The sequence below is a fragment of the Motacilla alba genome, chromosome 2 (genome assembly GCF_015832195.1).
Source record: "Motacilla alba alba isolate MOTALB_02 chromosome 2, Motacilla_alba_V1.0_pri, whole genome shotgun sequence".
Classification (NCBI taxonomy): Eukaryota; Metazoa; Chordata; class Aves; order Passeriformes; family Motacillidae; genus Motacilla; species Motacilla alba.
Genome location: NC_052017.1, coordinates 46593223 through 46737401, shown reverse-complemented (window position 1 = coordinate 46737401; position 144179 = coordinate 46593223). Strand labels below are relative to the sequence as shown.

At 40.7% G+C, this 144179-nt stretch overlaps 2 protein-coding genes across 4 annotated transcripts; one reads left to right on the top strand and one right to left on the bottom strand.

The window, feature by feature from the left end:
* Nucleotides 1-33227: 33227 nt before the first annotated feature.
* SEPTIN7 (septin 7) lies at nucleotides 33228-109643 on the bottom strand. 3 transcript variants are annotated; one of them, XM_038162800.1, is made up of 15 exons: nucleotides 109513-109643; nucleotides 104114-104115; nucleotides 91177-91279; nucleotides 60078-60184; nucleotides 54050-54150; nucleotides 53336-53470; nucleotides 50270-50387; nucleotides 48497-48589; nucleotides 47136-47232; nucleotides 45031-45082; nucleotides 44022-44147; nucleotides 39917-39937; nucleotides 37507-37642; nucleotides 34777-34916; nucleotides 33228-34248 (listed from the first exon to the last, which is right to left on the bottom strand). In XM_038162800.1, exons 1-15 carry the CDS (start codon nucleotides 109514-109516, stop codon nucleotides 34209-34211), a joined length of 1275 nt encoding a protein of 424 aa, XP_038018728.1. In that variant the 5' UTR covers nucleotides 109517-109643; the 3' UTR covers nucleotides 33228-34208. The 3 variants fall into 3 exon arrangements, with proteins under 3 accessions (XP_038018728.1, XP_038018724.1, XP_038018733.1); XM_038162796.1 differs by lacking the exon at nucleotides 104114-104115 and adding an exon at nucleotides 93976-93980 and having other exon boundaries at nucleotides 109513-109642; XM_038162805.1 differs by lacking the exons at nucleotides 39917-39937; nucleotides 104114-104115 and adding an exon at nucleotides 93976-93980 and having other exon boundaries at nucleotides 109513-109642.
* LOC119712013 (translation initiation factor IF-2-like) lies at nucleotides 94009-110366 on the top strand. Its single transcript, XM_038162814.1, has 2 exons — nucleotides 94009-94031; nucleotides 109513-110366. The coding sequence occupies exon 2, from the start codon at nucleotides 109515-109517 to the stop codon at nucleotides 110349-110351; it is 837 nt and encodes a 278-aa protein (XP_038018742.1). The 5' UTR covers nucleotides 94009-94031; nucleotides 109513-109514; the 3' UTR covers nucleotides 110352-110366.
* Nucleotides 110367-144179: the final 33813 nt, after the last annotated feature.

The following is a 144179-nucleotide window of genomic DNA, read 5'->3' as shown; positions in this document are numbered from 1 at the left end:
GCAATGCTTCTGATGTCCTCCGTGCCACACTCAGGGAATTGGGATAAACAGCCATGTGGCCCAGTGCACAATTCCAGTGGTATCATCTATTTCAGTAAAAGAAGCTATGATACTTTTGAGAATCCCAGCAGCCACTGGGGTTTTTTGGCAAGTGAAAGATCCTCAAACCTCAGAGAAACTGTCCTACAATTTCCTGATTTTCTATTGTCACGCTGGGTGCCATAGGAATTAATTTGGGGAAGTATGTGCCTGGACAGTGCTCAAGCTGCAAAGAACAGGGCAGCTGGATACTGACTGGCAATTTTATCCCAATGCATCAGAGGAGAAGGATGTTAAAAAAAGGATTAATTCCTTTTTCATCTGGTTCAGTACATACCCATTTACACAGAAATGCTGGAGAAGTTTTATTTCAAGAACAACAACATTTTCCACATATCACAAAAATCCAATTTCACACTATAGGAAAAATTTTGGAAGAAAACTTAAAACAACTTGAGCATTTTCACAAATTACTTTGAGGGTTTTGATTTGAAAGGAGATTTTTTAAGAAGAAAGGCATTGCATGAAAAATTCAAATCGCCTGTAACTGAATCCAGCAGTGGACTGATATAAAACCCTGAAAAGAGCTTGCCAAATACGTGTATCCCATTATTTTTGTTCCAGTTTATTGCTAACACATTTTAGAAATGGAAAGCAAGCAATTACAATGGTTGCATTTGACAAACAACACTTGTAAAATGTAAATTAACAATGCCTGTTTCTGGGATTCCGCATCCTTCTTATGCCATTTTATAATGGAGGGGAAGTGCTGCTTTTGCAGTGCTGGCAATTAAATATTAAGACGCACCCAGCGGAAAATCCACTTGTCTCATCTTTCAGCTTTGGCTTTGGATTAGGCACTACCAGGAGAAGTTAATTTTCCCAACAGGGCCAGCCTGGAAAGCAAAACTTGGTCACTGACAGCAGAAGAAAGTATTGTTTTGAAACCTGTTGAGCCACAGGACCCTTGCAGCCCCTTTGCTACCTTTTGTTTTCTGGATATTAAGTGAAGGTGGCAGGTTTAAAATGAAGAAAAAGAAGCAGCTCTTCATGCAAAGCCTCACCAAGCTGTGTCGCCTCGTGGTACCAACCCCATCAGTTCATAAGGATTGCAAGGATGGCAAGATAGCCCATGAGACAGAGCACCTGAGAGCCAGGAACTACCCAGAAAACACCAGTGAGTACCCCATCCTTATACCTGTTAGCAGGCACTCACACCAGGGTAGGGCAGCACAAAAATGGGGACCACGCTGGTAGCCAGCCACTGGTGTGGGCACAAGGAGAGCAAGGCAAGCCCATCCCCAAAATGAACACAGCAAGAGGTAAAGAGTTAAACAGGTGCTGAAAACAATGTGCAGATGAGCTCTGAGCTTATCAGGGGACAAGGGCTGCCAGGCAGCTGTGGCTCCAGGGTCTGTCCGGGCCTCAGTGACACTGGCCAAAAAAACACTTGATTGAATTTTGCCTTGCTGACCTGATTACCTGGCTGCAGCCCAGCTTTTGGCATCAGTCTTTCAAGCCAGAAGGGAAATGCTGACCCATGGCCAAAAAACCAACAGATTGAGTTGGACATTAAAAACAACTTTTAAAAAATACATTAAAATCCCTAAAGTCCAGGATTAGAGAGACTAGTGTCTTTCATACTTATTTGGAACTCTTATACGTTTTCTTGAGATAAACAGGGAGCTGCTGGGTAAGGAGTGCTCTGTGATTTCCAGTCTAATTTCAATGTTTTACTGCTGCCTTCAGCTGGTAAAGAGATAAAGGCATCAGCCAAGCACTGGGTTCCTTCTCTACAGAAGTGGGTATTGAATCAGAAGTCAAGTTTGTAACAAAACAAAACAGAATGTCCTCAGTCTGAGTGTTTCTTTGCAAAGAAAGCAAGCTGACAAAGCAAAACCAATGCAATTTTTAGTGCAACCCCCACTGCAGATGATACCTCTGTCTCCATACTGGCTTCCCTCTCTTGATGTGAGACATGCCCCGAGCCCTAGTCCTTGCTTCAGGCACTGCTGTGAAACCATTTGTGCAGAGCCAAGAATCCACCAAGTGCCCAAGACACATAATTTCTACTCCAGAAAGCAGTACTTGAAGAAAACTTATGGAAAATTTTTCCATTTCCTATAGCATTTACTCTGCACTTACTGGGATTAAACTTCTCAGGGCATTCATAGCTCTCTGCAGGTGGCATTGCATATACCAATCAATTTTTACCCCCAGATAAGATCTTGATATAAGGTACAAGCCATCTTCTTTTTCTGCTTGCTAAGGGCCCTGGCACAGTTCCCGCATCCTACTGTGACACGTGCAATAAATAGTAAACCTTTGAATTTTTAAGGGGTAATTTAGTATTGGCTTGGGAGTTTCCTCAGATCCTATGAAAAGGACTCAAATCCTACTGAATTGGCAGCTGTTTGATTATGAATGGATGTCAGCTGTAGCATGCCCATCCCATAAGTGATGCCTTTGCCTCTCCTGTAGGGCCCTCTACAGAGTCTGTGCTCCACACCAGTGTTGGGGCTCCTTGTTTCACCTTTTTCTAACATAAGTCCTTGTCAACAAACACCAGAGAATATTGAAAAGTGTGTTCAGCCTTCCTTTTAGGAAGGCTAGCACTTCCTTTTTTGCTATTTTTTTCCCACAATGATTTTAATTTCTCTAATTCAAGGGTACTAGGGATGCTCAGGTGAACAAGGTGTGCTGCTAGAGAACAGACTTCAGCAGGGAAGACTAAAATAATGCCCAGCTAATGTCCCAACAGGTCCTTTCCTCATAAAGTGGTCATTGCAATTAGAAACCTCTTCCTCAGAATGTCCAGAGTTAAAAAGAGTTGCAAGTGTCAAGTTTCCTCCAGCACAAGCCCTAGAGGACACCATTTACCTCTCTATACAAGTCACTTAATATACATTGCATTTTGCCTCCTGATTTTTGCAGACCTTATGCAGACTCAAAATAAGAGTCTATTTACAGAACAATGGATCTGTTGTGCTGGGTTTATAGATCAGTACTGATACGAGCAACGAAGAGTACCAAATTCAGAAGTCAATTGTTCTTAGATGATGTACAAACACAGAGCTACATTTTGCTCAAATCATTTATAAACTCCTAAGAGACATTTTTATCTGTGTGCATCTGCAGGTGTGTCTATCTGTAGTTCTCTGCATATATTTGTCTACTTCGCACCTCCATTAGCCTCACCTTAGAAGCATGGTATGCAGCTCCAGCTTCCCCATTTTTTTTTCTTTGTTTATCCTCCTACCCACATCTCCTTCCCTTTTGCTTCACCTGCCTATCCTCATTCCCCAGTTTCTCTCATTCCCGTCCTCCCTGCCTAGGCACCTCTCATACCCCTCTGAATGCAACTCCCAGGGGTGCTGTGTGTCCCAAAGCAGCTCTCAACACCTGTGGCACAGGCAGCAGCCACAGAAGGAAGGGAAAATAAAGATATTGCCTCCTGCCAGCTCACTGCAGCAGCTAACCCACTCCTCACTGCTAGGAACAAAATACAGGCTCTTCCACCTGGTTCAGAGCCCTTAGGGAAAAAAATACATTTTGTTATTATTTTTTCTCCCTATCTACAAAGCATATATTCACAGGAAGGCCAACAAAAGCAGACCAGGCAAGCATGAAATTTCTAAGCCAAGCCAAAAATACAGTTGAGCCAAATAAACTTCCAAATATAACAACAACAACATAAGGAACAGTTTTGGTTTTTTTTCAATCATTATAAGTTTGAAGTGCCTTCCATAAAATTTTAATAAAAAACATAGATCAACCTGCGTGGGTGAAGTAAAGGGAAAGAACATGTCTATTATTGGCAGTTTGACTTCAGCTATAGAAGAGCTTGTATCTTTTAACATCTCCCAAAAAAGTCACTGAGAGTACAGAGAAGGGGGGAGGGCAGTGAAACAGCTCTGGATTAGCTTCCAAATGACTCACTTGCCACTGAATTTCCCCCCCTCTCTATCCTACACCAATGCTGGTGAAGACACATGGTCTCCCCTTCTGCCATGGGTTCCCTGTGATCCTCCTCAGACACCCCAAAAGCCACAAGCCAGGAAGAAGCAGGGTGTGTAGGAGGACACCACAGCTTCAGCCTTTGCTTCTAAAACTAAAACTTGGCAACTGGAACTTTAAATGTAACAGGCCCTTGCTGGCAGCGAGCAGCCAGAGCCAGCTGTGTGCTAGGATGAAGTCCTGGCTCTTGGTGGTAACAGATAGGGGTAAAACTTCCCTGAAGCTCACTGGGAGGCCAGCATAGCTCAGCAGGGCAGGGGGAAAGGTCTGCCTCCTGGCTATAATTAGCAATCATTCAGCATGCTAGGAATGGATCAGTGGACCAAAGCAGCTGGTGTCCTTGCACTATAAGCAGTTCAAAGGTTTTATTTCAGAGGAGGTCTGGTCCCCCTCACAGTGTTGCTGTCACAAGGACTTAGGATTGGTCTGGGCCACCCCAGATGGAGCCACACCAGTTTTGATGTGCACATGAAGGCAGCTTCTGGTTTGGCTTCCTTCCCAGGCACCTGGGTCAATAAGCCAAAGTACCCTGCAGGTGCATCCAGCCCTCACCTCCCAGCACACAACTGTTCTGGGTGAGCGGGAGGCCAGCAGGCACAGACTCAGACTTGCACCTCTGTGCTGGAAGAAAAGGAGGGTCGAGTATAAAGACAGCAGGCCTGGCTCTGTACTGTTGCTAATATGCAGCTTGGGCAGATAATGGTTCCTGCAGTCTTGGATCTGCCCTCTCCCAGGAGCTGGTACCTCAGTCCCATCATCTCCCAGCTAGGGCAGGTCTTGTTGGGATGGTTCTGCAGCTCCTTGCATGCCTGAGATCAACTGGTATCACTGGTACAGAGATGGGGGCTGCTACAGACCATCACATCATTTAAACAGAAAAGGAAAAGCGAGCAAATTTCACCGTGCTACAAACTGAGGACTTGCTATTGACTTCTACCAGGGAAATGTCACAGCTCTGGATAGCCTCACACCCGAGGTGATAAATGGACACATTCATCACAGCTTGCGGCATTGCTTGACCTTCGGGGGAGGCTTCAAGGAATTTTCTTTCCTTTTTTTTTTTTTCCTTCTTGCTTGGGAAGCAAGCTATCTGCATGGGAGGGTTTTAATTAGTTCAAAAATGTCATTAAGAAATAAAGCAGGCCAAATTAGTGAAGGGAGTAAGTCTCATGAAGTCTCTAGGGGTCATATTGTACTCTAGGGGTCAATATTCTTCCTGCATATTTTGTAACTGTGTTATGAAATATTCAAGGCAACAAATAGATATTTTGACTGGAAATAGATTTCCCCAAAGAAGCATTTCCCCATTTTCACACACATTTCACCTAGGACTAAGCCAGCAGCAGTTGTGGCTCCCCATCAGCTGCAGAGCAAATTCTTGTAGCAGTTTGCATAGTTGAGGCCCCAGATGGCCACTGCCATCCATGGGCTATTAATAAGGACTGTTTTGGAACAAATTATCATTTCACAAGCAACCAGTCTATTTATTAGCCTTATTATCATTATTGCCAGCTGCAAGGTGTTTTGACTCTGTCATGTGTTGCAGATGTGGCCTGACCAAGTGACACGATGGCCAGCACAGGTGATGAGCTGGCCTCTGTGTGCAGCTTTGGGACATGTCTGCCTGCTTGATTCTTTACAGTAATGACCTGCAGCAGCCATTCCTTGTTGCTGGAAGCAAAAGAGATGGTGCTGTTCAAATTATCTGGGTTAGTCCCCTCAGGTATTGCTCCTTCCCAGCACACACTCTGCAGACAGAGCTTGATAACTCAGAGTGGCAGAGCTGCTCCCAGCTGAGTCAAGGCTCCAACTTACTTGTTGCTTTTTATAGATTGAGCTCTCCAAAATAATGTATTCTGCATGTTGAAGAATAAAACCACATGAAACTATTAAAAAAAGAAGGGAAAGCAGGAAAGTATGATGAGGCAGCATCAGCCCAATGCAGTACCTCAAGGGGATCCCTGCTTGGAACCCATCTTGAAATTTTTATTCTTCCAAATTCCTATCACATGAAAAGGCAGCAAAGGATTGGGTGGGGTTTTTTGCTATATGATTTTGGTTAAATGTTAATGCTGTCTTTCATTTCTATTCCCCATTAAGTGCCTTCTACAAAAGGCTCTTTGTCCCATCTTCCTCTCAATCCTCTTCACCAGCACTAGGAGGACAAAGGTAGGACAAAGCACAGTTTTCAGACAAGTGTTTTTGCCATCATGGTTCTGCACAGCGAGGGGTGTAATGTGGGACAGGTAAAACCCACCCTTCATTGCAGTGACAAACTCTTTCCAAGCCAAGGTGGCCAACAGCAGCTGCTCCCCTTTCCAGTGACCACCAGACCACACACCAGGGAGTGGTGCTCCCTATACCCAGGCTGCTCCCGACACCGTACTCCAAAATTTGCTGGAGAAAGTAAAGCAACTCCCTTATATCCACCCCTTCACCTAAAGGCTTCCTACCTATGGATTTTGCATCCTTATAGTAAGCCTTTCACGGTCTGGGGGAGAAGCCAGAAAACAGACTTATAATAGAAACTCAACCGCAGCCTTTGGCACAGTTTGGCAGCTCTAATCCCATAATAAACTCAAAGCACACGTGAGTCTGAAAAACAGCGTGGTGAATTCTCTATTCCTGTCCTCAGTATTTTTAGCAAGCAGGGTAATTTTTAGCCTGTGCTTTTCTGTTGGTTTTTTCCCCCCTCTCTTTTCGGTGTAAAGATGTTGTCAAAATACAGGCATTGCTCGCAGTGCAAACTGCAGTCAGTTGATTCAGACAGACACGCCTGACATTTCAAAACAAAATGCTCAGCAACCAAATTCCTGGCATGCTATGAAATGCAAAAATGTGAAACTGTTACCTATGACAAACATTTCTCCATTTAATGTATCACAGGACAGCCGTGAGGAAATCAATGGAAGAAAAGAGAAAAAGTCAGAGTTTATGTTTTGCAGATCGCTTAAGGGAAAAGAATCCTAAATCTTGAGCAAATGTTTGGTTTTGCATTGTGGCAAAAATGTTTGTTTCCTTAACATGGGGTGATTACAATGCAATCTGCATTTTTGTTTAAAAATACTTCTCCTGCTGTCTGGGCTGCAGTGTAAACAGGATGCACTGAAATGTCAGCCCATCCGTGGGCTCTGCTGTGGCAGACGCACACAGAGATCCAACGCACTCTCACTCAAATCTGACCTGCTTCCCCAGAATAGATCCTCATCACCCTTACAGAGCCATCATTGTCTAATTACAGATCCCCAGGCATGGAACAACATGGGGATGGGTAACTTGGTGGTTGCAGTTAGTGTGGTCAGAGGGACAGGAATGAGGTGGGGGACGCATCCATAGCCAAGCTGTGCAGGAGGGGGTCCTCAGTAACGAGCCCAAACCTCACTGTCCATGCTCATCATGCCATTGGAATAAATCTATCCTGGCTGGCTACTAGCAGTTGCCCACCCCTGCAGGGTTAGCTGACATGGGGCTGGATTTGCTCCTTGAACTCCCCACCACAAATGTCAGGAAGAGATCAAGATGCTTGTCTTTGACTGTTTTTCACATTGGTACAAACTTAAGAAATAGAGACTGTCTTGTTTGTAAATTTTTCTCCTTCAAAAAAAAAGTGAGACAGGAATCCTGCAAACCCTCCCAGGTTGTGTCTTTGCCAGCCTCTAGGTGAGGCAGAGTTGCAGCACTAATAGTTTGCTAGAATCATGGGCATTAAAATCTCACAGAGAAATGCTGCTAGTGCTGGAACTAGCCTTTCTTTTCTGCTATCTCCTCCATTGAAAGCTGCTCACATCTAATCTTTAAAAGACAGATATGTGAGATCAATAGGAAGCCTCAGCTAATAGACAATCAATATTCAACAGACTGCCTGTGACAAGGCCACTATCCCTTAGGTGGCACCAGCACTTGCCCTGCATGAACTAACATTTTCCTTGCCATAATCATGATTTTCATACAACACACATTTCTCAGTGAAAGCAGCTCCCCACAACAGCTCCTGCAACAGTCTTCAGTAATAAAAATGTTCTTTCCTTTGTGTTTTCCTGAGCCCTGATCCAAGACAACACTTCAACACAAGGCTACCTTTAAGAATGCCTCTGATGAAGAGACTGTAACCAAGAGGACTGCAAGTGGCCTCCCTGTGACAGGGACTCTGGTTTCCAGGGCTCTATTATCAGGTTTCTTAGAAATAAATGTTTCTGGGAGCCTTGACTCTAAACACAACCTTACATATTTTGACTAATGAGACTTGGGTCTATGAGTATGCTCAAGTGCTTCAGTACTCCAAGACCTTATTCAGTGCAGGAGTTACACTCAGGTTGAAAAACCTCAAACCTTTTCCTACATCTCAAAGTTCTGACAAGAATAGCAGTAGGTAGTTCTGGTGAGTGCAACCATGCTAAACTGACTCATTATCCCACAAGATCAAGTCTGCAGAGATTCGTAAAACCACAATGACCAAACTTCTGGTCTCCAGCAGTGGTGTCCAACCAAGCTAAAGCTGGAAAAAAGGGTTTGGAAAAACCCATTTCACTCAACTGCTGTGTCTTCTCAAAACAAAATTCCCAGCAGACCAACTGAATTTTTATGGAAAAGTCATTTGCAATTTCCTTGGCTGTGGAAAAATATTTGTGAGCATATCACAACTACAAGGGGTAAGGATGAAACTAATTGCTTAGAAAATTACTTCACAAAATTAAATAAAGGCATTTGTTTCAACTCAGTGAGCACAAACTGCCTCTTGAATGAACCATCTTCTGTTTTCTTCTTTCTGGTTAATGACTGACCAAATAGGCTTGTTTTTCAGTACATAGCCAACAACTGTAATCATCATGGTCCCTTGAACCAAGTCTTTGCTCTCTGTATTTCAGCCCAGAAATCGATGACAAATGTAAGGCTATCACTGATTTTCTTACAGGTGGCTGCAAATCCTTTGACAAGACATTTATCACTGAGATATTCTTGGTCTCTCTCTAAAGCTGCCTTGGACTCTAGTGGTACAAGGGTCTGCTCAACAGATGTGTTTTATTGTGTGCTGCTCCGTTCCATAAGCAAAAGTGGTTTGTAACAAGCAAATGCATCTGCTAAAATACAGCACACATTGAAGAAGGTGAAAAGATCCACACAGAAACAGTTATAACATCAAAAAAAATTTTACAAGTGCAAGTGGGACACATTCCATTTGGGGGTTGAGAGCCCTCCTGACTTGTCTCTGCTGGCAGGGGGTGGGAAGGGCTGATGACAGACACTGTTAGCAACCCTGAGCTGGGGTCACAAATTTGACCATCCACATCTCTTCCAAATGGGGACTGCTGCAATGCTAGACTGTTCCTGGAATTACCAAGAAACACCTTTTCTCCCAGTGACTAACATGGGTTTAGGGGTTTTTCCTAATACTTTTAAGGTGCACAGATGACCCATGTAGACATAGACACCTTGTCATCAATAGAAAAAGACTTATCTGATCCGGTAAGCACTGTGTGAAAGTTGAGGACAGCCAGCTGGGATGGCTAGGATGTTTTGGGTGGGCTGGCAAGTCAGGAAGTGCACTTGGACTTCTGCTGACAGATTTTGGCTGAGCTGACAGGTGTTAGCAACATAAGATGAGGAGGTGGCAGCAGTCTGGAACAGTTGATCAAGCAGTGTTTACTGCTCAAAAACAAAATACAATAGGGTAGGTAGGCCTAAACACTTGAAAACCCCAATCCTCTTCTCTTTAACTTTCATTGAGAACAAAGACAAATTTTAATGTAAAAACAAACCCACAACCCAGTCAGAACTTGTGTTGGTGTTACTAACACAGAAGTGAGGCCACAGTTCTCCCACTCAATCCCTGCCTGGAGTATATCTACACATGACAGGTGTTTTACCATGCCAGACTTTTGGATTGGGGTCATCCAAACCCAAAACATCCCTACAAAGTGTGAGGGATCTGGACACTGATGGAACGCATGCTGCCTGAAATTTCTGCTGCCTCCACAGCTGACAGGCAGCATCCCAGCAGTGGCAGCTCAGTCCCCATGACCACTGCGGGAGGGCAGCAGTTCTCACTCATCAGCCCTGCATTTCTGGCCCACCTGCTTGCAGGGCAGCGCTTGAAAGCATGCTCTTACCCCCACCCCAAAAAGAGCCAGGCATTTAGTATTGCTTTCTTGCTGAGGAGATGAGGATGTTTTTATGGTGTAACAACAACTCGTAGTTTCAGGCAAAGGATGGGGCTGCCTCACGACTTTGAACTCCGGGAGCTGTCAAGGTGGCGAGGGTGAGGAAGCTGGCAGCTAACTCTGAGAAATCAGGCTGCCTTTTCCCCTCCTCCCCTCCCACTCATTCCCTGCACCAGATGTCAACTGCTACATGCTGAAATGCTTGCCATCCTCCCAACTCCCTGCCTGCTGGCTTATGGCACAGCCTTCCCAGCTTCCCAGCAGTACCTGCCAGCAGGTCTTCTCCAGAGACAGCACTCAGTGCATGCTGAAAAGGCATCTGTGCTCGTTCCTCTCCATCCTCCTCCTCCACCTGCCTGTTATGTATTGCAGAGGTGACTTTCAGATGTGATAGCAGATATGCAAAGAGTGCATTAAAAACACACTAAATGAAAATTCTGACAGGGAGGAAGAGCCCCAGAGGAGCTATAGCAACAAGGGAATATTAATAATTTTCAATTTAATAAAGCCCAGTGAAAGCCTGCCTTCCTTGCAAAGCAGCAGGGTTTCCCCTTTTCTCCTTCCTGCTTTGAACATTGCACAGTTGGGTTGCTTTCCTACCAACAGAAGTGCCATGCTCACGGACACCTTCAAATCATCCCCAGCCCACATGAAGGCGGGCATGTTCAACAACTTTATAGGGAAACCCATGACAGCCTGACATTAATTGAAAATATTTCAATCAAACAGTGAATCCTCCATGCTCTTTTGGACACAGAGAGCCTCAGCAGCTGTTTTGGGCAGAGCCCATTCAACCCCACCAGCCTTGCAGCATCCAGGGCTGAGCTCTTGCCATGCTTCATGGAGAGGAGCACATAACCCACCAGACTCAAGCATTCCTGTACCATGGGGATCACACGTTCCCGCTGCTCTTAGACTGGGAAGGCTTGGAGGATTTTCCGTGATGAACAGAGATGCCCACAACTGAGATAGTTTTAAAGGAGTTGGATTTTTCCAAAACTGCTGGGCACTGGCCAAGCACTGTCTCCAGAAAGGTCAGCTGTAGTTAACACACCTGACTCTGGTGGAACCTGCCAATGGTTTGTGCTTTCCAAACTCTTTCCTTGAGGTTAGAAACATGCTATCCTCCTGCCTTAACACCCCAAACATGGGGAACTCTGCACAGCATGGCATTCAGAGGATGGGATTTGTTCCCTCCCTCCAAGGCAGGGAGAAGCTAAACTGCTGAATTCCTCTGGGACCAAAGCCTAGATTGAAGCTTTGGCTTGTAGACCAGTCCAAACCCAGTACTAGAAATACCAGCAAGGCAAAAGCTGAGCTTGACAGACACTATACATGGTCTGTGGCTGAGGAACTTCAGTTCCTTTGCCATTTTGTCTTAAGGGAACAAGCCAGACTTAGTGCATCGCTCTGAAGGGACAATTGAAGAAAGCAACTCGAGCATGCTTCACAACAGTGCTCTGCACACAGCGAGTGCAAAAAAAACCCAGCAAGCGGAGCAGGGAGAGAAAGTCCATCTCTGATCTTACAGGAGGGGCTCTGCTAAGGCACCTCTCACCATTTTGTCTAGGTTTCCTACTCACTCTGAATTAAGTTGGAAGCCCAAGCCTGGACAACACCACAGAATGAAGAAATAGCTTCCCCACCAGATGTCAGAGGGCAACAGAATTGCAGAGAAAGTCCAGCACTTTCTCTCTAGCTGTCATCACTGGTGCCTAAAAACAAAACTTCCCTGCACTCTATAAACAGTTTTCAGAGTTTACTGCCATACAACCTGTATCTCCACCTACAGCTTCTTCAGCCTTTCTTGCCATGCAGTTTTATACCAATCATTTAATCATTCTTGTTAGAGATTGGTTTTAATAATTATATTTATTAAAGATTATAATTCTGAAGAGAAAATAGACCAGAATGTGATTTTGAGCAGGAATCATGTTCAGTAGGAACATTTCTCCATCAGCTGCTGAGGTCACCTCAGTATACCCTGTACTGGAAAGCAGCCTGAGACAAAAACATTCGTCTGGCAAATGCTTGTACAGAATGAGGAGCAGCTCAATTCACACACACATCTAAGGGGTCAAGACCTGCCAGTCACAAAACACCACCACACTGAAGGAATACCTTATATACTGTTGGTCATCTAAATCCCTCACAAAAAATAATGGGGAAAAATAACAGAGAGGGAGGGAGAAGGCCTCTCTCTGTTTTGCCATTCTGTTCAGAAAGAGGTAGCACAGCCTTGCTGGGGCTGCTTTTCCCCACAAGCAGCAACTTAAGGGCTTTGCAACACCTTGTGCCCAGCAAAAGCCCAGTTCTATCCATGCTGGGATGGGGTGCAGGGGTATGGCACAGGGACATGGAGCATGGACAAAAAGGCCTTGCATTGCACAGTTCTTCCTTTCGCCAGGAGCAAATTGTCACTTCAGAGAGTCACTGAGCAAGGACAAAATGCTAAATGGATCCCATCCAATTCAGCCTGCCTCCACCCCACCCTGCAGAAGCTGGTGGAGAAGAGCAAGGAGAAAGTGGGAGAAACAGAGGGGCTTTGGAGGAAGGCCGGTTCTGGTTACTGTGCCAGCTGTCTCTGCCAACCACCACAGCTTGGCCTTCATGTTTCAAAGGGAGCTGTGATTTAAGATGATGCCATTTGAGGGGGTGCCCAGCATAAACACTGCAAAAAGATCTAAGTTTCAGGGGGGTCTTAATGTTTTGAGAAAGCCTCCAGATGGCTGCCCAAATGAGAAACTGCAATGTTTTCTCTTTTCTTACTTCATCTTCACTCCTGGTTACCCAGAAGATCATGCAAGGAACAGATGCACAGAAAAATGAAAAACAGTTGGGAAAACACATATAAAAATAGCAGCAGTGTCCATTTTGTAATGCAGAGAGCACAGCTATGTGAGGAATACATTTTGATGCCAGCAAAGAAACTCAGACAATCCTGTTAATTAAGAAACATCAATATCCAACTCCACTCTCTTGCTCCCATGACAGGCAACAGCTGCTCTGGCTCTAGAGCAGCAGCCAGCAGAAAAGCCTACCCAGTAGAATAGAGACACAGGAGGGATGAGTTTAGTGGCCCTTGAGCACCAGCACTGCTGCCTGCTTCAGCTTTCCCATCTGCGAGGTGCTCCTCTGCGCTGCAGCACCTCTGAACTCAGCTGCTGCAGAGCTACACACAGCTAGTAACTCTGGAGGATCCCTGTAGTAGCAGCAACAGTACAGGTAAGTCTGGTGAGTTCCTAGCTTATTTCTCAGACAGCACACATTTTTTGAAATAAAGACTCCTGAAACACAATCTTGCTAAACCTTGCCACAGGCATCTGGCTTCTCTCATAGCTTTAAGTCAGCTCAGAAGGGCCTTTGCTTCCCCGCATCATGTTGCAAATCCAGTATCTCCCTGCTTCTGATCCAGTCTGTTGGGAAGCGCAAGCTGTCCCAGCTCTGCACAGGCAGCAGCTCTGCCTTTTGGGTCTGGCTGTCCCTGCGCTTTTGGTAATGCCAGTCATGCACCACCTTGTGCAGGCCTGAGCTTTCCCTACATAAACGGTAAATAATGCTCTGGCCAGTCACCAAATGGCACATTTATCTCCTGAACAGCTCATTCATCAGCTGCAGCTGAGCACTGGCAATGCTCCAGACCAAGGACAACTTCCCTGCAAGAGGTACTGCAAGAGCACCAGTTCTCTGTTCACTGTAGGGTGCCTCAGGTGTGGGTATGTAGGAGGTAGGAAGCACATCCCTGGCAAGCCCTGGGCTGCTAAAGATGGCCTGAGCAACCACCTCCATGCTCCCTGCCTCAGCCATTGGTGGGGAACAGGGCCCAACGCCTGGAGAGAGGGGACAGCATTGGCTTTTGCTGCTGTCTCTGCAGGAACCAGACCCCCCCAGATGAGTCATTGCACTTCTTTTATTACTCTTTTAAAATCATGTAAGTTTTTCCTCTCTGAAGCAGCACTTTGGGATGCTGCTCCCTTTCCTACTCTGCAGAAGTAGTAAACCACATCATGGTGCTGGCTGGACATGTGCAGCTCTGCTCATGAAGAGGGGTTGCAATACTCCCTTGAGAAATGCCTCATTCCTCTTCCCAAATCACATCATAGCTTGGGTTTGCCATCTCCTTACACACAGGAAAATTTGAAGGATGAAATGACAGTTCATTTCATCACCACGGCCACAGAGGAGGTAACAAGGGCAGCAGGTGGAAGCAATAAAAGTGAGTTTTCCTCAGCAGAGCAAGCCTGGTGATGGTTGCTACTAAACCCCACACAATCAAAGCAGCCTTGCTGACAGCCCTGCCAGTGCATGCCCCACACATCTCCCCACACTCCCTGCCAGGACTGCCTGGGGGTGTGTACGTGTCCCTGCGTGGGGCTGGGGGTAGACAGGTGCACTCCAGCTCCCTCTCTCCTTTCCTAGAAGGGTTTTTAGAAACCCTCAAATTCAGTTTTGTTTGGAATGATTGAGGGTGTGGTGTGAATCAATGTGAGTGAAACAAGTTCATAAGATTTGTCAAGGAAAGGACAAGCTGACACAACAGGAACAAAGGTCTTGGTAGGAATAAAAAGAAAGCCTCAGATCAGGCAATAAATTGGTAAATGAGGCACAAAGGACAGGGGAGAACAACAACTAACCTATTGCTGCTAATCCAGCCATAGTTTTCAAAACAGGATCATGAGTCACCAACCCTGTCAAGGCTGGAACAGAAACCCCAGCTTACCACATGCAAGAGCAGAACATCCTTTCTTTGGCAAAGCCAAGGGTACCTCAAGTGTGGTCCTGCTCTTGGCATGTGGGAAGCTGAAGGTCTGGAGTCAAGTGCTGCAGGTACATGCATATGCCATGGAGACAGCAGGAAGGCTGGCTAGACTAACTTGCATGGGGGGATGCTCTGGGGGATAGGGGCTCCCCTGCAAGTTCAGTGCTGGGCAATCTGCCAAGTGTGCTATGCATGTTAGGGTTTCAGTCTTGCTAGAAAAAAAATACGGGGCTTTTTCTGGGGTTTTCAATGAAGCGAGCTTTCACGTCGCTTCCTCCTTGCCCCAGCAAGACTCAGCACAGCCTGAGCTCCCACTCAGCCAGTGGTTTGGACTCTTTCCACAGCCCCAAGTCACGGTGGAGGCTCTGATCCTGCCACTGGTGGCATGGGGAGATTTGTGCACACCCCAGCTTTGTCAAGGCCATCCCACAGGAGCCAGCAACATCTCCCAAATTCTTCTTTGCCCATCACAGGCATCTTACAGGCACTTCCAGGGACCAAAGGGGGTGCAGTTTCTGCCCTCTTTTGACACATTCTTAAGGAAGTTTTGCCCCTGCTTTTGTGTTGCACCATGTGGAAAACCTAAAAACACATAACACTGCAGATGGTACAAAGAGGTGCCTGCAAAGATGCTGCTATTCCATTGCTTCATGAACCCAAAAGGAAGCTGTGAGCAAAGAGTGTTGGCCAGCCGGGAGGGCTGTACAGGCTTCGGGTTTGTTCCTCCCCTGCTGTGCACCGCAGGTTTTGGGTCCCTGAGCAGGACAGGGGAGCAGTGCTACCTGGCACAGTGCAAAGCAGAAATTTTGGCTTGCTCCAACAAAAGCCAGAGGTCTGGCTCCAGCCCTCAAGGGCCCAGGCTGCTGGGGTGCTCATTGTTGCAGCAGGAGATGTGTTCGTGTGCATGTGGAAGTGTAGGCGTCTGAGAAAACAGCCACCACAAGGAAATGAAACCTTAGAGATGCACTGAAGATAATTTTGGGAAGCCCAACATCCTCTTGTAACGCAAATCAGTTGAGCAGCCTGGCAGTGGTCAGGGCAGGCAGTCTCTCACTTTTCAGCCATGGAGCGTAACTCCCAATTTGGGCTCTGCAGTGTGGCTGGGGTGCACAGGGGCTGCCAACCTGGCAAACTACTCTTGCCAGCCAACAAGCTGTACTGCACCAGCAAAGCTGTGGGGATGGCTGCCCAGCAGATCCTGCTGGTTTCAGGTGGATCCCTTTTATTTTAAGCCCAGAAGTCATCATCATCAGAGCTCTGCTAGTTATAAACTGGAAGCAAATAGAAGTCTTGACTGTGTTCTCTGAGAGACACCTTTGTGCTCTTTCTGGGGTGAAACAGTAGGACACCTCACCAGTCCTAAAGCTGCCTGACCTCTAGGAAGAGTTCTCAGCAACATTATACATCTATAAAGAGTGAACAGCCACCTGTTGGACATTTCCATTGCACGGCTAGAGATGTTTCATTTGGTCTCTCACCCTGGGTTTCAGAAAAAGCCCTGAGCTGAGTATCCCTACATACCTGGCAGAGGTTTTATTTCAGTCCGAGAGGATGGGATAAGAGAGACTTCCTCCAGATTTTATAGGCTGCTGAGTGAGACAAGACCTAGAAGGAATCAGTTTCAGCTAGGGAACAAGGAGAGAGATCCTCCCGTCATGGTTCTGGCACAAGCCTCTCCTGCCTGCAAGTTCCCAGTGGTGCTGTTTGTCACTATCTCTAAAGCAGCTTTATTTAGGATAAAAACACCAACTGTTAGAGCCTCTGGAGACAGGTCACCACCACAAAACCATGTTCCTCCCTGGCACCCCAGGGCCAAACTCTCTGCCCCATTGCTGCGGGGCGGGCATGGAGGCACAGCTCCTCATGCCTGGGGAATGGGCAGGACAGAGAGACCAGCTTTCTTTTTAGAAGTCACCCTGTATGTCAGGAGACATACAGGGTTCATTGACTCATTAAACAGGGCGAAGCTAAGCTCATCTTGCATCACCCACAGCTGGCCAATACCCTGTGGAGGCAAGAGTGGGGAGACTGCTGTTTATTGTCCAGCCCCACAGCTATTCAGCTTTGAACAAATGACCCCTCTGAGCGACACGGCAGTAAATTGCTTAAACAAATGCAAAGTTCAGATAGTTGCAAAGAACTTGTCCCAGTTGCCAAAAAAATTACAAAACACCAGTGTTTTCTGAAAAGCAAGGCTGTGCAGCTCGCTCGTGAGAGACACAAGATGCCAGGAGCCAGTGAGCAGGGCAGATGTGGAAGGACTCTGGTTCTTGCCCAGACAAGACCTTTTGGAATGGGGGCTGATTTTGCTGCTATTGCTCCTAAGGACAGGGCTCCCTGGAGCCCTGAACGTGTTTGTAGGGAGCAGGGCAGCAGAAGTCATGTGGGCACAGCAGGTGAGGCAATGTTTGATCAGAGTCTCCCTGAGCAGATTTGAGGGCAGCTCATTTCATCACCCTCTCAAGTCAGGAAGTGACTCACCTCAGCACGGGGTCTTTCAAAGTCCCTTGTCCTCAAATCAGTGGCAACTTTCCATACAGTGATCCCAAACCACTTGAAGGAAAGGGCCAGTAACCTGGCCAGCATCTCCAAACTGTATGAAACAATCTCTATGTGCCCTTGTTCCCAGTGAGCAGGCACATGGGCATTGCCTACTGCAGCACCAACCTTTGCCATGGCAATGTTTGAATAGAGAAACTGCTGCTCCCTTTTCTTTCCATGAAGACTGGACTTTCCCCCCCCTCTGCACAACACCCCAAGCAGCTGGCAGCTGTTGCTGCTCCAAAAGCAGCTTCAAACCATCACCCCAAGCCAGAGTCTAGGAGCTGTGCTGTGCACAAGCCTAGTAAGCAAAAACTTTGGTAGTCAGAGAGTCACAGCCATCAATTCCAGCTCAACTGCTCGTGTTCAAAGGCTCAAACCAGTAAGAGAATTGCACCCCAAAATTTCACCCGCCCTTCACCATTCAACATGTTATGCTGGAAGATATTCTTTTACTAGTTTAATGTGAAGAAAGAAATAAAGAAGGCAATAACAAAGCCTCCAGAGGCCAGAAGGCCACCAAAAGTTTGCACAGCTGCATGAATCAGCTGGGCCAGATTCAGGTGAAGTGGTGGCTTCCTGAGTTCAGCTGCACAGAATTAAGCATCCAGGTACACGGCTCTTGCACACTCCTCACTCAGGAGTGCTGCACTCTTCAAGTGATCCTCCAGACAAACTGCATTCCTAGGGTTCCATACATCTCCCAAGGCTGTTTTCTGAAAAATTATTTTCAGCCCCTTTTGGCAACAGAAAATTGTCACCCTTTACATCTTTCTGAAATGGTTTCCTGGTGAGCCACAAAGCATCTCATCACACCATCCTGTCCTCCCTCCCAATATCTGCCCAGACAAACCCTTCTAAGCCACATGCCAGCTAACCTACAACAGAGGGGATTTAAAACCTTAACCCTCACTGCTTAATTTTTCCAACAGATTTCATAATCTTCTTTTTTTTTGGTTTCCACTGCAGCGATAACAACCCACAGGCATATTTAGAAGGTAAATCATGCTGTGAGAGGAGCTCTAACACAACTGCTAACAGCCCAAATCTTTCACAAATAAGCACTTACAGTAAGAGCATGAGCACCTACAATTTTAGAGTTTAATCTACAGTAAATAAAAATGGAAAAGAGTATGCATTGTTTAAAACCTTACTTTTCTTTCCTCTCTGGAGCCTGACTTACCTGCCATCCCTGCTCTCAGATGCTGAAATTTCTTCTGAGGTCCCTGGTACAATAGCCTGTGGAACAGACCAGAACCACAACAAGAAAAGAAAAAGAAAAAGAAAAAGAAAAAGAAAAAGAAAAAGAAAAAGAAAAAGAAAAAGAAAAAGAAAAAGAAAAAGAAAAAGAAAAAGAAAAGAAAAAGAAAAGAAAAGAAAAGAAAAACCTCAAACTCCTCACCCAGGAAAGGGCCTTCAGATCCCTATATAACTTGGCCCCACAAGTGGCAGCTGCTGGAGATTAAGCCCCAGCTGAAGGAAATCTGCAGTAACTCACTATTACCACTCCAGGAAAGTGCTGGGATTTCTGTGCCAGGAGAGGATGGATGCACTGACCCAGAAAGCAACAGGAGAACACCCTGGCCCCACCAGGATGGAATGGGGATGGGTTTCTCTGTGCCCTAAGTCTGTCTATTTCCTCTGTAGCACCTAGAGCAAAGCCCATCAGGAGGCAAGGTCAGTCTGTGTTACCTGATCAGTAAAACCAGGTAGATGGTAAAAGGGCAAATCATGACTGACATCACATTCTGAAAGATCTGTGTGCTAGGCTGGGAGCCTGACTGCCCTACTGCTGCCCTCATGGGTTGAGGAGGGGTTTGAATGTCCTGTTGTGCCAGGGATGGGTGTGCATGGGATTTTTAAGCCCTGCCAGAAAGGGAGAGGGGAGGCAGAAAGGGCTGGTAGAGGGGGAGGGCAAGGGTGGCTATTGCCTGCCAGTGTAGGGAAAGCAGGAACATCATCCTGCTGCCTGGTGTGCTCCCTGCCAGCTCTTGTGTGTAAAGGCTTTGTTGAGCTCAGAAAAGGTGATGTGCAAGGCTTGTGAATGCCATCCCTTTCCCACTGCTGAGCAGGTGGGCTAATTAAACAGGCTGTGCTGCTAAATGGTACTGAAGTTACACAATCTGGATCAGTGTGACAGGCACCCAGCAGGGCCCAACACATCATAAAATTGTGACTGCTTTTCCACTTCTGCCTGGAAATAGCATCTTCATGGAGCATCCCCTGTGGTCACGTGCCACCAGTGACTGAGGGCCAGAGCACAAGCAGATCCTGCCACCAGCACTGCTTTGGCCCACTCCCTCTTACAGGCAGGTGGGGATGGAGAGCGGGGAACATTTACAGTTCCAGAGGGATGACTTGAACTCTTAGCAATGACTTGAGGAAAGCATCACCAAGGATTAAGCTGTTCAGGCTAAGCATGGGAATATAAAAGATGGAAGCATCCCACACCAGTAACCATGGCAGAACCCCTCATCCCACAACTCCCCACAGCCAGGCAAGGGCTTGTTGATTGCTTTGCATCTGCTTGTAGGTCACACTGACTGAAGCTGTAACATCACCAAGAAGGAAGTCAACAGGAACACAGAGGACAAGGAGGAAATTCCTGTAAACACCACTGGATACTGCTGCTAAAAATAGATGGGAAGGGTGCTGGTTCCTTATTTACTATTCCTTCCTGTGACTTCCCATCTACCAGGCTCATTCCTGCACTGTGAGAGCTGGGATGGACAACTTTCCATAGCAGCTGTTCCAAGACAGCAGCCAGCTGACATTGCACAGCCTGTAGATGGATGTTTTTCAAGCTATTTGGCTTCCCCTGTCCATGCATGCATGCTAGTTAAGATAATCAGGGTGAGCACTGCTGAGAAATTCATATCTAAGCACAGAGCAAGGTTGTGTTGCTCTCATCCACGATGGTATCTCAGCTGTCTCCACTGGGCAAAGAGACCTTTTCCCCTGCATGAGGAGCAGGAAGCTGGGCTCCTGAGGAGCTGATGGAGAGCAGAAGCAGCACTGCTGGAAGCTGGACATCCTGCAGCTGTGCCAGCTATGTCCCCAGCTCATTGGAAGGGGAGCTGTGCACCTGCTGGGTGAGGATGAGCAGTGGAGAGCAGCTCTGGTACTCAGCCCAAAAGCAGGTGACTCAAGCTACATCTTGCTTCACCCGATGACTATCTAGCAACTGGTTTTTAAAGACATTTTTCACAGGCTGTTTCCTCCCTGAGGTAGTAACTCAGCATTCAGGATTGCCAAGAAAATTGCATTCACCACATTATTCCTTTGGCTGCAGCCCTGCTGGCTGGGGAGAGGCACACACTCCTCTTCCAGGAGTTGATGAGAAGCTGCCTACTAATAGCTCAACCTTCCAGTACTTCTCTCTGCTCTGTGCCCCTCGTCAAGCCCGGGAAGTGACCACAGCAGGGGTTCAACAGCTGTCACTGGTGTGGGGCAGCACTGTCAAGAGGCACCTCTTGCCCATGTCCCAGCCACTGGGGTCTCAGCACAACCCAGCTTCTTCAGGGCTCATTTGGCTGCACACCAACCAAATCTGCTTGCATTTGTACAGTGTGGAGGCCCAGCTGCAGGGCTCTGAGCAGCCACAGGCAGGGTTTGCAGGGCTGTGGAGAAAAACCCCAGCTTTTTCCCCATTATGTTATGTCCATGAGAATTTCCCTTTGCTACATGCATGGGGCAAATCTGTTCAGCCCATGTCTGACCGTTACAATGCCTCTTCTCCTGTGAGGTTCTAAACCAGTATGGGATGGTCCAGCCCTGCCTCTCTTCTGCTCCAGCTAGACTTAACATTTCAGGGCATCCTTTTTTTGGCCATGAAGGTCTTCTGCCAGGATGTATTAAGGCAGAAAGATAGTTGGGAAAAGGCTGCTCCATCCATGCATCCTCCAGCACGCAACCCCAGGGCAGCGCTGTTTTCTCCCAACTCTAATCCCCCACAGCTCCATTTTGGTGCAAAGCCAGGAGGAAGACTAATTGCTGACAGCATTGCCAAGAAACCCAACATGTCCAAAACCATTGTGCTGTTTTTAGCATCTTCCATCCAAGAATCTCACAAGCGTGTGACTGAGGAGGTATTTTTACCTTCCTCCCTCAGCATTCCAGGCAGGACAGCTGGTGCCTCTGCAGTGTGAGCCAGTCACTGGTGGCTGCTGTGAGCCAGGACCAGCAGCTGGGCCCACTGCTAGGATTGCCAGCTTCCAGCTCCCAGCAGCCCAGGACCCCGCAGCTGAAACAACCACCCCATTTCCCCATGGGGTTTAGTCTTTGGGGTCAGAGGCACGCCAGTGTGCTTGAAATCCTCCCCCAGTGCTTCTGTACACCAGAGAAGATTAGGAGGAACAGCAAACCTGAGTTAAGGACAAAAACAGTGCACAATCGTGTGGGGTTTTATTCAGACACACTAGGTGAAGGCTGGCCACAGCTCTCCTGCTGTGCAGAGCCCTTTCCCATACATGCCCGAGCTTCTATACCCAGAGCTGGGCTCTTATGGACCCGTCCAGATGCAGAGCTGGCCAATAAAACAGCAAATGAGAGGTAGGGGGTCAGACCTCAGCCAGCACCCCAAATCCTCCAAATCCAGCCTCCCTGTCCCCATGCTGCTGCCCTTGGTGTGCCAGAGAAAGCCATGCATTGCAAGGGTCCCCGCAAGGCTAATTCCTCACAGAAAAATTGGAATAGCGATGCCAGCAGGACAGGGCAGGGGCCACCGCCTTTACTCAGCACTGGCGCTGTGTCCATTGCTGGGCCTCGCACTTCCAAAAGGACACTGAGGGGTGGGAGCGTGTCCAGTGAGGGCAACAAGGCTCTGAAAGGTTTGGAAAACATGTCTGTGAGAAATAGCTGAGGGAGCTGGGCTTCTTTAGTCTCAGGAAGAAGAGGCTCAGGGGGCAGCTCATCGCTCTCTACAAGCACAGGAAAGGAGGCTGTGGCCAGCTGGGGGCCGGTCTCTTCTGCTGGGCCTGCAGTGAGAGGGAGAGAGAGGATGGCCTTAAGATGAGACAGGGCAGATTCAGATCGGAAAAAAAAAAACACTGCTGAGGTGGTCAGGCATTGAAATAGGCCGCCCAGGGAGGTGGTGAAGTCACCATCCCTGGGGTGTTTACAGGACACCTGGATCTGGCTGTGAGTGATGTGGGTTAGGTGTTACAGTGGCAGTGATGGGTGGACACCTGGACTGGATGATCTTAAAGGTCTCTTCCAACCTCAACAATGATTCTGTGATTCTGGGAGAGTCTCTCTGCACACCTATTCTTGGTAGGTACTGCCCAGGCCACACTGGACGCTAGTTCATTCAGACTGATGGGTGGGGGAACAGAGCGGTGTAACTCTGTTGGCTTTCTTGAGAAGCATCAAAATGAAGCCAAGCTCTGTGAAAACCTCTGGGGTTTCAATCAGCCCAAACCCTTCTTTGACAAAGCAATGATCCTGAGAAAAAGGATGCAGCCTCCTGACTCTCATTTGGACAAAGCCAAAGGCCAGCAAGGACGGACGGGCTTCTTTCTTTCCTTAAGGCAGGAAGGATGATGCTTGAGGCAAGGGTGACTACATATTTTGCGGGAGAACAAGAACCTTTTCCATCTTTGGGCTATATTAATATGGATATCTCTATTTTTAAGGCATCAGCGAGAGCCACTCGAAGCACTCAGCTCAAAGCAGCAGGGAGTTAATATCCCTGACAGAAATCCCTCCTCTGGGAAATCAGCCTTCAATGAAAACCCAGCACGCCATCCATCCCTTTACGGCGCGCAGCAAATCGGCTCAGGGCGCTGAAAACCAAGGCGTGTGTCCGTCCTCCGGGGCTGGGCACAGCTGCCCCCGCAGCCGGAATGCTGCCAGCGGCACATTCCAGGGCTCAACAGCGGTGCCCCGGGACAAGGTGCCCTGCAGGGCCCTGAACCTGCGGTGATCGCTCCTGCTCTGGCAGCTGCTGCTCCAGCAGCTGGGAGAAGCCGGGAGATGTGGCAGGAAGGGCAGGCGCCAGCGCCCAGATGCTGAATTAGGTCAGTGGAGTTGAAACATCTGGCCCCGTAGCTGCCTCTCTGCGGGGATCAGGCACAGGCGCCACGCAGGCACTGCGACGTAAACACCCCGAGATGCAGCTTATGGGGACATCTGTGCTCTCCCTGTGCCCGGGGCATCTCTGCTCCCTGTCCCATGATCCTGTCCCGGCCACGGCTGCTTGGAGGCATTGCCCTTCCCCAGGCCGGTGGCTGGGTCGGTCACCTGTGAGCCACCTCAGTGCCATGGGAGCAGTCGCAAACGTGAGCAAACATTCCTGGGAAACGGGGAGAAGCTGCCAGAAAGGAGGCATTGCCCAAAAGAGCTACACAGGAACTCAGGAAACCCGGCTTAGTCATGGGACAAGGCCCTGGGCAGGGGAGACACCAGCTGCTGAGGGACATTCCCATTCACCATGCAAAACCAGGGCCAACTTTTTACATTCCTTATGTAAACACAGTGTCTCTATATAAACTCACATAAATAAAGACATACAGGACATTGCTCTTGATTAGCATCTTAAGCAGCATCAAATTTCCTTGTTTCTCAGTCATGAGAAGGCAATTAGGTTTCCTGTGTGGGTTTGGGGGGTTTTTGTGGTTTTTTTTTTTTTTTTTCCTTGACTGCAGAGCAGCAGCAAGCAACACTGCCAGGTAGTCCCTTCCTGACATTCCGCAATGCTCTTGCCAGCTTGGGTTGCTCTGTGTGGCTGTGGATTTCAGGCCAGTTTTGTTCAGGGTTTTGTCTTTGCCACTTCCATTGGAGCAACCCGAGGGGCACAGAGTAAGACAGACAGAAGGATCATGATTGTATTTCAACCCCCTGCTCAAAGCTCAGAGCAGGGTACTCGGGATGCTCTATCCAGCTGGGCTGTGAAACCTCCAGGGATGGAGCCCTCCCAGCCTCTTGAGCACCTGCACAGCCACCGTGGGGCCTCCCGGAACTCCCTGCAGCTCATTGACATCCATTAGGTATCAGTAAAATGGAAATGTGGAATGTGGCATCCATAGGTGGTCAGACAAAGGGCCAAATGGAAGCAGAGAACCCTTCCCTCGACCTACGGGCCGTACTTCTGCCCACAGGGGTGGGACGTGCCACTCTCCATCGCTGCCAGGGCACGCTGGAAGCTCACACTCAGCTCCTGTCCCATCCTCAGAACTTTCCACAGCGCTGCTCCCTGGCCAGTCCCACCCCAGGTGTGCTCTCGAGAGTTAGTCCTTCCCCCTTGCAGCAAGTAGGAAGGAGCAGGTTTAACACCTGCTTCTGCCTTTTCTGAATGTGAAAATTTAATTTCTAAGTACACAAGACCACTTTTTCTCATGCTTTCTCCATGCAACTGCAATTCTCTAGCTTCACGTGGCTAGGGATTGTCCCTGTAAATGGAAAGACAGGAAGACATATAAACCTCGAATTTAGGAAGAGCAATGGTTAGAGAAGTTTTCAAAAAGGAAAAGTTTAAGGCAAATGGAAAAGAGCAGTATGAATCACACACCAGAAATACAACCACAACAAGAGCAGAAGGTGAAAAAGAAAGTGGAAGCAGGCCTATTGCCAATGCCCATAGCAATCCTCACTGCTTACACTTTGTGACTTCATAAGCTGGCCTCCTCACCCAGATCAAATGAAATCCCCTGAGCTTCCAGGCATTTATTGTTGATCATCTGTCTTTACAGACAGAAATATTTTCGTATCTCTTAAATCACTGTCATGTGTGTCTCTTCAGCAATTTCCAGGAATTTCTGGGCTGCCTTTACTGTCTGCACAGTTATAGACATAATCTTTGCTGTACCACAATCTTGTGATCTGACATAATTTTCTGGCTGCTTCTTTCTCTATAATAGACTCACTTCATTTGTTAGTTCCTCTGTATTTAAAACAATATATAACCTTACCTCTGGCCCTCAAGATTCTCTGTCAATAAAAAGAGTTTGAGAGCAGAGACCGAGTATGCTTCATAAGAACACAGATGTAAGATGAAGACGGCACATAGAAGAAATTACTGGGGTTGTCTTTGATTAATTAGAAATCATACAACTAAACCACTTGGTCTGGACTCCGGGCCCTTCTATGCCAGGAATATCATAATTTTAGGCTGCTTCAAGCAGCTTTCATTTAAAAATTAGCCTTTTCCCCTTAAACCCCAAATGTTTTTCCCCATCCCACCAGACTGAGACCGAGCAAGGTGGTAGATGAAGCACTCACAAACAAACAGTGAATTGGCTCAGTGGGTCTGCAGAAGCTTTTTTGAGAAGCTGAGGTTTGAAGATGCCTGAGTTAGGCTGTGGACTATTTATGAGTTTGTGGTTCCAAGGATTGTGATAAAACCACCATATCTCAGGCCTAACCACTGTGATATTAGAGTGGTGCCAGGATATTTCAAGTTAGGGCTTGAATTCATATTTACAAGTGTTTTGTTTGTGGCCCACTAAGGCCCAAACAAGGTTTCAGGAGCATACTGACATTTAGGAGTGGGAGCAGAAGGAGCAGCAGCAGCAGCAACACCTTTTAAACAAGAGACTTGATCCTTCATTGAAGGCAGTATGAGCAAGACACATGGGGTCATGCTTTAAAATGTCATCCAGGATGGGTGCCCAGCTTGCAATCAGATGTGTCCCAAACACACGGGACTACAGCTCTGCTACCTCCCATCTCAGCTTCAGGACACCTCTCCCTGCAGGTCAGAGCCAGCCTTGGGATAGCTGAGCAGACCCTGTGGCCAACAGCTGGAAAAAGAAGGTGGAGAGCTGGAGAGCATGAGGAGCCATGAACAGGAGCACATGAGGGCTGAGCGCTGCTTGCCCAGCAGCAGTCCATTCCCAAGTGGCTTTCCCTCATTATCCCCTTGCTCACTGGAGCAACAAAAACCCTCAGAACAAGGAGCTGTTGCAGGCACAGTGCGGAAAGGAAAGATGAGGTAATGGCAGGAGAGGACAGTGGGGAGGTGGTGGAAAAGAGCAGGATGTGTGGGTAGGAGGCAGCTCAGTGGGGTATTTTTTCACAGACACATCAATCACTGTAGAAGCAGAAGAGGAGGATGGGGCAGGAGAATCGGGGCATGACCACAGGGAAGGCAGCAGGAGGCTGGGGAAACAAGGGCAGGATGAGGAAAGCCCTGGGGATCACTGAGCTGCTCTGCAGAGAAATGCTGGGAATAGGAAAACAGAGATGTTTTTCTCAATTGCCGATTTGAGAAGCCACTAAAACACATACCTGCTCACATTCTTGTATTTAGGGAAATCTTTTTTTCTGCATCTTTCCCAAACCTACTGAAGCCACCGTGTAGGGAAAGCATTTGTCAGTACACGGAGAGGCATTCCTCTGTGCTCTTGCACACACCACTGATTGACTTCAGGTTATGCTCAGTGAATACCATTCAACCCACAAGGGAAAAAAAGCCTTCTCTAAACAAGAACTACAGCACAAAAGTCATGACACTTTTGTACTGTGCTTCTGCAGACTTTCCTTTGGAGGTACTGGCAAGGTGCTCCCAAGAAAGGCAGAGGCTGCAAACAGGCTGAAGTTTTTCTTGTTCCAAAAGAAGGAAAAATAAACCCTTCATAAAAACCTAAGATGAATTTCATCAGGCAGAGGATGTTGCCACCTGCTGCTTAAATAAGGGTAGACATCAGTTCCCTATGGTTTGGGTCATTCCTGGGATTTAAATTTTTGTGCATGTTCCAGGGACTAATAGGTTATTTTTTTCTGCTCATGACTCAGGCGCCAGCGACTCCTCTTTCACTGTACTGCTAATCAACACAACAGACCACAAAACACTCATTTCTCTGCACTCTTCACTGTAATCAGGTTTGCACATCAGGTGGGCAACCACAGCAAACAAAACATCACCTGAAAAGCCTTCAGATGAGCCCAGCCGTGTACTTAGCTGCCACTTTTTCCCTGGTGTCAACCTAGCATGAGGTGCAAACCTTTGGAAAGAGCCAAATCTTGACCGCCCAAAAGTGAATTAAAGACAGAAGGGACTTTTAAAATTATTTTCGAAGAACTGTTAAAAAGTGTATGACCTACACACACTAGGAATAGGAGTGAAACCGCTGCTATTTGCAATTCAAAGAATTAGGTTGTAACGTTGAGAATTAGAGCACACATTCTTTGTGCAGGATTTAATAAAAATGCTGATGTTTCTGTGAGACAGTATCTTGGCAGACAATGAGAAGTGAAATAAAATGAGCCAGGGTTGCTCTGCAGTCAGAGCTGATGAAACAGCAGCACTGAATTTCTATTCCCCCTGGTAAAATGCCTCTGGGGAAAAATCTATTAATCACAACCATCTGGAAGGGAGCCTCAGCTGCAGATGCAGTTGGGATACTGGGGACAGTGGCTGTGGCCAGGAAGAAACAGCAGGGACTATGCTACACCATCTGTGGGGACAGAGGAGAAACCCTACCAGGGTCCGGTGCACAGGAATGGAGATGCAAAACCTTGGGAATCACACTGATTTAATCTGCATTTAATTTCTGTAAGGTTTCCAGACATGATGAAATTACTCTGCAACTGGTTCATTTTCTGGAGGCTCAACCAGTTCCATGTGGGGTCTAAAATCACCAACAGAGCAGCAGAAAGGGAAGGGAGCTCATGCCATGCCAGGTGGCAGGACACATTCACTGGAGCTGGCCAAATTAGCTTCATCTACTTTGCCAAGACCCATCGCCCTGCCTACATCTTCTGCAGGTAAAGAAAACTTTGCTTCTGCAGGGAGGCACAAATCTCTGTTCCCGGAGGGAAAACTGAGGAAAATGACAATTTTAGGTGACTTTCCAAAGTTCTCAGAGGCCTTTACTAGTCATGTGAAGGCCTGAATGCTGTCAACACAATTCTCAGGCATGGTACATACAAAGTAAGCTTTCCTCTTCACCAGGAACCACAGAATGGTTTGGGTTGGAAGAAAACTTATAATCCATGTAGCTCCACTCCCCTTCCACAAGAAGGGCCACCTTCCACTAGGCCAGGTTGCTCAGAGCCCCATCCAGCCTGGTCTTGGACACTTCCAGAGATGGGTACCAACTCAATTCTCTAGGCAACCTGTTCCAGTGCCTCACCACCCTCACAGCAAAGAATTTCTTCCTAATATCTAATTTAAACTTTCTGTCTGTCAGTTAAAAAACATTCTTCCCCCTTGTCCTATAACTCCATGCCCTTGTTAAAAGTCCCTCTCCAACTCTCTTGTAGGGCCCTTATGGATACTGGAAGGTGTTCTAAGATCTCCCTGGAATCTGCTCCAGGCTGAGCATCCCCAACTCCCTCAGCCTGTCTCCACAGGAGAGGTGCTCCATCCCTCTGATCATGTTTGTGGCATCCTCTGGACTTCCTCCAGCAGGTCCATTTCCTTCCTGTGCTGGCATCCCAGAGCTGGATGCTGCATTGCTGGTGGGGTCTCATGACAGCAAAAGGGCAGAATCCTCTCCCTCTCCCTGCTGGCCATGCTGCTTGGGATGCAGCTCAGGACATGTTTGTTTTCTGGGTTGCAAAGGCACATTGCTGGATCACACCCAGCTTCTCATCCATCAGCACCCCCAAATCCTTCTCCTTAGGGCAGCTCCTCTGCCCTGCTTGTATTTTGCTTGGGACTGCCACAACACATGCAGGACCTCAGATGAATCAAGTCTGGGGAGAAGTAATTCAGCAGCTCCCCAAGGAGAGAAGGAATTTCTTAAGGTTTCCAAATGAGAAAGTCTTGGGAGCAGAAAAAGGATTCCTCTTGCCTCTCTGTAATCTTGCTACAATACAAAAATCTGGTCACTGTGACATGACTGCTTTTTCCATTTCCTTTCATTGTGAAAGGCAGACTGGGACAGGGGGTGTCTGAGAAGCCAGAGGAATTATATTCCCTTAGTAAAGCAAAAGCACGAGTTTTATCTCGACCTATGTGGTCGAGCTGTCCCAGGGCAAGCTGAAATATGATCGCCTTCATTAAAAAACTGCCCTGTCTGCACAAAGCAAACATCTTGGCTACCTCAGAAACCTCTCCAGATGACAGTGCAGAAGTGATATGTTACAGAACCAGAGCTGCTTTTTCAACCAGGAGGGGAATGGATAAAAATTTTGACTTGTTTTCTTGTCAGTCAGCAGTTCCTTATGATACTGCTCACAAAGCTGTTCCACTGGTCATCCCCTTTCAATACTGCAAGGGAAGACAACAGGGTGCAGCATGCAGGAATTATTTGCAGTTGCAGCCACCACAGCAGCACTGCCTGGCACCCCAGGCCTCTTGCAGGTCCCCCAGTGCTGCTGCTGGGTCCCCACCTGTAGTCTCAGATGCCCTCCTGCATATGCAGAGACACCCCAGGCCAATGTGGATACTCTCTCCAGGCTCACAGCTATATATGCCTGGGATCACAGCAAGGGAAAGCCTTCTGTTCACTGGGCTTCCTCTCTGTTGCCCAGAGCCAAAGACAGCCGATAACCTCCATCAAGCCAAGATGATGGGAACAGTGTTTCTTTCCAGCACCAGCAGGCATTTAGATCTGGGTGTGGGGGAGGAATCCCATTGGCACCCCCTGAAGGTGACCTGTGCCATTTTTACCGGGATATAACACACGTCTAACGAGAAACACTTGTGACTAGTTAGAAGCAAGGGAAGCTGCCAAGAGGAACAAGCTGAGTAGCTCCTGAGAGAAGTAACCATGTGGCAACAGGAAGGCAGGGTGAGCAAACCCACAGCATTGAGCACAGCTCCAGAAGTGCTCCATTCCTGAAGGTCCTGGCAGGGGCAGCCCATTTTCAGGAAGAGTAGCACAGCAGAACCTGGTGTGAGGAGCAGGATATCCTTATGGCTGGCCACCAAACCACCAGCCACGCAGCAGAACAGGATACTCACCAGAATGTGGGATGAGGTGGGTGTGGGTTACGGAGAAGGGAGCAACTGCCTTTGCTGAACCTTAAATAGCTTAATGTCAGGAAACACAGATGTTGGCAGTGGAGAAACATCAATTGCATTGAGAGAGGCTTGGAAACCCAAGAACTGTGCGCAAAAACAACCTCATCAGGTAGCCCCCAGGGAAAAGTACATCCTTTCCTTGGGCACTAACACAGCCTGCCCTCACCACCCACAGAAAATCAGCCTGACAATGCTGCACAGACAGGAAAATGAACCCTCCATGTATTGGCTTGGTCCACAACTTCAGTTACACTTTCTGCTTATTGTCAAAGCATGAACCAGTGATCCAGCCCAATTCTTGACATCTATATTGATTTATCTGTACTGAAACCTTTGAAAGCATTACTTTAAGCCATTTATTTAAAGTCATATTTAAATCAGATTGGGGGGTTTCTTGAATCAATGAAGACATAAGCAATCCTGTAACTATTAAGACTCTCTTATGCTTACTGTGGAAAATATGAAGGGGAAATGTAGATTTTCCTTATTCCCTGAGGTGCCCAATTAAGGAATGGTTTTGGCAGCCTGACCACATGAGTACTCTGGTGTCACCTGTACCAAAGAGGTGCAACATGTGGCCTTTAAAGGAGTTGGGGGATCAGCAGCTCACTGCCTATCAAATGGGAAAACTGCAGTGAAAGCCAAAAGAACTACATCACTCCCTCAAAACTGTATTTCATGCTGGAAGCAGCAATTTCAGCATCCTGAGTATCAGGATGCTGAACCTCCATTGCAGTCAACCAGATAAGCTCCCCAATGTGGGACTGTATTTTACATCAGAAGAAAATCCCAAGTTTGCAGTCTTTACTCACTTCTTCATATATAAAATATAAATGCATTTTCATACCTGTATCTATCTAAAATGAAATGTACCTATCCCCCCATATGTAAGTGCAGTTGCACAATCAGCAGGGCTGTTCGCAGTGCCATGCTTGGCAGGAGCAGGATTATTTTCTCTCTCACAACCTTTTTCACAGAACATACATGAAGCTGAAGTTAGATCTTCATTCTCATATGAAAGCAGCAAAATTTCCAGCCCCACAGCTACCTGGGACTATGTTATTGGAGCAACTCCTGATACAGAAATGCCCAACAGATGCTCAGAACTGCTCCTTAACAGCTCTTGTCCTGTGCCTCTGCAGAGCTGGTGGTGTTTCCTGCACACTTTAAAAGAAACAGGAGACAAGTCCAGTACTATCCAGTGACACCTGGATGCAACAGGTTTCTGGTTGATCTGCACACACACCACAAAACCTCTGCTGCATGTGCTCGGAGTTCTGACACTAATTCAGGGAAATTTTAGTACCCAAATATTAGCAAGCAAAATGAGTTTTGGCTTTGCACAAATAACATATTTAAATTACATTTTATTCAGTGGAGGAAAAGAAATACAAACCTGGGCTGTCTCATGGTGCTTCTTTAGCTTACAAATTTGGTACTGGCTACACAGCTACTTTATTGCAGAGGTTCACACATCATTTTCAATTTTACTTTTTTTAATACAAAAGCCCTAGTGCAGCCCAAACTCACCATGAAAAGCCAAAGTATTTTAAAAAGAAAGTTGAGGTGACAGAAGTCCTCCCCAAAAGGGCAATGCTCTATTTCAGAAGAGAACTCCAAACACATGCTCTGCATTTTCATTCAAATACAAATGCTGTGTAATAGGCTGTATTGCCTAGAGAAGCTGTGGATGATTCACCTCCAGCAGTGTTCAAGGCCAGGCTGGATGGGGCTTTGAGCAACCTGGTATAGTGGAAGGTGACCCTATCCATGATGTGGGAGCTGGATCTAAACCTAAAGAACCCTTCCAACCCAAACTATTCCATGATTCTATGATTAATACAGAAGATCTAACGAGCTTATACAAGTTTCTGATTACCCTGAGTGTGAGAGGCTAGTGGGGAGAATGAAAACCAGCATAGTGAAACCAAGTTTCCTAATAAATGACATCTCTACTTCAGAGCAAACGGGGATGCTAAAGTACCAGCACATACCCTCATAGAGTGCATCCTCAGTTTTGATGAGTCCAAAAAGCAGTTCAAAATTCTGTCCTAGATGGTAACTGTTGCCTGGTTATTAAATTATTCAATTTATTGAATTAAACTGAAACTTGAGGGGCAGATGCAGGCAGTGTACATTGTCTGAGATGCGTCACAGACCTGATTTTGCAATCCTATTTACTTGCAAGATAAAGAAATGTCCACTTACTGATACTCATTGTCTTCTCTGAAAAAGAGATAGGCAGAATATCTGAAATTAGTTACAAGGAGGCCTTTATGCAGGCTACTGAAAATGTAATTTCTTTGAGAAGCTAGCTGAATAAATAATATTTCTGTAATCATAACTCATGTAAAGGAAAAATCAGCAGAAACAGACTGATAACAGGGATAATACAAGGAGCATCTGCAAAAACATGAGATATTCTTCATTATTCCACAGGCAAATAGACATAAGAAATCCCCATCAATTTTTAACAACTTAAAATGTGTTGTTTCCCACTCATTCACCAGATCCTCCTAAAAGCTTGCAGAAGGCAGTAAGAACAGCAGGAAAAGCAGGACTGCCGGAAGGGGAGCTGGTGGGACACAGCACAGGGTGTGCAGGCACTTGGTGCCCTCTCCTGGGCATGACAGAAAGATCCTTGTTTAGCCAATTCAGAGCATGGCCAAGGAAATGGGGTCTTCTACATCTTAAACTGATTCCTCAGATGAAATAAGGCACAGGTCAATCAGAGAGAAAGTTCACACATTTCCAGAGAAGTACTCAGCTGTTCAACTCCATTACAATTCCTGACACAGCAGCGTGTTACATCACAACATTGTTTATTATGTAACTTTTTACAATACAAACAAAAATACAGAAATGCAGTATATGAATACAGCTAAATGCAAAATGGTGATGTTTTTCTCGAGGCCATATTCCCATTTCTAGTAAAATAAAGAAAGACTGCACACAGGTAGAAACAGGTTGGTAGTTAACTCCACAATTTTGCCTAGAAATGACCTATAAATGCGTTTTCCTGCTACTTACCATAAAATGTAAAAAGGGAGTTAAAGGAAAGTTTTACTCACTGGTTCCTACCATATGAAAGAAGCTATATTCTATTTAGGAGGGCCAATATATGGAAAAAATATCTAAATTAAATGTTATTACAAAAAATGAAGCAGTAATGACATCCTTCTGGCTAAAGAAGTTACTAAATGAGAATAGCATATATTTAAAGAATCCAAAACATAAAAGGGTTGTTATAAAAAGCTTAGGTGCACTGTAGGCTTACAACTTTTGTTTTTCCATGTGTCCTTTTAAACAATGGAAGTGTCAAAAATAGGGTCAACTGTGTTAGACTAAATTACATTATTGTATATGCTGCACTGAATGGAATCTTTATTATAATAATAGAGAAGCATTGTTTGCATCATATTATGGCAATTTATCCTCACTAAAAACCGTCTAGAGTCCTGCATTTTTTGATATCCTGTAAACCGTCAAACCACCAGAACATGATTGTACAACAGTAAAATGTTTTCTTTTGCATTAAAATGACACCTGTTTAAAAAAAAGAATGAAAAAAGGTACTTAGAGCTGTTATTTTTCCAAGTACACAACACCCCAGACAATTCAAGGCATCTCATTCTCCATCAAAATTAACAAAAATTTGTCATGCTGTTAAATCCATTACTATGGATACGACTGGTGCAAAATTGGTCAAACGGATCCAACAAACACTGATGTCCAGGCTGGCATATTGGCAACTAATACATAACTGGTGGTCAAAATGATGCATTTAAAATATCTTCCCTTTCTTCTTATTCTTTTCCAAGGTTCTAAAATGACATTAAAAAAAGTTTGGTAAATAATGCATACAAGTTCTGATTTTTAAAAAAAAATTATATACACCTTGTAAAACAGGCATTTTAATAAGGCTTTTACTAGTTACAGCACAATGAATGAAATTTCTTGAGTACACAGTACTTGTACTGTGTGAATCAAGCAGTGCAGTTATCCCCAGATTTCCCCTCCCAAGGACTGAGAGAATTAAACATTTTAATTCTCATAACTTGAATTCCTCATCCCCCAGAAGACTGATGCCATCTATCAATATAAACATTTATTTATTTACATAGATACATCTATGTGTAGGTACCATGATTTTGCAGGCTAAAACCTGGTTTAGAGGCTAGTAATCTTCCCACTATTGCTGAAATATTGTCAATTGTAACTAAAAGCAGTTCAAGATTTTTCTTGGCTTTTCAGTGACAGCTCTATAGTGGTCAACAACCATGGATGGATCATTTCATCTCAGAAAGCTACAGAACTTTTACCATGAACTGAAGGACAAGACTCCAATTTACCTGGAAGAATTCTGTTGTTCCAAAATACGTTGTTGAGCCTCCCAGTTCGCTTTCTCATCCTCAAACTGACGACGCTTTTCCTCCAATTCTTTGTGTTGTGCCTCCAAATTCTTTTTCATTTGCTCATGGCGTCGCTGCAGCTGTAGGAGATTATGAACAGAGTCAGCAGGTGCAGAAAACATAGCAGCTTTTGGAACTGTACTAACATCAGCAACTAAACCTACTAATGCAACAAAATTATGTATTCTATTTTTCTTCAAGAAACGTAGCTCAGGCTAAAAACTCTAAGGTGATAAGTACTGCCAGTAACAGAACCCAAAAGGCTATCAATTCCACAGCTTCATTTTACAGTTAAGAGAAAATGCCCCAAATGCTACTCAGTTTACAAACACAATTTGCAAGCAGCTATGTTTGGCAAATAAAAGGAAATTAAAAAATGCTTTGGTATTTGATGCAAACACTAAGCAGCAAATTGAAGAGCATTTGAGTATCACTAATGCACAAAACAGCAGCATTTTTGACTTTCTGTGGGGGGGGAAAAAACCCCAAAATGTTGATTTCATCCCACAGCATTAACTATATTATGGATTTATTTGGAAAAAAATATTAAGGGGATTAATTTATTCACTAATTAAATGAATTAGTATTAGTACTGAGGAAGTGAATTGTCTATATTCCAAAACAGAATGAGAATTCTCTCCTGCAAGTTGATGGGACAGACTGATTATCAAATGTGTTGTATGTAAGGATGGAAACAGTTGTCAGAGGAAATTATTCCTTCAGTGTGGTGTAATGTTTTTTTTGAATTGAGTTAAATCATAGAATGGTTTGGGTTGGAAGGGACCTTTAAGATCATTTAACTTCATCCCTCCTGCCAAGGGCAGGGACCTGGATGCTCAAAGTCCCATCCGACCTGGCCCTGAACATGTCCAGGGTTGGAGAACCCACAACTTCTCTGGACAACCTGTTCCAGTGCCTCACCACTCTCATAATACAGAACTTTCTCCTAATATCTGATCTAAACCTACTTTCTTTCCATTTGGAGCCATTCCCCTTGTCCTGTCACTCCATACTCCTGTAAATAGTCCCTCTCCATCTTTCTTGTAGGGTCCCTTCAATACTGGAAGGCCACAATTAGGCCACCACAAAGAAGTTTTCTCTTTTCCAGGCTGAACAATCCTAAATCTCTTAGCCTTCACTCATGCAAGAGCTGTTCCATCCCTCTAATTGCCTTGGTGGCCTCCTCTGGGCTTGCTCTCACAGTCCCATGTCCTTCCTGTGCTGGGATCCCATAGCTGGGTGCAGCACAGCAGGTGGGGTCTCAAGTGAAGTGGGGTCTACAGTGAAGTAGAGGGGCAGAATCCCTTCCCTCAACCTGATGTCCACACTGCAGAGAAAGTGATATCAAACTCCCTCTTTCCTTACCCTCTTGCATAGCCCTGTTTTACACAGCCCTTGGAAACCTATTTCCTTTTACACATTTTTACACGGCACTGTCTGTTGCCTACTTTTCTACATTTACATAAATACAACAAAAGTTTACAAAGCCATGAATGGTGAAGAAAAAAGAAGAATGAATTGCAGTGAACATAAGAACCTGCTATCACAGGATACACTCAGTCAAAAAGTCATGAGATAGTATGAAAAGCAGAAGTACTTTTGTATTTCACATAACAAGGAGAATGTGGACGCCAGAAGTATTAAAGGGTTCAAAAAGATTCAAGACAGAAATTGAAAAAAGGATAAATCAAGTGGCTACAAAAACCATGATCCAGATATAACGTATAGCTTTAAAATCCTCAAACTGCTGACTGGCATATCTTACTATTCATATCCCTATCTATTCAGTTTTCAAAAAAAAAAAATCTAGATTTTTTTTCCTTTGATCCAGTATGCCTTGGCACCTTGCAGAGCCTAGGCTGCCAAGCATTTCAACTACCCTTCCAAGTTTCCTCATTTTTCCTCAAATTTGGAGACAAACTTTCTTAAGGAACTTTGACAGTTCTGAACTTCTCTATTAAGCTTCTTGTGAGAAACTGCTTTCCTAAAACTTAAAAAATTACTTTATTTTTTACTTTTACTTAAGAAGTTTTACCTAAACCTCTAACTGTAATAGTCCCTTAAAAAGATAATTTTCAGAGCACCTTGAAGCCTGTAAAAAATGTTTCACTGTGAGGACTTCACCTGGAGATGACAGAAATTAGAGTTAAGAATCCACAGAATTTATTCAAATGGTACCAGAACACTAACAAAAACAAATCCCTGACTCTTCCTTAGCCTAGTTATTCTCATTTAGGTGAGATGCCTATAGGCATGCATTGTGTCAAATTCCTGAAATGCTTTCTCAATACACACAATAAATTATCATTATTGCATTAGCTTATGTAAGCCATAAAAGTCTTTTTTTAAAAGTCAAGAACTTTTAAAATCACATGGAAGAATAAGCACAAAAATTCCAAAGAAAAGGGAGAAGAGGAGGGTAAGGAAGTTAAGGAGTATTTTAACTATGACTGAAAATAAAAATAGAACACATGTGAACATTAAAATTACATTTTAAGTTTAGATTATACCATTTCAGCAAAGGCAGCAAGCTGAGGAAGAAGAATGGTATTGTCTTTACACATATAAACCAATTAAGGAATCAATTATGTTGCAAAGTCTTGGCAAGAAGTCCCATCTCTACACTTGTTCAGCCTCAAGTTACACTGGTGTTTAAAACATTTTGATTACCTCAGCTTCAGAGTCCTTCAGTTTCTGAACTTTTTCTTTGACTTTCATCTCAAACACCTGTTCCATTTCCATTTCCATTTTCTTCATTTTGGCTACGTGCTCCCTCCTTTCCTCCTCCATCTGTGCCAACGGGCTCCTGCCATAAATTCAGAAGAAGCAATTAGCTAGTAAGAACTTTTTTCCCTGTCTGTTACATTAGGACATCTGGAAAAAGCAAGATAAAAATGCTGAAGCAGTAACATAAACACATTGCTGTAGGCACTGCTAGCTTAAATTCAATTTACATTATTATATTAACTGTTTAGATAAGCTTTACTCAAAAAGATATTTCATACAGTATCTTTTCCTCCCCCACAATTGATTTATACTACATTTAAGTTAAAGGAAACTCTTGACTTTCTATATGTAGAACCACCTGGTCATGGGAAGAGAGGAAATCAATGTTAAAACAAGAAAAAGAAAATTAGCATCTTCCAAGTGATCTTCAGACATCTTTTTCTTCCCCATAATTCAAATATATAAAAAAATTAATGGACATGATAAGAAAATTAGGAGCACTGTAGACTAAAGCTCTATTTTCTCTCTAAATCTTCATTGTTCGCAAGTGAGCCCAAGAGACACTTAACATTGAAACTGTGTTGAAAGCTCTGGTCATAGTTTTAGAAAGATCAGCTTTGATAAAAAGGTCTGGGCAACTGAACATCAATATTTCCAAGTGTTAGTTGGAAAGTTTTCCTTTAGAAAGCTATTAATAAATGTAATGTATAAAATTAATGTACATTATTTTTATTTTTTTCCATATACTTTATGGTATACTTTCCTGGATTGTACTGAATTTTTAAAGCTGTATAAGCCTGCTATCCATGTTATACTGATATGGGTTTTAAATAGTAAGTTTCACTGTAAACATCTAATAAAACAGGATGATTGAGATCTAGTGATGATTGCTACGGAGTTTTGTTAAGACTCTGCTGTTCCACAGAGAGCAATCAAACCAAATCACTGGCGTCTCATTTCAGTTTTGAGTATCTATGGCTTAAAAGGACAAAGTTTTAACTATTGTGTTGGCAAAAATGAAGAACTGATTATATTTGGAATTGTTACAATCAATCAGCAGAGGACATCTAATGTATATATTAAACTGAATCTGAATTAATAGGTGCAATGTTTGACTTGTGAGTAAACTGCTGTATAATATACAGAACTGAAACTGATCTTCAGTTTAATCTTTACTTTAGTCCTTCAAAAGGCCAACTTCTAGCAATCTTTTACAAGGAAAAAATTAATGGTTAAACACGGGTGAGGTAAAATAATGCAGAAAAATACTAAGGAAGTGAAAGAAGAGGTGAGTAGCAGTACTTGTGGAAGCTAAGCAGCTGTCAAAACAATACTATTTTCTTCTAGAGATGTAAAGTTCTCAAATGCATCTGCTCTTCAAAAATTAATCGATAAAGCAGAATAAATATTGAAGAATCATTGCTGCAGTTTTATCTTGAAAGGGGTGCAGAACTGTCCTTTGATTGAAAACTTAGTAAATCCAATGGAGATGCCATGCAAGCTGTATTTGAGAAAGTGGTAACAATCAGTCTGCACAGAAAATCTGATTAACTGACAAGAGAGCATTTACAGCTGAGAGCTTTACAACATAGGATAATAAAAGCAGTTGTGACCTAAGTATGTGACACGGGTAAAAGCACATCACTCTATTTCAGGACAAAATGATACAAGGGATTTAAACAAAACCAAACAAACAAAAAAACAGACACAAACACAAAAAAAAAAAAAAAAAGCTGAAGGGAAAAAAATCCCACAAACCACTAAACAATGATGTAAAACATTTAATTGATTTCAGAGGACACGTGCTCTAGTAACAGTCCTCTAAGTTATTCTGCAAAAATTAAAAATTATTCTAGATATGTGCAAAGTAGAATCTCTGCAAGCAGGGAATAAGGTTAAATCATGTTCAGAAATTATGAAGTTACTACATCCCCAATTCAATGAAGAATTGTAAATTTACAGGTAAGGATAAAAATGCCACTAATTCTTTACAAGCATCTATATAAAGATGACTCAGCCATGGATAGAAACTGGGGGAAATCCATAATTTATGCACTTCTACTGATTCTTGAAATTTGACCAAATTTGACTTATATCTTAGCCAAAAGGTTTCTAAAGAGGATGGGTTTTTACAGAGGTATTTGTCACTGTAAGCATTTATAAATTCCTAAAATTTACAGTAGCATAGCTTTAGGAAAAAAAAAAATCAAACCAACTGCTAGTGGAAAAAACAATGCCAAGAGTGGGATAGCAGGAAACTGTTTTAAATTTGAAACATCAAACAGTGAAATCCTTTTTGTGTTTATAGAATTTTTGTCTTAAGTTTTTTGGAAAAATTTAAATCACCACTTACATGCCTTCAACTGTGTCAAATCTAAAAAACAAAAAATACAGAGGCTTAGCTTAGCATGCTTAAATGAAACCACAAAACCAAAAAGCAATAATTTTAAAAAGTAAATTCAATATTATTAGATTCCTAAAGCTAATTATGTGCTCCCCCAAAAGCCAAATTTTCATACTAAAAGGAAGAAATTGTTAGTTAAAGCTTGTTATATTTATTTCAAAATCAGTTAGTTGATCACTACATCATGTCAATATTAACGCAGGTTTGATGTGCAGATGCCTTCAGGAACAGTTTTCCTACAACATCTATGCTTTTAAAAAGATTTTAAATATTTTAGCGACACGGACCACCACTTGCTCAATACAAGTTTTCGGAAACCAATGCCACCTGGAGGCTTATCTCCTCGTTTAGAATTTTTTAGCTAGCAGAGACCCGTGTATGGAACACCCGGGAATGTTCTGACGCCGCAGGAAGAGCACTTGGCTCCCACGGCCACCAGAGGTCTCAGCGGCGGCTCGGCTGCAGCGTCACCTCCCCCGGGCACCGGGATGCTGCAGCCAGCGTGCCTCGGCTCAGCGGGAAACGGGCTGAAAACAAGCTCTGATCTCACATGGGCTTCTAGGCATTAGGAATGTTTCACAGAACCAGCCAAGAATACAGGCAAAAGGAGATGGAAGTGGCCCAGGCTCAGAGCGACTTGAGCACTGTGTATTTTGTTACCCTGGATTGATGGATAAGACCCATCTTTACGACGTACAATATGACTTTCAATAAAAATAAGATTTTACTTTTAAATTCACTGAGGATAGCAGCTTCATACAGCAAACCAAAAGGATTTCTCTAATTACAACATCTGAATTTCAGAGCAAATGCCAATTTTCTCACATGTCACATAATACACATGTGAAACTACAATTACCACATGATTTAAAGAGACAAGTTATCTACATATGTGAAGACTACCATGACATTTAATTTTTTTAATGGTTAGGATGATAGTGAAAATTTGACAAATCAGACTAAACCTAAAATACAAAAACCTCTCAATAACCATGGAAAATACATGCTTTGGATTGCTCCTAAGTTAACAAGTTACTTACAGAACAGTCAAGTTTCACCAAATCAGAGTTAAGATTATTAACTGGACAGAAAAATGCTTCAATTAATCTGTACAATATTATTAAAAACTGTAGCACATACTTCGATTTGTTTTCACATTAGCATTTTTTGTCTGAAGAAATATGTTAACAGCTGCATGAAAAACTGAGATCTGCTAGGATCATAAAAATACAGCTGTTTTAAAGCTACAAAAGGTCAGTCCAACAGCTGCCAGCAGGAGATACTTTTGGAAAAGTACAAGCACCACTGCATGTCTCCTGGTATGTCTGCCCTCCCAGCCTCTCAAAAACCAGCAGCTTAGGAGTTTCCAGAGCCAGAGGGTATATCTGTGTTTAACCATATGCTTGTAATACCACCAGACAGCATCAGAGCACGTCTCTATTCTCACACAGAGATACAGGATCTGTCTCCCACGCAAGAATCTATATTGCCCCAACTTGAGACACAGACACTTCTTTCAAAAGGCCAGCAGGGAAGCATAAAATTCCTTAGGGGAGTCACAGATAAACTGTTAATATCTGTTCCTCCCCCTCAGTTTCCAGGAGGCTGATGGTTATTAGGAAGGTTCCTTCTAAGCTGCTTCAGCTATACTAGATTAAAAAACCAAAAGCTACAAAAACACACTGAAGTAAAAAAGGCATGGTAAAGATTAAAAAAAAAAAAAAAGCTGCAACTCAACATATGGTTACGGTAAAAACAGAAAAATAGCATCAGCTGCTTCATAACCAGGATATGAATTCAAGAATTTCATGTATTTGCTGATTAAGTCACCCTGTACTCTGGGGAACAAACTCTTATAAAATGTTCAAAATAGTCTTTGTAAGTTTGCAATAGACTTTGCCATCATTCAGGCGGCTGAATCAAACTGCAATTATTTACTCATCCTCCTGAACAAAAAAACCCTGATAGCAAAGAGCACCAATTGTATTTATTCATCTCTGAGCTGCAGTACTACAGTGCTCCAAACAACGGATTTCTAAAGGAGAAAATAGTTCCAGAAGGCACATTCACCTGGAAATATTCAGGTGAGACAGCACAGTGATCTGAAGTGACAGGAGATGCAAAGTGAGCATGCTTCAGAAAGCAAAGTAATTCCCGACCCTTGTAGTGTAGGTTCTGGCTCAAAAAGAAATATCAGGAATGCTATAAGAAACTGAGAGGAGTGGAGGGGTGAATGAAGGTCACAAAGAGTTTTGAAACCTACTCATAGATGTATTTCTGTATAAAGTAACATCTTACTGTGTCTGCAATATGGAAATAAAAAATAATTTTAAATAGTGACTCTACTGTTATTTTTAAGAATGCAGAATAACCAGTCCTCTTACATGGATGAGGCAACAGACTGAGTTTGTGGGTGCAGACTAACACAAATCTAAGCAGGCACAAAACAAAAATGGTGAAAGTGCTGTCACTAAAATTCAGATTTTCCAAAATCAAAGGAAAACATACTAAGATTTTGAAAAGTATATAAGAAATGCCAGTATTTAACAACACACACAGAAAAATATAAACAACTTCCTTTGATATTCCAAATAACATGGGGGGGGAAAAAGTTTCACTTTTCAGTACAATAATAGCAAATAATAATACAGTAAAAAACCACAGTAACAACAAGTTAGAAGTCCTGGAAAAAATGCAGAATTTTCTCTTCTGCACTCCTATTACTTATTTTCATCGGACATACTTGCTATGTGCACTCAGAAGCCTTGAGTTAAGAGTCACGGATAACATGATGGCAGAAACATGACAGTGAGAAGAAGTAACTACAGTGTTATGGACACATATATTTGAAAACTAGTATTTTTAAGACTTGACCTCATTAGAAACGCTACTGAAGTGCAAGTACACTTCTGAAGAGTTGCTCTAACTGACATAAACTATTACATTTTTTGTCAGTGCCGTGCAGGGAAGTCTCTTGTAGACTCACACTAGATGAAACTAAATCCCGTCCACGTAAATCATTCCCTCACAACTTTTAAAGCATTAAGAGAGTGTAGAATAGACATTTCTTTAGTGAAAAATGGCTTTGTAGCTGTCATATGGATGCAAATAGAAGATATTTCCAACTAATTTCAGAGAACTTTTTCAGGAAGAACAGCTGTAACTTTGCATACCATTAGCTGAAAAGAACAGTACCCTTTATTTTGATTGAGAAATTTGTACTTAAATATAGTACAAAATAAGCGCACCATTAATTAATAATTATTTAATCACTACTTACTGTTGATGCAGTTACTACATGCAGAGCAGAATATTTGAATGTAGCTATTCTCAAACTGCATTACACAATTCACAATACAGTCGAGCCTACTTTTAAATCTTTCAGTAACTTCATCAGGTTGGCAAATAACTTTTCGTCAGAGATAATAAAAATGACGTATCGGAGTTTGAAAAAGAAGCTACAAAAGCACCCAAACACTGCATTGCAACTCCCTTCTCACAGAAGATAACGATGTTGCAATAATTCCCCTGTCATGATAGGCAGCCATATGAGTTGCTAGAGCAGCATTTCAAAGATGACAGTAGCAGGTCTGCTTTTTCAGAGTTTCTAAATAAATATTAACCCATTCTTCTCATAAACATCCCTGACACAATAGTACTGATCATTCACGCAGAAGAACCAAAAAATTCCACAACAGCATATAAACCTAAATACAAAGTAATGCACAAGAACTTTGCAGTATCAGTGAAATAAAACTCTGAGTAAATGTAACAATTCTCTTCAAAACTTAATCTACTATTTAGCATGTTCAGTGACACTAGTGTCAATCTTAATAAAAGAGGAAAAAACCCCAAATTACAAGTAAACAAGAAGCTGTCTCTTTTTGAACACAGCAAAGAGATAACTGACTGAAGGCGATATACATACAAACCCACCAGCACCCCCCGCAAGATACCCAAAATGGAAATACCACCACACATTCACATAACCAGTCAATCAAAAAAAAGGAAAGTAAAAAGATTAAAGTGCAATACAGCTTTAACAGGAACTTACTTTGTTAGCTGCCCTTTATTTTTGTTGTTGTCAACACCGTTGTATGTAACAGCTGCCAGTTTTCTGCTTCTGTAGTTCTCATAATGTACATTGTTAGTAACATCCTTCAGGTCCTGCATATGAGTTCTGTCAATAAGTGTAATTTATCAGCTTAGTGAACAAATACAAAATACTATCTGAAAAATCAGTCCCTGCTCATTTTGCAGATTGAATTAAATTATATCCCTCCATTAATGTCCCATTTCCCACAATGTTTTTACCATTTAAATTTGAGCTCTCGAGACAGCAAAGGCACAAAAATACCAGGTTATTTTGCACCAAACTATCTAAACCTTGCAATATTCCAAAGACTAACTTACAGGACCAGTCTTTGGAAAGTTTGAGTTCTGTGGATAAACTTGCAGGTATTTGATAGGCAGGTAAGAAAACTATATATTACTACTGTAGTAGGTGAGAAAAAGGCAAGAAACAACAAGCCCAAACTTCCCAGTTTCTGTCTTTTAATTTTACAAAAGCTAAACGTTAAGTTCAAGACTAAGCATTCACTTCTTTTCGTAATTTTCCATCGTCAGCCAGAAGAAAAGCAAAGTTTAGGACTCAAACTAATAGTTTTTACAGCAGATGTCACCTAGTGGACTGCTGGGAGCACAGGACTCAGCACCTAACACAACAACACACAGGCAGTCTTGTTTTAGGTAAATTTTCAGTGCCAAAGTTTTTAGAAAATACCTACAACTACGTACACATCAGCACTAAGAGATAATTCAGGCTCCTATGGACTAGTAACAAGTAACAGAAAAAGTAATCACAAAAAATTCACTACCAACATCACTGCTTGTGGTTAAGTATGTGTTTAAACAAGTTATCATAAAATGTAAGGTAACTGTTTACAATTAAGAATATGGGAATTCATATGAACTCACTATCTCAAATTCTTTTTTCTCCAATATATAACTTCCCAATCTCTCAGATATACCAGAAAACTTAATGTTACCTATCAGCTACTTACCTTATCAACATGTTCCTCAAAATTGTGAAGTCACAGTGTTCACCATTTTCAACTGCAAGAAGAAGTAAGCTTTTGTTGAGATGTCAACCAAAATCTGTGCTTTACACAGAGGTAAGATGTCACCCGTCTACATTCATTCCAACAACAAATTACTCCCACAGCCTTTCCTTACTCAAACAACATGTGTGTTAGCAGAAGGAAAGCATTAACATAACTATAATAATGTGTCTTACCAGCAGAATTCCTACGCTCCCCTAAGCCATACTGGCAAACTGTACTGAGTCAGTGCAGCAGAATGAGCTACCACAACAGAAGCTCAGTTTTGCCAGTTTAACTGTTTCATCCTTTGGCTGCCTAACAGCACCGTTGTGTAAGGATCAGATACTGTGGGAAGATTTCTGTCTGGATCCAGCTATATCCAAGAACCTTTAGAAGACAGATTCAACCTGTTTGTCCCTGCCCAATATGTTCCAGAAGTCTCCACTTTAATTTTAATATGGATTTAGTTCTTCATTACTGAAGCAAAGGAAGGTTGTGTACTGAATTTGATGCACTAACCTACACATCAAGAGAGAGCTGGCAGCTGTCATTATGATGTCATTATAGATGCCACCTATTCCAATGTCACCCCACTAAAGGAGAAGAGGTTGATGCTGTGAGTGGCATTTCCCTGAGAGACCATGAAATTACACTGGAGAAAATGAACACTCCAGAACGCTCTGATGTGCAGACAGGGAAGGCAACAAACAAAGCTCTTAGCGCACACAAAAGAAAGGCATAGGGCAGGTTCCACTGTGCTTCTGAAGTAAAGACAGATATTGTCATGGCAAGGAGGGAAAAAACCAAGATGAAGGAATTAAAATAGCCCAAGTATATTCAGTGAATCCTACAGAAAAATGCAGAACATTGCCACTTTGTGTGTTCATTCTTGTATCTGCATTCCTGCATTATTTTATTCCATGGTTTTACACAGACCGGTAAATTCCGCTCAGATGGTACATGAAGTCATACTCTCAAAAAAGCATCATCTCTGTCCTGACAGACTGAAAGCCACTCCAAGAGGTTCCTTTTAGTTAGGCTAGCTCTTCCTTTCCAAAAGTCATACAATCATGAAGATGAAACCTTTCAGAAATTTGTTTCAAAATAAAGAAAAGCAGCACGATTTTGCACATCTCCAAATGCCAACAGAAGAGCCTGAAATAAAGCTTGATCTTCTCTGATGCAGCTGGTTTTTACTTTCTGCCAAACCTCATTTCCTGCCAGACATGCACTTCAAAGTGTTACAGCATTCCTTTTTAAAGTATTGGTCCATACACTGCTTGTTGGCTGGGTTTTTTTTGTCTGTTTTACACTGCATCCAATTTATAGTCCATTGCCCTTGGAAGGCAGAAACAGTGAGGGGGAAAAAAATCCTCTTTATTCCATAAATGCACAACAAAGGAAAAAACTCAATGATCATGGAAAAACAGTCTAATAGTGATTGCTTTACTACAAAGCATGGCGCAAGTCACGCCATGTGGCATTGGAAATATATGAACAGCATTAAAGCACAAGAAATGGCTGCCAGAAGAACATGCAGTTATCTTCAAGTCTCTATAGCAGTAGAAAGTAAGTTTTAAACAAATGTAAAAAAAATTTTGAAGTACTCTATTCATTACCAGGTACCTTTCTGTTGCTACACCCCAGCACTTAAGACTCAGATGTTTTGGGAAAAATTGTATTGAGGACAATTGAACTGATCAAATTAATATTTATAATGTGAATGCTCTAGAAAGAAGAGTTTAATACACAGGTTTTAGATGAAGATAATTATGGTAAAAAAGCCAGAAAAAACCCCTGTAATTTAAGTCACATCATTACCTGCAATAAATTAATAAATTTTTTTGTATTTGGTTTTACAATTTCTCACTGAGGCTTCAAGAGAAATCTGCTTGCAAAGTGACATGTTGCCATGAAACCTTTACCTTGTTCCAATATTGTCAGAATAACAAAATGGTATATTCAATTAATTTCCAGACCAAATATCATTGAAATTAAGCATTTCAAACACAGACTCATGTCAAGTAAGTTTTAAATGAATTTTAAAAATCACAAGAAAACCTTACCTTCTGCAACACCCCATGGGTACTGCCTTCCTCTAACTCTCTTGCCATTGACTTCAATGATCGTATTACTACCTACCACAGCAAGAGGTAAACGGTCCTACAAGATAAAGTATGACTTTAAAAATCAAAATCTGCTGCCAAAAGATACTGAAAGCATGCTCATGTATCAACTTGACATAAGCTAGGTCAGTGCTGTAACACTGCAATGCAGCTAACCCAAAAGTGCAAGAATAGTGATGTTTATTGACCTCTGCCCAGCTTAATGACTTCTATATACACACACTCCTGAATTCCTTATGCTGCTGCATTCTGTAAATCTAGTTAAGGAACAGACACTACTGTTACTTAGTAAGCTATGCAAGAGGCAAACCATTTCCTATTTATTCAACTGCACAATTATTTACCAAGCCATATACCCACTGGCTACAAGGGCTGTTACTTTGACTGGGACTGGATCTTGTACCCAGTTTTCAAAGGTTTGGCAAAGAACTACGTCAAGTTCTTGTTTTTAGCTGAACTAAGAATGCCTGCAGTGTAACAAGCAACAAAGAAGCCAAGAGCAGCTTCAAGGGGCAGAAAGGGACAGAGTACTAAGGTCAGTATTTTGCACTTTTGTCTTTGCTTTTTTTCTGCTCTTCTCTAGGCTTATTCACAGAATATCTTCCATTTTTTGTCCTATTTGTGTTTATCTATCCCAGGAGATTTCCCCAGTAACAAAAAAACTTAAAAGCTCTTACAAGCTATTACAGCTACTGAACAAACAGAAGCAAGGCTCAAGAAACATACACAAGATGGACTCCAACATGAAAGAACAAACTGAAAACATGAGTAAACTAAGAAAAAGCCTTTCAACACCCTGACAGTCCTTTTGATTTTCTTTAGTCATTTATCTCCATTAGGGTTTTCAGTGTATCAATCAGCCAGAGAGCTATTAGCTGTAATGCACACACTTTATGCCACTGCACTGCCACTATGCCATAGGCATAGGCATTTATGCATATGTCTATGTCTGAAAGTAAACCCTTGCCTCCTTTAAAGCTCAGAACCAAAAAAAAAAGTGGTAGACTGTGGAGGGTGGATAGAAGTCAAATAAGGATGAATTTTAAAAAGTAATCTTTAAGAGTTCATTAATGAACATGTGATCTAGTGCTCTTATTCTCAATTTTAGCCACTGAAGGACTTAGATGACTTAATAATGTCATTCATTGCTTCTGATAAGGAACTGACCCTCAGGACAGCTTTACATCTGATTTCTATATTCTAAACACTTTGGTGGGCCCTTCATTAATGACAGAATGATTTTCAAACTCGACCCCCCCTTGCCCCTCCATAAGCACTTTCTCAAAAGAAAATTAGTTTACCTTTATCTTTTTAACAATCTTATTTTCTTCTTCATCATCTGTTTCTGGAAATTCATATATTTTAATTTTGTGTTCTTGGATTTCTTTCATTATCTAGAAACAAAATTATTATTTGTTTGAGGATTTCATACTTTATAACACCCTGATTTTTTTGCTGCAGTCTGATTCTCCTCCTTTTGTTAAATACATAAAATCCTTTAGATTACCCTGACTTAAATTACAACATAACTTGCACATTTAACACCCTCAGGTGACCCCCAAAGGGTTAACAGTGTGACCATCTCTCCTTTGCCAAGAGAAGATACACTGAGAGCTAGAGCCTCTCAGCTACCAGAATATTATCCACCAACACAAGACAGCAACAATTAATACCAGTTTTCTGCAACAGGACAAACAATAGGTTTACTTTATTGGGAATTCACAGAATTAAGTGCAAAACCTAATACAACAGACCAGTTTTACAATTGGGTTCTTTAACAACCAGGTACTTGAGTAGATAATTGCAGGCACACTTTATCCCTTTGAGTTCCCACAACAGCTACTGCTGTCACTCCTATTCTTTCCTGTTCCCATCATACTTGAGCAGCACTTGCTTGATGCAGGATCGTCTGCCTATTATAATAGAGCTCGTGACTGATGGACTAACTCTAGCAGTTAGTACTGTTGAAAAACATTCACAAGCAATAATGAAAATAAAGTGACTGTCCTGTTTTGATGCTATATTTGTCTGAAGGGTATTTTTAAAAACAAGATGATTAGTTTTGCAGAATTTTAGGATGGAAAAATGTTAGACCATTTAGCTGACAGCTGCACTGCAGAGCCTTGGGGAATATTTCTGGCTCACGGGTTTGCAGTCTTAGGAGAACTTAAGTTTCCAAATCATGCAAGGACTTATTTTCAAAGTTTGGTTTGGGAAAGTCTCCCCTATTTAACATCCACTCATTGATAAAGCTGCTTATATATTTAGAAATATTCTGTATTCTACCATTTTTTCCTTTCTTTTTGTCATCTAATTTTTAATCTTATTTAATTAAATCAAGAGTTTTACACACAACACCTCTTAATGCCACCTTTTCAGAACTCTGTGTTCTTCTAAACTAGGACTTGACAGAGTTCAATAAAAAAAAACTTTGTCTTGTCTTGTTCTGGGTCCTCCTTGTCCTCTTCATACAATACTACAAAGCTTAACTGTTCTAGTCTGATAATGTAGCTGAAAATAAAACATAAACCACTTGTAGACACTCACAGCAAATACATTCTATAAATACAAAGACATTGTATCAGTTGTATCAATGCTAGAATTATCTCACCATCTTTAAAATGCATTACCACACCCAAGAGTGAACAAGTTTACTGATTTTCATATAATACCTGAGGTATCTTTAATAATTACACTGCATCAACATAGAAGTGGATACCTCAGTGCAATCAGTAAAACTGTGATACTGTTGAATACCTTATTTTTTTAACACACTTCTGTTAGGCACCTAACTCCTGAAAGCTTCTTTCCTCCCTTACTGATTTTTATCTCAGCAGTGAATTATTTTACTTGCCAAGAAACATACTATACTTGAAACCTCTTCCCCTGAGGACAGAAACAAGATTATTTCACCAAGAATTATAATTAAATCTAGAGATATAAATTACTTAGCTTTGTTGTCTCAAGTTATTGCTTCAGGGTTTAAACTCTGCATGTAAGTTAAATCTCACCATTTCCACAGGGACCAACTTACTAAATTATCCTATGTTGTAAATATTAATTTTTCAACTCACCTGTTTTTTAAATTGTTGGCATTCCTCGGGTGTAAGTGTGTCTGCTTTGGCAATAAGTGGAATAATATTCACTTTTTCATGCAGGCGTTTCATAAACTCTATATCCAAAGGCTTAAGTCTGAAATACAGCATTAGAGCTTTGCAATTTATATTAATTTAACAAGATTGTACAAATGATGAGATTTGTCCTGATAAATCAGTGTCTTAAGAGCAGTTATGAGTGACAGATGACTGAAAATGAAAAGGTTACCTGCAATTATTACAGCAAATCCCCTAAATTGTATAATACAAGAGGAATAAGGGGTAAGTTAATATTAGTAGCAGTCATGAGTCTTCTGCTAGCTGAAAGTACATTCATTTAAGCAAGAAGAACTCTATAAAGGTAGTAAAGTTTATGTTATTAGCTGGAAGATAATCCCACTTAAAGCCTGACTGATAAAAGCTCACAGTTGTGACTTATGCTCTGTTCACACATACAGCTGCAGGATCTGAAAGTCATGTCTCAGTATGCTTCTTCTTGAGATCGGGCTAGAAGACTTTTTCTTTTAAGACCTTAAGATTGCTGAAGATGGTAACCTCTGTAGCCTATGTACAAATGAATTAGAAATATCTCACCTCTAAATTGGTATGTAAAACAAAAAGACAGTTATAATAGTGGATGACAGTGACAAAAACTAAACTGTCATATGGGTACAGGGTGGCTGTGTGGTAGTATATTCACTGTCTATGTGGATCAAGGTGGTCAGTATTTCCTGTTTCTTGAAGTAAAACTAGAGAGGTTTTGATGCATTAATGATAGCAAATTTAGTCAGGCTTAAAGGATTCACTTAGAGGATTTAACAAGTTAATTTTTCATCTTAAACAAATTAGTATTAGGAACATTAAAACCAGATTAATTTGGTACTGAAATTTCTGAAACCCATACATAAAATAATGAAGAAAATGTTCAAGAACACATATTTAACTTCATTTTAACATTTTCTACCTGTCACCTATTTCACCAGTTCTCAACATGTGTCCATTAAATAGCTAACATTAAAGCACATCTATAGTATAAGCACTTTTTTGGTTATCCATTCACCTTAATATGCTTTCCCTCTACTTGCTTCAAAAAGGTACCTAGGGCAGCAACGCTGGGTTGAAGGGCAGCTGCCAAAGCAGAGCTGTTCAAAAGGTCTGCTCACCACTAAGGACTTGAGTGTTTACAGCGGAGACTGAAGTAGGAAAGCTTTACATAAAGATTCCAAAATTGCAGAAAGGATGCAAATTCCATCCTCACCCCATTCACCTGGAAGGCTCCTCCTGCCCCTCCACTCTCCCCCTCTGCTTCCACAGAAACCAATTCAATAATTTCAGGTGTTTATGGGAATACTAGCTAAAAATGGTGGGATGTATTAAATGGAAGGACTTTAACTGTTGTTTTCTCATAATTTCTAAAGCAGGCTTTTACAAATGTATTAAAATGACAAGTAGAAACAAGCTCACCCACAAATGCTTCAATTCAACATAAATATAATCATGCACTAAGAGTAAAGAGGACACTACTTGGTGGGTTAGATGTGCTGCTGTCTGCAGAGGAAACAGGAGTAAAGACTGCATCACCACAAAAACCAGGTAGGAAGTGAGCTCTGTCCTGTCAGAGAGGGCAGCATCTTAAAAGAGGAAGCGAATGCTAAAAGCAGCACCAATTTTCTTCATTAACTTCCTTACTGAGATGGCGATTTTAAGCATTTATTCCAGGAATTGAAAAATATTATGAAAACCTAGCATAATTGTACACCTTTTCCTCCCCTAAAAATAACATCAAATAGCTGTACAAGGAATATACTTTTACAGCTTTTAGCCTCACAAATTTAGTGACCAAATCTTAATCCATTCGAAACATTACTTTTCTTTTTCCTTAAGAACAACTTGTACCTCCCACTGATTTAGGAAGTTCTAACAGACGTGGGGGTGTGCAGGGAAGACATGCTTTTTGAAGAATGTGCAAATTAACTCAGAAACAATTGACTAACACAAGGAATCATCTTCCTTTTCTTTAAATTACATTTTGGATTTTGCACACTAGTAAAACAGCATGTCAAGAATTCAAGTGTTTGCATTTAAAACTGACATGCATGTTGAGCAAAACTGGCATTACAAACGTGCCAGCTTAACAACAAAAAAATACTTAATAAAGGCAAGTCTACATAAGAAACTCTCCACTGTCTGGCATTTATTTCCATATTTGGAAGTATCTGTACAGTTCAAAATTATTAAACCCATTCCAATGCTAGCTACAGAAGCTAAGTAAAATAGCTGGCATTTTTTACTGCCTGAGGACTACTCTTTAAACTCCTTCATCACTCCCTCCAACAAGTTTTACTACTTTTGACCAACACAATAGAATAGGCTTAAACTTATCGTCGTCTCCTTCTGGTTTCGAAGGTACAACTCAAGAGTCTGAGAAGTTTAATCAGGATACCATGACAAAAAGATACACAACCAGTTTCAGATAGTTAATCTGTACCTAATACACCCTGGAAATGCAGTTCTTCCTGTCTACCACTAGATAGAGGTCCGATCTAGTAAAAACTATGCAAGGGTGGAAGATAACATAATAACTGAAAAAAAATCTGCAATGCTTATACTGGAATTGCCACTAGACAAAATACTACACACCAAGTGAATTACTGGTAGGCTTACAAGGATGCATGAAACTTTCCATTTTCAATTTACATTAATGGGAGGGAGGAAGAATGGAAAGGAAAAATCCTTTTGCTTGACATGTGAACCACTTTCTCCAATTGTGATCCACAGAAATACAGATTGCAAACAGACCTGGCACCTGTGAACGTCTTTGTATTTTTCATTGCTAGAATTCTATTTCTCTTGTTATGCAATTAATGTGCAATCATATTTTCTGGTGTTTGGCTTGCTAATGTTCGACAAGCCAAAATAAACTCATCTTTGAAATTAAGCATGATCTGCAGGCCATTGAGAAAATCCGATTACGAACTCAGACTGACAAATTTGGATATTTATCTGAGATAAGAGAATGAAAACATTAAATATACTAATACAAACCCATGTCCTGAAGGAGCAATGAAGTATAAACAACACTGCACTCTATTATCTGGCATCTGGCGTCTGTTCACTCGAGATTCCGCATTCAGGTAGTCCTCAAATTTACTGTCAATGTAGTCAATAACTGGCTGCCAGCTGCAGAGATTACATGAATAAAAACCTGTGAGTTACATTGTTTACATGAAGAAACCTGGCTTTGCTAAGAAATTGATGTTCACAATTTCCCCACAGCTTGGGGTGAGTTTTTTTGCTTTTCATTTGCTTTTTTTTTAAATTAAGGTACTTCAGCACTGCAACTGACCAACTCCTCAACCTAAAACTGAGTTACATAGTTCTGAAGATACAATGTGTGAGTCCACTGAAAAAACCGCTCCAACACAATCACCTTCACTGTAAAAGCATTAAAGAGAATATGTTTCACAGATCACATCTTGTGACAGCACAGAAGATGGTTCTGCACACTGCATGTGTGGATGAAGAGCCAAATGCACCATTCAGTTTAAGGGGAGAGGCTGACAGCACTTCAGTCAAGTTATAAAGGTACTTGGAATTACAGTAGTTAGAAGTTTTCGGCTAAATGAAAAGTTTAGAAGTGTTAGTATTTTAACTGAATATTGAAGCCTGCATTTTAAAATATGTCACAAGGTATTACATCTCACAGACACAAAATGTAATGCAGAAATATCATGGGAAAACATACAAAGAATGTCTTACCAATTACTATTATCCACAGCATCTCCAAATCCTGGTGTGTCAACTATTGTAAGTAGTAACTGAACACCACCCTCTTTGATTAAAACCTTTGACTGCTCAACCTGTAAAAAGAACACAGTAAGATTAAATTTTTAGCAGTTTAGTCACTTATCTTAAACATTGGGAAAAGCATTCAGTGGACAAGAATCCTGACAAAGAATTGTCTTCTGCTTCAGTGGTATGCTGTGTCTGTGTTCTGCTTTAAAAATCCCAACAATTTTATGATAATGGGTATTTTTTTAAAGAAAAATATTATTTAAATAAAGTCAGTGATAAAAGTAAAATATTTAAGTATACGGGATATCTTAATATTTAAATTCCTGAAAAACAGGAAAAACCTTAACCAGGCATTAAACTTGATAAAGTTGCAAACTTGGGTCACTTCAAAGAAAATGACACTTTTCAAAACTAATCCTCCCCACAAACACTTTAGACACTTCTAGCCCTGTTAATGTATTTTTAAGAATACATTTCTTTTTCAGCTAGCATAATGGTTGGGAATGGAATCTCAAAGTGATGGTTTCCTATTACAAACAGAATTATACTGGAAAGTAATACAATCTGGCTGCAATCTGCTGAGCTAGACCTCATGTGATTGTAATGGATTGGGTTAGCTCAAGTCACTGATGGAAACCCGCCTCAGAAGGCAAGTGCATCAGCAGAAGGAATGATGCAAGATCGGGGCGTGGGAGTTCATGCTGCCAGTTGTGACCACCCATCCACAGCACAGCTCAGGCAGCCTGCAGTGAACATGTCATCCAACAGATTAGGCATGTCATGACAGAGAAGAACTAGGCTAAGCAGCACATGGACTGCTACCCCTTCTTCCTACTAATATTTCAGAAATTATTGATATTGCCAATGTCAGGCTTATCTGCCTGAGAAAGTGCTGTACACCACTGTCCTATCAGTGAGACGCACAACAGTATGAAATGATAAACCATATGACAAACTTCTTCCAATTGCTCAGACATTTAATCATCCTTATTTTTCTTTGATATTAAAACAATTCCTATTAAGTCACTAGTGACACTGTTTTCTAGATATGGATTCAAGTAATCAGCCATGTAAGTAATTTATCCAGAACCACACAAGAGCCGGAAGACTCAAGGTAATGCCACCTTGTTGCTCATTGCTTAACATTCCTTAAGCCTCACAAGCCCTAATTGGGGAGAGAAAAGAAAGTTATATTTGTAATAAACCCTATCTGGATGGTCTCTTGACCAGTTCAAGATTTGAGAAATATCATATGAATGCTTTGTAAGCTCTTGCACATCCCTAGTTATGTAAGTGGACTCCACAGCCACACCTGAACATTGTTGCAAATGCTCTGCAATCACTGCTCAAGTCACTGATGGGATGCAGCGTAAACCCACAAGATAAACTAACACCGCAGAAAGTTGAGCTAAATCCTTCTTGCACAAGTGTAACACTGATTCCAATTCAGAAGAGACTATCCAGAATCACAGAAAACAGTAACTACCTACAAAGAAAGCTTCATATTTAACCTCTGAGTGTGCAGGATGCTGTTTTTATCTACTCATCAGCAGGGATCCTACCCAAGTCAGATCAGTCCCCTTCGCTGCTAGTCCTCAAACAGTTAATGGCGACCAGGATACCGGTCACAGAAGTATCCAGGTTGGGCTGGACTTCAAGTCCTCCCAGTTCAAACTCCAACATGAAGAAGCCTTACTGCAAGGTTAGGAAGGTGTAAAAAACCAGGAACTAAAACCAACCAAACAAAAATGTACACACACCAGCCTAAACCAACACCAAATTACTCTTTCACAAACCATACAACTCTCATACTTCCAAAAGCATGCAGCTGAAAGCCATGAGAACCTAGGAATACATGCACTGCTTTAGAAACGCACATTTTAACTGTGGTGAGTGTATTTCCCCCCATCCTCTAGAGTTCTATCAAGAAATTTTACTGTACACAATTGATACCAGAACTCAAGACAGTAATCCCTTACCATAGTCAACTCATCCAAGAGTTTACTACTCACAAGCTTTACCACACAAGAGATTAACTTCTGATTCCTTGCATTCTTTTGGCTATCTTGCATATAGTAACCACACAGCCCTCCTATTACCAAGCTCTCTGCAAGTATACAAAACCCACAACACTTGCAAAAGAGATGATAATGTTAAGAGATGTACTCTTGCCAAGAGCTACAAGGTATCAGCTCTATTCTCCAGCAAAAAAATTCCTAGCAAGAACCATTAAATTATTATGGGCTCACAGTGGAATGCCTTGACAAAAGAAGCAATTAATAAAACATTATCTTGAACACATGTTTATAACTAAGGAAAAGAAACGTCAGGAGATCTCAGAAATGTCACGCCAAGCATTTTCCCTGATTCTGCATGCTTGTAAAAGCTAAGTGTGGCTGAATTTGTGAAGTCATCTTCTGACAAAAGGTCTGCAGCAACTGAATCTCTGCAGACAGTGCTAACACATTACTGGGTTGTGAGGATTTAAATTTTTTTCTTACTTTTCATAAATTCATGTAGGTATCTTGCTATCAGAGCAGGGTTTTCACAAACCTACAGAACAAGAGACATTAGCTGATGAATTAAAAGTCCTATGCTTGTGCTGTGGACAATCAGACCACATTCAGGGTATATTGTAAGCAGTAGATTCTACTGGTAGGAAACAGTAGATGAAGACCCTGCCACAAAGCCTCCACAAAGTTGCATTTTTCTAACCTAAATGGATGTGTCCATACATGGTCAAAGGCACAGAAAGCAGCAACATCTGGAAAAGATCCAGAAAATCACTGTAAACTAGTGTCATTCACAGTTAAGCATCCAACTGCATCCCATCATGTGATTTACAAGTATTCCCAAGGGATTCATGGAAAACATTAGTTCAAGTCTTGGAATTTAAGACTTTTTAAGAAAAGTCTCCTCCAAACAGCCATTTTCCCATGCACTCCAGTCAGCTGGGTCACACGGGTCTCCTTGGCAGCTACTACACAGCGTTCATCACTTGGTGCTTGTTACAGCTTGACTGCTTTTTATTGGATGAAACATTCCTTCGCCATCCTGCATTTAAGGCAGTCAGATAATGATCAGAGAAAACACATTTAATACCCTCTCATTTCTGAGTATGTTTCCTTTGAATTCATCTGACACCAAATCACTTACTCTTGAACGTTTTTCTGCATTTTCTAGGAGATTAATACAAAGGAGCTGCCTCACAAAGCAACTCCAAACTGCAATGGTTTTCAAGCCCAAACCACAGTTTGTATTTATCTATGAGAGAGCCTCTTACACAATTTCTGATCAGCAAGTTGTTCCCACTATATAAGAACTGGCAACTATTACAACCAAGATTTGAGGATGCTCAAGTGAGGTGGTTTCTCTCATCCCTACCCTACAAAACTCTTTTATCAATCCTCAACTTAAAAAGGTTTTCACTGGCAAAGAGTACAAATCCAGTGGACCCAAACAGCAACTCCCACTGCTTATTCTTTAATATTTGACAGGAAACACCTCCACATCATACACATTGCTACCACACACGATTTTCAAGCTTGTAGGGGGAAACAATTTTATCCTCACTTACACTGACAATGAAATAAGATAGTTTCAGTTTCTTTCTTGAAATGCTACACTGACTTTTCATTCATCCCAAGAAACTGAAAGCAAACTGAATTTTAAGTACATTCAAAAAAAGTACTTATTAGATAAAGTCAAAATTAAGTTTCTAGAGGGGAAGACAGTCTTTAAATCTATTTCATTCCCACCATATTATTTTCTAAGACATGTCAGACCCCAATTCACTATTGAAAATAGCTTTTGCAAGCTCTTGGCCTCAAGCTTTAGCCCACATAATGGATGTAAGAAGAAAATGCAATGACTTTTCAGCCTGAGCTCTGTTCAAGCCCTTTTCTTCCCCTCTCCAGCTTTACATAGGACAAAAAATTATTAAGTGAGGCTTTCTGAAAAGTATGTGTCTTTTTCTTAAACCAGTAAATCACTACAAATCAAACCACCCTGATGGTCAGAATGAACAACAGATCATCTAATCTTGCCCCCTAACAGATGAAAGTACTTAACTCAAATTCCAGAAATTCCACACAGATTTTCATATTTTTTCTTACACTGATGCACCTTTAACTAGGGGGAGGAGTAAGTTCTCTGGAAGATGTCTTGGTTTGGGTTTTTTTGTTAGCTTGTGTACAAATTCTTCCAAAGATTTTTCCCAACTGAAAAAACCAAACACCTTCCAATGACAGGGAATCCATCCCACAATTATTTAAACTAAAATTTAATGAACATAACCTGAATTGGTTTAGCTTCTGCTAAACTAAATTGTAATCATCAGTAATGAAATCATGCCACATCTCTCTTCCAATAAAAAAGTCACCCATCTATTCAGTTTTCCAACAGTCACTGATTGGTTCAATAATAAGTACATTATATGAGAGTTTAACTCTCTGCACACCTCTTCCATCCCACTTAATGTGTCTTCTAAACAAGTAAGCTGTTTCAAGACCTTATTCAAATAATGGTCTGATGCCCCTGATAAGCTTTCAAGTCCATTTTGTCAATCACTATGGTTTTACATTAAAATGATAAAGCAGCATAACAGATATGAACGAAGCTTAGAAACTATTAATATATCATTAATCAAACTCCGGATGTTCAAAAGCTTTTCTCAAATAAGAAAAATTGATATTCTGCAATGAATTAGTTTTGTAACAGTATTCAAGCTTTAATGTTGAGCTAACTGATAGCAATGCAATTTAAGCTTCTCAATATGGACACAATAACAAACTTTTTCCTTCTACTGTGGTAATTATTCTGTGTTCTGACATTGGATTAAAAAATGTCTTACCCAAAACCCCAAACAAAAAAAACCCTGAGGTCCCAAAGAGCAATAAGGACAGTGGTTTGTGACACTGGAGCTTAATTACTTAATTCCAAGGAGTAAAAAAGCACTCTATTTTACAGCTTCTGTTAAGTACCTTGCATACCCTCCTAACTCAACACAGGGCTAAATCACTTTATGACAACTCTGCAATTGCCCAGTCACTTCAGCCACAGCTGAATTTTGCAGCTGGAGGAACTTTGTTGGACAACAGAAGCAATGGTGAGCACCCATGGTCCTCACAGGTACAAAGTTAGATTATCACAAGCTATCTTCACGAAAGTCTTAAGCAAGTGCACATCAAGAGAGGTGAGCAGAGCTCACACATCCTTATTCAACTGCTCAGCTGTGGAGGCAGAAAGTACCTCACAAACACAATGATTTCCTAAACTAGCCATAGCATTATTTCTTGGCATTACGTAGCTGTTATTTTAAGTAATCCTTTTATAAGACAGAAAACAAGCTCATTTCCTTAAGGGAAAATAGCAAGTAGAAAGTTATTACACAAAAAACATGGATCAGGTTCAGTTTTCCAGTCTATGGCTTAATATTTCAGTTGCATCATGCACTCGCAGCAACGTTATCTTTGCCTAAGTACTGAGGTCAGGCAGGTTCACCCTAGTCCCAGTTGTTTTAGAATAACAACTTGTAACAGGCAAGCAAACAAGGTATCACTAAAGATACAGTCTGCAGAAGATTCACAGATACTTTTATACCCAGGTCCCTGCACTTCTGTCAAATCATTTACAATTTGGTCTCTAAAAGCCTGCCTTTAACAGACGGGTTTTACTGCAGATCTATGTATTTCTACAGATTTACTCACTATTTTAATTGATAATAAAAAATACATTTTCAAAAAGTTCTGTGCATATATGTGCTTTTTAATCTACAGGCAAAACACAAAACAAATCAGGGTTCCCACATTTCTAGAGGCTACGGGTTTGAGAAGTTTTGCTGTTCAGATACACTGAAAGACACACTGAATATTTCTTAGTGGTTCATTTCATGACTAAATGTATCTTGAAACTCAGGTGCTTATGCGACAACTTACTTTACTAAATTGCAAGTTACAATATTCAGGCTATACTTTTTTTCCCCCAGACATACCTGTACAGTCTTCTTAATTCTGTGTGAAGGACCTGGATACTCTGGGGAATACAATTCTGTTAAGAACAATGAGTTGATTAATGTTGATTTTCCCAGTCCAGATTCACCTAGAAGAAAACAGAACAGTTTCAGTAAAACCAGGAGTATCATGTCAAATATAAACATTTAGATCCACATTTCAAATGCTCTTTAAACACATTACCTGAAAACATGCACCCCAAGACTTTGAGAACCCATACTTTTTTCCAATTTCAAGGAAATCTTTTCAAATTCAACCAGCACTATTGGGATCTGCAGACATTAATTTTTCTGATCATATTAAATATTGAGTGAGTTCAGCACTATTGTCCATTTCTCCCATTACAAGATACAAAGATGACATTACATTGGTTTTTATACACAAGCTATCTTCCTGGTATAACTCATCATAATGTCAAAGCAGATTAACTTGTCTCCTTTATTTCAAATATTATTTATTTGAGAGTCTTTATTATCAGGGTGAGGGTGGGAGTGGGGGTTGAGTTAGGAGGGTATACAATATTAAGGAGAAAGACTGAGATTAGCTGGCTATAACTATTAAAGCCACAAGAGATAAAATGAAGTTTCAAACTAGATGGTTTGCCTGGGAATTTTGTTGTTGTTGGGGTACAGAAGGGGGCTGGATTTTATTAGGCTTTTTTTGATAATTTCTTCATGACAAACAGTAAGTCAGCCTTGCTGAACAAAGAACAACTACTGCCATGACAATCCAAGCAAACACAGCTAAACACATCACAGCAAAGACTACCCTCCATTTACAGCTCTACAGAGACATGGGCAGGAATTTCAGATCAACTATTTATTATTCTAAAAGAAAAGTCTTTTGCTTGGGTTGTTTTGTGTTTGGTTTTTTTTTCGTTAAGAAACTACTTCAACACAACAATTCACACTGGCATGAGAGCTAAGGAGAAAGGTATAAAAAAATGCTTTTTTTTCTGTTTAAATTTCATATGCAGTCTGTCAGTACATTGACCTAAACAGAAACAGACGGAGAAATTTGCTTTCAAGCTAACAAATTTGAGGGCAAACCAGGTACTTTCACTACAGTAAAAGGGAGGGAGGAAAATGAGCTGAACTGGGCCCATAATTGAAATGTAAATCTGAACTAAAGCACTAATCACTACAGCCCAAACAAATATTGTGCTGATTTAGAGACTGAACAGAGAAAACTTCCAACCCTATCTTGAGATAAATGTCCTGGGTTAATGCAAGACAGTTATGTAACAGAAAGCAGTCAGGAGCTGTCTCCCCTGTAATAGGTATCTGGGCTTCCTACACGAGCTGGCTCACACACAGCAGCCATCTCGATTACAGTGGTGTAGCACAGAGTGTCTGCAGCACCGAGCAGAGCAATCTCATTAGCTACACTGTAAACGGATTAGCAGCTGATGAAACACTGCAACCAGAGCTCCTGCCGGCTGTCTGCGCTCTCGCTAGTGCTTGTTCTTCAAACCCCACCCTCTCGGACAGATGAGCTAACCCGCGCTGTGAGCAGCGGCTGCCCACAGCCAGGCTGATGGAAAGGGAGATAAATACTCAAGGTATGGGTGTCAAAACAGCAATGAACACCAACCCCACCAGGACAGGTTTAGGCAAGCCAGCAGGGACATGCTTGCTGACAATGTTTCATCACTGCCCCGCAGATTTTGCCTTTTTCCATGGTCAGATGCACGAGACACCTACGAACGCCTCTGGGTCTGGTTATAAAACACACAGGTCTTCTACTCTGCATTTGCATTTAAGGGCAGGGTCAGCTGCAGCGGAGGGGCCTCCCCACCAATTTTGCAACAGAAAGAAGCTCCTGAAATGCCCAACTTTCCATTCTCATAGATGCATCCTGGTTAAAGTTTATCCTCCATCTTGCAACCCTGCTCAAAGACAGACATCATTCCAGTTAAACTTAAGGTTTTTATCCACCCTACTGAATCCCTCAAGAGGGTGGCTCTGGTTTTGAAATGTACAATTCATATCCTTTCTGTGACCTTTGCTTTTTAACTTGACCATAATCTAGTAAAAGGCACCCTACTACAGTATTGACAAAAGATTTTAGCATCAGATTCTACTTGAGTATACAAAAAAGGCTGCTCCTTCTTTCTCCCTTCTATTAGGGTTACTGCCAGTCTTAATATGCTGAAGAATTTCAGGTGAAAAACACTGAAAACTACCACTTCTCTTGAAAATGAGTGCCTGTCAAGTTGTCATTGAAATTCAACATATGGAAATAAGATTTTCAGCTTCAAAAGAGTGTAATGGAAAACCAGCAGTTTGCCCTAGATGGCTTGGGCAGCTGTGGCACTCCATACCAAGCAGTCTCTGAACTGCTGAAGCATTACACCCTGAGAGAGCTGAGGTTTGTTCCCCTCCTCACCCTTCACCGCCCTCAGAGCTGCAGGCATGTGAAGACAATTTTGAGCTGAAATTAGTGAAAAGAAAGTATGCTAAGGATATTTATGTTCAATCTTGCTCCCAAAGGTGCCCAGCATCCTGGATATCCCTACCCATGATGCTAACTTGAATCATCCAGTGCAGATTATAACAGTTTAAACTGCTTAACTGCTAGCAGTAACTGAGGTATCACATGTAAGAGTCTGCATCAATGCACCATTCCTGGATGCAGTTGTGCCTTAGACCATGTAAGGGTCAACATCTGCAACAGCAGTAAGGGCTATAACATCAAATAAAACAATTGCACTGAAACTGTAGGTAAAAACTCTAACTGGAACATTTAATATTGTACTATAGGAAGTCATGCTGCTTCCACTGTAATAAAACAAGAGTTTCTCTGATAACTACAGTGAAAGCAGAATTAAAGAGATCAACTGTAAGTGAACATTCTATAAGCCTTTCTGGACACATTAAAATATTCTAATTTTCATTAGAAATATAGTAAGAAGTAAAAAAAAAACCCAAAAAAACCCCTTCAACTAAAACACCCCCCCCCAATCCCCAAACACACACACACACAAAACACCCTTAACTCCACAGCCAAACAAAACCCTCTGTCCTTCCCAAAATTACCTAAAAGGATTGCTTACTGGAAAGACTGGGAAATCAGCTTCCCCGGATGCAACACGCTTTGAATATGACTAACAAAACCAAGAAGATGGCCCAGTCTCTCTGCCACTGTCTCTTTTATCCAGACACAACAAGAACTGCAGATTGAAAAGAAGCATTAACTGCTAGTTCTGATGGCTGAGAGAAGGTAACTCATCCCAGTGGGACTTGTAGCTCATTAGAGAAAAGCTGCCAATAAGTCCCGTGGTAGCCAGGTTTCTACAAATTGCACAGGGATTTTGGAAGCTTCCATGGCATTTTAAGTAGACATCTGTATTTTGAGTTCCTTGATACAGTCAAGCATAAGCTGCACTTGCTTCACTGCTTTTTCAGAATGAAGATATCCAACAACACGTTTCTTCTGTGATGAAGTGCATTTGATAGCACATTTGATAGCCACAAAGAGTTATCACAAGGGGATCAAATTCAACACAAAAATGCTGTACTTCTCCACAACCTACTTACACAGAATGCTTACATCAAAGCATGTTTCATTTTTAGCTGGTGAGCAAGTTTTTTCGTGGAATTTTTCTATTTTATAAATTCTAATTATTGTGACAGTTTTTGCTTAAAATATAATCCCATTAGTTTGATGCTGGTGACTCAAAGAAGGGCAAAAATCTTGTCAGAAGGCATAAAAAATAACGCATTTCATCTTCTTTCATCCTCATACAATTCACAGTTTATGTGCACAACACCACCTGCAGCTTTATGCAAATGTGCAATGGCTTTGATGGCACTGTAACATGCAGGCTTTTGCTTTCATACAGAAGGGAAGCTACAGGAATAATCAGAGAGCCTGAACTATGGCGAGTGGTATGACAGAACCGTCCTCTTGCCAAGTAGAAATGATGCTCTGCCATGTCATTATAGACAACCACAAAAATGGAGACTACAAGATGCTTTTAATTTCAAGTCTGATTTTAGAAGCTTTCGTAAAGGCTAGTTCCTGCCTTCAGTGCAAAATGCAAACCAACAGTCCAATAAACATGTAAGAGCATCCAAATGAAACCTGTCAGGAGGAGGATGGGAGCAGGACCATGCTGCTACCACATATCTACTTTTCCATGTAGGATGGTGTCATGTGAAACCCTGCAAATAATCAACTCTGTCTTTTACAGACATTTTAAGGGGAAGAAAGTCAAAGCTCCACCATGTCACAACTTGAATGTGAAGCATAAATTATAGAAGCAACATATGTTAGAGCCACAAAGATGCTCCTAGCAAAACAGAAGAACAGGGAAGTCTAGCAGCAATAAATCCATTTCTGCCTGTCAGCAACTGCATCAACAGCAGCATAATTTCAGCATTTAGGATACAGCAACACAATTTAATCAATTTTCTTAGAGCAGAATTTAAAGTGCAATAACTGAGGGCAGACTCTTAGTAGATCATTCTTGTCAGTGACGACATTTAAATAACTCAGAAAAGCCATTAACAGGGATGGGAAATACCTCAAGAAGAATATCGCAACAGATTCTACACAGCATTTTCCAAGTACTACTGTTTCCTCTCAAAGCAGAAGCAGGTCTAGCTTTCTACAACTGACACATTAAAGCTGCCATGAAACAGTGGTTTAACTTTACAGGTGAAATTTTGGCTACTGCCAAGAAAAATGGTCCCCTACTCCCAGTACAACTCTTGCACTAGAATTCACAATGCAGCATATGAAGCAAGAAGATATCCAGCAAACTAGGGCACACAGGGCTTCAGGATGGGAAAATGAGGGGCAGGTGACACCAGACAGATGATCTAAGTCAAATACTCTCCTCTCTTTTTGGAAACAAGGATAAGTGTAAAAATCTGCATTTAAAACTACACCTTTTCTATGCCACAAAAGAATCATCAACAATTCACAAGTCAGATTTGTGGCACTTCCTGAAGAAAGTATTATTTGCTCTATTTGCATGTACAGGTTTTGCTCCTGATAAACAGCGAGTCTGCAAAGTAGCCATTTAAAATAGGACATGTTATCTAATTTAACATGGGGCATGAAAAGAAATCTTTCAGCATTTTGGACATAAAAATTTGCAGCCCAGTAAAACCAGGGAACCAAAACTACATGTTTCTCTTTACTTCCAATTCTTCAACATTACTGCAGATGACAAAAACACTGCATGGCATTGGTCCACTCTCATCTAGCACCAAGAACAGCTGAAATGCAACAATCTGAGCTTCAGTTACAAGCCCACCATTAGCAGCTGCAGTCCATGCTCACCAAAGCTCACCTTGCTTTATTTTCTGTGTTAGGTGAAATAAAACTCCTGTACCTGATTAAGCTGTAGTCATACTGCAATGCAGCTTTAGAGATATTACAAGCAACAAGAAGTTGTAAAAACTGACCTACATGGGCAATCTCAATGCACAAGCTCTCTGTGAAGTAACTGGGTTAAAGAATTCAACTGGAAATGACAGAAGTGGCAGAGTTCCAGGACAACTCTTCTATGGTGAAATCTCCTAACTAGGAGATACCTTCAATTTTCACAGGCTTTGACAACGCAAAAATAAAGACCCAACACAAGAGAAGAAAATAAACCTTATTGCTTCAAAAATCAAATCAAGGGGAACAGAAACTGTTGTGAAAAATGATAGAGCAGGATGGTCTGTTTAAGGGAAGGAAGCAAACATCTAAGACCACCACTGCTGCAGGGCTGGACTTACTCTCTGGAGGCAAATACAGGGATAAATAGAATTGAATTCCCTGAGTATAGAAATTATTAAAAAAAAAAAAAAGAGGGGAAAATTTTAGGAACATGAAATTTGTCATCTCTACAAATACAAATCTCCTTACTGCTGACAACCAATTGTACAGCATTTCCAGTACGTAACTGCTAACATTTGCTGACTGAATAGTATATTAATGAACAGAGATCGCAGATTAGTCACAGTAGGCTCTTTTATTACTTGGACAGAAACAAAACTGACACAGCTATCAAAATGCTAATGAAGAAAAAAGAAAGAGTGATGAGGTTTACTTAATCTTTAAGATTAAAACACTTGGTACAGATATAGGGTCAACATCTGAGTGTGGCATGCATGCAACTCAAGAACAAGAAGCTCTACACATCAACCTGAGCAAAAGGAGAGAAAGGTGAAGCACCTTCCTCAAAACACCATCAAACAGATACATCTAAGGCATGAGTATCACAGAAAATTTCAGGACAAAAAATCCCAAATTATTTTTGTTTACATGGAACCTAACGAGTCTCTTCAGAAGAGTACAAAGAGCACTTATATTAACTTACTCAAATCTTCATCGTATCTTCCCTTGAAAATTTACACTATAACAGAATAAAAGCCAATGGAAGTATATTGAGTGCTCTCAAAATATCCCAGATGGGGCAATCTGCTATTAAGCAAATCCACCAAACTTTATCAGAGTACTTGGAATATTTCTTGCAGTAGGAACATTTTCTTTCAATACCTTATACCTTCCCTCTTGCTGCCTTCTCTCTTTAATAACCTTGGAAGCACTTTTTGTAAGAGGAAACTATGTTATGAAAACCCCTTAACTGGCACAAGTGGCAAGAAGAAGATACAGATAGCTAGACAGAATTCTGAAAATACACCCCAGCGATATGTTTCTTGTGGCAATAAAGAACAAGAAATTAGGGCAATGTGGTTTGCAAATTAGGATAATTCTGCTTCTTTTGTCTGGTGTTAGCCAACGAAGGAGCAAGAGGATCACAAGGATCACAGAGATGCACTCTTCTGGATACACTGCTGCCACTTCCAAGCAATCTTGGCCAAACGTGCTTTTGTTTCCCTAAGACAGCCTCCACTGGAATTGTAAAAATGGGTATTTTAGCTCTAAAAAGGGGTGTGGAATAAGCTTGTGTTGTCAAGGCTACACCCTTTTTAATATGGTAACAACTGTTCTGCTTAAGTGCTAAGCCATTGTTTCCAAACTGCTGCTACCACTGTTCAGTTTTCTAATAATGACTTAGAAGAAAACTGAGCTGCTTTTGTAGCCAACAGAAGCATCCGTTTATAAAGTAGAAAGGAAAATGGACAGGTCTGATAAAGTCATATCCTAAGACCTGTCTAGAACGCTTGCTATATTTTGCAGTAGATAAGTCTGAAGGACAGACATGGGAGGTGGACCAGGAATCCTTCTGGAATTCCTGCCAGCTACAGATGACACAGCCCAGAGCTAAGGACGCTGAATCTGGTAAGTGATAGGCTCATCCTTTACAGAAAAAAAGAATGATACACACTGAGTTTAGTCAAAAGAGATATAAATCATAATTCTTAAAATATTTTTCACGTAAGTTCTTAAATCATTCAAATACAATGCAAAAAAACCCCTAATATGTAAGTAAGTGAAAATCTGACATACTCTTTTCTGTCTCAATGCCTGCTGCATGGCAGCTATTGTTTTCTGCTTTGCCTGGCACTGATGTAGCAGAAAAGTGCTGAACAAATCCTTGCCAATAGTCAATTTCCTTTAATTTAGCAACTTCATATATATTCCACATTTTTACCAGCAGTATATGTCTCCAAGACCTCAAAAATAAAGAAATCTTGCAATTTCTTCTCCACCACAATGCAATGGTATCCCTCTAAATTAACCTTTTTTTTATACAAAACATCAGTTTCACCTCATCTTTTATTTCAATATTTATGTTACGCTAAGGCTGAGTTTCACTGTGGATTTCAAAGTTATTTGCCTCTACAGGGCTAGAAGGACATGAAACAGACTCATAATTTCTATATTCATTAAATTAGAATACAACAATATGACCTTTGCAGTACTATGCATTTTTGCGTAATCCGAACTTCAAAATCTGAATTGAAGTAGTCCAATGCTGCTCTCCCATAGCAAAAATCTTCCCACACCTCACCTGCCATCCTTAAAAATTCATTTGAGCAATTATCATATTCAAGTTTATTGTCCAAAATTATATATCAGATACACATTTCTCCTGAAATAGTAATTTCAGTAATGAGACTTTAAAAAATAATAATAAATAAATGAAATTAAGCTTCAGTGAGGCATGAAAGTCCAAGTGAGATAGACCTGATTAACATGTAGTTATTTATTTACAGTTTATATGTGAAAGCTCCCCATTTGGGGAGCCATCTGAAAATGCATATTACTAAGATTTTCATATTCCACCAATGTTTCATTTTGAAACACACATCCTGATTTGGAAACTCGCAACTAATTTAAAGCCAAGACTGCACTATGCTAAAGGATGTGTCATTTACAAACATTTAGTGTTGTACTTTTAAAACCAAGAACAAATATTTGCCTTCATCCTACCCACACCAGGCAGCAGCTGCAACAATCAGTGCTTAAAAGAAGTGTGAACTCAAAAGGATGTTGCCAAAGTTATGTACATCCACTAATATCAGCTGATCTGATGTGTGACTTAAGCTGAGCAGTGCTACAGGTTGTGCTCTTCCCCTAAGCTCTCAAAAATTTCAGATGCATACAGAATTCACAAAATACAGTTTTAAAACATTTATCTAGTAATATTTTTCAATTCCACCCTACAAGATTGACTTCTGCATAGCCTCATTTAGTATTTTTAGTAGGAAGTTATCCATAGGATACACTGCCCTTCCAATTAGAGAAGTCAAAATTCTTCAAGGAAAAACATCTGACAAACACAGATCCTTCCTTACAACCACAACATTACATAATGCTCAAGATTTTTAGTCAAAACATTATTTCAATGAAACCAAAGCTCAATTTGACAACTTTCTGAAACAAATGCCTCATGACTGTCATATCAACCAGTACTGCCACTGAAAAAAAATACTAAATCCCAGCCTCCAAGCCATTCCTCCTTTGTGCTGACACAAGATTTTCCTTTGCTGTGCTGCAAGCAGACTGAAGACTAACGTTCCTTGCAGCTCCCAGAAAATACTCCAGCTGGATTTGCACACTAATCCAATTCAGGCCAAGTGCTATTAGTTCTTTCAGCAGCAGCACAGACTTAGGCCAGGTTAAAATCTGAACTTCAGCCTAGAGGAACAGCTGCTACTGCTGGATCACAGTTTTCCTAGTTGAACCAGAAGGACACTTCATAAATGCCACTGAGGATATAATGATTTTTCCAGTACTTAAAAATTATGAAGAATCATTTCCATTCTCTTACTCTTGCCACTGACACCTTCTACATCAACTAAATTTTCCCATCCAAGCATCTTTAAACAGTTGTCCACTACCTTAAAAAACAGCATTAAAAGAGAATTCCAGCATCTGTAAAAAAAATCAGGGACTTGAAAAAAAAAGCTCTACAGAAAAACTAGTCAAAAGGAAGCTGACCACATATGGAATGCACAGTATATTTTTTTCCCCCTTCACTTTGTTCTGTTTTTCATTAAACAAGCAAACCTTTTATGTTTTGGGGTGGTTTTATGTGGGTTTGTTTGTTTTTGTTTTGTGTGTTTGTATTTTTGTGTTTGTGTTTTGGTTTTGTAGCTCTTTTGGCAAGGAAAGTACACAAGTCTCATTTTCCTAAAAGCCACCATAACCTGGTCTAGGAAAAGCAGCTGACAGGCACACGATACTTAAATGAAAATATGCATCCAGGTTTTATAGTTTTTTAAAATGTGCAATCATTGAAAAGCTAGAAGAAAATGGGAATAACATAGACCTTGAAATAAACAAGTCTAACAGTGAGCCCAGTGCCACAACAAAAAAGTAGTTTTCTTTCTTCACAGTGTTTTATCCATTAACATCTGTGATGATTATCATCCTTGCCTTGTTCTGATGGGAAACTTCTCAAAGGACCCAGCAGTCTTGAAGACAGCATCTCTGGTTATTTTCCAGTAGTAACTTTATGCTGGTCACATTACAGACCTACCAACACTGAAGTGATTGAAGGAAGCCTAGAAAATTAGTTTGCCACCATCTCATTAGTTGGCGGAAAAAACAGCCACGTCAAAGAAATCCACAGGTATTGATATTAAAAAGAAAAAAGCAGCCAGATGGCACACAGAACTCCAAAACAGAGTTGTATCTAAGGCACTGACAAGAACTTTCTGCTGAATTTAATAGTTTTGGAAAGGAAGATCAAGTTCTGGGGTTTTCCTAGCCATTTCCAAATGCTATCAACTAGTAGTATAACAGCCTTATAAAAAGAGTGGGGAATAGGGAGGCTTTTACAATTTCAGTAACATCAGCTATTGTTCAAATTTACCATGATGAAAAAAGCAGTGTGTTTTTTTTTGTACTTGAATACCTATAGTGCTATTGGGAACTCCGTTCTCAAAAGTACAGGCAAAACAACAGCCAAGTCAGCATCACAAAAATGAAAGTGTGATGCACACTAAGCACCCTAAAGGATAGGGAATTAAAAGGATGAAGCTAGCAGATTCAGTCATTATGTTGCACTGTAAGGTGTCTCAAACATCAATACCCATCCAAAGGTAAACCAGCATGCAAGCAAGTACCAGAATCAACACAAAACCTGGGGCTGGAATGAGGAGAACTGTGAGAAGAGAAAGTTGATAAGTGCTGAGAAAGTACAAGACAGTTTGAATGAAACTGAAAAATTAACTGCTAACTACATCTGAAAACAGCAGTTACACACAGGCAGCCCAAACCTATCTGCTTCTGAGCAAGACTTCTCAACAGTGAAGCATCTAAGTCATGCACAGTGGTCAAAGGAAAAACATGGACAGAGTCCCAAATCGAATATAATACTGGGAGATCAGCATCAGCCACCCCAGCATCGAGTTATATGCTGCAGTGAGACAGTCCTGAAGAAAAATCAATTGGAAAGCCGTGGAAAATGGTTTTAGGCAAGATTCAAACTTCAGCAAAAATACGTTGTGCTGAGCTGTGTACATCAGTGCACACATCAATAAGCCCTCTGCTCCCAATGCATTCTTTCAAAAAATAAACTCACCATAAACAACCACAACAAACCTCCTCTTTCTATAATGTGTTTCATGTTAACTAATTTTTACAGTTTGAATTCATCAACTCTCCACTCATCTGTAATAATGCTTCATTTGATTAATAGGCCTAAATTGCTCCAGAAGTAATTCAGGTGCTGAAGTGACTGACAAAATTTATTTGTAATTGGACACAACTTGGTACTTGTACAGCAGAGTTACATTTCACAACACGTTCTACCCCCTCAACAGGAGATGCAGGGCTGTAATCTCTATCAGGATGCTGCACTGTTTCTCTAAACCACACCAGTTAATTCAAAAAGAAGTAAAAATTATCCTTCTCTGTTAGATGACTGCCCAATTAGTGGAAAGGGAGTATCCATGGGGTCCCTAGCTCCCTGCAAAAACAATATGAGATGTGTATTCCTGTCCTCCCCATCATGACCACAAGCTGTGCCTTTTCTGCTGCTTGAAACAATCCTGAAGGACTGGATGCGATGTCAGCATATTCATGCATCAAAATTTTTCCTAGAACTTACCAAGCTTTGATTCTGAAAGGAGTCATTTAAAAGATTAACAATGAAGACTTAAATGGAAATGTTTATTGAAAAATAAAGTACTTCAACTACCACTCCTGAAGTCCTTGTACCAAGTGTACTAAAGGTACTCCAACAAAATAAATTTTCCCCGCTTGGGTATTTTGGGTTTGTTTTTTTTTTCCTTGAGGCGAGAGGGGCCTACGGTGTTTAACTTGAAAAGCTTCATTTTAATGATTAAAAGAGGTAATTATCATGACGGGGGGAAAGTGACCCAGATGGCATCTTTCAGTCCTAAAGTATGTCTTTTTTTAAACTTCTTACTTAAGTATAAATAGCCCACAAAGAGCTACATTAAAGAGCACATCTAATGTGATAAACAACAGCGATGTCTGCAGCACAGGAAGAAATAGAAAAGCCATTTTCTACTATAGTGACTCTGATACAAGATACTCTTTTAGCCTTAAATTTGTTATTTCAAATCAGGTCAGATCTGCTCCAAGCTACATTCATTTCACAGCATTTATACAGTAGCACAAAATAAATTTGTCTTATTTTCAATACCAACTAGATTTTTAAGAGCTTTTCACTGGCTTTTTTTGCTGTCAGAATCAATTTCCTTATCTTAAAGATCATTATGACTATACTAATATTACTTAACAAATATTTGTAAGCTCCTCAAGTCTACTACAGACTCACCACACCGATATTCCTGCATCTGTCTTCGTGCTTACTCAACTGTCTTGAGACATCACAAATGGGAGCAACCTGGGATTGGGGGAATCATTAAAATCCAGGAGGGGATAGGAGGAGACTATCTGCTGATTTCTTCACTAGGAAAAGCAAATGCAGCAAACCCATAGCAAACCTTGAACTGTTAACCCATTTTATGCTAAGCAACTTGACATTTATTGTATTAAGATGAACAAGCTTGAAGCTTTTACCACTGAGAAGTTCACAACACTTGACAAAGTAATCAATCAATAAAATGTAGTCAGAACTGCTTTGGCTAATTCAATCTAACTTGATCATTTCAAGTTATAGCTTATACCCTGCATGTTAAACAGGTCACGTGCTTTAATGGTTTCTCAGAGTTTTTATACACAAAAATCCCCCAGACTTCTAAAGCTTGTACTAGACATCTTACTTCCTTATATCCTTTGAAAGAAATCAGCCTCACCTAACAGAAAATACAAACTACTTCCTACATACAAGAAAAGCCAAACACTGCAAAATTTGCATAAAAAGTTGTACTACAGGAACTAAGACTTTACTACTACACCTAAGGCCACACTTACACTTTTACTGGAAACAGCCATGCTCAGAAAAATTGCCCTCATTTGTAAGCAGTAATTATGGCATTAACTGCAAATATAGACTTATAAAAAGGTTTATAAATTCTATTACTGCACATGTTATTCTACAACTGACAAAACCAAGTTTGGTTTTCTAGACACCAGTGGCCATCCCTTCCTCCCAGGCAGTTAGCACAGGTTCCTCTTTCAGCCCTCTTGACACTTTCTCTTTCTGGATGAAAGCCTCAAGGCAGACGGACTGAATGCTAATCAGCAAATTGACACTATTACCTGTAATCCTTGACAGGATCTTCTGATTTAACATTTTTTTCTGAAAGAAATCTAGTTCACATGCTGCCAGTCTGCCCCATGATATGAATGAAATCCCAGTAAATGGGGACAACTGGGAGACCTACTTAAAAAATAAATTTAAATCTTAGCTAAAAATCAATTGCACATGCAACCATCTAGCACATAAATGAGACTTGCTGGCCCGTAACACTTGTGCTAACTAATTGTCCAAGTAACACCAAATGTAGAATACAAAAAGCTTATTTATAGTCTCTCCCAGGGAGAGAAAGTCACACAATTCTACAAAAAAATTTGCAGTAATAACATCTATGTAATTACGTGACATTTCTAGTCTTCAGCACCTTTTTAAATGATCTGAGTCATCAAGAGGTGGTAGAATAGAAGGGATCTGAGAACAGGCAGCTTGACCACTGAGACTTCCATCCACAAGGAATAACAAGTATTCTGGTACTAGACAAAAGGTATAGGGAGAAAACAGCTCCAATACTTCATACAAACATCTATAATCCTGAATTAGGTGATCAAAGCAGTAATTTTAAAATCTGAATGCAGAATACTTCCCCAGCCTCAAGGAGCTGTTTTGCATGACCAGTGCTGCTGGCCTTAGTTATCTCAAAGTTTTTTCATAGATAAAGTATCTAATTACAGGGGCATAATTTATATACAATCCAGAAAGGAAACAAACCTCCCTTCTCCCCTTTTCCTCAAAACTTTTGGGTCTGTCTTCCCACACCCAGAATTGGGAGCGAGGAAGTAAGCTTTATTCAACCAAACAGGAACACACCCAAAACAGTTTTTTCCTTATATTCTATTTCATATATATCTGTATTAATGCTTTTGACTCCAGCTTCCTTACATGGAGCCTTGCTGTTTACTTCTTGTGCCTACAGGTGCAGAAGCATTGTTTCATCTACAGCAGAACAGCACTTTTTAGTCCTCAACCCCCCAGACAGCCTAAAGCAGCCACCAATGAGTCAAAAGATACTTTATTAACTCCATCAAAACACAGTGCTGGCTTGCCAACCAAAGCAGCAGCATTCACACAAAATAGCAGAGATCCTCTCCCTTCCAGAGCCAAAGCTGAGAACTCTAATATTAGTGCCTTGGAATATAATTACTGGGAGCAACCCATTGACTCTGCTATTAGGGAGGGATGAGAAATTAGTTCTATTCCATTCTATTAATGAATCCCACTCAAGAAAACAAACCTGAAAGAGTCTACATAAAATTATGCAACTTTTGCAACCACACTTCTACCCTCAGAGATTTCATAGCCCTCTGAATACATTTTATTTACAATTATAACATTGGTCCATTGACCCAGGCAGCAGTATGCTGCAGAATATGGTTAGGCTATTTTCAGTAGTATTTTGGCAAGTATACATGAATGTCTTAAAAGAAACTGAATTTAGTACATCTGGATTTAAAATTCTGAAAAAGAAGGATGAAGGAGTATATAGCAAACATACTCCTACACGAAATGTGTCATTATATAACAAATCTCATGAAACTTCATAAAAAACAACGTATTTGAGCACCCTTTTGCATACAAGTTTTATATAAAAGTAAATTTATCAGTACTACTGAAAAAAAAAAATCCCACAACACTGCAGCTTTTAAAGTCATCTTCCTCACTTGCTTCTTTCCATAATCACTGTTGGACTTAGAGCATAGGAGAAACACTGCTGTACAACTTCAGTGCACTTAACGAGAAGGATCTACATTAAACAGCTACTGCATTTCGTATATCCTCAAACAAGAAGCGCCAAGAAAAACATGCCTGTGACAAGGCAGAAAGCTTTTTTCCTTTATCCTGTTCAGAGCATACACAATAGTTTTGTGTATAGTAGCTTAGTTTTGATTTATGGTCAACAATGACTACTAATTAGCAGGATTAGAACAGAGATATTAAAAAAGCCTGTTCTGAAAGGCAAGCTAGAGTAGTTTCAACAAGCTTGAGTAGATAAATTATCAACATAGTACATGTCATAGTCATTATGCATAAACTCAAATATGCCCAAGAGCAAATGGAAACATGCTGAAAAAAGTCCTAAAAACCACCCAAAAACAGCATTACACAATAACTTATATAAGCAAGTAAAAAAGGGAATGTTTTACTGCATTTTAGCAAAACTTATATTTTATATTAAAAAGGTTATCAACAAAGTACTCAAAATTTTCTTTTCTACTTCGTTAGACTCATTAAAAACAGCCAAAACACTGAGCCATAATTTCCATATCCAGGTTTTGTTTATTAAAAAAAAAGACAAAAATCCAGATCCTGTTCTCAAGGTCTCTATAACTAAATGAGATTGGGATTACATGTGCCAAGAGAGCTAATGAGGGCAAAGAGTTTCAGAATAGCTTCTATACATTCTTTTCAGCCATCTGTAGTTTCAGACAGACTTCAGATTCAAGCACCCTTTGAAAGCAGTAAACTGAACCAACTTCTCAGTGAGTTACAAGGCAAAAAGTAAGAAAACCCTTCAGAACAGCAGTGGCCAACACATCCAGAGAATGACTGTGAGGCAATGGATCACTACATCTTGTGCAAGAAACAATTCTGCACTTAACCTCTTACAGGGACTGTCTTTGTAAGACATGAATCACACGAGTCAGATGAAGAGCTACCGCGAGGATTACTGCGTGGATTTAGTGGTACTTGATGACAGAAAGGGCAGGACCAAAACTCATCTAAGGCTTCAACAGCAAACACCCACCAGCTCACATGTAACAAAAGCAGCAAAAAAAGCTTCTGATAAAAAGAGGTAGAGAGAATTCATGCTTTTGAAAATTCCCCATGATACAATATTCAGAGCATTTCCAAAAAGCTCAAGTAGAAAATGGGGAATTGCATTAATTCTGAACAGTGTCTATGCACAATGTCCCAAGCACACCTGGCTGAAGACAGGTCACAAGCCTCCCCTTACAAATCTGCTTTCTAACAACCTGTTAAGTGGCAACTCATTTATCCTAATCTTTTGGGGAAATATGGAACATACCACCTCTACTTCACACAATTTTGCAATTCCAAAGTGGTCTCACCTCGAAGTTTGATGAAAAAATGCTGTGGTATTCAGCAGTTTCAAGATAAGAGAAATCCTCGTGGGGCATGGGGTACCATCTGACAACCTCTTTTGGCAAATTGCCAGAGGCTGAACAGAAATTCACCTGTTAGCAGATTCAGCCAAGGAAGAAGGTTCTCCATGAGCCACAGCTCTCTGCTGCTCCTGCCCACCTTATCACCAGCCAGTCACATGGTTTCCAGTTCTTCAGCAGCACCCAGTGCTAAATCTGAATCATGGGATTCCAACCAAGAGAGCAGCACACAGCAGGTATATCTGTCCCAGTCACATTTTTCCACCTTTTTATCCATGGAAATTCAATTACTAATTATTTTTGCAAATCAAAATTTACATCTCAACATTAAGAACAATACAAAAAGTTTCCTATGTCTCCTGTTTTCACCTACCCCTTCGGTGCTTTCCCACCTTCACACCCAGCATATAAAGTCCTCAAGACTTTCTCCAAGAATAGCTCAAAGAACCACAGCTTTTGCTTGCTGCTAGAAGCAGATAGCTCTGAAGCTATACATATGTTCTGACATATGCAGTCACTCTGTCAGAATACGAGGAAAAAGCTAAAAATGGTTTTTGAGCAGTAAGTAACAAAAAGCCTTCCAGAAAAGGTTCAAAGTGCATCAACAAAAAAAAAGCTGCAGCCAGAAACACCAGAAACAAGAGCACTACAATTTATTGGGCATGAAAGAATGCTAAATACACTCAACAGTACTGCTATGACACAGCAGCTTGAACTAAACAGGTAGAGAGGCACACAAGAGTCAGCCCTTGATCTTCCATTCTCAGAAGCATAAACATATTCAAGATACAATTTAACCAAGAAGTCACATGTGAATATCTACAGAAACAAAAAGAGTCTTTCTAGTTATCTTAGTCTTAGCAGAAAAATAAAAATTACTCAGTTTTTTTTAGGTTTATTTTTAATAATTATTTCAATGACACTTCATTTAAAAGCTTCTCACTGTATCAAGAAAACCCATCTGAGTTTACATCTTTTTGCACCTCCACGTAGCAGAATTTACCACAGAACTTCATCTACGAAGAGGCTTAACAAAAGCCAAAAAAGGTGGATCAGCAAATTGAGGCTGCAGATATTACAAGTAAGAGAAATTGCATGTTTATGCTTCTTTGGAATAAATAGGTAACATTAACTGAGATGTCCATGTCACTCAGATAATACTACTCATATACGTGACAGCAACATCTGACATGAGAAAACCCAGGTGTTTTAACAGGATAGATACTTTATGGGGAAATATACAGCAATTACTGCCAATCTAAATTGGGCATATACACCCACCTCTCTAAAAGACACCACAATCTGCAGTATTTCTGTGTCAAAGTTTATCTTTTATCTTTCTGTTGAGTTAAAAGTGCTAAGAGGCTCTCTCTTCTTACCCAAGAAGAGCCAGCCTCAAGCTTCACCTGAAGTACGTGGATATTAGGTTTGTTAGAACAGTACACTTTTTTTTCATGAACAAAAACAAGCAGCTTAAGATGTGACACTTCTCTGGGATGTGACTCTTCTACTTTACTTGCAAAGGTATAGTTCCCAGCAGCCGGACAATTAGGAAGCAGTATCCTGCTCCATATTAAAAACCTACAAATAACAACATGAAAAAAGCAAAGTAAAAAAAAAAAAATACATATCCCATCACTTCATTAATGTTTGGATATGGGCACTTTCTCAAAAAGGAGCACAATCCATAAAAGTGTTCTGTAAAGCACAAATATGAAGAGCACATAGAAGTTATGAAAAGTCTCCCCAGAACTATCGAATGCAATAAGAAAAGAATCATCTTTACTGAGGCTAGAGCTCTAACCAGAGCGCTTACTTTTGCATTTGGCAAGTTGAGGATATCCCAACCTTAGTGTGATATAGCTACATCAAACCACTAAGAAATATGCAAACAAGTAAAAAATACAACATGTTTAGTGAAGTAGTGAAGCATTCCTACTGGGATTTTTTTAAATTATTAGTATTTCATTGTAATAATATACTTATTTAAATATTAATTACATTCAACATGCATTAAACTGATTTTTTTTAAGCTGACAGCAGGAGTTTTAAAGAAACTGGTAAGTATACATATTGACAAACAGCCTTATTTGAGTAAGCAGAAAAAGTTCTCTGTATCTGCCAGCAGTTCATCTTGCTAGTAACAGGGAAGCCTTTGTCTCTCTGCTTTTCAGCAACACAAAAAAGAAGTTCAAGAAAAGATGCAACAACATGTCAGTTTTAAGATGCTAGAAGAATAAGATGATCAAGATGGATTTACTCACTAACTGCATTATCTTTTCTGTAGCAGTTTATTAAAAAGACAAACACCAAGAAAGATCTTCACAATCTGCATATTCAAATTAGTGTAATTCAAATAAGAACTGTCATTTTATGCCATTTAATCAAATGCTAGTTTCTAAAATTTTCATCTATTTGGAGGCAATTCTATTTCATCTTTGGCTAAAAAAATCTACTTTTGGGTAAGATATTTTCACTTTCTCATTAACTCGATACTGTGAGTGGCCTAACTTCACCTGATTAGCAACTGCAAAGCATGTCAGGAAACAAATTTAACCACAGACCAATTCTAAAAGGTATTAGATTCACAAAGACTTCAGAGTCCTATCAAACTATCAACATCTTCCATCTTCCTGAGCTCTGCTTCTGGTTGAAATGGTATAAAAGTATTTTTGCAGTTCAGCCTTTTCAGAGCCAAAAAACCAAACGATTGCAATGGTAAAACAACAAAGCTGAATGGGAAAGATACCTTTGCAGCACCTCATCCATATGATGAATCTCTACATCACACTGCTGTCTCTGGCAAGGCTTGGACTACTGAGTCCTTAAACTGATTTGACAGAAACATTTGTCAAGTAATTTTAATAATCAGACTAGACAGCCTACATTTCACCACAAGTTCAAGAAGGCAACTGACACCAGACCACTATCATCAAGTGTGACTCCAAAATGGGACCATGCTTATTTTATCCAATCCAGCATCCTCATCCTGAGAGAGGACAAAAACACATGTTCAAGAGAAACCACATGAAAGTGCCTTGAACAGTGGTTGGACCAGATTACTTTTGAGAGATTCCATCCAAACAAATCATTCCATGATTCTCTAAAAAGGCATGCAAGCAAACAGTGGTGCTTCCTTGAAATATCACTTACCTCCCAAAGTTTATGGTGCTAGTTGACAGTAATCTTTATTTTGACCTCTTCACAACATGTATTTTTGATAAGTTATAAATAGTAAACAAGAAACTATCAACAGCCAGGTCCACACACCATTAAATTCAAAATTTGTTTCTCAAAAACCAAAGGCATGGACTTCAGCAAGGCACAAATGTCAAGCACAAAATGTCTGCTTAACATTTATTTGCAGGAGGGCTATTTTGAAGCCTTTTAAGAGTTCTACAGATGAAGAGTCAAGAAACTGCAGGAGGCACAAAACTGGAAACCTCTTCATCCATCTCTACAAAGAGCTGTTTTCTCCAAATTAGTGCCATGACATGATTTCAGCGACTGTCATTATGATGATCTTCCTTCTGATTTCCTACTTATCCTGCTGTCTGTATCTTTGCCTGGTCTTAGTCAGACACTCAACACCATTTAATAGGCACTAGAAATACAATTAGAGCTCTCTACACTGTGTCCTAAAAGCAAATTACTTCTTATAAATGAAGTTTATTTGTTGAAAAAAGACCAAATAGAAAACTTCATATGAGTGCCAAAACAGGGAACAAGAATGAATATATATATATATATATATATACACACACACACACAATGCCTAGAAGTTTGTCTGTTGATTACATAGCACAGCTGCTGCCTTGAATGGTAGGTCTCAACTCCTAATTAGACAGGTATATAAAAATGGTATGCAACTAGTTGTAGAATAAATGCATTTACTGTTACTTAAAGCAGAAGCTGTTTTTGAATAGAACCGTCCAAGTATCTGCAAAGCTCATAACATACTTCCTCTGAGTCACTTTTATTTTATTCAGCTATCTGAATGCTTGCCATTTGACATAAATCAACCACAACAGATAAATTCACAGTCAAAAATCTGGACACTGTCTTCAGTTCAAACCACAGCCAAACAGTATATAAAAATCACATTATTTTACTTATTGTAGACTGAAATAGCTGTGGCAATTCAAGCCAAACTGTTTCAATTTGACAAATATTTAAAGGTAAAATCTGACCCAACCATCCAGGTCTCAACTAATTTCTCTGCATTCAGTCACTAAAAAGTATCTGATTATAGAATGACTTCACTATTAAACAACACTGGCTAAAAGGATCACATTGTACAGACCAAGAACAGTATTTCAGAAACACAGCATGTTTTTCTTCTTAAGAACGTGGATTCAGTTTTTTAACCACTAGACAGTGCTAGTCTATTAAGTGGATTAGTAAGCACCGTGCATTATTGGATTACGGTCTACCTGTATTGAAGCAGAAGTGGATATTGCAAAATCACTGACAGAAGACATTGCCCCTGCAGTGGTAATTGGTTTAGTTTTTTAGTTTCAGTTACGCAGAAAGAAATAGGAGACAATATATATCCTTGAAATAATAATTCAAATAAAAGTTTTACTTACTCTAAGACAGTAATACAATAAAAATTGAAAAAATCCAGCACAATTTTACAGAATAAACAAATGTAAAATGCTATTTTTGTTGATACAGTAACCTACACATAGGAGGAGCTCTGACAGAGCGACTAAGATCATACTCTTCAAGGTTTGCCGTGGCTGGAGTTTCACTCAAGTTAACCAATGCATCACAAATGCTGCCATGGAACATAGGTGGGGTGCAGGACAAATGGCTTCTTTTATCCTGCTCAAACCAACCTCCGCATCAGTTCCCTCACAGGCTTCAGAGTACATGGAAACAAGGTAGCTGTGACTTTGTTTAAAGCTAGTTTTTTCTGCACTGGAAGATTCATACTAACAAGGTTACCTCTGGCTTTTTCAGAGCTGGGAGTGTCATACACTGGACCTATATAAAGAGATTATATGATTTTTTTTCATAACTACCATTGCTGAGAGCACTGAAGAATGGTTAGTCATAAACCTGTGCAAACATCAAAAAAGATTTTTACATTCCCAAAGTTTTTGGCCAGAAGTCTGGAGATACAAGGTTAGAATCTGGTGACCAAAATGTTCAGAAAGGACATCCCCTTAAAAATAATCACAATAAACTTGAACATTACTTTATGTTGCTAACCTATAAAGCAAAGCACCATCACACTTCATCCAAGAGCGAAGAAAACTCATCTTCAGGTCCTTAAAAATCCCCTTGTGTTATTTTTGTTATTCAGTCCTACATGAAGAGAGGGTATTTTTACTGCAGGGTATTGCACTAATTGCTCAAAGGCGTCTTTGACAGACTGTGCCAGCGTCATGTAAGGCATTTTCTTGGATGACAAAAAGAAAACAAGCCAAATAATCTTCATCAATGTCAGATGAAAATAGCTAATAAGGAAAACAGCAGAGCAAAAAATAACCGGAAACTGACAATAAACTGTCTTCATCCATCAAACCAAGGAAGAACAGATGGTAAAAGAGAATTGCTGACTTTTGAGACAAAGAAGTTGCCTCTCAGAAAACCTACAGCTCCCCTTAAACTCTGCAGCGTGGGACAGAAACTTTAACAATATCTTGTCATCAGAAAAGTTATGTAGATGTGAAGGAAAATTAATGGATCACAGTTTAACACAGAAAGTAAATGTTTTCCAGATTTACATCATAGGGTCCAAGGAGATTGTTATAGATGAAATATCAACCAGCTCTTTACGAGATTATTACATCACAGGTGAACCACTCATATCTTTCATGAGCCGAACTTGGAATATTCCCGAGATTCCTCCCTATCATACTTGTGAATACGAGATTTCTCCCTATCATACTTGTGAATACAACACATAATATTTCTGTCTTGAAAGACAGATGACACAGGCAATGTGCATGAAGGCAAGAACAACTGATGGAAGTGTGCAGCGAATGCCCTTTGTTACTCCATCCCATTTGATCTGATCAAGCATCAGCAACTGCTTATCTGATAATTATATACTTCAGCAGTGGTTTGTTTCACAGTTGTTCAGTTTAACACAATGCTCATGATCCTGTACTGAAAAGTGTTCCACAGACATCCAACAACTTCTTTCAACTTCAGACCACTGAATTACTATTTTTTTCACTATCTGAGCAAAGAAAACTGACCCACAATTCTGGATTTGCCCATAAATTCAAAATTCAACTCAGACTGCTATTTTATAAGGCAATGCTGCTTGCAGTTTGAGATGTCACCTGGGAATGCTCCAGATTCTTTTCAAAAACACAAGGTGTCACTTTATACAGAAAGCAACACCACTTCACATATCCCAAGCAGTAAAACAGCACAGCCAGATGCTGTTAGAACCGACACTTGATGTTTTTATCCAGCCCACATTCATCTGTGTCCTTCTATTGCATTGCTTCTCACTACACAGAAGGCTGAGTTTAATCCCCTCGAATCACAGACCATTTTTGCCCTTCTGAGAAAGCCTCTGCCCCATGAAACACATTTGTTTAGCCTTCAAAGGAGAAGTTTCAGGAGAAGGACCAGAATGATGCACTTCGCATTAACTTTGACAGACATGTGGCTCCAGTCTGAAGATATCAGCACAATTCCGGCTTAAGGTTCCATCTATGACCAAAACCAAAGTTTCACTGATAAAAGCCAGAAGTGACTGAGTGACTGTGAAATTAGGAAACCAGAACCCTCAAAAAAACCTTTCTTCCAAGTTTAACAGAGGGAAGGAACTATATCAAATGGCATTACAAACTTAACATAGCTTAAATCAACACTGACAGAAAATTAGCACTATTCCAAGATAGAGTGTGAGAGTTCTCAAATTTGTGCTCTTGGTAACTACCATAGAGAAAAGTCAAGATCAAAGTAAAGGATGACAAGAACTCAAACAGAAAAAAGTAATTTGATTAAACAGTCAGCTTCAGCAGCTTTCTCCCCTCCAGCCACTGATAAATCTAAAGTCTGCTTAAAGTATAGCATTACGGTAAAAATTACTGGAAAATACCATCAGATACACCATAAGACGTTTGAAAAAATATTAGAAGATGCTCATTCTCTTTAATAAGAGAAATTCAAGACAAGAATATGGTACAAACTCTAATTTATCAGTAAATGTGCTCAGAACCTCAACAGAAAAATATCCAAAAGTCAAAATGAAACAGTTGTATATAACAGCCATACTACATAAAGAAAAATACTAGAAAAGGAAGAAAAACTAAATGTTTCAAATGGATTGACAAGGAAGATCTGAAATCTGAACTGACTGTTTCAAAATCAGCCAGAGGGCAAACAATCATATTGAATCACATTTAATGGGTCACATGGGCTTTACTACAACTGGATATTTAGACCACAAATAGAGAATATCCAAGAATATCACTTGGGTTACAAAATGAACCTATTCCTTGAAAAACAAGTGGCATCAAAACAAGTGTTGGCCACCTAATAATCAATTTAAGAAATAAAACATCCATTGGTTTGGTACCCCCTCTAAGATGTGTTCAAGTTCACACATTACTAATTATCCTTATTCTAATATCAAAATGCCAGACACATTTATTGCAGCTAAATTGTGACCTACAAACCTGTCATCAACAACAATAACAAGGACCAGGTTCAAGTGCTGATCTCACCATAATGAACAAGCTTACTACAAACAACTAAGTATCAACAGAGTAATTGAGTGTTTGTGTGCATGTGCGCCCATATTTGGATGTGTAAAATCAGCAAGCACGTCTTTATTTAGAAATAAAACAAAAAAAGGTAAGGTAGGAGAAGAAAAAAACACCTGAAAAAAATATTTATGCAGTTAGGAATACAGCAAAGATGGCCTGAAGACAGCAGTGACAGGAAATACTGTGACAGGACTGATTATGCAGGGAACCACCAAAAAAATCCACAAAGCTTCAAAAGTGAAAATGACACCTACACAATGCAGAGCACAATCTTTCATTAGATGTTTTTTATGAAATTTCCTGAATTCATCTATTAGAGATCCAGTAAAATAATTCACAGCCTTTGTTATGAGACTGATAAGAAAACAATTTATGGAATAGAAAAAAAAATTGTTTGCAACAGAATCATCACTTTTCAAAAAAAAAAAAAAAAGCCATTTAGATTACAGGCAGTTTTTTGCCAAATTATGGGTTCACATCCACACACTTGGAAATATATGTCTCTTCCCATAAAAAACTTTGCCACTAAACAAAGGATTTTAACAGATAAATTAGGATCTGACCAAAATACTGCCACACGAGAAACAGATCAGTTACACTTACAATCACCAAAGCTTTACAAAAACATTTTCTTTATTTTTCCAAGTAATACTTTAATATACTAATACTTGGTACTTAAGGTTAGTTGTCAAAACTTGAGTAATATAACAACAAGCATCCAGTAAGAAGTACCTTACTGCAGTTGGCTTTCATATAATCTACTCAAGAAGCTTTGCATCCAAACACTTAATAAGAAAACAAAAATCCAAAGGCTCTTTAGACGTTATCCAGTAAGCACTACAATTCCAATTAATGTTGTAATTGAAAACAATTAAAAAATGAGAATTGAAGACCAATCCTATTAAATGCCAACTTTAGTTCCGTTCATTAGAACCTTTAAGCTACTGCACAGAGAGGAAAATGTTTAAAATGAGCTTAACAAAAATTAAGATTTTTTTTTCGTATTGAGTGATTAAAAGCCACTACGCTATAAGCAATCTGTGAAAGTATTTGAAAAGCTATGGTTTCTAGATAAGCTCACATAGGTAGATTAACTGATTTTCCTTGACAATAAATTTCAACAATAACCCACTGTAAAAAGTTTCTCTTTTCCATTGGGTTGTACACTTAGTGCAGGTTTCTTTTCCCAGCAGTAGAAAGAAGAAACAGCAAAACACTACAAAAGAGGCAAAAGCAGCAAGTATGTTGCCAGCTGCAGTTCACTGCATTACAAAAGAAAGAGGGGGAAAAAATGAGAAAAAAATCCATCCATAAACCAACAAAAAAGTATGAGAGAAGATTTTCTAACTGAAGCCAAGTACTCACATGAATATATACTTCAAACTCCCATGGAAAATGATGCAGGCCAGTAAACTGCTGTTAAGTTGCTGATCTTTCACATCTTGGAGAGACACTTATTTCTTCATCAAAGATTTTCAGAATTCATCTATTCTGCCCTCTCAAAAGATGTTTATCAACCTCTTTCCACAAAAAGGAGTAACAGGCGATTGATGAAGCATCACTCCAAAACAGAAAGTACTCCAGAGGAGCATGTCACCTGTGGGCATACACTGGCTCCATTCTGAGTTCCACCGATTTCCTTTGGTTTTACCTCTGCCAATTATCCTACAGTCAACCTATTTTGCTTTGGTATCCCCAGCCGGTACATGTTAATGTATTCAGTCATCAATTTTTATACTTTGTAGGCATCATCAGTGGAATACAATAAATTACTTCTTTAAAGAACTCTGTAACCTTAAAAACAACCTTTTCTCTGTCTAAACTTGAGAGAAACCTCATAATCCTGTGAATAGAATCCCTGCAACTTAATTTTATTTTTTATCTATTTTTCTAAAGGATTTATTTCTGTTATACCACAACACTTGAACCCAGACTTCAACATCTCACTATAGAAAAAGTACCCTGAGAACTGGAAGAGCACTGTCTAACCCAGCCCTAGCCCACTGGCACAGCTGTACCATGCAGGCAGTCGCCATGCAAGTAGCCCAAAAGGGGCTGCACCCAAAGACGTCCAATGGCACACAGGACAGTTTTCAGAGGATGAGAGAATTGGAGGAATTCAGGTATTCTGAAGAAAGGAACTTAGAGGGGAAATGGAGGCAGGATACCTGCAAGAAATCTTGCTAGTTCTTTTCCATCACATGCTGCCTCTTTATAAAATCAAGAGAACTCTACTCCAGTCCTGTACTCCCCTGACTATGCACAAGGCGCTGCACATTTAGCAATAGCAGTGCAGGATCCTCACCAGCCAGGTAATGAAGGTCACACCAAAGGCCAAACACTTACTCAGATACTGTGCTAGAGACACGACTGAAACCTTAACTAGAAGCATTTCAAATCACAGTAGATCAACCAGAACTGGCAACATCCCAAAACTCTTCCTACTTCGTTGTACTGCCCACACACAGGTTACTTTTCATTTAATTATTCTTCCTATCCTGCGATAAATGATTTTGTTCTTGGCATTAAAATTGACAGTAAGTAAAGAATGAGTATCTGTGAGTAGCCGAGTGTCTTAGTACTACTGGTTGGTTCAATAAATAAATTGCTTCAGAAAGGGAACAAGTGAAGGGGGTAATTCTATTCGGAATGTAACCCATCAGCAGAAGATACAAGTATTAAACCGGTCCAAGCTTTCTTCAGGGAACAATAAAGGCATTTTAAAATCAGGGTGTGCTGATTCTTTAATGTAACTTCAAGTCTTGCAAAATACAGTCCTTTCTTTGCATCCATGCCAAAAAAACATGTTTAAATCAAACCCCTTGAGTGTGCATATAATTACAAATGAAGGACTCCAACAATATTGCATGGCATTTTCCTTCCAGTTGTAATCTACAGGTAATCTACAAGGCTAAAGGAACAATTTGGAAACAAAACAGGCAATTTACTATGGGAGAGGTTTCAAAACAGCTTTCAAAGTCACAGCTACCAAACAGTTGCTCAAGAACTAGGAACTGTGTAGAAAGGTCCTGTGGAAACCACCCAACTTTAAGTGTTCTGACTTTGGAAATCAGATGACTTTAAAAAAACCCCAAACTTAAAAGTCCAACTTCTAATGTGACTCATGAAGCCTGAACACTTTGAAATACACAGCTCTAGGAAAAGTCACCGCAAATACATATTCTTAAGTACATAAGGTCTATAGGAAAAAGGAGTTTTTAGGAATTATGACTTTGCATCTAGTTGGGTGTTGGTTCAAATCCCGTTACCAGCGTCATTTCAATACAACAACAAAAGAGGGATTTCCTGACTCAGTGTTTAGAAGGAAGACACACTGAAAAATAACTATTTGTTCCACACCTCATATACTAAAGCAAAAACACACACCCACTACTTAAGCAAGTGTAATTATATTAACAAACAGACAGAACTACAATTCCACAATTAAGACTTTCTTTAATTGTGAGTTACTAACCACAGTGGTATTACTTCTGATAGTTTTCTTTTCTTAAGCATCTGACTTAAACACGTACTTTCCTCCAAAAGATCCGTACAGCAGAGAAATACAGAGAATACTCTTTGGATTTCAGACAGACTAAATATTTATGTCGGGTTCTCAAGTGTTTCAACAAATGTCTTATACTTGAAGAGATTACACAAGATTATGAAGGAAGCAGGCTACCAAGGCAAACTTGACATTTTTCCACTGCTGAGTTTCAGTGCTTCAGATGTAGAATCAGTTGCTTTAAACCACTACTTAAATGTCTTACTTGAAAGCATCAAGAATGGAGCTCAGTTAAATGTATATTTCTGCTCACTTTATGTCATATCCTCGGAGGAGGTGCTTGTAAGTTGTTATTCTGCAAAATCAACTTCTTGCAGAAGCAGCACGATGAAAACTACTGCTTAGCCTTTGAGGATATAACTAATATGAAATTGTCTCATGAAAGACAAATCAATGAAAACTGATTAATAAGGAAAACAAAGGCCTATCTCAGTCTTCAGTTTCTCAAGAAAAGCCTATAAACATTATCAAAAGAATCAATGCAATTTAGAGAAAAGAAACTAGATAGAAATGTCAAAATGTTTATTATGGCTAAATATTATAGAGTAATACCAGTTTCTATTAAGATTTACTTTTCAATGATTCTTAAAACATTTGATATAAAAAAGGTATTTTGACATCCTGTTTTTATACTTGTATGTGTGTAGTTCATAATCACTTCACCCATTAGTTATATTTCATGTAAACACCATAACACCTGGAAATCAGCAACTATACTTTGTAGAAAAGAGCCCACTGACATTACAAGCCTCAGACACATCAATCCTACTAAGTCCTAACTCAAAAGAGCAAGTTACAGGACAGAAAACTGCCCACATGGGTCCAAAGCAATGCCACCAACCAACTTAGCTCAGGAGCAGAAAACCTGCTCCAGAAACCATTCTCTCAGCTATTTAACAACTACTTGGCCTTATGCATGCCCACATTTAAAAGCTCACTGTCCAACTTCACTGGCACAAAGAAGAGCAGGAAGCCACCACACACTGCCATGGGCAGCTCCATGATTCCAGGGCAATGACAATAACTGGGGAAATGCACACTATATGTACTCACATTCATGCTTTCGGCACAGGAAATGTTCTGCAAAATTAATCCACTTTCCTGCAAAAATTCTTACTGTAAACATCAGATCTGTTTGATGCTGTATTTAATACTTGCTCAGTTGCAAAAATCTTACACTGTTAAACTGAAAACAGAATTGTTTCTACAGCAGTAGAAACACACACAATAGTACAGCCATACTGGCAAATTCCCCCCAAACACTGCTCTGGTCAATTTTCATACTACACATTCCAAAGACAAAAAAAAGCCAGATATAACACTATGCCCATCTATTAAGTTTAACTGATAATTCCACACTAGATGCACAACAGGAAATCAGTCTCTATACAAATGCATTAGCTGCAATATCAAACCTCATGGACACCTGAAAATAGCTGGACACAGATCCCAGATCCCAAATATGATTTGTTTTCTTTGTTGTACCTGCTTACCAACCACAAGCATTGTTTTTCTCTTTTTGCCTTTCAGAACCAATGGGTAACACACTGACTACCTCCAAATAGAGAAGAGCCAGCAGATCAGAAGTTGCGCAATGTGCAGTAAAAGGCAGCCATGCACACACAACTCTTAGTAGTAGAAAGACCAAGAGAATATTTTAGATAATCTCCAAGATAATACATCCAGTATTCTTATTTTTCCAGCACTGACAGATAAACACTACCTTCTAACTCTTAAACTTTATCAAGTAGATTATATACAATTACATTTGCTATTACAGATTTGTATCATTATGTCAGCTAAGGACCTCAAACCAAGTTAAGAGTACACTACCTCACAGAATGAATACAGCAACAAATAATTACAATCCTAACAACCTACTTGCAGATTACATTACAGTGTTTACCAACACAAGTGATTAGTAATACACAAACTATTTCATCTTCATATTTAAAAACAAACACATTTTTTCAGGGCATACTATTACCAGGCACTTAACTTTAAAACAAAATAATTTCTCTACCCCACCCCTCCCCAAACAGAGTACTAAAAGATCAGCTATCATTTTGTTTAACACCCACTTTCAAGTATCTGATTTCTATACTTGGGGGTCAAAAGAGGAGAATTAGTGGCATTTTTAATGTAGGAAAATACTGCCACCTCTCTCAGTAAGCTTCCATACAGTGGCACAAATTTCCATGCAAACAAATGAAGTCTTAGTAATAAGCACAAAAATAGTGAAACTAGTCAACATCTTATTTTCAATCTAATTTTGGAACAATTTTTCATCTTCCATCTTCTACAACTTTCCTAAATGTAATTGCTTTAAACTATACTACAGGGAAACAAGAGAACATTGAGGTAATTTTGCAGAATTTCTCCAATTGTATCACATTCCTACATCTACCACTTATGAGGACAGTTTCATCCCTTCCTCCTTTTTATTACCTCTAGATAGCAGAAAACCAAATTTTACTTTAGACTTAACAGTTTTGTACTAAATAATAATGTACTTGGATGCTAGACTGTAAAGGAATCCGTCATCAAGTTCCAAAAGAAAAAAGCATCCCTCAAATTTTACAAGTCTAGCTTACTTTTGTAATCAAAAGGAAAATATGTATGACCTATACAATGAGTTTGCACCAATTTGACCTTGGTTTCTAACTGTCAATAGTACTGTTATGTTACATGCCACATGCACATAAAGCCTGCACAAGAAATCCATTGTGTTGATGACAAAACAAAGCACTATCAAGCTAGCCGAATTATGAAAGATAGAACTAGATATCAAAGTGACAGATGGCTGTTATAAAACACTTTCTAAACTATTATTACTATTTTGCTGATTAGCATGCCAAAACAAGGTCACATATCCAGTAGCACCAGTTACCAGTTACACACAAATGTACTCAACTTCACTAATAGTCTATTATCATAAAAGTACTCAAAAGAAAAAAAAAAAAAAAAAAAAAAAAAAAAAAAAAAAAAAAAAGAAAGAAAAAGAAAGAAATGAGATTCCCTAGCAGGAAAGATGACAAATTTGGGTCATCACTGAAGCCTAAATGAACTGTTTTGAATGGCATTATTCATTCAAACTAACAATAATTTCCCATTTACTGCAGTCCACAGGGAAAAAAGTGTTTACATTTGGTTTTCTTTGCAACCATACAAACTAGAAGGGTTTGTTTAAATTAAAGCTTTGATTTTGCAGCATAGTTTTGTGGCCACAGAAGTGCAGGACAGACAGGATCCTACTGCCTGGTTATATACAAGGTTTGCCGTGTTGCACTCAACCATAAAAATTTCTTTTTTATTCAAATGAAAATCAAGTTCAAATTACTCCAGTCATACTTGCAAGTAGCATTTTAGACCAGATCCACACCAAAGTGTTTTCCTAAGACCACAGTTCTCATAATTTATTTGTCTCCTCATTAATTTGTGGACCAGACATGTTCTTTTTAACCAACCTAAATTTATCAGTCCAGCAGGTGAAGATCCATGTTTTCTACTGAGATGCAAAACATACTTACATCATCATCCCAGATTTTAAGAACTATGTCGAAATACTTCTAACTACCAACACTCAAAACAAAGAAAGAAACTTACCTACTACCATGAGCGTGAATTCAAATCCTCTCTTCACAGACTTTCGGTAAACTTGGTTTGGAAGATTTGCAAACCCCACATATCCTTCAAGGTTCTTCTGTTGCTAAAGCAAGAGATAGTTAGGAAAAAAAGTTAAAAGGAAGGCGAGTCATTTCTTAATTGGCTTGTATTCTTAGTTATTGAAATATTCACTTCATTTTCACATTTGCAGAAAAGTGCTATCTACCCAACCTCTCAACAACCCAAGCTGTCTACATTCAAAACAGTATACTGAACTGCAGCAAAAAACACCAAAAAAAATCTTTTTGACTGGATGGCCAAAAAACTGGTGCAGAAATTCAGGTATACTAGGAGTATTTTGGGCAAATGCAATTGCCATATTATGACTGTTTGTATAAACACAACAGTAAGCATGTGCAAAATTAAAACACAATCAACTTGGAACCAATGCCCATCTGAAATACAGGCCAGCAGTATGAATGCACCTTTCCTCTGCTACCAAGCCATGGTGGTACTGCCTCAACATGATGGGAATCAACTTGATGCCTCTGCTTCTGTGTCACTCAACTGGAGGCCTTCATGTTAAACCCAGACTTACAGTAATGCAGCATGCCTTGCAACACATTCTCCATACAGGCAAAACTTCAGTTGCCTTGTACTCTGGAAAACTTACCCAAAACAGTGCCTACTGTGAAACAAGAGAAGAATTCTGGATGTTAGCCATTACTTCTTCTCACCACATTAATGAAAATGCTGGAGGTGTTTAAAATGCCTCCTCCTCACTGTACTAGACCCAGCAATCTTTCAAAGCTCAACTGTGCTACCTTCACACCACTCTTCCAGCACAATCCTGCAACTGTTTGTTTATTAAGGCAGCAACTCTGAGGATTGTCTTATGAGACTGGACAATTTAAATATTTTACAAAGATTCTGAAAACATTTTCTTGAGATGACTTCTACTAAAAGCAACACAAAGCACTGCTTGTTAGGGGGCAATGATTACAGCCTTTAGGCGTTATGTCCATGCAAAGGTGAGAGGATGTCACGTGATGGTGGTACTGACTCAGTTTCAGAGTTTGAGAGCTGTACATACCCACACAGCTGAAGTGCTGTCTACAAGTTCAAATTCCATTCCCTAAAATTATCTTTATGAGCATAGAGGAATTCTAAAAAATAATTTGTAAAAATATTTTCTACTGCAGGCACTCTTGGCACAGAACTTCTTTGTATAGGATACAGTATGGTTGATTTAAATTTGGTATGTGGTTGACTCATTTATTTTGAAATTTTTTTCTTTCTAAAACTGACAGAATAAGTTCAATTCAGTAATAACTCAGAAATTTTAAATTATAAATATTTCTTTAATTAAAGCAAGGCTATAAAACCACTATCACCTTTAAAGTACTGAATGCAAGAAGAACTAACCTCTTGGTAGTCCAACAGCACAAGTCAATAAATGGACTCTCTGTTTTAAGTCACCCAACTGATTTCTCCATTTGGCAAATAAACTATTAATAATCTCAAACAAAACCACACCACTGCAAAGACTAAGTTAAAAGCTCAAGTTTAAATACTCATAATGCAACAAATGTTATTACTTCCCTAAATGTAGGAATCTTTGTGTTGTGTCATCAAGGAACCTCTTTAAAGATTTTTGTTTCAATATAGCCTTTGGTGCAGCTATAATCTCATCTGAAAGATTTTAAAGTATTTTTAAAATCAGACAGGAATTTAAAATCCAAATATTTGTTCTAATTTTCTAATCTATTACTGCATGTAAGGAATGGAATTTATCACACTCTGAAACCCTGAGCTGGAGCCAATGCTTCAGAGATATTACATGACATGCAGGTCAGTGCTGTTAAAGATATTAAAGGCCTCCTTAACAGTGGAGGTCCTTAATACCCATTAAGGACCATATGGAACTCCTATTCATCCTACCAGATATGAAATATCTAATCACAGTCAGACACTCCTAATAGTTCTGCTTGTCAGCCACCTGCATTTTTTAGTATCTACATACCTTTTAATGTGTGTCATGTTTACCAGAAACAACTCACTCCCTCATTAGCTAATTCTTTTGCTTAAAAGAATGGGTTTCCATATAATTCTTGTTTCGAACTAAAGTTATTTCTCTTCCTCTTTATAAAGAGCTCCACACTTCAGATAGTTTTACCCCTATGAACTTTTAGATCACTGAGTATGAAACGCTAAAAAAGAACAGATGGAAAATTTTGGGTTGTTTGCTTTATTAAGTTGGTCTACATTAATTACATCCACAGTTTTAGATAATGAAATAAAAATGGTAGTAACCAGACAGATGAGGATGTATGAACTGTTACACTGGGCATTAATGCTGTGTTTAATGTGAGTATTTGCCCTCAATAGGAAAAAGCCTTTTAAAAAACTGCAGCTGGATGCCAGATTCAGATTTCTGGTATACCAATTAAAACTGAAGATTTCAACATACTGGTTTTTAAATGGTTGCCTTTGTTCATAACTTGCCACTTCTAAAGAGACCAAAACAAATTAGGAATTGAGTTTCTTTAATTCCTGCAACAGCTTTTAAAAGAACTTAGTACTTTTTTTGGTTAAAGAGTTGACTTCCACTGTCTTGAACATGGTGCCAAATGAGATCTCATGTTCCTAATACTTCCAATACCTTCCCCTTAATTTTTATCCCTTCCTGATTTTCAACCAGCTGCTACGTAAGCTTAATTTCAGTTCATCTACTAAAAACCTAATGATGCTTCCATTCCCACATTAGCTGTAAAACATCTGCATCAAGGTAATACTTACAGCTACTTTGTAAACAACACGTTTCCATCATTTTCACAATTGAAGATATCAAGAGAATACATCCAGAAGTAGTCCAATAAATGATGAATTTGAACCATTGCAGCAACGAGTCCATACAGGTGCAGCCGCAATCCAGAGAGAGGAACAGGGGCAGTGTGAGAAAGAAAAGAAAAGAAGAAAAAGTTACTTACATTTGATCAAAGTAACTCACAGTATTTCCCATCTAGTATGCTCAGGATGCAGCATTTTAAGCAGAATCACAGAATGGCTTGGGATGGAAGAGGTACTGAGGAACACCTACTTCTAAACCCCCTGTCATGGGCATGGACACCTTCCACCAGGTCAGTTTGCTCCAACCACGACCGAACCTGACCTTGAACACTTCCAGGGATGAAGCATTCACAACTTCTCTGGACAATCAGTTCCAGTGCCTCACCACCCTCACAATAAAGAATTTCTTCCTAATAGCTAATCTGAACCTATCCTCTGTCAGTTTTCCCTTATCCTCTCACTTCATACCCTTGTTAAAAATCCCTCTTCACCTTCCTTGCAGGCTTCCTTAATTGACTTTGTTAGTAACCTTAATTTAGTTTGGATTATACATAAAAACAACCTAATTTCATGGTAATATACTACATGAACTCCAGCCATTTAATGATCAATACAGGTAGCTATCCAATATCTCTTTTTACTTCAGGTATTCAACATGTTTTTGATTGCCATACACTACCCGAACCTGTAATGGGTTCAGGGGTGTTTCTTCTGAGGTGTTCAATAGAATATGCAATCTTATTTCACCACACTACTGCACAGCATCTTTATTTTAGTGTGGAAAAGGTACACCGATCAAAGCCATCATCCCCACAAATGTCTCCCAGGATTCTGTATTTCTAAGTCACTTCACACATTCAGTGAACAGTGTCAATTCACCTCATTTGCAACACTGAGCATTAGAGCACTGCGGCAACCTTGGGCACAACTGTCATGGTTCAACAGCCAGAAAATAAAGAACAAAGCAGGGAGCACAAGCTAAGTGTCTGTTCAACAACATTAAACTTTCTGTTGTAGACAAGAGGTCTACAACAGTTCTCCAACACACCACTTACAATACCTTAACTAAAAGCTGTATCACAAAGATCCTGTTTGTCACTAAACCTCTTCCCATGCTTGAGTATTTCAATACATTGATACTAAAAAAGCAAGCAAAAAAAAAATCTTAATAGCAAATTATAGGCCAGCAGTTAAGATGCTTCTGCACCTTAATATCTAATTTTTAATCAATCCCATAGTTCCAGAATCTGAATTTATTTTTAGCAATTTTCCATTGTGATGGAAACTGCAGTTCAAAGTGGCACTTAAGTCTCCTTCTGCTTTTCTACCTAATGCAATATAAACTTTCTGTATCTACAGCCCCCTTCATGTTCTATCAGCATCCAGAGCCATACCAGCTCAGCACATTGGGTACGCTGCTGCTGTACTCTTCTGAGAGGACAAAAACCGCAAAGCGCTGCTGATCAACACCAGTCCTTCTCTGTGCCTTGCAGAAAGGTGGCACAAGATGCTCTGGGAGGAAGCTCCCTTTGTTGTGGGAGGAAGACAGATGCATATGTGCCAGAACCGGAGCTAGCCGTACAGGCTGGAATGTAACTAAAACTGCAGATCCCACAGCAGTCCCAGTACTCCAAGATTTTAATATCAACCACCTTAAGTACTACATTACTACCAGGTATCATGTTGTACATCACTGCTTTCAACTGTGAAAGAAGGTAACATCAGCAAGACTAGTGCCCAATTGCACACAGGTGCCTCCTTCCCTGGACACAAGCAGTACTATTTCAAATCCTATTATCCAGCAAGAGCAGGCACATGGGTCACACCAAAGATCCTGCCTTCACCAGTGGCCAGAAACACACATCTAAGGTAGCACATACAGCAGAATAAACAGAGCAGTGTTTCTCTTAACATCTCCACAGTCACCAAAGATCCACCTCGCAAGCATTTAGGATGGGGTGTCTCTTCAGTTAAACAGCATTTGACCAATTTCTCTTCCATGTACACTCAAATCACAAAAACAGCATCCACAGAAGTCCCTGTAGCAAGGACTCCCTCTGTACGTTGTTAAAAGGATTACTTTATCATTTCAAAATTATCTCCTGTTAGCACAGTAGTATCTTCATTGGAAACAGCCCTAATCATCTAATGTACTGCATTCAAAAGAAGCCATTTCATGTCTCTGATTGCTCCTGCTGCTCTTACATAACTCTACTCTAGCTCTGTACTCTTCTGAAGAAGCCAGGGCAAGAGCTACACACAGTATCCAAGAGGCAAAACACAGATCCAATGTCTGATCATGTGCTATCTCCTACTCTCTGATCCTTTTACCAATTCCCAACATGTAACTTACTTGAATCCTTCCAAGCACTGAGCTAATGACACTGTGAGCTGCACACAAGACCTCACTCCTGAGCTCTAAAAAACATTCACAGCTTGTCACTGAGCATGCAGCACAGCAGTCCACGTGTATCACTTTACATTCACCCATGATGCATTCCAGCTATCATTGTATATCAAGTCTTCTAATATTTTCATGTTCTTGTAGTTGTCAGCTATCTCCAATCTAACTCAGCACAAATGAAGGCAAGCCATACAATTATAAATTTGGCCTTAGATGACTTTCAGTGCATCTACTCTGTGTACTCAATGTTGCTTTAATGTACGTCTCCCTCAAGCAAAATGTCACAGCCCATATACACCAGCTGCAGAGCTGGTGTTTTTGGATCCATCATGTGAATCAATGAATTAATAGCCACCAGCAAACTGCTCTAACTATGCAAATGAGTGAAAAGAGAAACAAGGCATCAGTGGCTTCCCAAGCAGTTCTAAAGGAGATCACTGATTAAAAGAGTTTCTTTTTAAATAAGTCTATCATCTTCATTATTGCCCAGACACTGCAATTTACATTTCTCCTTTATTCTGGGATGACTGTGTTCAGGAATGATAAATTTAAAGTCATTCTTCAGAAATTACCATCTGGGCCAAAAGATGAGAGCCTCTGGCCTAAGGTCCAGTGCCTGACAAAAGAGAACACCTTATCCCTCTGACTAAAAGGAGACAGAAGTCCAAGGTGAGCTAAAGCCATTTTTTACCTCTATGTGCAATCTGAGAGTTCAGCTCACACTCAACACAGGTAAGTGCAGCTTCTGTGCACTGGTAGCAACCAATAGCCTGTAATATGATGTTATGAAAACTCTTTGAGGATTTATGACATAGCCAAACTAGCAGCAAAAATTAACGAAGACAGCTGAAGAGAAAACAGAAGACCAAACAGAAAAGCAGTGTGACATCAGGGAGTCACTGTCCTTTCCAGTCAAAGTTGGCTTTAGTGCTTCTCCATCAAATACTTACTCTAAGAGAAAGAAATACTTATTTTTCCTCTAGTCATCTCCTAGGAAATACTGCTTTTAAAAGTACCGAGGAATGTCAGAGAAAACCCAAAAATTGCTGAAGTCTACCACAACAGAAAGTGATATTAAGGGCAGATACCCAATGCATTTGGCACATGATAGCAAAGTTTGTTGTCATTAACAAAAGAAAAGTTGATCATTCTTCATGCATTTCATACAGCTAGAACCAAGGAGCACCCTCTGAACACAGTATTTTGTTCTACAATTTACATTTGCTATGGTGTCAATTTATTTTGGCAAGGTAACTAGATGTAGGGCAAGTTTTCTTTATACACAATTTACTTAGTGCTGCTAAAACACAAGAATTTGCACCTGCTCTAACAATGATTTCAAGAATTAAAATAGTATTTTAGAACTTTTATCTGAATTTATGCAATCCCTTTAGCCACACCATTTCTATGCAATATCCTACCACCATGCTGTGAGTATGACCAGCTTGCCAGTTTCTGGTTCTATGCATAACAACTGGTTGACAAGCACTGTTTACTTCTATTTCCTCCAGTATCCCTGACATGGTAACTTTTTATTTTCTTCTTTCTAACACTGCTAGTTATTTGAAGTCTCCACATCAATACCTCCAAAGAGAGGTAGAGAAGCCTCCAAAACTTCCAAGAAGGCCTTACCAACATCTTCAAAACCCCTTTAAATTTTCTACAGTTTATCTAAATGTCCTAGGTTGACTATATGATGCTTTTATCCCGAAATGTGCATTTTTTTCAACTTGTCAATACAGAGGCAATACATGAAGAAAACAAGACATCTCCCCATCTTGTCCACCCACATCTCAGAGACACAACTGCACATCTTGCAACTTGCAGTTTTTGTTACTGCATTCTTAAAATAGAGGCTTCAGGTAGCAGTATTTAATGTAATAATGCTCCTACAATCCATGAGCACTTATTAAGATAATATGTAATGCCTCAGCATTGGCTTTTTTCTCAGCAAAACCCCTTAAGATAAGCACAATCCATATTAAAAAAAAAATCAACAGAAAAAATCCAAAGAACAAAAGAACAAAGTATGGAAATAACAATATAAAAGGGAAACTCATCAGATCTATTTGCGAAGTTAAACTTAAGCTGGGCATCTATGAACACGTTTCTCCTTTCACTGTTCAAAGTAAAATAAAAATATTTGCTGGGTCAATAACATCTGCTGTAATCTGCATGGCAGAAGTCTAGCACTGATGGAAAGGAAATGAGCACTTCTATTCCCTCAAACAGACATCAGCTGCAGCCTTTCTTCGCAAGACAACAACTTGACTTCCAAGTGTGAACTGAGAATATGGCCTACCATTAGAAAAAATAAAAAATATTTTCATAAAGGATTGAAAAAAAGAAAATCCTTTCCATGCATAACCACAATTAAGAAATGAGGATCTCTTTCAGTCTCTAGTAGCAAGCTGAAGAAGTCAAAAAGTACTAATTTCAAACACTGATCCACTGAATGCACTAATTCCACTGTTCCTCAAAATCACACTAGGCATAGTGAGTGAGCAGGTGAAAAATGAGCTTTAGGCTTCCCTCTTTTTCCCATACCAGACACCATCATCTGGCTTATTAAAAGTAGTGCTGAAATACATGTGATGTCTAAGAGCAAAAGGACTCTGCACTAGAAAGAGTAGACAGTATAATCGGTCTGTTGAGCTACAGGCAGCATGTCTAGGAGGAAAGCAGAAAACCCCAAAGAAAAACAAACAGGATGCAGTAGGCACACTACTAAAGCTTAAGTTCTCTAGTAAAAAGAAATCTGAGAGACTTCAGAGTCAGTGTACAATAAATATGTACAGCAGCTATAGCCAACACAACCAGTGCTGCACTTCTTTGAGCAGCCAAAGTGCAAGAAAACAGACAACTACAGGAAAATGAAGCCAGTTAAGTAGTGACTAATTATAGTTATAGAAGGGGCAGAGAGGGAGGAAAGTTGTCAAACTATAAAAGCAGGCCTGTATAACTAAAACATACAGTATTAAAATGTTCTACTCATGATGACTCTACAGAGTAATTCATGCCAGCCACACATGTTGACAACTTTTTGTAATAGCTCAACCTCCACTAGAATTAGCTAGGCAATAAATTCCTTGAAAAAAAAGTAAACCTTTTTTGCATTTTAGATGAAATTTTAAAGTACAAGAATACTATTTTAAAGCTGCTTGAGTGTGCATTTTCCCCTTTATTCTGGCTTTAAAAAACCTCTTAGTCTGCCTGCAGAGAGCAGCACACAGACCACCATCACACAGCAACTTGCATCCAACTGAAAGGACCAACTAGAAATCACATTTGACAGTGAAGTGACCGATTATCTTCCACTCTATAAAGTCAGGGTCGAAATGAAATGGCAGCTGGGGACCTCATGTCAAGAACAGCACCAACCACACATCACTTAAAGCGTCGATCACCACCATTAACCTCCCTAACTCTCCTTCCTCAGTTTTGCTGTCCTTGAATGTTTATTCCAATACAAACACTGAACCAAAGGCTGAAGATGAAAGATACAAAAGGAAAAAAAAATTCAAAAACACACCAAAAAAAAAAACAAAAAACCAAACCCAAGTATGGAAGATCCCTGGATACAAAGCCTTCAAGGGAAAAAAAAAACCCACTGAACACAAACAAACAACTCCAAGAAGAATGAAAACAAACTATCTGATATTTCACTTCATATTTAACATGTCTCATGTCTATTTAGCTTGCAGATATTTCCCAAAAGACATGTATATATAAGATTTTAAAATAATTTTAAAACTCCCCAATAAACCCTACCAATCAATACCAAAATGGTGGCATCTTTCAGTTTTATCTCACATTACTTTCATCTCATATGACATAACCTAAACTATGGTTTTGAAAAGAGCCATTTTTAAGGAAATGGAAATTCTCTCCCAAGTAGGTCAGTGCCTAAACATGGAGTCCATTTGGAGAGTCTCACTTAGCACTGGAAACACAGAAGGAAAAAAGCACAGTAAGTATTAAGAAACAAACTAACAGGCCACTCTGCAATGTATCATTCCTTTGTCATATCCTTTTTCAGTTCCTTCATGTTCACCCTAACATTGCATTTTCCTTCAAAATTTGCATACAGATTGATCAGTTAACTGAAAGATTCAGCAGGGGATGATAAAAAACCCCCAAAATTAAAAAAAAAAAAAAAACTCCCCCAAAAAACCCCCAAGAACAAACCCAAACCAACTGATTCCCACACCAAATCTCTGGGTCAAACAGCAGCAACAGCACATGTATCTCATATAAGCCCAAGCACAGAAGTCAGTTTCTCAGGAAGAGTAGAATACTGTAATCCAGCTGGCAGTATTTCAGCCAAGGGACTCTGAAAAAGGCATTTGCACTTCCTTCTGTTTGATGCCTGGAATCCCCACAGAAGTGAACTCTCCAGCAGGACATCCCATTCTGCCTCCTCATCAAGCAGCTGTAAGGATGGCAGGACAAGAAATAGCACTATGACAGTTCTAGCCCAAAGGGTTACTATCAGATCTAGTAAAATTTCTTGAACATGTAGGTGCAGAAATGATAATGAGAGGTGAATCATTCATGCAAAAATACTCGAGCACATTTAACATAGTCTAAATGAAGTGTGTTCCCCTTAAAGAGAGAAATTACAGTATTTCATCCTGATTCTTCTGTTAACATGGACAATTCTCATTTGAGAAGTAACTAGAGTGAAAGGCTTTTACCATCCATTTCTATACAGTGGATGCAAATCATTCCAATATGGAAGTTATCTGGTTTTCTGTATATTCATATTTTCCTATACTAGTTTCTATGCTGAACTCCTTACCCTCTGCCATAGAGAAGCTTTCAAAAGTCCTGCTGGTTTCACCATAACAGATACTTTGAGCTAAAATTTTAAGGCACATGTCCCTGCTCCCCCTATAAGAGCTTATTTTAATGATATCAAACCACAGAATTTAGGTTTTTTAATTATAATTTTCATGATATGCTGAAATCATATTTTTGTGTTTCAATACTTTTACAGCAAGGTATATCAACCCTTGAGAGGAGTCTGTAGGAATATTATTATATTACTAATACTTGAAGAATTTTACCTTTTAACTATTTCCACACTGAGTTCTCTATTTAGAATACAAAGGATTCTAATGAGACCAAGATGATTTTAAAAAGACCCAGGTGTTTTTTCAAAGAATTAAGCCAAGTCAAGTATTAAAAACCACTCCATGTGTTAAATTTAGATGTTATGAAACACAGCTGGCTGGCTGCATTGTTTTTAACTATCTTTATTTTTAAGCTGGAGAGATACCACAGAAAGATAGCTCCCATTATAATTACTGTGGAAGGAAGATAGTAAGTCAAAGTTAAGATTGTTTCCCTGTGAGTTGCAATGGCAACTGATACAAAGAACGGTCCATATCTACAGTAAAATTTACCATCCAAGTTTAATATTAAGAATATTACAATATATAGTTGATAAAACTACCATTAATCTGTAAAATAGTTTGGCATTTTGAAATCCTTAAGATTTATTTCATTTATTCTACATCAAAGATTTAATTTTTAACTTGGTTTTTACTGCCCATGTTTTTCAAAGAGGAAGGCAACACATCGAGAGCAACCAAATCACCAGTGGTCAAACTGCTTTGGATGACAAAACTAAAGACTGTAAGGAGTGAAGCCACAGCTGGATTGCAAACCATCCCAGTGATTAACAGCACCAAAGCTGTTGGTTTCTCAACTTCCCAAATCCTTTTGTTTTTCGCTTTAGGGAGGAAGCTGGCTGTGAAGAGCATGCACTACATGGTCCAACACGTACACCAGCTGAGCAGCTATCTGCATGATTAGCCCTGCCAAATTTTCAAGTGGGAGTTAAATCCGCTCCACACCTTGCTGCCACACCAGAGTACTCAGCAGGCAAGATGCACAGCCAGAAACAATTCAAAGCAACAGGAAACCCAGGATCGTTGTTGATGCCCACAGCGTTGAACATCAGAATTCAACATACCAAACACCAGTCGCTTTTACCTAGGGGGATACTGGATGCCTTGCAGGCAGATCACAAGGCCAGGGGCAAGTGAAAATCATTCAGCAACCAGGTTAGAGGCCATCCATTAATACTTCTTTGCAGAAGCTGTGTCTTAATCACTATCAAAATCTCCTTTAAATTAATTCTTGCATGGGTTTGGACGAACAACATGTCAGTGACCCTTCATTACTAATATACTGACTTTCAAATAACCTAACTTGGTCTGCACAAAATACTGAGTATTAATATGATTTTGACCTCCCCAGCTCAAAATTTCAACTGTTCAAGAATTCTGAACAGAATAAACCTCAAAAGACTTCTACAGAGTCCCTGTTATTAAAGACATGAAAAGGAACACCACCACCCAGCTCAAAAATTAACTTGCTAAATTTGAAACTGCTGGTAAGGAAAAACTCCCTGCTGAAATTCCCAGCTTTCCTTGCCAAATTTTTATAGGATGGGGGCTCATTACCCCTACCTTCTACTCCCTTCAAGCATCTAGTCTTCAGCATTGCTTTGAACTGGTAACATGTGGCCATTTTTTCTTAAACTCGTTGAAAAGGAGATTCTTTTTATTCACAATCCTCAACTGTACAACAACCACATATTATGGTTTTGGCCCCAGTCCCTTTAAGGTCTTGTTCCTCATTGTTTCAGTCTCTCAGATAGAAACTGCAGGTTCTTTCCACTGCTCTGAGAACTTACTGGTTTGCAGATGCCCACAGAATTGCAAATAAGAGCACCGAAGGTCAATATTTGGCACAGCTGAACAGTAGGAGATGATTGCAAACTTCAGTACCATACTGCAGCAGTTTGCAGTCTATGCTCCTCTAAGTTCTCTGTCAACTAAGTGCTACAAAAATAAAGAACACAGTAGGCAACAGGATGGCTTCCTTCCCTTTACCCATCAGCAAGGGATTACTCAGACCTTGATTTCACACCATCTGGCAAAGCCTCCCAAGAAGAAACTAAGATAATGTTGAATCTCTTGGTTTGTTAACGCACCTTTACGTTACAATGAGGACAGGCTTGTTCCCAGAAGCAAGGGATGGGGAGAAACAAGAGGATGGCTTTCTTGGCATCAGACTACTTTGGAAATTTTCACCATCCCAAATGTGAAAGCATTAAATTACATTTAAGCCAGCATCTGGAATTTTACTACAGTGCATATTGGTAAGATCACACATTCAGAAAAGCCTCTGCTGTCAGAAAGCTTCCAGAGAATTACATTCCTCCAGCAACAGCTTTTAATGCCTCAAAACTGCTTTTTTTTTTTTTTTTTTCTTTTATAACAGGAAGCCAGCTAAAACTGTGATACCACCATAGTCAGGATCTGGTCATGACTACAAGACCCTCTGCACTGTGAGATTTCTGCAGCCATCATTAATGAGGGCCTCAATTTTGCAAATCACTCTAGAAAAGTCCTAATGCTAATATAATACTACCATAAATGTCATAGGCAATGATTCAACAGCCTGTAATAAAAAGCCTCACCTCACCCATGCAGCAATCCAGGAGTGAGCGACAGGAGCTGAAACAAAAGCCATTAAACTTTGCCCACTTAAGTCACCAGCTCTCACCAAGGGGAGAGTACTACATTCTCAACCACTAGCACTAATTCCTCCAACAGGATATCCTTCCCTATCTCAACCACTGGCAGAGTGGAAATAAACAAGTTGTACAGCTAGATCAGCTACCATGTATCTCTGCTGCCTTGGGCACACCAACACAGCAACTGCCGGCCTACATTAAGATTCAGTGTTTGGGTGGGAACAGCAAACCAAGCTCTCTTCTCTTTGCAGCAGTGCCGTGTCACACCAGTCTAAAGGTCACACTGAACCAAGGCTGCATGTAGCTCTCTACTGCCCAAGTGGTCAGCTGAAGTTCCAGCTCTTGCCTTGATCCCACTTGCATTTATTTTTCCATGCTAACACTTCTGTGACCACTCGGTATGACAGGTTCAGGCAGCTCAACTAATAGAAAGAAAAACCATTTTGAGGAAGAAAATACTGTGAGCTGGGCTCCATGAACTGACTCACTATTGGGCTGAAGAGGCACCAGGGTGGGCAGAGCAGCAGAATTGCCTCCTTTCAAGCAGCTGGCCAAGATTCACCCAGGAACTGCCCCACCAGGGCGAGCTCAGGCTGCCCTCCTATCAGTTCTGATAACTGCACATCGAACAAGTGAGATTAGCTCACACACCCAGCTGAAAACTACGCTACTGTAAGGTTAACTTTCCATTACATCAGCAAGCTCATCTAATCACACCACCATATGAACACTGCAAGTTTTCCTACACTGTGCATAGAAAACAAATACAATCAAGACAGGATTTTTCAACTGCAGTGCAGTTACATATCAGTCTAGGCTGTAAAATCATATGGTAAGGCTCTTACAAAAGAACAAAAAGGAAAGCAGAGGACCGCTGGGCACACTAGAATTTCCTGCACACTGTAACAGAATTACACAACTGGCCAACACTGGAAAAGGTTTGATTTAAGCTTTAAGTTAATGCTAACTTAAGTATTCTTGGCAATTTTGACCACCTCACTAGATGAAGCTTCATTTTATTTAAAGTTCAGTATGAATTATTACATGAATGGCCTTTTAAATGTACAAGATATAAACCCAGGCAATATTTAATGCATTATTCTTCTAAGAATCTACCTGCCCATAATGCAGTGACAATCGTTGGCGGCAGTACCAACCTTCATGCCATCTTACATTTTCCTCAGCATCAACTCCAATGACTTACAATGCTTGTTCAGACAAATGTCACTCCAGAAATTCTGCCATCAAGGACTTCAGTTGCCTTTCTGAAAGGTTTCTTTGTAATAACATCATTGTATGATAGGCTGATTTCTGCATATATTGAGACTGCTTTGATTAGAATTTGATAAACTACTACTTTGTAGCTCAGCATTCACCAACAACATTGAAGAGCACACCTCACATACCTAGTTTGTCTTTCTATTTTCCTGGTCATTCTCCTGTCATACTTTACCCCACAGCACTGGAAAGAAGCCTCATATGGGGAATTCTCTACTTTAAGAGCACGCTTCTAAAGACCACTGTCATCCTTTGATCTTTTTCGTCAAACTGAAGAGCAGTCTAAAGTAATTCTTCTCTTCTTCAGGTCTCACATCTTTTGTGAGTATGATGCAATCTTGCAATTTAAAAAGCTCTATTCTAAAAGTGTCAAACCAAAACTATGTGCTGTATCTTAATATTGATCTCTTAGAGCTACAGTAGGTTATGGGAGGAAGCAATCTACCGAACATTTTAATCAATCCTCCCCCTGGTTGTAAGTAGACACCTTAAGTGTTCAGATTAAAAAATAAGAAGCACACAACTATTAATAGTTTTAGGTAATAAGAACAATAATAGTAACAAGCAAAAAAAGGAAAAAAGGCAATTAAGAAAAGCTGTATCTGGAGATGTTATTTTCAATGTTGACCAAAAAAATTTCTAAATATTCTGTGCCACTGAGAAGTAATTCAGTTCTATTTTAGTTTAAGTGCTTCTGAATGTAACACCCAGAGTGATATTGTTCAGCAATACTGCTTCCAAAATTATTTTCAAATGCGTACTGAGCTGTCACTGCGTTAAATGACAGAAACGTAGTGTGAAAACAGCCACACAAAGAGCCATTTGAAAATAAGATACAGAAGTATTCTGTTCCCCATGAGTGGCTTTAAGAAGGGCTGCTGGGCAGTGACTGTGAGCAGCAGCCCTGCCAGGCCGTGAGACCAGCAGGTTCCTGTAAGGCACATCTGAAGCATGGAATTGCACCGATGCACAAAAAGCAGAAGATTAAGTGGCTTTTGGGGGAAGGAAGTCCAGGACATACATCAGAACAGGGCTTAGTCAGGCGTGTGTTTTACATTGCTCTAACTCAAACTCTGTCAAAAGGAAAGTGGATACATATTGGCTTCTGAAGTGCTTATGAACCTACTGGCTACTTTTTGACTTTTAACACAAAGTGAGGAGTCCATGGCTTACCGGAGTTCCACAGCCACATCCACGAAATGAAGCCAATACCTGGTTTCACAGGGCTGCTGCACTACACTAAAGTTATGAAAGTAAATACTGACCTGATTGTTTCCTATTTAAAAACCCCACAGAATAGAAAGGATCCACCTCATGACATTACAGGGTTGTCAGCACGCAGCCACTAAACCAGGGCTGAAAAAAAAAATTGACTCATCCCTGACATACATGAAACTCACTCTGGCAAGGTTAACAGGAAATCACTGGCTTCTGTGAGCTGAGTTCCTGGCCCCTGCAGTTGAGAAATGCCTTCACCTCGCTTGTGCCACCATCCCCACCTCTGCAAGACATCTACTCCACAATCATCAGCTCAAGACTTGTTCAAACCCTCCTAGGGAATAGTTTGTGACTGCCTACAGTTTAACACTACCCCAAATTTGAATTACTAATTTAAACGAGGCTTAACTAAACTACTTAAATAGGGACTAAATGCCATTCTAATTACAGAGCACACATTTGCAATTAACTAGCTCATTTCAAGAGCCGGAGCACCAACTTACAGAGAACAGAACGTCACTCATACATACACACACATCTCTGGTCTAGACAGGTTAAGTGAATAGTCTGGCAATAAACTGAAGCTAAAATACTACAGTACTCTCTCCTACACCCTCTCTGAGGCAAATTTTCCTTCACTGACTTTATGCTTAAAATGAGGTTTTAAAACTGCAGCCATTGTATTTTGTAAATCTTTGTTGTCTTAATGGGGATTTTAAGGTAGTAATAAAAAAACCACCACAGCAGCACTGAGTTACTAGAACAGAAGAAAATAAAGCACATGAAGTAGGAGCCTGCCCCATGAAAGAGACCAAATACCACTAAGTTGACAGCCAGTTAAAGAAAAAAAATCTGCTGTGCACGTTTAGACATTTCTATGCAAGAAAAAAGAAGCAAAACCTCCTGTATTTTAGCTTACAAAGCAGACAAAACTGACCTTTAATTTCTGCACAAGATAAACAATCAAGTTTTTATCCATACATACAGAAACACATGCACTGAGTACATATCTGTAGCACTGTTTCAACTGAGACCAGTTACTTGTCCTTATGGCTAAGCAGAAGGAAATGCTGTGAGTTATTATCAGTGCATGGATGACATGCACAGTTCTTGTTACATCTGCTTCAATTTCAAAATGACTTAAGTAACAACCCTGTCTTCCATAGTAGCAAACACAGAACAGGTGACACTCTTGGATTCCAATTCAGGTTTCAACACAGACAAGGTAATTAACTTTAAAGCAACGGCTTCTTGAAACCCACTCTCCTAAGGTAAAAAATTTCTATCTATTGATTTTTGTTATTCGTGAGTCAGCTTAAAAAAAAATGCAGTCATCCAAAGTCAGATTGAATTACTGCTCTTCTGTTCACAAATCAGCAGCTAAAAATGCTAGTAATCCCACAAACTAAGCAGGTATCAAGTGAAAGATGCTAACCACTACAGAAAAATACATCTTCCCTTATTTTCCTAACATTTCAGCAGGTAAAAACTTTATTATATATACAGAATTGTAAAGAATAAATAATATTAGTCTGATACCTCAGTGAAAGTTCTAGACATAAATTAAACTATCATTTAGGACTCAGCAGCTATTACAACAAAAAAATCTCACTTCCATAAGAAGGTATGGTCAACCTTTTAAGCCCAGATACCCAGCAGTGGCCCATCTAACTTTCACGGGAACTAAACCTACATATTTTACATAAACTGACCTTTTTTTGGTTATTATATTAATACAGACCATAGGTATTTATGTATATAGAAGCATTTCTTTCACTGAGCCCAACCTGAAGCCACTGTCACTCAGAGGGAGATTACAATGGCCAGGAAAAAAAACATTCAGTGAATGGGTAGTTCTGACAGTCTTCTGTTCAGCGATATTTCATCTGCAGGAGGCGGCACACAAACTGCACGCAGCAGAAGATTCCTGAACGCTGTCGTTTCTTGGAATTACATTTGCACACAACTGGTTCAGCGTGAAGCCAACAACTTCACGCTAAAATAAGTTTAGCTGCTTTTCCTTAAGTCGCCCATTAAAACAATCTTCGTGCATAATCGGCATAATCGCCCCTTTTCCCAGACACCCTCCTGAAACACTAAGCACCCCTCCAATTTATTCTGCAAGACGGGTTCGCTAAGCGAGCGGATCAAACAGAAGCTGCTCAAAAAGGCGTTTCATACAGACCCCCGGGGCAGCTGTTCGAAAACTGTAATTTCTACTTTCTCCTTTCTACAAACGACCGGCCGAGGTCCCCTCGGGCTGCGGGGGCACGGGCTGGGCCGGCGGGGCAGCGCGGGCGGGCGCCCGCGCTGGGGCAAATAAAAGCCAGACCCAAGCGAGATACAGCCCTCCAAAAATGCCCTAGAGAGGAAGGAAAAAAAAAAAAAAAAAAGAAAAATAAAGAAAGAAAAAAAAAAAAAGGGGGGGGGGAAGGCAGAAGGCAGCAAGCGAGGCGGGCAGGCGGCTGGCGGGCTCCCGCTGCCACACACGCTCCCACCCGCGCACGGGCGCCCCCTTCCTTCCTTCCCCCTCCTCCCGCGATTCCAGTCCCACCCGCTCCTCTCCCGCATATTTGAAAGGCTGCTTTAATTCCTGCAGCAGCAAATTCCTCCCTCCCAAATTTGGGCGCAAAAGGAAAAAAAAAGGGGAGGAGGGACCGGGATGGAGGGGGAAGGGGAGAAAAGCGAGGGAGAAGAAATATCTCCGGCATTCTCGCCGCCCGGCTCCCCAAGCCCCGCGCAGGCATTATACAATTTCGGCGAGGCAGGAAGTGACTGAGGGGGGGTGGGGGGGAGAGGCGGCGGCGAGGGGGCTGGAGCCGCATCTGAGCAGGAGGACGAGGAAGGCGGGGGGCGGCCAAAGGGACTGGGGGCCCCGCGGCGGGGCCGCCGGGATGGGAGCCGCGGCGGTGCCCGCTGCATCCCCCCCACCGCCGCGCCGCCTCTCAGCCCACCCATCGCGGAGACCCCAGGGCCGCAGGCTCGCACTGTCACGGCCCCCCCGCCACGCCTCGGCCCCGGGCTGGAGACTCACCCATGGCGCTGGCCGGCGGCGGTGCGGCTGCCGCTGCTGACGCTGGGCTCCGGCTGACTGCTCGTCCTCCCGCCCTGCCTCCCTCAGCCGCGGCGGCACCGAGCGGGCCGCCCCCTCCTCCCCGAGCGCCTCCCGCCAGCCAACCCGGCGGCGATTCTCCAACGCCCCCTACGCCGATTCCGCCGAGGGGCCGCGGCCCTTCCGCACACGGCGCCTACGCGCTCCCGCGGCCGGACGGACTTAGCGGCTCCGCTCCCGCCGCCGCCTCTGCCTGCTCCTCCTCCTTCTCCCTCGCCGCCTCCGCCCAGCTCCTCACACGCTCCCCGCCCGCCTCTCGGAGCACACAGCGGCTTCCGGCTCAGCCCCTCCGCCCGGCGCTGTCCCCACGTCTCTCCCCCGCCCCTCCCAGCCCGGGGTCGGTCACGCTGTTATTTCCTCCCGCGCCGCGCCGGAGAACAGAGGGGCCGCTCGGAGGCCATTTTGGAACCGGGCGCACGCTGCGGGAGCGCCAAGGCCGCGCGGCGGGCGGGCCGGCCCTGCCCGGACCAAAGATGTCCGCCGCGCTTGACGCGCGGGGCGAGGCGGTCGCGCCGCCCCCGCCTTGCGCCGGGGCCGTGCTCGGAGCGGCGCCGCTCCGTGCGCGCCTGGCGGGGCCCGGGGCGGGCGGCCGCCCACACAGGCGGCGTAGGGAAAGGCCGGCGGGAGAGCGGCACCGGGATGGGCAGAGCGAGCGAGGCCCTCAGCCGCGCTCGGCACCGGGGAGCCTCGGGCTGCGGCGCTCGAGTCGTTGCTCCCCCACATGGTCACGATTGGGTGCCCAAGTCCCCCGTAATGAATGAGGACTCGGTGAAAAAACACCAACCAAAACACAACCAAACCATTTGAATGCAGCCGTTGGCAAACACTAGGTAAAATTTTTCTAGGGGGCCGAAGGGATGTTTGGGTGCCCTGGGAATCCCAGTGCCAAGCCCTGCTGCCTAGGCTGGTCTTTCCAGTACGTCCCTTAGACCCTGCGTTGGCTCCTCGGAAAAGCTGCTGCCAGCCGAGAGAAACGTCCACTGCAGTACAGAAGTGACATGGGAAAACATGGATTCCAAGAGAGGCAGAAACGTGCCTTTTGCCTTTCCTATTCCAATAGAGCTCTCAACGTTCAATTTGTGTTTTACAATTTGGACGGGTATCTATCCAAAGGCTCCAAGAGCCTTTTAAAATCTGGGATATTTTATGCCCAAACTGGAATACTGGAGACCTGTATTTATGATGTGTGATTTGAAACTTAGCATACTTTCTTTTGTGTCAGGGATTTTCAAGTATGGTCTGTTCCTGGCCTTTTCTTTCACATGAGGCACAGTGCACTTCTCTAATCAGGAAAGGTGGTGAGCAAAAAGGTAAAAATACATTAATTTACTGTTTATTAGATAATTTGCTGCTGTCGTTATTAAAAGTACATCTAAACATCATGCCCAGGTACTGGGAGGATGAAAATAGCAATTTTCATTTCAGCAGCAAAAGGAAAATTTTCAATAATGCAGTATTTCTGTAGGCACTCATAGCCAGCCAGGCAGGAGCAACAATGAAGACACAAAGTTTGCCTTTGTTTCTCACAGAGTTCCATCCAATTCTTTCCTGTCTAGTTCTTTTTTTTTTTTTTTTTTTTTTTGTGCGTTTGATAAACAAATACTTCTTTTGACAACAAGGAAAATGCATAATCTTTTCAGAAAGGTATGCAGCCCTTCGCAATGTGGTTCAGCACTCTTTAAGAACTGGAGATGTTACAATATACTGTGGTTCTTGGGTGCCCAAGGGAAAGAGATTTTTATTATCGTTGGTCACAGGACTGCCAAATGTTATCTCATAAATCCATGTCTTTCACAATGGATGAGGTAAGAAATAACCTTTTTTCATTCTGGTTGGTTTAGGTGGTAATGTCCATGGCAATGAGATAGAGCTACGTTGCTTTTGTGGTTATTCGAATAACAAAGAGAGACATTTTACACCACAGAAGTTGTTCACTGAATGCAAAATATGGTCCCCACAGCTCTCCCATAAAAAGACATTGTGGGAAAACAAACAGTACGAATAATACTTGTTTTCTCCCTTGTAGTAAGGGCTTCACATTGCTTAAAAATATTTATCTTGGTTTTCAGATATGTAATGTTGAGAAAGTAGCATGTAACTGATGGGGATATCTTCAAGTAGGAAATCGTGATTTTGGGGAATTCCCTTTTAAGTAAAACATTACTTTGTGTATTGATTGTTGGAAAAACAAAATTGAGCTTGCACCTTTGAAACCTACTGCGAAAGTGGCACAGGGTTAATGAGGAATCAAGATGCAAGCCAGTGGGTTTTATGTGAGGTTAATGTCCCATTTTTCTGGGTTGTGAATAGCAGTGTGGGGGGTGTCTCTTTTCATACAGCAATTCACAGGCTTCAGGAGATTCTGCAAAATTGTGTTCATTTTGAGAAATAAAGCACATGCAAATGGGTCCCTGAGGTTTGAAAAATACTGTTTTCTGTGTACAATATAATAAAGCCAAACTTCTTCCATTCCTGTGGTGATCTGCTGCTCCTCTTCAAAAGCAAAGGCTTCATTAAATATGTCATTGAACTTTAAAAAACTGAACTTGACAAGTAAATTTCAGGATTCTGTAGATTGTATTTATTTGATTCAAATATGGAAGGTACAATTTTGTGACTGCTTTTTGTGAAATTAATAAAAAAGATTTGCAAAATAAATGCGGGATGCTACCTGCCGTAACTCAACCCTCATCTCTGTCCCTCTTGTCCTCAGATACAGAAACAAAAACCACTCACCTTATTTAGAAAATCTACTAACTAGGGTTGCCTGCAGGTTGGTTCCCAACCAGCCTAGCCAGTTTCAGTCTCTCCTTGCCAGTGAGACATAGGAAGACTATTTTGTTTTTGTATTTCTTTTAATGCAAGCAGATGTGACTCACTAGGTGAATTTGCACACAGCATTAGCTCCAGCTTGAGATGTGGTGGAATAACTGCGCTTGTAGTCTGCTGACTTGCTCCTGCAGGGCAACTCCAATCCCTCCTGGGTTTGTAGGGCACATGGTGCATCTCCAGACTGAATCATGCTTGCTCAGTCAGTCTAAAGTATGCAGCATCCTTTGGAGCTGCTGTGCAAGTGTGACAGATCTTTGTGTACCAAGCAATGTCTTGCTGAAACAACAGTTTTTTTACAGCAACGGGGTGAAGTCCCAAATTCCTGCTCCTGTCTACAGTCTAACTCTTGCAAGATAGGAGGCTGAGGATACTCAATGGGGAAAAATGAGCACAGTATCCTCCTTCAAACTCATCCTTAAATTTCAGATTTGTAATAATGCCTACTAGCATCTTGACAACTCTTTGACCCCTGCTTGTCATGTTGACCAGAAGTGTCTCTTGTCCTTGTACTGTATTGCCTCTTGGACACCTGTTGCCCCTTACATTGGATGATCTCTTTGTAAATGCTGCCATTTTGCTTTGTTCTCTAGCACAAGAAACAGCAGTAATACAAATGCTAACAGTAATGTGAGGCATCAGGTGTCACATCTGTCTTGTCCATCTACCCTGTCCTTTGGTGACATACCAAGTCAGTATTGTCATTTGCCTGAATAAATGTTTCCAGAGTCAGGTCTGTATTTATGGCACTTTTCTGTTCTCAGAGGAGGAGGGCTGTCATGAAACAACCCTTGCTAACTCAAAAGCAGCACAGTAACCAGCTAGAGGGATGGAGCACCTCTCCTACAAGGAAAGGCTGAGAGAATTGGTTTTTTTCAGCCTGGAGAAGAGAAGGCTTCAGGGTGACCTGATTGCAGCCTTCAGTACCTGAAAGGAGCCTACAAGGAAGAAGATGGACTTTTCACTGGAGCATGGGGAAATGGCTTCAATCTGAAACTAGGTTGAGATTAGATGTATGGAAAAAAAATATTGTCTGTGAGAGTGGTGAAGTACTGGAACAGGCTGCCCAGCGGAATTGTGGCCGCCCCATCCCTGGATGTGTTCAAAGCCAGACTGGATGGGGTTCTGAGCAACCCAGTCTAGTGGAAGATGTCCCTGCTCATGGCAGGCAGTTTAGAACTAGATGAGCTTTAAAAGCCTCTTCTAACCCAGGCCATTCTATTATCCTATCCTATCATTACTGCTGCAACATGACTGGTGTCTTTGGCTGCCACCGACAAGATTATTCTGCAGATATGCAAATAAAGCGAGATAAAATGTTCACCTCTTGCCCCCCTTTTAAGTTTTCCCATTTGCTTTTTTTAAAAAGTGCTCTGCAGCAATAGGAAAGAGCCACATTCAGCAGCAATTGAATGCTGTAAAAGTTATGAACACAGCCTTCTATTGAACAATTGCTACAGGAAAAATACAGCATCTCTTGTTTTGTAGTGTGTTTACTGTATCGTCCTGGTATACATCCATTACTTCAATTATCCTAAGAAAGAGGCTTTGATAGGCTACAACCCAATGATGTGATCCTTGTGAGAGGCACACACATGCACTTATTGTTTAAGGTAGAAAATGGTTGCTTTGTGCAGTTCTAGTGGTGTAGCAGGGAATATAGCTCAGTAGAAGCAGGAAGGCAGCCTAACCCTTAGCCCCACACTCACGCTAACAACTATTACTTCCTTAAGTGAGGTGAGATACAGCCTTCATGGCAGTTTCTTTCATCCATGTGAAAGACTCGTGTCTTGGGAGACATAGCAGGCTTCCAGTAGTGTTAAGCTATTTGAAAAATGCACCATCTAATGCATTGTTTGTACAAGAGTCACAGATGCAAGCTGGTGAGCTGACAGATTGAAAAATACATTTCCTACTCCAGGGAATCGGAGCCTTGAGCAAAGGCCCCTCTTGCCCTTCCACCCCTCCGCTTGCAGGCAGTAGGAGCAACTGCTGGTCTGACCAGGAGCAAGGCGATCGTGTGTGCCACGTGTCCTGTAATTCCAGTTCTCCGTTTGATTATTTGTTAATAAGTAAACCCCACTGGGGTTGGGCAGGTCTCAATAGATCCTTGCGAGGCTTTCCCCATTGCCAGCTGTGTAAGCGTTCATGAGCAGTGCTGCAGCTGAGCGGGCTGCTGGGCCACTGTGTCTGAGCAGGGCACGAAAGAGCTGCTCAGGCTGCCACTGCTGCGAGAGCCAGGCCTTCGGGCAGCTGGGCTCCCTGCCTATTTACATTAGCAAGGGCTTCCTAGCCTAGAATAAGGTACTGCTGTCACACTTTGCATATTAGATTGGGGGGGGAAATACTTAGATGTGCAATGCAATGTGACATTTTATTGCCTTTTTTTTTTTAATTTCAGGAAAGGAGTTATGCTTTCCCAAAGAAAAATGTTTTTTCTTAAAATGAATTAATGAGTTAAATATTAATTTCCTGCATAAACACTGGACAGTGGGTTGTTTTTTTTTTTTTTTTAAATTCCAGAAAGAAAATGTTAGAGAATAAATCAAATATTACAGAATTAATTAAAACATAAATTCTGTATGTACAGTAGTCAGCTCTTTATTCTCTTTACTCATATCAGGACATTGTTTCTATTAAAAGTAAAGTGAATGGCAGGTTGTGATGGGAAACAAGTACCATGTACCCTGTACCACTGTGGCCCCAGCAGTCTGGCTTTGTGTTTTGCAGTTGTCCCCTTTTGATTAAAGGACATCTATATCAGCCCAGGAGCATTGAATTGGGCTTTGTCTTTGCACATACTAAAGCAGCAGTACATCTAGTACTTGACACTAGACTTGAGGTAGCAGTATGCACATCAAGGCCTTGGGTAGAAATGCTGAACAGCTGAAGCCAAGTGTTGCAGATTGTGCCACTTACTGGCATTTTAATCACTTTGTCATTTCATTCTGTTTCCTTTACCTGTAAAAATGTGACTCTAGCTTCTGTTATAGTTGCTTGCATGCCTACAATCTGAAATCCTCTCCAAGTTCATTCTGAAGTGACGAGTCTCTCCCTTTGTGCCCCAAGTTGGCCCAGCCTGGACTCTGCTCCCTATGGGTAGGCAGGTCCTGAGTCCACCAGTGCACTTACCCTTGTGCCACTGTGCTTACTTAGCACGTGACTTGCCTCCCAGATCTGGCCTTGGAGGCTGCACCTGGCACTTAAATGAATTGATTAAGCAAAATTTATTGCTTGGCACGACCTTTAGGAGTGAAGGATTTCACACAGCGTAGGACTTGCACCACCACTCCTGTCTAATCTACCACACCAACACATGTAATTTGCCCAAGGTAGTCAGACCATCCTTCCTGGTTTTTCTGAGTAGCTGCTCTCTATGAAAAAAATTATTGGTGTCTCGGCACCAGAGCATCAACCCTACAAAACCTCCTGAAAGTCATTTTTCAGACACTCAGTTGCAAATTTCAGGTACTCCTTATGCATATGATCTCTAGGTTCCAGCCTAAGCCCAGCTGTTGAACCCCTGGGCTAGAATCAATGAATAGAAGCTTTTATAGTTCCCTGCTTGGTTTTGTCTCCTGCTTTTGTCAGAGGATGACTTATTTGTCCCTGTCTTTTGGGCTTTGCGGATAGTTTATTTAGTGGCAGTCATTAAGCTGAACACACCTATGCATATAGCTCCAGTTAATCCAGTAGAGCTACTCACTTGTCCTTTGCAACAAAAGGTGATATGAAATACTTAGCAGTAAGTAAAAAGCAAACTCTTTTTTTATTTTTTACCTAAACCATGTGTGACAGTTGGCATCTGATTACACATAGGTCTGACTGAATGCTACTGCCATTGGTGATAGTAGGAATTTTGCAATTTAACGGTCATTCAGTCTTGAACAGTCAAAGCTCCTTATTAACAGAGAAAAATCTCAAAACTATATTTTGTAAGAAAACCACAAACTGATAAAATATGAATATAACATTATAGAAATATTCAAAATACATTATGGTCCAATCCACTTAGTTAAATTATTGGTGCATAATGTCGAAAAAACCCTACAAACATAGAACAAGGAAAATGCTGCAACTTAATTCAGATTACTTCTTTGTGTTTATATTCAGAATTGCAACATTCTGAACTTCTATTTTTTCAAAAGGAGAAAAATACTTCATGATTTTTCTATGATGACTGAGCAATACTAGAAATAGAGCACAGTTCTGAAGGAATCAGTTACATAGACATTTGGGATTCATAATGGGAGATAATGGTCTTTTTGATGATGAATACACTTTATAAGCCAAGAATATTTCAAGAGCTTGTTTCAAAGTAGATCCATTAGCATAACCCAAAACTTATCCTTAGTATTCCAGATAAGGAAAGTTCTTGTGTTGTTGTAATAACAGAAAGTTAAAGTGTTAGAGAGTTTTTGAAGAAACTATGTGCTTGTTACAGAGTACAGAGCCAGACTTCAGACACACTCCTTACAGTGTGTAAATTTTAATACAAAACACATAATCTGCATGGAAGTGTGGAAAAACAAGGGTTGGGGTTATTTACATAATATCATAAATACATTTTTTGAAACAACTTCTGGGTCATGCGCTCATTAAGTGTCCTTCTTGGATAAACTGGCAGCATGGACTCTTCCTACACAGGATGTTTCTAAACTCTTTTCCAATGCTTTTTTTTTTTTTTTTTTTTTCCCCTTAACAGTCCAGTGTAATGCCCAAAGTTCTGTAAAAACCATGGTAAAAAAACTGTGGTCGAATATATGGGAAGCATATACTGTTTGGTTTTACATTGATAGTACTTTTTGGTAGTTAATCTTGTGCTCATGGAGTGCATGGGAATGCCTCTGTTATATAATAAACTAAATGAAAGACAGACAGACAGACAGATAGATAGATAGATAGACAGACCAGAAATGTTTAGATGTATGACTTCATGTTTTATGAATTTAGTAGTATTTGTAATGGCCATTAATGTCTTCATATATTACTCACTTTTCACCAAAGATACTGTGATGGAAACAGTCTATTGGACTGACACTTACATGCCAGTTCCTGTGTGTTCTTTATTTCCTTAAAATACCTAGATGAAAAATTGAATGTTATTGAAAGAGGGTTCAGTTGTGTAGGAAGCAGATGTTTGTCCACATTACCTTTCTTTAAAAAGTGTTTTGCCTGCTTTATTGCAGAAAGAATGCAGTATTGTTCTATCTGTAGTGTATTATTGAGCAACTTCTGCAGTTACTGTTGAGTTGGCTAGCTGGTTCAAAAATGTAGTGTATTTCATTCCAGTTCGTGAGCCAGTGATCTCTCATTTTATATCCATTTATTTCTTGGTGGTTTTTCTAGTTTATTGTATTTATCTCAACTATTTAAAATGTCTGCAAATGTCCCCATGGTAATGGAATTCACTTGGCAGCATATAGTTATATGAATCATTACAAGACAGTAAATAAATTATTTAAGGCATAACTAAATACCAAATGGAAGTCAATAGGTTTTCTCTCATCAGAAAGAGTTTATTGTGAAGATACCTCAACACCATTAATATTGTTTTCCTAGAAACCCCTACTTCTTGAAAGAATTGGTTTGGACAGACTTGAATGTTTGATCCTGATGTTTTGGGTAACGTCCCCCAAAAGAAAAGCTTTCCCTGCAGATGGGTGGATCACCCCATAACTCTGTTGTGCCTGAGTCCAAACAGCACAGCTGGCTGGAACCTGTATGAAAGAATGCAGATTTGGGGGTCATGCATCTATTAGTGCTGTGGTCTGTCCATCGTGGACAAATGGAGAAGTAATCCTTTAGAAAGGTTCTTAGCTTGAGCCTGTGCCTCTGAGAGAAAGCAGGCTAAAGCAATGTTTATGGACTGTCAAAAGATGTAGTGTATGTGCATGAACTTCCAATGAATAAACAAATCACTGTTTTTTTGTAATGGCATGTAATGGAATAAGATGGCTGAATACTTGCAGACCGTTCTTTGCAAGAGAACAGTATTCAATTTTCTTGGGCTACAACTGGCAAAGCAGACTTTTTCAGAGTGTTCATAATTACCACAGCTATGAAAAAAAAATTGTCCATTCAACTCAATGTCTTAGATGGACTCATTAGCTACTGTTGTCTTCTTGCATAAATGCAGTTGCAAAAGTGACAGGGTTTTAATGTAGGATGTCTTAATCCATTGTGATAGCTACATGGCTTCTTCTTTGAATATAAAGGAAGACTGTGCAGTCAAGTGTATTTTAATTCCATATCTAAAGTTCAGCAAATGGAAGAGAGAAGATTGAAAGCCTTAAATAAACCACAATGTGATAAATCATAACAAAGTATAAAATGAAAACATTCAGTTTATTTAGAGAATGTTCTCGAAGAATGGAATACATCGGTCTTGAACCAAAGCATACATTTATGTAGTCCGTTGTTATTTCACAGTTTATTTATAAAATGATTTCATTTTTGATAACATCTGTATATGGCAAGGTGCCTAACCTCTGGGGCACAATGGGGAGAAGTTATAAAGTTAGCATCCTCCTTCCTCTTGATGTACAAGCAAAGAAGCTGGAAGGAATCACAGTGTTACTCTGCTGACTGAACTCAGGCAGCAGCATCTGCTGGATCTTACTAACTTCCACTCATTGGAGAAAAGACAGAACTGCTCTAAAATGGAGGCAACAGGAAATCTTGGTAGGAGGCTCTCAGAACAGCCAACCAAGGCAAGGTAGGTACAAGGCTGTAGACCTGTTGTGGTACAGAGTCAACACTGACTTCAGTCGTGGTGCAAACTAGACAAAATCACACAAAGTGACAAAAATAAATCAGATATTACCTACCTCCAGCTGTTTACACAAAGCACAAAACTCCTGGCATTTATAATTCTGCTTTTCTTTCTGGTTACTTGACTAAGAAGCTATTTCTATTTGAGCAAATTTTTGAAAGAGCAGTGAGTACTGTTGAATAATGCACCTATTAGGTAAAGTACTGATCTGGATGGAAACAAAGCTCCTAAAACACATCTTTGTTTACTGAACTTCCACTTGCTGTACATTACTGAAAAATTAAGTGTGGTAGAAAAAATAAATCTGATTTGCCATACAAAATTTTTTTTTCTGTAATAGTTATGACCTAAAATGTATTTTTAATGTTGGAAAAAATAACATATTGTTCATTTTGTCTGATGGATTTTACCACTTCCTGTCTGATTATTGAGGAATTCAGAATGTTTTGGCCAACAAGAAGTGTGTCCACACTAGGGAATTTCTTGCTCTTATTTCAGGAAACACAGCTACATTACTGCTATTAATGCAGGCTTTCTCACCACCATTTATCTTATGCTGTCTGGCCTCCATCATTTTTCTAGACCTCTCTTATCTGTTCTGCAGTGGGCCTCTATCCTGCAATTAATTCCACTTGGTGCAGAGGCTGGCAGTGCTCGCTGTGCGGTCCCCGCCTTACAAATACCTGCAGTAAAGACAGAGGAGATTGCAGTACCTGTGCTGGCAAATACCAAGCCAGCAACTTTCTCATATTCTCACATGCAGATCAGAGTGAACTCCTTCAGACACAGTTACACAAAGTGACCATTCACCCCTGAGCATGTGAGCCTTCAGAGCAGGCACCAAATGCTTCCAGGCCAGCGGGGGCCCTGTCCTTGGTAGGACAAGTAATTAGAAGCAAGAAGATGAGACCTGGCTGGAGTGCTTTCCATTGTCTGCTCCCATCTTCTCCCAGCTTGAGCTCTCCACCCTCACTTGCTTGTTTATTTTTTTTAAATGATGCTTAAATATTCTGAAACAAACAAAATCTATTTAATAAGAAAAATACATTAGCAAATGGAACGGTGTTTTTAAGACTTCTCCTCAGCAAACTGGCTTTCATTGAGCATTACATGTATCTCTGCCAAATAAATTAGAAGATAAATAGCATTAAACTCATAAAACAATTGCTGTATTTTGCTGGTGGTTGGCATCTCTGCAGTACAGCTGCTTCTCCCAGCCTCCTGGGAGTAGAAAAAGGGACAATAGTGAGCTATGCAGTGTGACTGACATCTCTTCCAATCTAAAGGCACACGCACACATATTTACCAATACTCACCATCAAATCAGAGTAATTTCTATAGGTTTGGTATCATCTTGAAAGGCTTTCTGTCACCCAACCAGGAGCCAGTGGATGGTCAATGCAGGAAGTCACACAGGATGGTCTTAACAAACTCTTTTGCCCATGCAATCCGTCATGGGTCAGACAATGCCTTTGTATCTCTCAGAACACATCTCTTTTCTTAGCATCTATTCTAGCAGGTGCAGCTCTGCGTGTCAGCCACCCCAAACAGCCAGCTGTGCTTGCAGTGAAACGTTACAGTCTGCAGCCATCAGAGAGGAGTCGTCGCCGAAGGCTGTAAATAAAAGGGGAAGAATGTAGTGGCTTTGGGACTGCTGCCCAAGCAGATAAACTTTGACTGCTGTTGTGCCTTTGCTTTCTTAAGAAGCCCCAAGTGCTATTTCTGATCAGAGAAGAAAGAAGTCTGCTGCCATGACCCTCATCAGAGTCAGCTGTTCCAAGCTGGAGTTCACACTCCAGCATGGCCAGAACTGTGTTGCTCAACACCAAGTGCAATCCCCCATGCTGTATTCCACATGGGTCCCCTGATTCCTCTTGTGGGTCTTACATGTTTGCACCTCCTCTGCCGATTTATGAGTGTTTTTCTTTAGTTCCCTATTCCCCAGTGCCCATGTCCAGTGAGGAGTCATCTACATTAAAGTAGGTGTTCAAAACACAGGAGGGAGCAGGAAGGTTATAAGTTACTGGGTAATGGGTAATTCAGTTAGTTTTCCAGAGGCTAAGAGACAAGACTTACTCTAAGGAGAAGTCACTCCTCAGGAAATCCTTATGGATCATTGTTCCTATGGAGCAGGAAAACAAGCCTCTCACAATAGAAAATATCTTCCCATCAGCAGCATTAGAAAATGATAGAGCAACCAAGCGCTGGTAGAGTGAGTCATCACTCAGCAATTTTTCTTCAGTGCTTTCCCACTGATTGCTAGCAAAGGTCATGGGTTGCTAAGCCAGAGTCTGGAGGCTATAAGATGGGAAGGGACATCAGGAAGCCCTGATACTGACAAAGATGTTTACCTCTAAATTTCAGTCAAGCTCAGAATTAGAGTATTGGGGGAAGATCCATCTTCTTTCATCTAAATTAAAGATTTGCATTTCAGCAAATCTGAGGGAAGTGTTGTGGTTGCTATGGATAAGATATATGTAGGGTCCAAAACTCGGATTTCATTCTTTTCGTAGACAGAGAGCAAAGAAGACAGGAGAAGTTAAAAGAGTGTAGTGCTGTCACGCCCCCCCTGCTGAGACATCCAGTTCAGGGTTAGCTCCAGATTATGACACAGAAAGTAGCTTTGACTGCAGTGTTCCCCTCCCTGTTGTGATAGAAGTCACTTGCCTCTCAAAGGTTTTCAATCCATCATTCAGCTCCTTCTCCTTTCCTTATTTGTACTGCTCAAGTAATTAATTTACCACCTGTAAATCTGTGATAGGAGAAGGAATTGCATTCGAGAAAGGAAAATCATTGCTTTCTGCTTCATTTATCTTAAAATTAAATCCATAACGAGGTGTCACATTCCCTTCCTTCCTGCGCACGTAGGGTTGTCTAAAATAGCCACCCTCCCCTAACATTCAGTTATCTCTGGTGTAGCACCATTGCCTGTAGCAACACTGAGAATAGTTAAGATAAGACATCGATGATGTTTTATCACTGTTTGGTCTAACCTTCCTTAATGCAAGTCTGGATGATGGAATAATAATAAAAATACCTGCACCTTAAAGGACCTCTCCTGCCCTCAAGCTATTATTTCTATCAACAATGCAGCCACAGGAGAAGTCCCAACAATGGAAGACATGGAGGAAGGACCCAAGTTTTAGAGTTACATTGGGGCAGCAGGTATAAGGAAAGGTAAAAAACTGGAGCTAGATTTTCCTGTCCATTGTGTTCTCATATTTCTGCAATATCACTGTGGAAAATGAGAGAAAAGTGCGTCAGTAGTGTTAATTAACCATTAGTGACCTCCTGAGTTCTACAAAATTTATGGCCTTCGTGGAGGTCTCTGGCTCTTTTTTTCAAGACTGCAGGGAGACTGTTTAATTTTTGCATTTCATGGTGGTTTGGTTCCCTGTGATTTCCCCCTGCAAGGGTAAAGTGACAGGCTGTGCTTGGGTAGAGCTTCTATCCTGAGAATGTCCAGACGTGCCCCATTCCCCTAATGAGATTATTTTTACTCTGTCTTAAGGGTATTTTAGGTCTTCACAGAAATTAAGTTTTAGCTGCATACCTTACAGGCATATATATATAAAGACTGGTGTTAGTTGCATACAGTACTGCTCAAAGTATGTCAGAAATATGTAATATATGATAAACAGAAAGATGGGCTTGGGGTTTCAATCATCTTTCTTCTAAGTGAGGTATTTCAGGACTTCAGCGAAATGCACATGTCTTACATTAGAGAGGCTTAGCAGGCTCAGAGTATGTATATCCCCATTTCCCTTCAGCCCGCGAAGCTGCCTTGCTACCAAAGCTGAGTAAAGTATCTTTATTGAGTTAGTGTAAACAGCTCCTATTCAGCTCTCAGCCCTGCAATCACATACTGGCTGATTTTTTTTTTTTCCTCCCCTGCCACATTTTTCTTTTTCGGAAATAAGAACTTTCTCATGCCTGTTGATTTCATCATACAGGAATTTAATTCACCAGTCACCTTAAAAGGCCATTCATTTAGATTTAGGGAGGAGCACATTTGCTTCCTTTGCAAAATGTGATGTCAAGGCTTGTATTTTTTCCCCCTCAATTCACCTTTGAATAGGAAATGCAGAAAGAGGAGGGTCCACAGTAGAGCACAGCACACTTTTATATGGTCATCTAAATGAACAGAGCTGAAAGACTCATAAGCAAAGCCTCTTTCACTGAATGTGAGTACACTGGTTGTTCTTTCTGAGGGTCACAGGTATGGAAAAAAGGCACAACCTATTTTGGCAGGGTGCTGATTCAAGCTTCTTAATTAGCCAGCTAAGAGATCAAAGAGCAGAAAGAAGTCAGATGAAAGCTAGGTGCTGCTGTGGCTGCAATTCCTTTCCTAACTATCTGTTTCCCAGATTACAATGATGTCAGGCTGTATCTGTCACAATTAACATGGGGAGGAGGAAGATAAAACAAAAGCTTGTTTACTGTGGGCTGTACCAAAATAGTTTTTGTATAGATTTCTTCAAATGAAATCAGTTATTGTAGGTGAGTCTGGTGGCTCCAGGTATTATTAAAATTGTCTGCACACCCCACAAAGCCCTGTTTACAGCAAGTCATAATTTCTTCTGAATTCAGCTCCTAGAGTTGAGCTGTTCAGAGTCGTCTGGCTCTACATGGTACACCTACGTACGCGTGGCTGTAATTTTCAGATACAGCCTAAAAGGTTTGGTCAGGTCAAAGGCATTTGGAGTGGAGATTTGGCCTTTGCCATCAGAAGGGCTGGGGGGGGGGGGGGGGAGAAGTGTTCTTGCTGAAAGAGCTCTCTCTTTTACACTCCTTCAGCAAACGTGGCTACAGTTCACTCAGTAAGAGGGAGGCCCTTGAACGTTTGTCACTGACAAATATTCAACAGAAACATTCACGGTTTTAGCAGCTAACCTCCTTGATGACTTGTCTTCCCTGAGCACATTCCAATCCAAATTTAAGATAACTTTTCCCCCAGTACGGTTGTTACAAGGCTGGCTCTGTGGCAGGTCACACCTAATGCTGAGATCTGAACTGAAGGAGGGGCACAGCCGGGGTTTCAGCCAGCTTCCCCTGGCTGGCACTATGGAGGAAAGGGGAAGCTGCTGCACAGCAGAAGCCTCAGAATAGTGGAAAGTGATCCTGGAGATGGCAGGAGGAAGGAGGAAAGTTCTAGACCAGACTCAGAGATGGGGGAGAACACTGGTGATGAAGTAAAGTGCGAGGCAGAAGCTGGAAGGGACCATCAGAGCTTGGGAATACCCACAAAGAGGACTTGTGGTTGAACCTGGCTGAGTTGACACAGGAGAAAGGGAGAAAGGCAATGGGAACACTGATGCTGAGACAAGGAGAGGGGGAACAGTGCTGGTACAAGAAACAAGTTGTACATGGGGCTGATGTCTGTGGTCCATTAATCTTGGATTTACTGAGGCCTAGGTTTTGCTATGCAATTATACTAGGACTGAGTGGGAAGTTTACAGAGTGAAGGTAAGGACTGGATCAATCAGAAGTACAGGACTTAAAGCTGAGGGCAAAGGGAAGATATGGTATGGATAAATGGCCCCTGGGGTTTAAATGCTTCCTTGGACTCTGTCCCACTACTCCAGAACTCCTTGCATTCCAGGCAAACTTGCTATATGTTTACCCGGAAGTTCCTAATTTCCCTGGCAGTCAATGTGACTCCTGATGTGAGAAAGTGCTGTGTTCAGAGCTGTAACCAAAGTCAATGGGGGTTGTGTTTTTTGTATATGAAAAAAAATCCCAAACGTTAAGTGCTTAAAAGGATCAGGTTTTAATATCTCACATTGGTTGCCAAGATTATTTTATTCCCCCCCCCCATTTTTTTATCCATTCATAGGTTTTCTTAAAAAAATATTTGTGAAATACCCAGATTTTATACTGTTAAATGCCAACAAACAAGCATCTTGGCAAACAAAAAAATTCTTCCTTCATTACAAAAGAATACAGCAAAGTCTGAAGCCCCATTAAACAACCAGTAGAACACAAATCATTGAACAGCTGTTAATTACATAATTAAGTCTTGTTCTGTGTACTGGCTGAAGCAAAGATACTCTGAAAATATAGTTGTGTATCATGCTAGTAGGAGCTGAGTCATCCATGGAAGTACTAATTGGGAAAATATCATCCATTTCTTCTCATGTAATAGTAATAGTGTAAATGCAAAGATTTTAAGTTTCTTCACCTGTAGACCCCTGTAAACTTTACTGGAGACATGCAGATCCTTGAACAGTGACAAGACAACAGCTTGGTCTTTAGTTACTTCTGCTGCAGCCCTTGGAAGTCATCTGTGGAACCCTGGGAGTCTGCAGACCACATGTTTTAGACTGCTGTCTATGACTGTATAGCTCACAAAGGCAAAAAAAAAAAAAGTGTTAAACCAAGAATCTTTTTTTTTCAGTCTGTCCAGTAACATGCTCTGTGTCATGAGAAATATTGTGAAATATTCAACACCCTTGCTGCTAGCAGTCATCTTGAAAGAAGGGAACAAGTTTGCTCTGATTATGCCATATCAGATGTTCTGCCTAAGACTTGTCTGCTGGCTTTCTTTTTTTCTTTCTCCCTCTCCAGTGCCACTGACAAGTCTTGCATTTCTCTAGTTGACCATCGTTACTGTACCCAAGCCCAAGTTAAGATCCCAGCATACTAACTCACCTCTGCCAAAGCAGTCCAGCTCCTAACATGCACCATGTAGGGCTGAAATCCAGTTTTAAGGCTCCCATACTTGAATGTTTCCATTCCACTGCCAACTTAGAATGATATTTGATTCTGTAAAAACAAACATAATGAAGGTGTTTCCCCTTGGAGTTTGGGAACTTCTGTCACTGATGTGTAAGGATCTGTAATTACAGCAGTGTTCCCTTCCATCCACCACAGCTGTCTCAGGCAGTGTTCCCCCTCATTAGGAAACTATCCTATAATTTAAGATTAGACCTTGAGCACAAGGCAGTAATTGCCCCTTTCTGTTTGAGTCCTTACAGAATTTACATTGCCAAGCTGAGGCGTCTATTGTGCCTAGACCTTTCCACCTTTCAGAAAGAGGTCTTTACTTGAACTTCATTTTGCTTTGCCTGGTTTGTACCAGTTCCCCCGGTGCAAATGCTGTGAGAGCTGGTTGCAGATAGCCCTGGCTTCAGGAAAGCAAAGTCTCTGATACTCTTGATACTATTAAAACCACTGAGGATTTTTTCTCACCATCTGATGTTCAGCTTTTTATTACATCAGTGACCTGTGTCACTTTCCCATTAAGTTATTCTGGCTGTGAAAATTATGGTAGAAGAATTGAAAGTGATGTGAAACGATAGGTTTATTCAGTTCCCCATTCTGAATAGCTGCTCATTTCTGGAGTATGGAGCAAGACACATTTATCTTTATTCCCTGCCCTTTGAAATGACACATATTTTAAAATTTTGTTAATGTTATCAATGTGATATATGAGATCTTCCTGAGCTCATAATTTTTCTCTGCTGCCTTTGTATAACTTAATAATAAAAATCTTAGTAATGGATGCTGGGCTGGTAGCAAAGGATGTAGCTCCTTGCTCTCTTGTTTCTGCTTTTTGATCTTTTAAGCCAGGAGCCCTGGCTGTTTTCCTCTGAAAAACTTGGTGTTTGCTAGCGGAATTATAACAACACAGACATAACAAAAATTTGCCAGAAAGCTCCTTTTAGCTATTTATTTATTTTTAATTCAATTTGCAAAACATAAAAAAGGATGAATTCTGAGTTGCAATCACATTTAACAAAGGATTAAAAAAGCAGACAAGCCCATAAGAGCTTTAGCAAACCACTAGCTTTTTCCCACATGCCAGGGTTCTTCGTCATATTTTTCAAGACTAGCAGAGTGAACAAAAAGGGCTCAGTGTGGGTGGGCTTGGGACAGAGGTCTAACACGTGTGGACATGGGTTCAGAGTACATAGGCTGTTTTTTGCTTCAGTCTTTCTGCCTTTTGCCTCAGTGTCTGCATGGCAAAGGTGTACATGTGCACATCTTGCTCCAGGTACGTGTGTAACATCCACATATTGTAAATTATGCTTTGAGTAGCTACTCACTGCTTTCACTTTTCCTGATATTTCCTGTTCCAGCTTTTTTCCTGAACCGCCAGCATTAACTTACTTTTGCTTTACTGCCAGAACATGACACAATGCAAGAGATAAATTTCAAAGTTCCACAGATAATTTATAATGATTCCTTTCCAATTACCCCCAGTTAGTGTGGATAAACATTTCCCCAGAAGACAAAACCCTAAACCACATTCTGGTATTCACAATGACTTTTTGGAGGGACTGACTTGTGCAAAGCGATATGCTGCTTCATGGGAAGAAGAAAATTCCATTTCTGAAAATCAAGCCTTTGTTTTAAGAGAAACGCATACAGCTTGCATTTGCTGACTCTCTTCATGTGTTGCCAATGAGTGGGGATGGCCTGAGCCTGACTTTTCCTTCCTCATTATACGTGGTGCGTGTTTGCTTCTTTCGTGGGCTGTGTTTTCAGTGTTTGCTTAGTTTCTCACTGTCTGCCACACTGACTTCTTTATTCTTTCACTTCTGAATCTAATGCATATTTTATTTCTGTCTTGCATCTGCACTCTGCTTGCTTTGCTCAGCTGGATTTAGCATCCTGATTGTATAAGGACATGCCTTTTTTTCGTGATTTTAACCTCTTCTGCCTTAATGCTCTGCTGGAGAGATTGTAGAGGGGAAGTAAAAATAATTAAAACCCTAAATAAAGTACTACTAACAGCAAGAAGAAAATTTAAAAGCCAAAAACCAGTCTTTGCATGGGTAAAATTATCAGAGCAGACACAGAGTTTTAAAAGATGTATAATTTCTTCCCTCACACATGATCCAGATGTTACTCAATGAAAGAATCCCATTTAAATATAAAATAATCTATTTATTGTGTTGCATAATCACTGGTTTAATTTTAGGTTCATGAAAAATATTAAAAAAGCAGGTTCAGTAATTCACAGCTTTCACAGGAATACAAACCTTCCTTAGCATGGTTTATGGCCATTGCAGAATATGATCCTCTTATCTCTGGTGAAAGTCTGCAAGGTTTATCATCAGCTCCCGACACAAATGAACTTCAGATCCGGCTGCTTTTCTTACTGCAGCTATCTGGGATCAATGGGGTCATGCTGTATCTGCCCTCCCTGCAGAAATATCTGAGAGAATCATATTGGTTATCTTCTTGCTTCACATCCCCTTGTGGAAAACCGGTTGTTGTCAACATTTGTGTCAATGGGATGTCACTTGATGAGATACCTCCGATTTCTCAAGTGAACAGTTGTATGTATCTGATAATCTGTAACTGAACATAACAATCATCCAGCTATAGCCAAGCCTGGGAATCGAGAATGTCAGAAGGAGAAAAGAAGCTATCTCAAAATAAGTTTGAAGAAAAGATGAGTAGAGCTGACAGATGGTACAGCACTTCAAGGAAATCACGACTTTTCCCTTCTTCCATCAGTTGCTAACGAGAGATTATATATAAAAGAGTTTCAAGAATACCAGCACCCAGGTAATACTTAATTCTGATAAGGGTTTGAACACCCATGAAGTCATCTTACACACCTTCCATTTTAATCCAACCTGCTTCTTGGGCCGGGGGCATTTATCCCTGTATCTGTTTCTAAAATGGAAGATGGGAATGTTCTGTCTTTTGAAATGCCCAGAAAGCTGTTCAGAAGCATTAACCAGTCCACTGTACAGCTATGCATCTCTTGAGCTGCAAAGGCAAATACATACAGCTCAGAACATATCTCCCTGCAGCTTAGTGATTCCCCATTCAGTCACTGCTTTAAACCAGAACAATGATCTTTTTATTTTTGGCTTTCTGCCAGATAGGGTTTAACCCCATTAATGACTGTATTTCTCTTCTTACCACTCCAGGGATACTTGGTTCAAAGGGGATTATGTAATTGTCTTGAAAATTGAAATGAAACTCAGATCAGTTGAGGGGACAGAGTGTGAAGAACACATATTTACTGCAGAAATTCATCTGGCAAAGAAAAAAAATGCAGATCACTGCTTGCTTTTTTAAAAAAGACGGCAAGGTGTATATTTTTTACTCAAGCTTTAACTGACTGGAGGGTAGAACTGCGAGTGTTGTAGGGAATGAGGCTACATCTGGATAGAGATCAGTCACCAGCAGTGCTCCTCAGGGCTTGATCCTGGGAACAGTTCTGTTCAATATATTTTTCAGTGATTTGGGTGCAGGAATTGGATGCACCATTAGTAAGTTTGCTGATGATACTGAACTGGGAAGTTTTGTTGACTGTTTTGAAGGACAAGTGGCCTAGAAGAGAGATATAGATAGACAGGAACATTGGGTTATGATTAATGGGATGAAATTTAGCCACCTGAAATACCAGATTCTGCACCTGGGAGAGAATACTACTGAGTACAAGAATAAGCTAGGAGAGAAGTGGCTGGAGAGCAGCCCCACACAAAGGGGCCTGGGGGTGCCAATTGACTGGAGGCTGAAAAGGAGCCAGCAGTGTGTGCCTGGCAGCCAGGAGGGTAAACCTCATCCTGGAATGCATCAAACCCAGCACAACTGACCAGCCAAGAGGAATAATTATCCCACTGTATTGAGCTGCTGCAACCTAATTGTGAGTATATTGTGTAGTCATAGGCCCCAGAACTTAAAAAGGATATCAAGGTCCTTGAATGTGTCCAGAGGACCTGAAAGATAGTGAGAGGGCAGGAAGGCATATCCTTGGAGTTGCTTATTTCTTCTCCTTGGGATCCAGTGATAGGATGCATTGGAATGGTGCAAAGTTGCACTGGGGAAGGTTTAGTTTGGACATTGGGAAGCATTTCTTTACCAAGAAGGTGGTCAAACACTGCAATAGGCTCTCTGAAGAGATGGTTGATGCAGCACAGTTGTCAGTGTTCAAGAAGCATTTATTTGGACTAAGCCATTAATACCATGCTTTAACTTGGTCAGCCCTGAAGTGGTCAGGCAGCTGGACAAGATGATCATTTTAGCTCCCATCCAGCTGAACTATTCTATTCTATCTTCTATGTAGTCTATATTCTATATCCAATATTCTATATTCTATTCTAAACTTTCCTTCAACAGAAGCAGGGATGTATTTCCTGCTAAATTATCTCCCTTGTCTCTTCTTTTAACTACCTTATATCTACTGATTTCTCAAAACACAAAAGGTATTGGAGAGACATTCCAGCTGAGAATGAACCAACATAATTCTTGGATGCCATGTTTACAACATCTTCCTCTTAAGCAACAGGCAGAACCCTAACAAGTGGCCCACTTGTATTAGTAAAGCAGACTATTTTATGTGGTGGTCATCCACAATCATGACAATTATGAGGGACTTCGTACGAGTTAATGAGGAGCACTCTTACTTGAGGACTGAGACCTACTAATGGAACAGGATCTGCAGGTGTACAGGATGGAGTCACTTACTAGTGACCTAGTACACTAGGTGTACAGGACTAGTCACAGTCTCCTTCTCAGAGAAGGAAACTTGGATTTCATGAAGGGCCTTCAGGGAAAAGAAAAGAACCAGGCTTCTACATTTTTGAAATGAAAAGCACCAAAGAGTGCCCAAAGCACCCTTAAGTGTTAATGGGAGAATCTCTTGGGCTGTAGCGTGGGTCAGGTTTGAGTGACTGACAGCAAAATGTGCTGCAGAATAAGTGCACATGATGGTGATATCCAGAATGGGAGGCACAGAAAAAGCAAGGGACTGGTAAAGCTAATAAGGGGACAGAGCCAGTGGTGGTATTTGGGGATATTCATAAATTTTATGGTTGGAAAGGAAGATGATGAGAAGCAAGGCTGTAAAAGTGACTAGTATAATTTAAGTCCAGTAGGAGAGAGATGAAACAGTCACTGGATGCAAGTTTTTTTGGTCAGAGCACAGCAGTGGGGGTGAGGACAGACAAATAACACTCAGGCTCATTTCCCAGACCTTCCTCAGGTGCATCTCTTATTCTACATAACAAAGACTTAAGAACCTCCTTGAGACTCCTCTTTTTCAGCTTGACATTGACTTGGCTTCAATGAACTAGCTTCCATACCAGTGCTGTTCAGCATTAGTCTTTCCCTTGTTTTTTGCTGTGTGGTCTGTAACTATCTCAGTCAGACTGCAGGCTCCATAGTAAATCATTATAGTGCTAAAGTATAAATCACAGGGAAATACAGCACCCGTGCAGTGGCTAAATTACATCTATGGTGCTCCATAAATAATAAACCACTCAGGAGTAAAAATCATAAAAGGGTAAGGTGCAGAACTTGAACCAGTTGTGCTGTAGCTCTGGTCAAATTAAGATGTGGTCAAGAATTTTAAACATTACACTACATATTTTGTCCAAAGCATTTGGTAGCACACAGAAAACCCCTTCAGTTGGGGAGCAGCTGTGCTGTATTTCTGACCCAAGAAATATCACAGACAAGAGTGGTCACCAGTGAAAATCCATTTAAGCTCAAGTGAAAGAAAGGGTAAAAAATGACAATAGGAAGCCATTATAGGACACTGGGGGAGGATGAGAAAGCAGAACAGGAAATGTTTATGTAGATAAAGGAAGCCTGCAAAATAGCTACAACAGAAATCACAGGAATTTCAATTGTCCTGTCACTGAGTGGAATTGTAATTAGGAAATATCAAATAAGTGTGTAAAGCTGAAGACTCACATAGCTCTGAATTGTCTTTAGAAAGATTGTGAACACACTCTGCATATAGAAGCAAGAGCCTCAGAAAGCTCCCATCCTGGCTTTTATCTCCAAATCCAAAATAGTGCAGATCTGAAAGAATCAGTTTATTGACCTTCTGGGTTACACTACTAGCTCTATTTTCTCAGGCCTTCTGCAGATGGTTGGGGGTTGGTATATTCACAGAGGATGTGGTTCATTTAACTTCTGGGGATTGACTCTCGTCATGTTTGTGGAGGGCGTGAGCTATAAATTGTTAGGAAGACAACTTTGCAAGCTATGAGATGGTAAAGTGGCTATAGGTTTTTACTACCTGAGTTATTCCTAATTAAAGTTGGTATAAAAGATAGGCAATTTTCTGGAAACCTAGTCATTTCTGGAAATCACAGTATACTAAACTAAACTAAAAAAGTTTAGTTCCATTTGTATTTAAAAAAAAAAAATCATGTGCAATATCCATTCTTCTGCCAGCAGTACCATGTTGGCTTCTGTGAGGTTTAAATTCTCTGCTGCAAAAGCGCAGTTAAGAATGGGAGGCATTGGCAAAGCTTCTTTGTGTTGCAGTTGTAAGAAAGTGCAGTTAAATGAAAATTACTTGCTATTACTCAGCCGATGTTAAAGCACCGGGTAGCATTTGTCTTCTGTCCCTCTCAAGCTTTTTTGCTCGTCTTCTACTCAGGTTCTTTGTGTCTGCTGCACCACTTCAAGCTTCCCTGTGCCCAGGGTTTCCACCTGATACTTCCAGTTGATGTTCAAATGCCCTTGATGCCTCATCCAAAACCAGTTTGTTCTGCCACAGGGCCAGCATAAAACAGGTGGCAGTCCCCCCTGATACTGGGCTTCAAGAGACTTGAGTAACATCTAATGTCTCATACTAACGGGACTGCACTCAGGAAAGAAGGAGAGTTGCAAGAGTAACCACCAAATATTTATGCGAAGTAATTCAAAGTGTGTTCTTCTGAGAAGCTGAAGCTCTGAAATTCATTGCACTAGACTCAATTTTTGCAAAGATTCATCTGAACAAGCATCTGGTGTGTTCCGATTCATAGCACATATGTCTGCCATTGTATCATTCTGCACGGCAATAATCACTTTGGTATTCAGCTCTGACTTAATTCAGTATTGCTACTATAACACAGAATTTTCCTTGACATCTGCAAAAAAGGACAACATAATTTCACAGTATTTTATCTTTTCTGGCCTTTATTTGCTCTGGTAAAAGATGATCTAGCCTGATATTTCTCAAGACATAACTGTTGTGTCTGGAGTCATCTTTGTTTGTGTAACAGGGATAGCACTTGTGAGACTTGCAGGGGATTAAAATGAGCATTTATTTTATAATGTGATTATAATGTAATTCAGTAAGGTTTTGATGAAACTGTGGGAGAAAGTGCATATTTTTCTCTGGCTCCATGTGCATTTTGGCCTCCAAAAGTTGTGCAGAGAGTTTTTGAAGAGAAAACTCTAATCAAACTTTTTCATAGGAATTTTTTGTTAGCAGCCTGCAGAAATGCCTGCTTAATTTTAATGAGCTCCTTCAGTAGTATCACACAACTGTTTTTATAATCTCAAAACTCTTATTTAAAGAGCTGTGAAAATCAAGCCAATTATGCTCCCATGGACCAATTTTTAGTTATCTTTGGTCAGCTTCCACTAAAAACATATTTGTGTCCCCTTGCTGTCAGCTGAAATATTTTTTTGGAAATCAGTATTATTCATCTCACTAATTACCCTTTAGCTTGCTTTTGATTATTTTTACAAATTTTCTTTTTTTCCCCCTCTACTAGATTATTTGTTTTTTTAAGGCTTACTACTTATTGTTTCTCCTGACCTTTGGATCCCTGAGCCTATGAGGCTCTGGGATATTTTTTCCTATTTAAAATACAAAAAGGGACATTTTCGTTTCCTTTTCTTTTTTTTTTTTTTTTCTCCAAATATTTTCTGCCAGCAATTCCCTTTCATATGACTGCTTGATTTAGTTTCCCCGACTCATAGAAATTCACGTTAAAATAGGAGTAGAAGAGATTCTTTTGGCAGCTTGCCTGCTGAACTCTAGAAATGCCACTTCACATAGTCCATGCTATGGATGGTTGAGTGAGCTCCAGAGAATATAGCTGGGAAGAAAAACCTGTGGACTGAAGCCTATTAATCGGAGGAGAGGGGAAGGTATTCTGTAAAGAGCTTCATCTTGATCATCACGTCTGGTTTTTTCTGAGCGCTGCATGTTGGCAAAGCAATTCATTCTCTTCACTGCTCCATTAGTCGGTCACTGTGAGAACTCAGACAGCAGGCACTAGTGGTGCCCATGAATTTTGTGCCACTGACACCCATTTATTAATAAGCCATTAAGATATGGCACACAGACAGCCATACAGTTATTAGATAGCATTAGACCTGTGCTTACCTGAGCATCCTTTAGGACAGGAATCTGTCAGGGAAATCAGGGAAAGGATGGCTCTGTTGTCACTTCACAGTCATCTTCCAAACATGACATTCTTAATTATATAACTGGGAAGCCCTAAAAGCATTTTGGTCCTTCATAAGTGAAATGAAACTGCCAGTTTACACTCCATCTTTGCATGGAAAATGTTAAAATTCACAGCAGATTTCCAGACGTCTGCTTCCCAACTGTTTTTAAAATCTAGGTCATTATATATAGGTGGCATCAGATATGTCTCCATGGAAGTCTCAGAATATTTCAAACAGCAAAATGGGTCAGCCTTCTTTAAAGCTTGTAACCATTTAACTCAAGTTTTAGTACATGTGCAGTCCAAGAAAGGTTAAATATCTCCCTTGACCCCTCATTGAATATGGATTTTTAATGTTCCGTATTCTCATAGCTCTGTGAGGCAGCATTTTCTAGATAAATTCCTTTGCTATTTCAATTTGTGTGATGCTTCTTGCCATCCAGTATGAAGTCTATGGCAATATAAATCCTATCTTGTTCCAGACCCTGGTTATTCATTTCCACATGCTGGGCAGTCATTTGTTGACTGCAGGCATTTTCCACAAGTTGAAAACTTGTTTCTTTGATTTTGTGATTATTATTGTCCTCATTGTATTCCCCCAGACTGGGACTGAAACAGTGATTCCAAAAGGTGCCATGCTCCCTGTGTGCAATTTTACACATGCTTGCAAACAATTTTCAGACTAGCAGGCAACACACATTACTTTAAGCAGTGTAGAGCAGAGGCGTGGGGCAGTGCAGTGCTGGAGAGAGCTACTAGATGGATGCTGCTGGGAAGTAGAAAAGGAATTAATGGGAAGAGATGGTCACCAAGAGGAGGGAAGCACAGAGAACATCAGACCCATGTGCAGAAGGATAATGAATGAGTCAGACATTGCTGGGTGAGAAAAGGAATTGATGCTCTGACTTGGACTTTCCCTTTTCCAGAGGTAGAAGCTACTTTACCTGTGGACCAAAATGTTGGGGATCCTGCCATCACTGACAATAGATGTGTCAGCTTGGGAACCTTTATCCTGGTACCCTTCTCCTGGATCAGGTCCACTGCTTAGGGCCATACTGCAGTTACAGGCAGGTCATGATTACACAGGAGTAGAGCCATGGGGGCCCCTAACAGTCCAAAGACAGAACTACAAGCCAAAAGCCTGACACATTTTCCCACTGCCAGCTTGAGTGCCTGAGAAACCAGCTGAAAGCCAGGCCAGCGTGAGAAGGTCCTCACTGGCCTGAGTGAAATGCGCAACATTTGGCAGCTCTACAGGCTATTGAAACCCATAAAAACATTCCCAGTGCTTCCAGGGGACTGCAGATCCTACCTACAGAACCTGCTTTCCTTGCTCCAGGAGCTCAGATAATATTACCACCTTCTGAACATTAATCCACTTGCATCTGAAAGTGTTTACTATTTTTTCCTGAATTTTTTACCTCTGCTACTAGTTTTGCTGTATCTTCCCACAACTGCCGAAGAATAAACTTGTCTCTTTTTTCATTTCTTTCCATTGCAGCCAATATAATCTCCTTGTGCCCATTGCAAATTCTGCCACTACTGAGTTCTTCTGGCATCATTCTGGCTTGTGTTTTTAGGACAGAGGGGAAGAGGGTTTTGTGTGGTCATTTAATGCATGAGAAAACTCATTAATAGATTTTCTGGGTAACTGAAATGTTGTTTTATCTGCAGAATAGAAGGAGCCTAACACTCCAAGCTTCCTCCTGATGCCCTGGCAGTCTCCTGCAATTCCAATTTGGTGTGACTGTTTCTTTGGAAGGGAAGACTAGCTTGAACTCTGTATTTATTCATTCTCTCTGCTGGATCTGATCAATGAAGCAATTGTAATTTTTTGGTGATGTGAGTGTTACCATGTTTTAAGCTGACAGGAAGCCCATCACTTGTACAATCGCTAGGCCACAAGGTGAGAATGAGAAGGAGCCAGGACAGTGACTATGAATACACAGCTCAAGAAACTCACAGTCCACTTCTAAACAGTTGAAATAACCAGATGAAATAACGTTCCTTCCCTGGGGGGCATTTGTTAGCTGTTGCTGTGAAATCATGGTGATTCAAGAGCAGATAGTTACTTAAGCTAAGCTGTATGAAACAGCAATGCATAGACGGCTCAACCAGAGAGTTAACAAAGATTTTGTGCAACTAACAAACACCTTCAAAAAATAAATAGATGAACAATACTGTGTGCAAATTGAACCATTTGGAAACAACGAAGTGAAAAGGTCTGTGAGCACTGTCAGTGGCTCCTTGTATCCCTGGGGAAGAGCACTCTCCTTGGCCATGGCAATGCAGTGTTGTTCCCTGAAGGTGGCTAGAAGCAACAGAGCCATCTACTGACTGACAAGGTTAACCACAGCATCTCTGCGAGCTTCTCATTTAGCTTGCCATTTCCATCCTAAAATTGTGGCCTGTGGAGAACTGGTTTTCAACAATTTACTGAAGCCAATTACTGAAGCACACAGTTAATAACTGATTATCAACTTGCTGAGTCTCCCTATTACTCACCGCTTTGACATCTGGTTAGGTACCTGTGTGAATAAGCACTCCTGAGCATGTGCCATTTATTTTCCCAAGCATGAGATGGCAACACATCTCGTGGTTGAGAACCAAGCTTGGTGTTTGCTGAACACTGATTACTCTGTAGAAGGCAGAAAAACACTCTGGACATCAACACAATGTTATTGGAGCAACCTGGCAAAATAAGGGCATGGGAATTTTTGACATGGGAATCTTTGCCTTGGGAATTATTGAGGATCTTTAATTGTGTTTAGGAGCTGTTTGTAGGCTGTGTGCTGATGCAAGTGTTTGAAAATGGAGCCTGACATGTAACACCCTCTGTGCTATGTGACCTGAGGGCTCGCATGTCCTAGGACCATGGAGTCTTGCAGGAAGTCCATGTCTTGCCAAAGACTCTCATTAAAGCAAACAAACAAAGAACCTTTCAAGTTCATGCAACTTAAAAAGACAGATATGAAAAGGGAGTGAAAGTGCATGAAATAGATTTTTAAAGTCCATTTCTGTTACACTAACATCTAGATCCTGGTTAGATGTCAAGAAGCTCACTCTTACCAACCTTCTGTTGGTTAATAATCATATAAGGTTCAGCAGGAACAATGTCAGTGCCAGCAAACTGAGAAAATACCTGGCATACTTGCTGCACAAGTAGCTGGCTGAACAGCCCAAAAGGCACTCAGGCAAATGCAGTCAAACAGCAGACTGTCAATGTAAGAAGTCTGGCATTGTTATGAAATTACTGTAGGGATCAAGACTGGCCAGAGCAACCAACTCTGCCCAAGAACCCTCATGACAGCTTGTAGAACCTGGTCTTCACAAATGAAGTCCCACGATCCCCCTTGGGTTTAGGAGGAGCCGTGTGACCTGCAGTGCTCCTGAGGAAGCTCTAAGTGCTCTGCTAGGAAGAAGGCTGATTACATACACACATTGCATTCCTTGCTAGAACTGGAGCATCCAGATATACACGGCTAAGACTTCTCTTTGAAGTGTCACTATGAGGAAATTGTGTCTTTCTTCCTCTTGCAACCACTTCAGCATAGCTTGAATTAAATTATAACTAGGTTTAACCCCTATTGCTTACACAATATATAGGCTGAATTCACCCTTTGCAATTTTTGGATAAAACAATAGCCAAGGCATCAATAACTGCAGGCAAAATACCCCCTCCTCCCTGGTTATTTCACTGTACCTTGCTCTTGTATATGAGACATGACTATAGATTCTCAGAACACAGTGTTAAGCTCCACATATATGAGCAAGGAGCTTTTGCAACTTTAAACTGAGACTCAAGACTCTTCTTATGACATTCAAGAACTTGTAAAATCTCTCTTTAAATAAGAGTGTGATGTTTAGTGGACAGAGATAAATGTTATTATAAAATCTTCTACCTTCAAGGACAGCACTTCCGACTGAGAAGGTTATATTTTTCAGAGTACAGATGTCAGGATGACACCAAAAAAGACAAACAAGAATAGAAAAGCATTTGGAAACAAAATATTTGGAAGCAAAATCTAAACCAGCTTGTTTCCACGCAAAAATAGAGTGTCATCACAACAGACATGAGACAATGGCTCAGACATAACAAAATACAAATATACAAAATATATGGATTTCCAGGGCAACTGGATCTTGTTTCTGTAAATACCTACGCACTGAAATGGGTGCATGAAGTTTCCTGGGACTGCTCATGAGTAAAGTTATTAGTTAGAGTCTGTAAGTCTCCAGTCATGTGCTGTGACATCTGCAAACCTGTAAGACTGGAACTTCAAAAAGGATAAATCATTCTGAAGAACGATGGTTTCTTTTCTAGAGACTGGATAAAACTTAGCAAGCATTTGATAATTTTTGTTATAAATAATAATAAGGCATATAAAGACAAGAATGAGGGAAGATAGATATTTTATAATCATTAGACTGGCAGTTTTTAAAGGTTTTTCCTCTGCCCCTTCATAAAGACACATTCTCAGCATTTCACATTCTTCTGCCAATTAAAGAATTACTCATGTGGCTATTTTCACCTGTGCAGCACTGACACACAGACTATGGGACAGGAGGAGAGAGAAATCCCAAGGGCGTTGCTGCGAGGGATACTGCCAGGAGGTAATGGCTACCAGAGCTGCAAGCAGGGAGGAGCTGCCTTGCTAATTCCAAGCATTTTCATCACTGAGCCTGCCACACCTTGTTCTTATTCTTCTCCTAATTCTATTCCTTGTCCCGCAGGTGGCACTGAAAGAAGATGCCGGGCCATGCCATGCACGGAGCATGGTGAAGAAGGATTGGAATTGGCAGTGCTGCACTGCTTTGCCCTTGTAATTCCCTTGTGCCATGTTCTGGGAGCTGGGGAGGCGCTCAGTGACAAACATCACTATAGTGGTTAGTGGAGGAGCAATCCCTTCTTTCATAAAAAGCTGGGTATTCACCTACATATCCTAATTCTTTCCATGCATGTCCTTTATTCCCCTCACCCCCGAAATTTTGTTGACACAGAAAACCAGGAATTTGGTCTTATGTCTGGGATTTCTGAATAGCTAGCAACCTGAGTGGATGTGCAGTAGTGCAGACCCAGTGGTGTCTGTCCTGATAACTGGCCAGCACATAAAGATCAACTGTATTTGAAATGAATAAAAATTCAAGGTATCTGGAGCATGTCACACTTACTGTGCAGGTGCCAGTTATCTGAGCATGTGCCAGGAGATGCCTGCATCCTTTTTTCTGCCTGTGCTGTCCTGAGCTGAAATTAAAGATGCTGACACAAACTTTACACAAGAAAAGGTAAAAAAAAAATAAAACATCTGACAGATCCCCTGTAATGTAAATCAGGAACCTATCAGGTTTCAGAGGAACTTCTTCTTTGAGCATGAAAAATTCTGGCTACCATCAAGTCTCTTGTTTTGTTTTTGGATTTTTTTCCTTAGTTTTTTAGCCCTGAACACACTCAAATTAAAAATAAGACTATAGGAAGGAGTGATCTTCAGTGACAGTAAATTTTACATTGCTGTTGATTCAGATGAGTCCATTACTGCTGTCTGGAGGTGAAAGGGATGATACTCTTATTGGCAATGCTTCAACATACCTTGTATGCTATGGAGAATGAAACAGGCACCTTTTCAGTCTGCACTTGCTCTGTTCTTAGCTGGGGGACAAGTTACTCCTTTCCTACCATGAACTATGCCCTTCCCTAATCAAATGCTTCCTGACACTGCCCTCAAAACTGGGGCCTGGGAGTATCTTTAGATAGCAAGTTCCACAGACTAATTATACGCTGTTGTAAAAAGAACTATGAAAAAAAGGGTCACACTTTGTTTCTTCTTCTTTTAATTAAGTATCGTTTTGTTCTCAAATTATGAGAGATCCTTTCAGATTTATTGCTTCTATGGTTATGGACCAAGAACTGTGGGGCTGCATGGGCTGTGCCAGGATGCACAGAGAAGCCCCAGTTCCTGCAGACAGTTGTGCACCTCCCAAGTTTCATACATGTCCGTAAAGCACAACCAGCTCGTTGCTTGCTCTGCAGCCAGGCACTGGTGAGAATCGTCTCTGCTCCAAAGGGCTTATAAACCTCAAAAGGAAGTCAAGCAAGTAGCAGAAAACAAGGAAACATTTAGAGGGAGAAACACTTTTTCAGGTCTCAGTGTCATTTTATCATATACTACCCTATCAGTGTCTTTGTGGGAGCTGACTGCAATTTCTTTCATGTGGGCAGACTGATAGGTCTCTTAATGTTAATGGGGTGTCACATGAATAAGGAATGCTACTGATGGAAGCAGAAACTGGTAGCCTCTTGTGGGCAGTAAGGTCAGAGGCTTTTTCAAAGTTAAAAATCAATTGTATCAGTAGAGTTTCCTCTATTTACTGCTTTGCAAGAGATCATTCTTTGAAGAAATGCTGATTTGTCTCCAATTTTTCTTCACAGTGTCTTAGAATTATTTGAAATTTAAAAAGACAAGGAATTTGCTAAATGGAAATAATATTTTTTACAAAAACAAATGCTCTTCTAAAAAAACTCCATGATAATAGCCAGTTTTGATAGATTTCCAATGGCCATTTTAGCAATGTTTTAAATTAAGTATTTGAAGTAATTTTTCTTTTTCTTTTTCTTTCAGAAGCCCATTTCCATGTTGCCAAATGTTCGCCTGCCACCCCTTGCAGACTTGTAGGGCCTTAAACTGTCTCGTTCTTTACATGATTTGCAAGTGAAAACAAGTAATTCTGTATTTCCCTCTCAGTCTGCTCCATTTAAATTCTCTGGTAGCTAGAAAGGAGAAAGATGATTAGCTTTCTTATCAGTAAATACGTTATTAAAGTTTCTCTCTCCCTCTCTCTCCTAATAGCCCCGGAGTTCTTGTAGCCTGCAAGTAATAGCTGACTGCTACCCCTTGTGATTGATGGAAATTGGCCGCTGAGTTAAAAGTTTAGAGGAAGGATCAACTGGTACATATAGAAAACATAAGTGCCTAAGTCCTGACAAAAAAAAAAAAAAAAAAAAAACCAAACTGAAAAGCCCATTATTATATTTAAAAACATATGCATTTCAGCTTGTTTGCTTACAGAAATATCAGAAATATCACTGACAAACCGCATACTTCTTGTCAAAAGACGTAGTCAAACCTGTTTGTCACTGCTGTTAATATGGCAACAAAAAGGCTTACAGAGACATTTTTCCTGATGGAAATCCATTATGGAAATTCCTATAGTACTGTTGGGAATTGTAATATTTCTAGTACTGAGGAGATGATACACACTTCCAGAGTGAGAAAACCCATGTGAACATGACCTTTCCCTTAGTTTTCTTAATAAATAAACCACTCTGGCTGCATGTATACAACTGAAGGGAGCAAAAACAGCACAAACCCACACTTTCTTCCCCGTCAATCAAGTTTTCCAAATCATTAACTGAAATGTAAATTCTGTTATTTATAAGAAAAAATCTTGGCAAGGACTGAAATACTGATTTTTCTCAAAGTCATTTGTTCTGGAGAAGGAATGTGGGAATCCTTGTGATTGTTTCATGGTAAGGCAGAGTTTCTAAAAAGTCTTAGAGAAAACTGATGTGTCTGAGCATAGAGATTCTCAAGTTCTTTCTGGTTGTCATCCCACATACCGGTCAGACATTTCACATGACCCCTACTATTAGTATAAATAACAGAAGAGGCTGAATTTGTTAGATGTAACTCAGCTTGTATCTCAGCTTGCCACTGCTGTGATTTTACTTCATGTTACAGCGCCGAAGCTGTGCCCTGCTGGTTTCTGCAGAGGAATGAATGAAAGAAATGATCCAAGTTTTTAGAAGTATACTACTTTATCAGGAGAGCAATAAATTAATAAAAATAATGGTGAAACAGAGATGGTATTTTACTGCCAATAACTTGAGATTTTGAGCTATTCCAGCATGATAAATAGATATCAGCATGGACTAGAATCACAGAATCACAAAATATCCTGAATTGGAAGGGACACACAAGGATCATCGAGTCCAGCTCTTGCCCCTGCACAGGACACTCCAAGAGTCACACCATGTGCCTGAGAGCTCTGTCCAAACACTTCTTGAACTTTGTCAGGGTGGTGCTGTGACCACTTCCTTGGGGAGCCGGTTCCAGCGCCCAACCACCCTCTGGTGATTGCCAACCTAAATCTCCCCTGGCACAGCTTCATGCTGTTCCCTCAAGCCTCATCATTGGTCACCAGGGAAGAGACCAGTGCCTGCCCCTCTGCTTCTCCTTGTGAGGAAGTTGCTGGCTGCAATCAGGGCTCCCCTCAGTCTCCTCCAGGCTGAACGACCTCAGCCATCCTCTGTATGAATTCTCCCTCTAGATCACCATCTTCATTCCCCCTTGGTCACCATCTTCATGGCCTCTTTTGGATGCTCTCTAATAATTTAATCATACATGTATCTTCTGTGCCTTAGTTAAGAGCCTGGAGATGCAGGATCTCATAGGCTATGAATTTCCTCATAGCCTATGGATAGGCTAGAGGCTGTATAAGAAGGCCCAACTCTCAAATCAGGTACCTTTTTTAGACATTTCAAGAGTCAGAAGATGATGCCTCAGTCTTTTATAACATTTTAATGCATTAATTCCTTTACAAAAAAGAAAATTTTTGGCATTCTTAAAGATTTGCCATAATTTTTCCTATGAACTACAGAGATGTCACAGATGATACAAATATGCAAGAAGATTACTGTGGATGTGTCAAGATATGTCAAGCCAGACAATTATTAAGAATAACAACATAATTTCTTGCATGTTAAAATATCAAATGGATTCTTGGTGTGATATGATACCTCACAATGTATATTCATAAGACATTTATGCCCCCATGGCGGGGGTTTGGAATGATCCTTAAGGTTCCTTCCAACCTAAATCATTCTATATTTCCATGAGTCTGATTTTATGGAGCACAAATTAATGCTGAACCATTTTTACAAGGTTTTAAGTTTTAGTCCTAAAATGAGATTGTTGCAAGTGTCATGCTGCCCTCCGTGGGCCTGTGCACAGTGCAGGGATCTGCTCACAGAGCTGGCACACCATGGAGCTTCTACAATGCCACCACCAAAGGGATCTTACTGTTCTCAGGTTCTAACTCAGGAGATTTCTCAGTCATCCCAAGTCTGATATTTTGTATAGAAGTTAAAATGTGCACTGTAGAAATACTGTGTGTATTTATGTGCCATCAAATTGTCAAACAATATAATTTCAACCACTCTAAATGAAAAATTCTGTGGACTATTTGCCTTGGTTTTTGCATATTAATCCTTCCAAGTGCCCATGATCAGCTAGCTGATCCATTCCCTTATGTACAAATATTTGTGAGGTGTTTGGAAATTCTAGTTTATTCTTGGAAATTCCAGTTTATTCTTGGAAATTCCCAGGAATTCCAAGTAACATGCTCTGGTAGTGACAGCATGATCAGAATTTCAAGAGCAAACAATTGCTCTTACAGAACAAGGGAGGGAACAGGAAGCTGGTATGAGCATGTCAAGCGTTGTCGCTGAAGGTGCTGTCAAGTACCAGTTGTCCACATTTACAATTTGATAAGCCATCTCAAAGACAACAGGTGCTGTAGGAACACGCTTGAGGTCTCATGCCTCATCTCAAACATGAGGTTTGCAAAGGCGTGGTTGTACAGAAAGGTAATTAAAAGTCAATAAACATAAAAATAAGGACTGTTTCCTCAGTTTTTGCAAATTGTAACATTAGTTGTCTGCATCCTTGTTTTATTTAAACAGGAGAATTGGGTCCTGGGGGCTAATGCTATTCCTTCAGGCTTTTCTTTTTATCTTTCCCTTCAGAAGCTGGCGTTCCTAATGGTCCTCTCTTCGTTAT

What these genes read in the sequence shown, in the direction of transcription:
- LOC119712013 (XM_038162814.1), top strand. Translation starts at nt 109,515, where the DNA reads ATGGCGCTGGCCGGCGGCGGTGCGGCTGCCGCTGCTGACGCTGGGCTC.
- SEPTIN7 (XM_038162796.1), bottom strand. An exon ending in ATTCACGCTCATGGTAGTAG is followed by an intron (nt 60,185 to 91,176) that starts GTAAGTTTCTTT and finishes GTTTTCTTCTAG; the next exon opens with GTGAATCTGGACTGGGAAAA. An exon ending in AGATTGTTAAAAAGATAAAG is followed by an intron (nt 47,233 to 48,496) that starts GTAAACTAATTT and finishes TTTATCTTGTAG; the next exon opens with GACCGTTTACCTCTTGCTGT.